Source organism: Macrotis lagotis, chromosome 1 (assembly GCF_037893015.1).
Source record: "Macrotis lagotis isolate mMagLag1 chromosome 1, bilby.v1.9.chrom.fasta, whole genome shotgun sequence".
Lineage (NCBI taxonomy): Eukaryota > Metazoa > Chordata > Mammalia > Peramelemorphia > Peramelidae > Macrotis > Macrotis lagotis.
Genome location: NC_133658.1, coordinates 834,392,899 through 834,537,077, shown reverse-complemented (window position 1 = coordinate 834,537,077; position 144,179 = coordinate 834,392,899). Strand labels below are relative to the sequence as shown.

Below are 144,179 nucleotides of genomic sequence, written 5' to 3'. Positions count from 1 at the left end.
CCTTCCGGTAGCACGGAACTCCCCGATCTACCCTCGCCTGCTAGTGACCAATACATCGATGGGGCTCCCTTCTGCCTCGGTGGGGCCCCTCATGTGTGGCCACAGGGGAAGACATCGAGGATCCCATACCATGGAGGGATTGCCAGATGGCGGGAGGATACCCCCTTGAGGGTGAACAAGGACGCTGATTCTGGGAATCACCCTACTTGTTGTCTGTTTCTGCCGCCTAGCTAGGCGACAGAGGGGCTATATGCTTCTTACTCAGAAAGCCTTCATGGCCATGGAGACGGGGGGGATCCCCAAGTCTGGCTAGCCGCCATGCATGACATGTGACACCTAGGGGTAAGACGAGGTAAACCCCAAGACGGGCAACTTCTCCTGACCCAGCCACCTAAGACGGGCAAGGTCCTGGGTTGAAGGAGATGACCTAAGACAGGGTTCCTCGCCCCCGGCGGATCCCCAAGTCTGGCTAGCCGCCATGCATGACATGTGACACCTAGGGGTAAGACGAGGTAAACCCCAAGACGGGCAACTTCTCCTCACCCAGCCACCTAAGACAGGCCCTGAGGGTGTCGGGCGCCTAGGACGGGCAAGGTCCTGGGTTGAAGGAGATGACCTAAGACAGGGTTCCTCGCCCCCGGCTATCAGAGGCCAGTAGAAATGACACCGCTTAAGGCTAACCTCAGCACCGCTTAAGGTCACACCAAGTAATAACCTTGTAAAACAGAAAGGGGGAGATGTTGGGGGCTGGGGGAAGAGGCTTGGCGGTCGCTTAGAGGGGGAAACATAATCACCTTATAAGGGAATGTTACAGAACTCGGCCCCTCATTGGGTAAGAGTTCATGGGAGGGAGGACAGAGGGGATAAAAGTGTCTGCTGAGAGGTGGGGGGGAGCGGGAATGTGATCACAGAAGAATAAAGACTGATTACCCACCTCAGGCGCTCTGTCTGGTTCTTCCCCCATCAAAGAGTGGGGGCCGGGGGTACCCCGAAGACTCATCACGCGTTGGACTGGTGAGTAAGAGGACGGACTAGCATAAAGAAGCCGGCGTTGTAAATAAAAACCCGGCAAGCAGGTAGTTGGAGAGCTGCAGACTTACCTCCTTTCCCAGCACAACTGACTTGTTGAGGGCCCCTTCTCAGTATTGTTAGGAGATAGGGGGAGGGGGTAGAGATGGTTCTCTTTCCAAGTCATAGGTCCAAATCCAAAGTCAGAAGTACAAGTTATGTTACCCTTTGTCCTTATTTAAGACAACACCAAATTAAGCTAAAAATATGTGTATATATTTTTCTCTCATGCATAGAAGTCAGTTAGAAATTAGATCCATAGTAAGATTTTAGGAAAGTATTTTTAGGAATTAACAAAGAACAAAAACATTTTGGTGGCAGCCAATGAAATTACAGATTCATTCATAAAGATGTCATAGCATTTATTACAGTTTCCCACCCTGAATCAGGATGCCTGCTTCATGCCACTATTGAAAGGTAGGGAAAGAAGAAACACCTTATACAAATTTCCATGAAACATGGGATTTTCTCTCCCCTTCTAGGATGTCTGTGTCATCCTATAACTGTTGATACAATGGCAGGGGGAGAAGAGGAGGGAATTTATAAGTGCTATTAAAAAGACAACCAGGCAAGTTTCTTTTCTTAGGAAAAAGCAACATATTCACATTCAGAGATGACATAACTGCATTCCAATTTGTAAGTATTATTAGAAGAGATGAACAAATTTTGTTTAAAAGTGTAGTTCAAACATAAATATATGCTTCATTGTTCACTGTCTATGTCCAGTTTTTATCATACTGCTTTCCAGGTTTTCCATCAAATTTTAGCAACTAGTGAATTCTTATCCCAAAATATTAAGCCTTAACACTTGTCAAATATAAGGTTATCATATTTATTTGCTGATGTAAATTATGTCCATGTCATTGATATATCTTTCCATCTCTTGGTCAGATAGTTTTAATAATTACTACCTTATAATATATTTTAAGATCTGCTATTGTTAAACTTTCTTCCTTTACATTTTTCTTTAATTACTTTGTTATTCTTGATTTTTCATTTTTCTTTTTTTTTAGGTTTTTGCAAGGCAAATGGGGTTAAGTGGCTTGCGCAAGGCCACACAGCTAGGTAATTATTAAGTATCTGAGACCGGATTTGAACCCAGGTACTCCTGACTCCAAAGCCGGTGCTTTATCCACTATGCCACCTAGCCACCCTGACTTTTCATTTTTCAAATGAATTTTCTTATTTTTCTAATTCAGTAAAATAATTTTGGTAACCTAATTGAGATGGTATTGAATATGTAAATTAATTTAGATAAAATTGTCATTTATATTATAATGGCTTTGCCTGCCCATGGACAAGTTGTACATATGTGTGTGTGTATGTATAACTATTTAAATCTGCTATAGTATAGCTCATAAAGATATTTAAAAAGACTGTAATAATCTGTATAATCTAGAAGCATTTGCCTTCATCCAACAATTTATCCTTCATCATTCAAAACCCCATCCAGAACCAAAAGAAAAGCTATGCACTGCTGCTGTCAGTAATTATAGCATCATCCATAGTATAGGATCCTAGACTCAAAGTTGGAAGGAACCTTAGAGACCTTGTGATACCAAAACATTATCTAAAGAGTACCTAGAACAGAACATTAGGGCATAAAAAGACCTTGGAGGATATTTACCCTGAATGTCAGAGTGAGGAATGGCCTTAGAAATCACTTTGATGTTGAAAGGGCTAGCCTCATAACCCTGTGAAGGAAGTTGCACAGGCAATTGTTGTGCCCATTTTAAAAGTCAAGAAACTAATGATGTTTAAAAGATTAGTAATGTATCTATGAATACTCAGGAGATTTCAAAACCAGGTTTTCTAACTCAAAGTTCAATACTCTATCCATGACACTTCTTCATAGCAAAATGAAATCTCAGAGCTGGTAGGAATCTTAGAATACAGAAAGTCAGAAATGAAAAGCACCTTAGAACATACACTGTCAGGGACCTTGGGATATATCATGCCAAAAGTGTGGATCTGGGATCTAGAATTTAGACACAGAAATTTTAAAGTAATTTAAGGGATCTTTGAACATAGAATATAGAATATAATCACTTGAACTTTAAAGTATAGAATGTAAAATGTTAGTGTTAGAATAACAGAAATGAATTTTAAGGCATAAAGCCCAGAATTCAAGAGACTGAATGAAATGGAGAACAGAGATTGTTAGAACCACAAGGGCCAATAAAGATCACAATGTGAAAATTCCCCCTTCTATCCAGGAACAAATTGAACATAAGGAGATGAACTCATAAGTAAATAAGTGATGGAGCACCTAATTAGATAGATAGTCAAAAATAAAAGGATACCATTTATTAAGCACATACTATATACCAAACATTGGATCTAGAAATAGAAAATTGAGGTAGTTCTTATGCTCAAGGAACTTACATTGCAACAAGAGAAATGACAGGATAGGGAGCAGTGGCCAGGGAAGGGAGTTGTGTTTAGGGAGTCAAAAGATGGTGAGTAGGACAATGTACTGTCCCACATTTCTAGAAGCAACAGCTAGTTTTGCATTGGACTACAGTGATCAGAGCAAGAAATGACTAAGCACTGCCATTTGGCAATCTGGTGTCATTGTCAAAAGCCCAAATGGGTCATGAAGAGTCAGACATGACCAGACCGGCTGACCCACACCTAGAGGGATGGAGCAAAGTCTGAGGTCTCCCTTAGGCAGCAATTCTTGTCCCCAGGCCAGGCCAGGAAACCACCAGGCTGACTAAAATAATTCAGTTATCTTTACTTGAATATACAATTTTAATCAGTGGTTTCTAGGTGTGGGTCTGACTTTTGCTCCCTTATCTACTTATTGAAACAACCTGGTCCCAGGTGCCAGCTCCTCTCCCCAGCCTCCTGGCAGCCCTGCCACTGCCTCCAACTCCTCTGCCCTCAATGGGCAGCCTCCTCCTCATGCTCCTGATGCCCTGAGATTGAGAGGATACAGCTGGGTCTTCCCCCAAGACACAAAGCCTAAAGACAGCAGGAGCCTACCTAGAACCCAGGGAAGCACTCCTGGTGCCCCTGGTTTATCACCTGTTTCTAGAGACTATGTCCCTTCAGGAAGTTTTCCATGTTATCTACCCCTCCCTCTGCCAGGAAGATTTTTATTTATCATGTTGATTTGGGTCTTTTCAACTCAATTTAATGACAGTTACGTGGCCCAGTGAATGGAATCAGGGAGACTCATCTTCTTGAATTCAAAATGGCTTCAGATGCTTGCTAGCTTTGTGACCCTGAGCAAATCACTTAACCCTGCTTGTCACAGGTCCTCAAAATGAACTGGAGAAGCAAAAAGCAAAGCACTCCAGTATCTTTTTCAAAAAAATGCTGTCAGGAAACAAGATTTGTATTTTAAAGTCATTATCCTTAACATTTTATTAGTTTTTGTCACTGATTTTTATCTTCTCTATAATTTGATTCTTATGGATCCTTTTCCATTTTCATTTTCAAAATCCTGCTTGTATGACCTTGGACTTGTTGTCTATTTCTCATTGCTCATTTAGACTAGTAGAAAAGGAGGCACAGACTAGTATTGCAAATGGAGTTTCCACCTCCAAAATTGTCAACAGTGAAATCCAGAATTGCCTAGACCAGTGAAATCCCAAGTCCATTCCCATTTACTTTTTAAAATGTTCCATTATTTAAAGAATAATTTATATTAAATGACTCTTATTTTTTATTTAAAAAAGGTATTAAATTCACTTTATCAAATAATTATTAATCCTTGTAAGAAAATTGATTGTTTCAAAAACATTACACAAATTTCATTGTTTTGTATGCCTTATTCTATATTACAAAATTTTTAAAAATACATTTCTCAGTCTACAAATGATAGTTATAAATCCAAATGTTATCTTTGCAAAAAATGTCAATCTGTCAGATCATGGACTATGGTCCTCTGATTGTTGACTTGGTCTTTGTCGATACTACCTGGTTAGCTTTATAATAGCACTAATAAACACCTTAACCTGGGCAGGAACAAGATAAGAGACCTCTTGGATGAGGTGAGAGAAATCCTGTTTGTAAACATTTCCTCTCCAGTCTAAATGGGATTCTTATTTGAAGCAAATTTTATAACTTACAGGAGGATCATAATACAGAACTTAGTCATCTACAAGAAATTTTATGGTTGCCTGACTTGGTTTTATGATTCTTTATCCTTTCTGTATAAAAATGCCCCCAAGGGAGTGGCTAGATGGCACCGTGGATAGAGCACTGGCCCTGGAGTCAGGAGTACTACCTGAGTTCAAATCCGGCCTCAGACACTTAATAATTATTTTGCTGCATGGCCTTGGGCAAGCCACTTAACCTCATTGCCTTGCAAAACAAAAAAAAAACCTAAAAAAATAAAAATAAAAATGCTCCCAAAATTTTGTATCATGGTTGGTATCTTTAATGATACCATCCATGGGTAAGGAAAATCCTAGAGCATAAAACTTCATGGATAAAACTAACTTTTTGTTATTTCATTTTTAGACTAAGAAAATTATGTTTCACAGTGTCTTACTCTATATAAGAAGAGGAGAAAGAAGAAACAGCTTCAAACAGGGAACCATTAATCTCTCCTGGTGAGCAGTAGCTCCCCTACAGATCTCCAGATGGAAAGTCTTCTTTGCTTTATTAGTGGAAGAAGGGAAGAATGGGACAATATGACTAGTAGAGCCCCTTTTTTGTTTTTGTTTGTTTGTTTGTTTAATTTTAGGAAAGTTTTATTTATTTTGAGTTTTATAATTCCCCCCACCCCAGCCTTACTTCCCTTCCCCCAACCCCCACAGAAGGTAGTTGGTTAGTTTTTACATTGTTTCCATGATGTGCATTGATGTAAGTTGAATGTGATGAGAGAGAAATCATATTCTTAAGGAAGAAATATAAAGTATGAGATATAGCAGAATTACATAAGACAACATTTTTTTAAAAAATTAAAATTAATAGTCTTTGGTCTTTGTTGAAACTCCACAATTCTTTCTCAGGATACAGATGGCATTCTCCATTGAAAATATCTCAAAATTGCAGGGGGCGGCTAGGTGGCGCAGTGGATTGGAGCACCAGCCCTGGAGTCAGGAGTACCTGAGTTCAAATCCAGCCTTAGACACTTAATAATTACCTAGCTGTGTGCCTTGGGCAAGCCACTTAACTCCATTGCCTTGCAAAAAAAAAAAAACTAAAAAAAAAAAAGAAAAATCTCAAAATTGCGCCTGATTGTTGCTCTGTTTGTATGAGCAAGTCCATTAAGGTTGATTATCACTCCCATGTTGCTGTTAAGGTGTACAATGTTCTTCTGGTTCTGCTCATCTCACTCAGCAACAGTTCATGCAAATCCTTCCAGGCATCCTTTAATTCCCATCCCTCTTAGTTTCTAATAGAATAATAGTGTTCCATCACATACATATACCACAGTTTGTTAAGCCATTCCCCAATTGATGGACATTCCCCCAGCTTCCATTTCTTTGCCACCACAAAGAAGCAATGAAAATTTTTGTACAGGTGATGTGTTTACCCTTCTACATAATCTCTTCAAGGTATAGATCCAATACTGGTATTGCTGGGTAAAAGGGTATGCATATTTTTGTTGCCTTTTGAGCATAATTCCAAATTGGTCTCCAATGTGTTCACAGCTCCACCAACAATGTATTAGTGTCCCAGATTTCCCACATACATTCCAACATTGGTCATTGTCCTTTCTGGTCATATAGGCCAGTCTGAGAGGTGTGAGGTGGTACCTCAGAGATACTTTAATTTGCATTTATCTAATAATTAGTGATTTAGAGCAATTTTTCATATGATTATGGATTGTTTTGATTTCCTCATTTGTAAATTGCCTTTGCATATTCTTTGACCATTTGTCAATTGGGGAATGGCTTGTCTCTTTTTTTAACTTGATTCAGTTCTCTGTATATTTTAGAGATGAGTCCTTTGTCTGAAACAATAGTTGTAAAAATTGTTTCCCAATTTACTACATTTCTTTTGAACTTGGTTACAGTGATTTGCTGTGCAAAAGCTTTTTAATTTAATCAAAATTATCAAGTTTCTTTTTAATGGTGTTCTTCACCTCTTCCTTGCTCATAAATTGATTCCCTTTCCGTAGATCTGACATGTAAACTATTCCTTGTTCTTCTAGTTAGCTTATAATATTTTTTTTTATTTCTAGAACCTGTATCCATTTTGATCTTATCTCAGTATAGGTTGTGAGGTGTTGGTCCAATCCAATTCTGCCATACTTACTTCTGATTTTCCCAACAGTTTTTATCAAACAGAGAGTTTTTATCCCAAAAGCTAGACTCTTTGGGTTTATCAAAGAGCAGATTACTATAATCATTTCCTGCTATTGCATCTAGTCTATTCCACTGAACCGCCACTCTATTTCTTAGCCAATATCAGACTGATGCATGATAATATAAATTTAGATCCGTTAGGGTTAAGCCACCTTCTTTTGCACTTTTTTCATTAAATCCCCAGAGATTCTTGACTTTTTATTTTTCCAAATGAAATTACTTACAATATTTTCTAACTCATTAAAGTAATTTTTTTGGAATTTTGATTGGTAGGGCACTAAACAAGTAGATTAAATTTCATAGAATTGTAATTTTTATTATATTTTCTTGGCCTATCCATGACCAGTTGATGTTTTCCCAATTATTTATGTCTCATTTTATTTGTGTGAAAAGTGTTTTATAATTGTTTTCAAAAAGGTTCTGAGTCTACCTTGAGAGGTAGACTCCCAGTTATTTTATATTCTCTGATATTACTTTGAATGGGATTTCTCTTTCTAGCCCTTTCTGCTGAATCTTGCTAGTCATTTATAGAAATATTCAGGATTGATGAGAGCTTATTTTATATTCTGTGACTTTACTAAAGTTGCAAATTATTTCTAGTAGTTTTTAAGATGATTTTTTTGGGATTCTCTAGGTGTACCATCATGTCATCTGCAAAGAATGAGAGGTTTATTTCTTCCTTCGCTATTCTAATTCCTTCAATTTCTGTTTCTTCTTTTATTTCTGAAGCTAACATTTCTAATATGATATTGAATAGTAGTGGTGATAGTGGGTATCCTTGTTTCACTCATGATCTTATTGGAAAAGTCTCTATCTCCATTACATATAATGCTTGTTGATGGATTAAGATAGATACTGTTTGTTATTCTAAGGAAGAATTCATTTATTCCAACACTCTCTAGTGTTTTTAGTAGGAATGGGTGCTGTATTTTCTCAAAAGCCTTTTCAGCATCTATTGATATAATCATATGATTTCTGATAGGTTTATTATTGATATAATTAATTATACTGACAGTTTTCCTAATGGTGAACCAACCCTGCATTCCTGGGAAAAATCCTATTTGGTCATAATGTATTATCCTAGTGATAACTTGTTGTAGTCATTTTGCTAAGATTTTATTTAAGATTTTTGCATCTATATTCATCAGGGAGATAGGTCTATAACTTTCTTTCTCTGTTTTAACTCTTCCTGTTTAAGGTATCAGTACCATATTGGTGTCATAGAAAAAGTCAGGCAGAGTTCCATACTTAATACATGGCCTAGCTTCTCTCTGCCATCTTGGCCAGAAGTGTAGGGCCCCTTTTTGCAGCCCATTTCCATCTTCGAGTTTTCTAGCAAAATCCTCCTAGCACTAACAAAAAAAAATTGGGTTGTAGCTTATGGATGCCAAGGCAAGCCAGAGAGAGCCTGGAATCTCTGGCCATTTCTTTCTTTCCATTTTTTCCTTGAGCACATCATGACCACCAATATGGAGAAATTACCTTTTCAAAAGCCAAAAGTAAATTTGCTTAACATATTAGTTTATGGAAACCTCACCAAAGCAAGTGCTACCATGGAGGTTTGAAGAAGTGATACAAGAACACTCTTAAGATCTCTTTGAAGGACTCTAGAATCAATTGTCAAACATTGGAGACTCTGGCATAGGACTGTCCAGCATGACATATCCACATTAAAGAAGGTGCTATACTCGATGAGCAAAGCATAATTGCAATCGTTCAAAGGAAATGTGAAAAGCATAAATGTAGAGACATCTCCACTCCAAATGTTCTCAAATATGGACTATTTGTGTCTGAATCTCCAGAGCTCAACTTGGTCTGCTAAGTCAAAGTCAGATTTTAACACCAACACAGTGACATTATTTCAGTTCCTTTCTAGAAGTAAGGACAATCAATTATCAATTATTTATCTGGAACTGTGCTAAACCCTGGAATACAAAGAAAGACAAAAAACAGTTCTGCTTTAAAGGAGTTCATCTTAGGGGAGACAAGCAAAAGCTGTGAGTAAACAGGTTATATATACCTAATAATATGGAGATATTTGGGTGATAAATCACTAAAATTAAAGGGGACCAGGACAGACTTTTTGTAAAAGATGGGACTTTAGACATGATCCCAAAGAAGTCAGGGATGCCATGAAAAATATAGGGATGTATGAATCAAGTACTTTACAAGAACTCAGAATGACCATTAGTGAAGCAAAGAGATCCTTTATTGTAACATTATTAAGAACAGGTGATCCTAAAGCACAAAGTTATAGCCTTTTATCCCCTATCTCAAAATGCAAGTCCCTCCTCTGTCCCCCATTGGCTAGTATTACAGTGGTCAAAAGCTTATCTTAAATAATCAATCCCCCATCCCATCATGGGTTCCCATTTTTTATCAAAACTCTCCTTCTCCACAATTCCATGACCCAGGCCATTAGGCTCTTCTGCCCTTAGATGTGGGTCTCATATCTAGACTGGCACTAGTTTATTCATTAATTTAGCCAAGATTCTAATTTTATGGTTTCTTACAGGCCTCTTTTAAGTTTACCCATTTCTTATGTGTTTACCCACCTTTTAATCAGCAGGAGATTCCTTTGTATGTGGCTTCTCCCCTTAAGAAATGACTTCTCTCCCCTCCTAGCACCCTGTTACACATTGACCCATTTTATAATTTTCTTCATCCTTTCCTCACTTTCTCAAAATTGATGTGGAAATGAAAATTAATCATTTATTACAAGGAGAAAATTTCAAACATGGGGGACAATACAAGAAAACAGGATTTGTTAGATGGAGGGTCTTGTTGAAGGAAAAACAAGTAAGGAGGCCATTGTCAACTACAATATCCGAAGTCGTCATCCTTACTCTTGATTTTTGTCTAGTCATTGAACTCTTAAGATTTCAAATAACTTCTGGATTAAATCTACTTTGAATGCAGGTCAAAAGACAGCATCCATTTCATTTAGTCAGTTTTGCTTACCTCTAAGTCCTGTGGTGACTGATGGTGACCTCCATGAGTTTGGCAGTTTAGTAAAGAATTAAATTAAACATGGTGTTAGCCTCCAGAGTTTGTTCTAATAAGGGACAAATGTTAACATTTAGCATTTGCTCTTAAAATAAAGAACAAATAAAACAAATATTTAGTAAATTTTCTCTTAGCTTGCTGAGTACAGAGGTGTGGGGTTGGGGTTGGGGAGCTCAGCTAAAAACCCAGACTCCAAAAAATAGTTTTGCAGAGGAATTCTTATACAATTCCACCATCAGAAGGTAGAATCTGAAAAAGTTGCTTCTGACTTGTCCTTAAAGGGAGCTCCATATCAGACATTCCATAAAAAGGAGTACCTTATCAGGGATATTAAAGAACTCCACAAAGAATGTGAATCATCCCCCTCCAGAACATCTGAGTCAATTTAATGACATCAGCAGAGACAATTGGTAAAACAACACATAGCCATAGTCCTGCATAGGTGACCCAGGCCATAATGTTGTCTTCTCACTGGACCAAAGCAGCAGTGGGGGTCAGCAGCCCCCGGGTGTCTGAGCAGCTTTGTAAGACTGCTGCTCCCCTCCTGGCTTTGTGATAACTGGTGGTAGAGTCACAGTGGTCTGCCTACCAAGCATCTATGTCCACCTAGGAACTCCCAGTGACTATTTTCTATTTTGGAAATCAGAAAGTATGTACATATTTCAACAATCTGAACCCTGAGTTCCCTGGTCAATTAAATTATATGGGTCAATTATAAGGAAAACTAGCTTAACTTGCATGAATCTTGAGGGTTGGGATATTGCTTCTAACACAGATAAATTAGGGTAAAAATTTTATTCAGAAATGTGGGTGACAGGGCTCCATTCCTTAAGGAAACCCATCTCCTTGAGCTGTCTCAATTCCTTTTCATTCTTTTTTAAAATTATTTTATTTTGTCTTTATTTAAGGCATTTTATGTTTATTTAAGTGACTTGCCCAAAGCCACACAGCTAGGCAATTATTAAGTGTCTGAGGTCAGATTTGCACTCAGGTCCTCCTGACTCCAGGACCAGTACTCTGTCCAATACACCACTTAGCTGCCCCCTCATTCTCTTCTGAACCCTCTGCAATCTTGCTTTTGATTCTTTCTAGTCCTCTCTAACACGAGTGTCCAATCTGCAGCCTATAGGGCACGTGTGACCTTCAAAGCCCATTCATGTGTATTGCATCATGTAACTGGAAAATGAAGGAACAGGTGAACACATCCAGCAGTGTGGCAACACCACAGTCTGGCTAATCTCTTAACACTGCGCCCTGAAGAGCTAAAAGGTTGGACCACCAAAGCCTCATAACTTTGCTCATTGACTTTCAAATCAAACTACAAATTTTCATTTTCTATTTTGCTACTTAAAACAAAGTCAAAATTTCTCACACCCTCTTAGCATGCCTAAAACATCTGAATCTGGCACAAGGGGCACCCAGAGCAACTCTCCAGGCATAGGAGAGGCTTGGAGCACATGGGCTTGTTCCTGTTCACCTGCTATGTGCAGGTTATTTTCCCAAAACCTTCTTATCTGCCTTTTATATTTTTGCATAAGTCTTTTAGTTTTCTTTCCTAATCTTTCAAATCCATTGCTCAGACACTTTCCTTTACATTTCAACCATATCCCAAACTGCCAACACTCTTATTCAAGGCATTGGTCTTACTAGAAGCCAGCTTTCCAAGACCCGGGGGATTCTCTTCTTCAATCTGCCTATCACAAAATTCAGGTGTTCTCTAGGACAGGGTTGTCCAAAATGCAGGTGGCAAACCACATGTGACCCACAGGGCTATTTTATGCAACTCCCTGTGGTTTTACTTACTAAATGAAGCTGAGCTACAGTAGAGCTCTCACTAAAATGGCAAACCAAATTATATTCTCTATTTTTCAATAAAAACTTTTAAAAGTAAGGTTGGACAGCCTTGCACTAAGAGATCAAAAAGCTCCAAATCTGTCATTCTCCCCAAAACATTCTCCTGTTCTGTCTATTCCAAGTCCCAATATAGGGAGAAATTTTTGGAACAGCTCCATAAAAAAATGTCCATTTAGATTTTTTTTTGATTACAGAAACTTTTAAGAAACTTTTTTTGAGGTGAGGGAGAGAGATAACCCTTTTTTCAAAGCTGTGATTCCAGATAAATATAATCTGGGGGTACCCATAACAGCTTGTCAAAAAGAGGATTTGGTAGCTCAATTTCTCAAGTCTAGGTTCCAGGCAAACACAATTAATGAGGAAAAGTGGGGTCCTATATGAGGTCTTGGCTTTAAAAGTAATAATTAGGGGCAGCTAGGTGGCGCAGTGGAAAGAGCACCAGCCCTGGAGTCAGGAGGACCTGAGTTCAAATGTGTGGCTTCAGACACTTGATAATTACCTTAGCTGTGTGACCTTGGACGAGTCACTTAACCCCATTCCCTTGCAAAAACAAAAGCAAAAAGTAATACTTAGATTAAATATGTATTAAGCCTCAAAGTTTGTCCTAATAAGGGACAAGCCATAACCTCTAGAGGTTGACCTTAAAAAGAAAACAGAAGTAGGTTAACATTCACATTTATTGACATTAAGTTTGCTGATTACACTGAGGTGCTGGGGGTCTGAGCAGAGAGTCAAACTCCCAAAGATACAGTTCTTAAATGGTTTTTTTCCAAATAGTCCACTATCAAAAAGTAGCATCTGAAAAACTACTAGTGGCTTGTCCATCAAAGGAAGGGAGTGGTCTCCTCTCCAACTGAGGATATGGGCTAGATAGCAAATACACCTAGGAAGGTCATGTCAGGAAGCATCTCCTCCCAAAGCCAGGATCTTTGTGCCTTATCAGTTATGTCAGAACCTCTACAAATATGAATCTCTCCTTCAGGATGTCAGCTCACACAGTGACTTTTAATACAATGGGATTAATTGTTAGAGGTCACCAATATAAAAACTTTTCTCATCTTGAAACCATTTCTGATCTTCAGTGATCAGTTCATCAACATGTGCTACATTGACATATTTATAATAAACTCCTTTTAATTTTCTTTGTCCTGATTTTTGCCTCATGAATCAGGGTGAAAAACCCAAAAGAAAAATTTTCCTTTTCATATACCACTATTGTCACTTGACATCTTTAACCCATTGGTTTCCTTGTCTCCAAGAACATGACATTAACCCAGTAACACTCCCTTTTTACTGATCATCCTAGTATCTGACATAAAAAAAAGAAAATTGATTAAAAGTCCCATGATCTAAAATAGTTGTTTTACCTAATTGGAATTTCAAGTGAGTCCAATTCACTAAATTCCAATTATAGTCTTATAGGGGTCCCAATTAATGAACCCCCTACCTAAAGCTCTGAGTGTCCTTCCTGTGTCCTTGCTAAAAACCATGTATTCTAATTGTGACTGGCCCTATAGGCCTCATCTCCTACCTCTTACTAGAGGCATCCCTTTGTCTCAAATAATATCTATTCTATCTCTATATAAAGATGGTGTATCAGATTCCCCTTGGCTAGAGAACCCTCCTTCTAGTCTGTTGTATTTTACAACAAATAAACACCTCCTTTGGCCAGGAGATTACACAAAAAAATCTCAAATTATTCTTATGTTTATCTTTCTCATATTTCATGGGTGCTTTTATTTCAAAGCAATCACAGCAAACAATCATATATACCCAAAATATTCCCAATTCATATATATATATATATATATATGTATATATATATATATATATTCATATATATACATATATTATATATAGAAACTTCTATACATAAATTTGTATAGCTACTAGTCATACTTAACATACAAATTATTATCTTTGTTTTTGCAAGGCAATTGGGATTAAGTGACTTGTCCAAGATCATACGGCTAGGTAATCATTAAGTGTCTGAAGCCAGATTTGACCTTGCTGCCTCCTAAATACAAATTACTTTTCAACAATTTTTAAAACCACTAGAACATCTTAGACGGCTTTAAATTTCCAACATGTGTTATTAATTTCAATAATATAACAGCAATAACAACAACACAAAAATTACTAGACTGTACAAAGCAATCCTCCCATTATTACATTATTCATGAACTCACAGATTTATTCCAAAAGGGGTCATAATTTTTGATATTTCCCTCATTGCCCTTCAAAGAAATCACATGTTAATCCCAGGCTTTAACGATACAGTATTTAAATAATATATATTCACAAGAGCTAACTAAATATTACAAATATAATCTCTTTGCAGTTACAAAAAGAATATCATATAACTAGTAAATACATCTTATTCATCAATAAGTTACCTTACAGCGTAACTAACAATGTTCGTTTATCTGTCAGAGCCCCGCATCAGCAGTCTTCAGTTACTAAGAGAGAAGTCCACATTCTTGACTTCTTTAAAATTGGATAAAATTGTTAATTTACATTAAACATATATTTAAACATCGCATTTCCCTTAGAATGGGAGCAAAATGTATATCCCACTGTCTTTCTACTTTTGTCTTCCAGACCTCTTTACCCAGTACCTCTCAGAATCCAATCTCATACATATGGTACATTTAAAACCCAATGCAATTACAACTAAACTTCCCAACAAGTTAGTTTAATAAAAACTTTAGAGTACCTTAAACAGAGAATCCAGCACTCACATTCCAAAAATTCCATCCAACATAAAAACACAAACGTTATCATTATTAAATTAGGACTTTTTCCCAAAATAAATCAGTAAATATCCTTGATAACACAGGTATTTCTCTTCTTAGTTTACCCAATATCATTTTCCTTTAACTTCTAGTAATATTTAACTCCTAATAGTATTAAAATAGTTTAAAATCCCAAACTAATTTAACAATCCAGGCTGTTTAATTTCTCCCATTCTGTACAAATTTTGTCAGAATGTAACAACACTAGTAACCCTGTTTTAAAACCCTCAGAGTGATTCTCAAAGCTCCAGTTCAGAAACCTGAAAAATAATGAGAGTCATCATTCTTAGGCCACATGGCCAGAGCCAAGACATTCATTAAACATGATTTCCTTGCAATAAATGTGTCTCCCAAACCCTGGATTTTATATTTTCTTCCTTTCCCCATCACATATCCCACCTATGGTGGGTTCTCTTTCCCTTTAAGGCTTAGGTACTTGAAGTCTCATGCCCATCCCTCCCTATGTGGGAAGGTACTCCTCAGCTGAACTCAGTTTAGAGTTCAAGTCTTAACAAGATGGCAGATGGGATCAAGACTGCCTCCTGTCCAACCTACCACCCCCTTCCTCCAACCCAGGGAGAAAACATGGGATCTTACCCAGTGTGAGGGGCAAAAATGCTTTTTTTTAGAAACATAGTGTTAAATTAGTCTAAGCCATAGGCCTCAGTTTCTGATTCTCAAGAATCAGGTGAGCTTGAGAACCTGGATCTCGGGCTAGAAAAATCATGTCACCCTAACCATATAAGGTGTAAACAAAGACAGACTCTGTTGGGAAAGCTGAGGTACACCTTCTTTCTCTTTGGATCATCAAGTTTGACCAATTGTAAGGGTCAGCAGAAAAGAGGAGGGGGAATGGGTTGTGGTTTTTGTAGTTTTTTTTAACCCTGCTTCACCTTCTGTAATTTGGCTTTTCCTGCTCTCGCTCACATAGAGAGTTAAGAACTGCCCCACTTCTTGCAAGAACTGGATTAAATTTTAACTCTTTGCTACCATTTTGAGATGACTCCAAGTAGTCATTTTGGATTAGGGTCTCAATACCCCACACACCAGTTATAAGAACTCTTTCCCTTAAAAGTTCATTGTCTCTTCTAAACTCCCCCAAACACAGCTTTTCCTCCTTAAGAAACACCCTCCCCTTTTCTCTTTAACTCTATACAAATCAGCACAGCTACCACCAGCTCAGTTGAGGGAGGGGCTGATCTCTAGGGAGGGGGATGATACAGGATACAGACTTACTTCCTCCTCTCCCACCTTCTGGAACTCCTGGGCCCAACTTCCAGTCCACCCAGTTTAAAACTTAGGCAGAGTCCTCAGACCCAGAAGTAACTAACCCAGATCACTTAAACAAGACAGGCTATAGTACAAACTCACATAACCCCTGTGGAACATTCATACTCACTCATACAGCACACTGGATTCAATCAGCTTCCTTCCTTCTAGCTTCCTTGGCTTCTGGCTACCAACCATGGGGGCTCCCTTGCCCCCCAAGTCTGGAGGCAACCTTCTCCCTTTAAGAGTTTGGAGAAATTCCTAGAGAGGGAATGGAAAAACCCCCTCCCTTCCTTGGAGCAACCTATCCTTCTCTGGCCTCTCCTTCTGGATAGATCTCCCACCTGGAGTACTTCTCAGCCAGTCTAGGGTGGTTCTGACCACCAATGCCCTAGAAATCTGTCCCTTACTGTGGTTCTACTCCCAGAAATTTTAAATACTCTTGTCACCAAACCTGGGCCAATCTTCCCAGGAATCTCTGAGATATTTCCCCAGCAAAGAACACCAAGAAAGTGGGCTTGAAATCAAGCCATTTGTGCCCATTATTTTCTTATCAAGTAAAAAGATTTACATTAATATCTAGAAAGAGCCCCCAAATTGTTATAAATGACTCGTGAATTCTTAGTCCAGTGTGATTAAAATATCGTAACAAAATGGCACACCTCTCAAGATGGGAGAGAGGGGCTAGAAATCCCATGGAAGGTCTTTTATGCAGTTTGAAAGGCTTTATTCCTGTCCCCTCATGCCAATCATAGAGTGGGGTCACAAATCTAATTGATACATTAGTTCCTATATATTTCCCCTGCCCTGCTCATTATACTAATGAGTAAGAACAGCTAAATCTCCTTGAGCATGAGAAGGTCAATACTGGGCTACCTTAAAAACAGGTGGGACAAATGGAGGCTAAATCTTTTATCTTAACCCAGTACTTGTCCATAGCAACAATATAGGCAGAGCCCAGTCTTTGTAATGTAAACTAACAATACTCCTTTCACATTTTTGTGGAACCCAAACAACCAGATATTCCTCACATTCCAGGTGAGAGATGATGAGGGTGTGGGTTATCTGTGTGGGGGGAGAAGAGTTAGGAAATGAATATTGTGGAGGCAAAAACTCCCAGCACCAACAACCACCTATATTTATTTATAGGATAGAAGACAGGCAGGAGGTGAAGGTGACACCAAGTCTGGAAAGTTCAGTGGATGAGAAGAACATTGGTATCCTCCAGAGCGAAGCAATGTTTGGAAGAAAGTAGCTTTGGAAGGGCAAAGACAAGATGGCAGAGAGAAAACAAATTTCCTTAAACTCCCTCAGAAATTGCATTAATCAAGCTTCTAAATGGATTCTGGAACAACAAAACCCACAATATGACAGAGTGTAGCATTTTCCAGAAAGGTCTGTCTTGGGTGGAGCAGCCATATGTCAGGGCAGGGAACCTAACCCCAGAGCTTGGGCAGTGGGGAGTGATGGGGACCAACTGGAGGTTCTCAGCTACAGGAGAGATCTGCATCAGAGGTTCCTGGAGTTCTGACTCAGCAGGCCAATGGCACAACAGGCCATGTGGAATGACTCCAACACAAGTACCCCAGACACCTGTTCAGCCTGTGTGGCTAGGCTGGATGACCCAGCCCAATGAGTAAACCTCTGGTATTATCAACATGGATAGCCCAATCCAGTGAAATGCCTTTAGGGTTCTCAATGTGGAAAGTCTATGAGTGGACCCCTTCCCCAACACAAGAAGCTTGGAACAACCCCCAAACAAAACTCAGAATGAGTAAGAAAAGTCAGAGAAAAGCTGGAATTATATAATATATTATATTCAACATTATTCCAATTTTTGGAACTCCAAAGAATTTTTACAAATTATATACAAATACTACAAACATTAATGATTGTGTAAATTCACACAAAACAAGCAACTTAAAAGAATTTTAAAAAATGAAATAATACTCTATTTTCAAGACAGTAGTAAGCCAAAGAAGATACTGAATAAGGTAATGACATGGTCAGATCTCTGCTCTAGGAATTCCAATCTTGGGGTAGTGTGGAAGATGGATCAGACAGGACAGAGACAAGAGATGGGTGCGCAGATGTCCAAGGGAGAGTAGTTGAAGACATGAACTAGGGTGAGAGAGAGAGGAGTGGGGTAAGGGGACAGATGTTATACACATGGGGGAGTCAGAATAGGATATGATTTTGCAAATTATCATAACTGTGGAGGAAGAAGAGTGAGCTGAGAGAGGTTGCAAACATGAATAACTAAAAGGAAAGAGGTACTCTCAATAAAAAGGGGAGGTTTGGAAGAGCAGCAGGTTTTGAGGAAAAGGTAATGTGATAAGCCAAATGATGAAAACCACAACCCATCCATGAGCTCTCACCTTGTGCAAGTCATTCTTCCCCTGCCCTTCCCCCCCTTCCCTCCAGCCCTCCCAGACTTTTGCTTAGCAACAGCTTCCTCTGGCAGCCACAGAATGTGATGTGGGATGGAGTCAGTTTTTCAAATGGCACCTGCTCAATAGTTGCTCAGGAATCAGTTAGATTATAACTGTTTACACTTCCTCCTGTTTCCTTTCTTAATCCTTTGAAGTCTGACACCCAACTTCCCCTCAACTGAATCTACTTTCTCCAAAATTAACTACTCTTCTTTATTGCTAGATCTTATGACGATGCCATCTTCCTAGTCCTCATCCTTCTGGACTCTGCAATCCCAAACTATTACCCATCCTTTCTACATGGATACTCTCTCCACCCTGGGTTTTCCTGATTATTCTGTTCTGGTTTTCCTCTGACTTCTCTGAATGTTCCTTCTCAGTTTTCTTTTTTTTTTGGGGGGGGGGGGAATATCATATCTCATCCTCTAACTAGAGAATTATGCTAAAACTTCTTGAGCATCAACTCCCTATGGTCTAGTGCCAAAAGACAGAGGGAAGGGAGCCATACTATCAATATGTCAATTCTAATCTCTTTACATTAGTCTCCCCAATCACCTGTCAACTGTATCAGAAGGAAGTGGCCCCCTTTATGTGAGACCTGCCATTTATTTTCCACACCTTCTGCCTCCTTTTTGGCTAATCTGCCTTCATCACAATTAGAAGCAAAAGGGGACACATGGAATTTAGAGTCTAATTGTCTTTTGTTTCATGGACTTCCATGATGAAAGACTTCCTCACCAAGAGACTTATGGAATGGGTCATTCCAAACCTAAGGAGCTTGCTCCTTTTACAGGGAATTTGGTCTGCTCCTACGATTGTACTCGTCTTAACCATTGCAATAGAACCAAAAAGAGAGCATCCACTCCCTGTCTTGGTACAGTCTTAGAAATGCAAGATCACTTACACATGACAAAATGACATCAGAATAAATGTTATGGAGGACATAAAGAAAAATAAAGGCCCAGAAAATTTTTGCATCAGACCAGTACCTGGTCACTTCCCTTTGAATACTGAGAGTATAAGTAGGTATGACTGTATCTATATGTGGCTGCTGGACTTTAACCTCCCTTTATGATGTTCAGCATTCTTGATAGAATTAGCACCCATTCAGTAGTTCAGCAGGAACAGACAGGACCACAGCAGGACAGTCCTCATTATACTGCTCTTATCAGTAGGATGAATAACAGCCCCAACCTACAACCCCTTTTTTTCCAGAGCTGTCACTGCAGAATTCTGGAGCCAAGAACAAATACAGATGATGAGAGATGAGGGAAAAAAATCCCCAGGGCTCTGCCATGGAGTATGTATGAGGGAAGGGGGCAAAGACGCTGAATTCCTCTCTCTAAGGGAAATGAATGTCAAGAACTTTCCCATTAAAAGCAAGGCACTGATGGTTCCCAGGACATGATTCCCTCTTCCTGTGTTCACACCAGGTATTCTTTTTCTCAGAGAATTTGTACTTTACAACTTGGTTAACCAATGATCTGGAAGAAAGCAAAGGGAAGGTCAGAGGCAGCCAATGATGTTGTGGAGAGAACTGGCCCTGGGAGAAGGCCAACCAGGCAACAACACTAAGGTGTTTTGGGAATGACTGGTGGAACATGGGCAGTCCCATCCATGGGGACAGCAAGTACTTACCAAGGAGGAAATGTGGGAACTCCTGAAAAAAAACCCAATTGCTACCTACTAATTTCTTCTCTACCTTTTATGTACATCTTATTGCTTTCCCCACTCTTGGATATTTCATGAATATGAAGGACACTGGTGAAACTATGCTCTAACTTCTATACTTTATCAGAAGATTGTGAAAAAAAGCTCAGTGAGGAAGTGTTTGATTAGAGAACAAGACTGTAGCTCTGAACCTGAGTCAATTCTCAATATATGACTTTGCATATGCTGGGACTCAGTCTATTTGGAGAGATTCAATCCCCTTACATTTCATATAACCCTTCCTTTCTGATTATTGGTTCATACATTACCTAGGTTTTAATTAAAACATTCAAGACCAGAATAATAAGAGGTGGCGCCAACATGGCAGATAAACAGGAAGCAGAGAAATCCCCTTCATCCAACAAACCCCCTTCACAAAGATTTAGAAAACCAAACTGAAGGGAATATGGGAAAATAATTATAATAATGTGATGTTAAAGTTGTGGACTAATCTGGAGAACAATTAGGAAATATGCCCAAAGGGCTATAAAACTGTGCTTACCCTCTTGACCCAGCAAGACTTGATCTGTGAGACCTGTATGAGGAGGGGGAGGTGGGGTGGCATAGACACAGTTTCTATGCCTTTAATGTGTGGTTGCCCAAACATTTAGGCAATGATAGTGATCCCTAGGACTAAGTGATCATGGGGCCATTTTTAGACTCTGTTCTTCTGCTTTTCATTGTCAATATCCTTTGCTTGTTTTTAGCATTTCCTTGGTTGTGTTCCTGTCAGTCATGATATGGACCATAAAATGGGATCCCTGACCAACTTCCTACAGCAGCCTCACTCTGTCTCTATACTTCATATGCCTTATCTTTGAGGATTTTTTGTTTTCCGAGCTCAGGTAAGTTTACTTTTTTCCTGTTATCACTACATAATGATCTTTAAATTCAACTAACCCATCAACTTGAGAACCACTTATTTGGTCTCTATTGAACACAGAGCCTTAGGTACAAGGGATACAAAATTTAGATAAGGCATGGTTTCTGATCTAAGGGTCATTGTACCCCTCCTTGGCATATCCACAAATATCTGCAAAATAGCATCATAGGATTGTACAGTTAGAAGGGATCTCATCCTCTTCGGATCTCTTATGTTACTGGTCCCAGAAGGGAGAAGACATTTTGTGTAGAAGAATCTCTCATAATAGGGATTCAAACTTATTCATAATGTAAGAGACTCAGTTATCATTCATTTCAACCCTTGAAGAAAAGAGGAAAGTTAATGATATTCTTGTATAAAATGTAAGGGTCTATGAGAGCAATATGGAAAGGCTTTCAAATATTTTTGAGTTTTCATCTGAAATTTGGTACTTTCTACTAAAAGGTCATATTAAATATTCATAATAGAGGAAAACTAGGGAATTGTGTGGCAACCTAAAATGTCATCCATTCACAATTCATGTTTTGTAACTGAAAGAGACACATATATAAAAGAGAGACACTCAAGACCAGAATCATGATCTATATGGACATATGTATTTATGTGTTTATCTATAATTAGAATCTCCATAGGATCTGTATGCAGGACTCTGAGGTTCAAAGTCTGACTAACTTGGATGCTGCCTTAGTTACCTGGCTTTTTTTCTTGCTCAATGCTTAACATTTGTATGTCAGTCAGAGAAGATTTGGGTACTTAATGGGATACTGAGCCCCAGAATTCTCCACAGAGATATTATGCAGATCGTTGGCCATATTCCAAAATGGGTTTGAAGATATAGGCTCATGGACAAGGAACTAATGAGAATTCCAAGAATTCTGTAGCTCCAATCCCTGGGGACCAGGGATCCTGAGTCACCATACATAGCCAGTAGTCAACAAAGTAAGAACTTTTTAAAAAAATGTCTTGATTCAATGCTTTATTGGGAAGGTGTAGTTTCAGATTCCTGAGTAGGGGATGGAAAATGCCTCATAACATCTGTGAAATGGTTGCATAAAAACCCATTTAGGGCCCTCTCTGCATTCCATTGCTACTCTCCCAAATCCCAGCAACACTCTGGGTCTTGCTTGGAGGCTAGGACACAAAGATCTTACTACCAAAAGTTTCTTTGACTCTGAAATAAATCTAGGCCCAGAGTTAACAGAATGTCTACATTATTTCCTTTGCAAAGTAAATCTGCCAGTCACAGAAGTCTGGATCCTTTATGACCAGCTGAGATCTCCCCTACCTGGACAGCATAAGAACTAAAGAGTCACAAAGCATTTGAGCTGGGATGGTCTTTACACATCATCTGATCTGAACCTCAGTTGCTATTTAGTAAGATAACTAAGGTTTGGGCTGGTTGGAATTTGCTTAATACAACATAATAGAAGCAGGATGTGAATCTCAATGTTCTCATGTCTAGTTGAGAACTTCTGCTTCTCTGTGGCTTACGGGATTTCTCTGACTTCTATTCCTATCCAGAAGGAAAAGGTAGTAAGTCCTTTCTGAAAGGATTTGATGTCTGGTCAGATTTTATTCAGTTGCTCCTAAAAAGCACTTTCCAGACTCTCCCTCTCTCAAAACAAAAGGGATCAACATGTTCTGGTGATTAAGGCAATCTCTGGAACTGAAGGAAAGTCACTGATGGAGAAGGAAGAACAAGATGGAAAGATTTGGAGCAGAAACACAGGCCATATAAGGTCAAGACAGGAAAAATAGCTATTAATGAAGATGCTATAGAAAGCACTTAGGAAGACAGGGACCTGGACAGAGGCTCCAGCTAGAAAGATCTACCAGTGTCCCAGGAGGGGACACCAGAGGCCCAAGACCAATAGAGTTGGTGAGGTGAGTATCTGATATGATAGAATAATATTCTTCACTTTACAGACAGGCAATCTGATACTCAGAGAGGTTTGGTTGTGCAGGTTGATGGTGTTTGAGCAAAGGACACCAAAGGAAAACAATCCCATTCAGGATCCTCCTCCTCCCCAGATCTTGGTTCAAATTCTCTCCCATCACCATCACCATTCATCCTCTGGTTCAGAGGGACATAAGCTGATATGCCAATTAACAGGATGGTATCTAAAGCTTCAGGTGTAATGGAGACTTGTCAGGAAACAGGTCTTATAGATGTTTTAATGCAACAAAGAGAAGAAAAATGGTGGAATCAAGCAGGGATTCATCTGAATGTTCCAAATTTCACTCCTGACAACTTCAAAATACTGCCTCAAAATGAACTCTGAAGTGGCATACCTAGAAAAGATGGGGTGAAACCATTGTAAAGTCCAGGACAACTTATATTGTTGGCAGAAAGGATCTGTCTCTGTGATCTGAATGGAGCACAATTCAATCCAAGCATTAGGAGAGGCTTCAATCAGCAATAGTGGTGGTTTCAGAGGTCTCAGCCCACTGATTATAATGAAGTAGTACAACTGGTCTTCAGGAGAGTACAGAGGACCCTTTGCTGGTCCTGGGTGCAGGATTCTGCATTGCCTAGACTTAGTTCTGGGTCCTAATTCCAATCTGAGGGAGAGCACTAGTTTACTGTAGTATGCAGTTTCAAGGGAAACTTGATCATAGTTTGAGGACAGAAAAGGGAACTTACTGTTCCTTACAGAAATAAGAACAATCCAGGAGACCATACCTCTCCTTAGCTAGTACTACCTTGGAAGAAAGGAAATTTACAGCCCCCAGAAATATCTCTAAATACAGCAGTATGAAAAACCCAAAACTTGAAACAATGTCCCCCCATTCTGAGTCCAGAGTCCAACTTTAACATAAAGTTAAAAGACAAGAAATTAATTGAAAAAAAGTGAGCAAAAATAAACATCAACTACAACAATTACACCTAACTATAACAAGTTATTATGCAATAGGAAAGATTAAAATACAAACTCAGAAGAAGACAACATAGTCAAAAGAACTACTTCCAAAGTTTCAAAGTAAATAGTATAGTAAAGCAATCCAACAACAATTCCTAGAAGAGCTCAAAAAGAATTTGAAAAATTCAATAAGAAAGTTAGAGAAAATTTGGGTAAAGAAATGAAAGTGATACAATAAAATTATGAAAAAAAGATAGCTTGGTAAAGGAAACACATACTCTCTGGCTCTGTCTCTGTCTCTCTGTCTCTCTCTCTGTCTCTCTCTCTCTCTCTGTCTCTCTCTCTCTCTCTCTCTCTCTCTCTCTCTCTCTCTCTCTCTCTCTCCCCCTAAAATACTGAAGAATGAATGTTAAAAATGAATTTGGCCAAATGGTAAAGGAGGAACAAAAATACAAGCAAGAGAAATCCCTAAAAAAGAAGAATCAGTCAAATGTAAATAGAGGCACAAAAATTCATTGAAGAATTAACTAAAAGCAGCAAAAAAGAGGAATGACCTATGTCATTCTGTCTTTCATGGGAAGTATTCTGTAGATTCTATACCTAATCTTGAACCAAGAGAAAGAATCTATGCTGCAGTTGACAGGTTAGTAATTGTGAAATCATTGAAGAGGTTCTCAGAATGAAAGCTCCAAGGCTCCTTCAAGGGCATTTTTCCAAATCCCTCATTTGACAGAGGAAGAAACTGTGGCCTAGAAAATTAATGAATAAATAAATAGTAAGGTAGTATCTAATGAGCTAAGTGAAGAGCTAGAAATAAAAGGAAGCCACCTATTTAAGTATATCCAACAAACCAAGCTTGAGATTTGAGATAATCCTTGCCTCAAGGATCTTATATTCCAGGGAAGACAACATAAAAAGAATAGTAATAGCCAGGGAAAGGAGTTGTGGTTTGCAGAATTTGGGGCAATCCATTGACACACTTTCTCCAGAGTCAATGGTCAATATTGATTCCATTACAATGCTCAGAGCAAGGTTTGGAAAGATGGAAACTATATAATTATCAAATACTTCCTTATAGAAAAAAGACAGTCTTTTATATTTTTATTGATTGTCCCTCTATCCCACTCAGCAGTTTTTCCACATTTTTAGCATTTGTCCTTAGGTCATTCTACCAGGAATAGAGGTACCTCTAACTCAGCAAAGTGTTTAAGACCCTCCCTTGCCTTCAAACTGGTTTAGTGAAATGATTTGACTTGATGCTGTGCATGCTTCAAATTCTTGGAGTCACAACTGAGAGTTGGGTGAATTAGATATACACCAAAGGTGGAAGCAGTTATGAATAGGGTTCAGCAGCCTTCACACAAAAGGTATTAGATTATTATTTTTTTATATACCATTGCACTAGAAAAACTTTCAAAGATGACATCAAACCCTGATTTCTGTAATTTACTTGTTGAAATTTTATGCTCCATGCTTTAACCTGAGCATTCGTTCAATTTGATTTCTTGACAATTTTGTTGGCATATAGTTGGACAAAATCATTTCTAATAAGTTTCTTTATTCTTCATTTTTTAATTTTTCTTTTTGATTTTGATACTAGTAAATTATATTTGCTCTCTATTTTAAAAAATAAACAAAAAAAGAAAAAATAAATACAAAACACTGTAATCTAGATTATAGAATTTCCCCCCAAAGGACTGATTTTTGCAGCCTCCCAACAGTCTCTTGGCCCATTTTTGGTATTCTCTTTGAAGATAATTCTATTTTTTAATAATGATTTGTTATTTGACCCATCAGTTCTTTTGGATTAAATTACTTCATTAAGAAAAGTTTTAATTCTTTTTTTTAAAGTACTCATGAATTGTCATTTTTATCTCATTGTAGTCAGTTAAGTATAAACAAAATATTTGTTTTATCATATTTAAGTATAGCATCTTATACTCTATCACATTTTTAATTTCTGTAAAGATGCCATTTATAACTGTAATATATGTAGGCTATGTTATTTATTCAGGCTATCAGCTTCCATCCTTTAGTTAATTAATATTTACTGAATAACTGAATAAAGTAAAATCTAAACTTCTAGCACTACAGCTTCCAGGGAATTAGTTTTGGATTTGGAGAAACCCTTAAATTTGCATTTCTAGAAAATGCTTTACCCAACAGTGTTGCCCATAGAAAAGGGAACTGTATTCCATATTCATCAATCAACTGTCATGTATCTACTGGGCTTCTGCAATATGAACCTTGTTACTCAGTGTAGAGGAGCAGAAGGAGGAGACACATCCAATACTCTGTTTAGTGATACTGATAGTGAGGGGAGAAGTCTAGCTAAGTCAAGAAGCATTTATTAAAGATCTGTGAGATATAGTGGATAGAGTGTGGGCCATGGAACCAGAGACATAAGTTCAAATTTGACTTCAGACACTTACTAACTGTATGATCCTGGGCAAGTCACTTGATCATATTTGATTCATTTTACCCCAGTTCTTCATCTGTAACATGATGATGTTTGTCCTTCAATTTTTTTTGTTTTGTTTTTGCAAGGTAAGCCATGTGGATCCAGGGGCCAAATATGAATCAGGATAACTGGAGATGGCCCTGGATGCGAGACTATGAGGTTTAAGTGACAGGTCCAGGTCACATAGCTAGTAAGTGGCTAATGTCTGAGGTTGGATTTGAACTCTCATCTTCCTGATTCTAAGGCCGGTGCTCTATCCACTGTGCCACCTAGAAAAGGACATGGCAAACAGCTCCAGTATTTTTGCCAAGAAAACCCAAATGGGGTCACAAAGAGTCAGGTTGGAGATGACTGAAATGACTCCATAGCAACAACCTTATGTGCTCTCTGACACTGTACTAAGGAGTTACTAAGAAAAACATAATAAAGTTCCAACTCTTAGGAACCTATCACACAAATCTTTATGAAACTAAGATACATGAAGAATAAATTGCAAACAACATCAAGAGAGAAGACAGTAGTAATAGGGGGGGAAACAAGAAAGGCTTCTAGCAGCAAGTGAGATTTGAGCTAGATCTGAAGGAGTCCAGGACAGGCAAGATAGAGGTAAAGATGGAAAATTCCAGGTACACTGAAGAGCTGAAAAATGGCTCTGCATGGGAAGGAGGAGTATGATGTTTGAGGAAAGCAAGGAAACCAGAGTGACTGGGTGACAGAACACACAAGGGGGGAGAAGATTTAAGAATATGGGAAAGAGGGGTGGCTAGGTGGCACAGTGGATAGAGCACCAGCCCTGGGAGTCAGGAGGACCTGAGTTCAAATGTGGCCTCAGGCACTTAATAATTACCTAGCTGTGTGGCCTTGGGCAAACCAATTATAACCCCATTTGCCTTGCAAAGAAAAAAGGATATGGAAAAGAAAGAAGAAGGCCAGATTAGGAAGGACTTTCAGTGCTAAGATTTTTTGATCCTAGGTGTGATAGGGAACCAGTGCTTTTTATTGAATCGGATTTGGTATGGTCACAACTGAACCATAGGAAGATCATTTTGACAGTTGAATGGAAAATGAACTAAAGAGCAGGAAAAACTGGAGGCAGAGACACCAGTCAGGGAAAAAGATCTGCATGATGTTAGTGGAAGTGTCAGAAGAGAGAAGATAGACATGAGAGATGTTGGAAAAGGAGAATGGACAGGACTTGGCAAAGAGGAGGCAGAGTTAGGGAGAATAAGTTGAGAATGATAACTAAATGGGAGCCTGGTGCTGCCCTTGAAAGTAGCAGAGAAGGTAGGAAACTGGGAATGTTTAGGGGGAAAGATAGTTCAGTTTTGGACGTGTGTTCAATGTCTAAAGGACATCCAGTTCATAGTGTACAATAGCCACTAGAGGTCAGGAGAGAGAGGTTAGGGCTGGATCAGTGAAGTTGAGAGGTCTCTACATAGAGAAAAATCATTGAATCCATGAGAGTTGTTGAGACCATGAAGTACAATACAAAGATAGAAGATCAATGAGCAAGTAATTAAGGTAATAAGTCTCCAGAAGGAGGTGGTCCATTGAATTAGACGTTGAAATATTTGAATAATTGATGTTTGTCCTTCGTATTTGAAGAACACCATGACAACAGGGAAGTTATGCCATGACACACATATGAATAAAATTTCAGTGAGGGGGTACTATGCTAAGTCACCAATCTCACTTTCCAGAGCCATCTGAGAGTCATTGGACAAATATGGATCAATATGACTGGAACAAGAAAGTCATTATAGATTAGGAAAATAGTGACCTTAGGTATCAAAGTTGAAACAAATATGACATGTATGAGATATGATTGAGGAGGGGAAGGTAAAGTCAGATAGACACAAGCTTTTTTGTCCTTTATGGATTTTTTTTGTCCTTTATGGATTTTTTTTTGTTTATTTATTTTAGTGCTTTTAATGTGTGGTTGCCCAGAATAGGATGCAACACTTTTGAATCCTTGGCAGTGGCAAGTATTTTCTGGCTGCCTTTCTGATCTTTATTGCCAATATCTTTTTTTGGTCCTAGCATTTCCCCAACTGTGCTCCTGTCAGTCATAATATGGACCATAAAATGGAATCACTGACCAATTTCCTCTCTTAAATAGAGAGCAAAACTAATTTATCAGTATCAAAATCAAAAAAAGAAAAGTTAAAACAAATGAAGAAATAAAGGAACTTATTAGAAATGATTTTGTCCAACTATATGCCAACAAAATTGTCAAGAAATCAAATGAATGAATGCTCAGGTTAAAGTATGGAGGATAAAATTTCAACAAGTTAATCACAGAAGATGAAATCAAAGAAATTATAAATCAGGGTTTGATATCATCTTTGAAAGTCTTCCAGTGCAATGGTATATTAAAAAAAATCTAATACCTTTTATGTGAAGGCTGCCAAGCCCTGCTTTCCAACTTTGGTATAAATCTGATTCACCCAATTCTCAGTTGTGATTCCAAGAAGCTGTAGCAGGTACAGCAAACACATCAAGCTAAATCATTTTACTAAACCAGTTTGAGAGCAAGATAGGGTCTTAAACATTTTTGGTGAGTTAGAGGTATTTCTATCCCTGGTGGAATGATCTAATGAAGAGGGCTAAAAATGTGGGAAAACTGCTGAGTGGGATAGAGGGGAAATCAATGAAAAAATAAAAGACTGTCCTTTTGCTATAAGGAAGTATTTGATAATGAGATATGAACTGATTGAGCATGCCATTTACCAAGTGTGGGGACTTCTCAGTAGCATAGGAGCAGAAGCAGACAGAACACATGGTGGGGGTTAACATAGGATTCAGGACATGGGGCTGGAGCAATAGTAGAACAAGGGTCAAAGAATTCCAGGTGGAAGGACACTGTATGGCTGCCTATCTAATAATAAAGACAAGATGGCCAAGGGAGGGAGAAGAGGCCTGGGAAATAGAGAGGAATGAATGGAGGAAGTAGGGATTGTGGGTCATTTTGAATAGGAAGAGCAGGTTTCAGAGAAAAACAAAAGCATGATGGAAGGACAGCAGACCATGGTCACTGAGGATGGGTCAGAGAGGAGAGGTTTGGTTTTTATTTTCTCAAGAGTTACCATTTCTTTAGTGCTCTTGGGACTCTAGCTTTGGACTCACAGTAACAACCCTAGGAGGCTGAAGTGGAAGGAAGGAAGGAAGGAAGGAAGGAAGGAAGGAAGGAAGGAAGGAAGGAAGGAAGGAAGGAAGGAAGGAAGGAGGAAAGAAGGGAAGAACCTGAGACAAACAGGGTCACATGACTTGCCGAGGATCAAAGAGATAGCAAGTGTCTGAGGTCATATCTGAATGCAAGAAAATGACTTTTCCTGATTCTAGGCCCAGGGTTTCATTCGTTGTGCCACCTTGCTGCCATCAAATTGAATTGAAGGAATCCATTTCAACTCACAAATAAAAAGCCTCCAGCTTTGGAGAAGCATGGAAAGAATTACATGAACTGATGGTGAATGAAGGAAGCAGACCAGAAAATAATGTACACATTAACAACAACATTGTGAGATGATCAGCCATGATGGATGCAGCTACTCTTAGCAGTTCAGAGATCATGGACAACCCTGAGAGACCTGCTATGGACAATGCCATCCACATTCAGAAAAACAAAACAAAACAGAATCTGAATATATACTATGTTCACTTTTTTCAAAACTGCTCTTATATTTTTCCTCCCTCTCTCTTTCAGTCACTTCTGATCAATGCCTACCTCCTTGTGCTATTCCACTCCCCAGGCAGGACCTCCAAGACCATGCCACTGGCCTTGGCCCTCCCTGGGACCCTGCAGCCTCTTTTTCACTAGACCACTGATGCTGTGGGCACATTAACAACCTCCTTTCCCTACTCCCAAACACTCTTCTTTCCTTTCTATATCTGACTCTGAGCTCTGTAATCCAAATCAATTAACCATTACCTTTGGAAAAATGTGTCAGTGGACTGCCCTATTTACCATCTTTTAACTCTCAGACCACAGCTCCCCTTCCCTGGCCACCATTCCCCTTTCTTGTTGTCTTTCTTATTGGAATATAAGCTCCTTGAGGAGAGTAACTCCAATAATTTTCTGTTTGTATGTTCAATGTTTGGCATGCAATATGTGTTTAATAAATGGTTTCCTTTTATTTTTGCTATTCATTTATCTATATAGTTAAGTGTTTCATTACTTACTTGCTTATTCATTCATTCTCTAGACTTCAATGTGTTCCTGGTAAAATGAGGAATTTTCAAACTGTGATCTCTAATGACTCTTGTGGTTCTAATAGTCTGTGTTCTCCAGTTCTTTCAGTCTCTTGAATTTTGGGGTTTTATACCTTAAAGTCCATTCCTGTGATTCTAGCACTAACATTTTATATTCAAACCTTTAAAGCTCAACTTCATTCTGTGATCTATGCTCAAAAGACCCTTAAATTATTTTCAATCTCTGTATTATATTCTAGGTCTCTTCCTATTTTTGTAGTGATATGATCTAAGACCCATGAAAGTATATGTTCTTCTTCTTTTTGGCAAGGCAATGGAGTTAAGTGACTTGTCCAAGGTCACACAAACTAGGTAACTATAAGTATCTGAGGCTGGATTTGAACTCAGATCCCTCAGATTCCAGGACCATTGCTTTATCCACTCTACCACCTAGCTACCCCAAGAGTGTATGTTCTAAGGCCCTTTTCAATTCTAACTTTATATATTCTAAGAAGGATCCCAGCTTTGAGATCCATTTTACTATGAAGATAAACAATGGACTTAGAGTCAAGAAATCTGTTTTTGACTTTTTCCTGGATAATCACTATAAATACTAAACCTTTAAAATCCCTCAATTTCATCAACTTCAAAAATGGATACAATCTTGTCTGCATCACTTCCTTCACAGGGTTGGGATGAAAGTGTTTTCAAATATCAAAGTAGTTTAGGACCATGACTGATGGAGTTCTAAGGTCATTCCTCACTGGTATTCTGCCCAAAAATCTTCTAAATTCTTTTTAAACCCTAATGTTCTGTTCCAGGTCCTCCATAGATAATGCTTTAGAATAACATGGCCTTGAAGGTCCCTTACAGTTTTGAGTCTGTGATCCTATTCTATGGATGTTTTTATAATTACAGATATGTCAGCAGCAAGGTATTTTGATACTTTTAGGTATCTATTTCAAGCACGTCCTAGCAGATTTAAATAACTGGTGATATTTTTTCAGAGGCAGGTAAAGCCAGCATTAAAGAAATGGAAATTTTACCTAAATTGATTTACATGTTTGATCCCATCCCAATTAAATTACCAAAAGTAATTTTACTGAATTAGAAAAAAATAAAAAAACTCAATTGGAAAAAAAATAAAGTCAAGAATAACAAAAAATCTAATGAAAAATGTAAAGGAAGGAGATTTAGTTTAAAATATTATTATAAGGTAGTAATTATCAAAACTATCTGGTATAAGCTAAAAATGGAAAGATAGATCAATGAAACAGAGTAGACATACAAATTACATCAAAAATTATTTTAATAATCTTTTTTGATAAGTGTTATAAGATTTTCAGTTAAGAATATACTATTTGGTAAATGTGAAAAATTAGAAAACAGTATGGCAAAAACTGGGAATAGGTCAGTATCTTACACCTGTGAATACATATGTTTTAAATTTGTATTTCTTATCAAAGTCTATGTAGGTTTGTATAAGGCATTCTTCCTCTCTATAATGATATTCCTGTCAGTAATGACATGAGGCATAAATTCTGACTCACAGAACAAAATATAATATATACTATGACATCTATGTAAAGAAATATGTAATTTCCTAGACTGCTGCAAAAAAAAATTTATGGTTCTTTCCTAAAATCTCATTTTGGGGCCAGTTTCTAACTGACTTCCTCTCATGAGTAATTCATAGAACTGAGATGACAAGAAATTCTTAAAATTAGTCAAATTTTCTGTTTTTCTTATTTAAGGTAAAACTCTAAAAAATTAAGAGACCACTTATCAAGAAGGTCAAAATGAATTCATGACTCAAATAAAGAGATATTACAAGAAAATTAGAAGAACATGGAATATATTACTTATGAGACTTATGGATAGGTGACCAATTTTTAATAAACAAAAACTAGCAAAATTAGGTGCAAAATTCTATTCCTTTAAATTTGAAAAGTTTTTTTTTTACAAATAAAAGTTTCCATGATCAGAAGGAAAGCAGAAAATTGGTAGGAAAATTTTAAAGAGAATTTCTCAGATAAAGGTCTAATATATAAAGAACAATTTGAAATCTATAAGAATATGAATCATTCCCCAATTGTTAAATAACCAAAGAATATGAACAAGCAGTTTTGCAAGAAAGAAATCAAACAATATGAAAAATTGTTCCAAATCAGTTGTGTCCAACCTGAAACACATGGGTCACATACAGCCCTCGAAGTGGAGCTTTATTACCTTATGACATTTTATTATTATACTCATTCATAATATTGGTTATGTTGTAGTCATTTAGAAATATTAAATACTATATGTGGTCCTTGACAAATTTTTGTTGGATGACAAGACCTAGAAGAGCTAAAAGGTTAAATATCTAAACTCTAAATGAGAGGTATCCAATCTGGGCTGCATTGCCCAACAAAAATCTGTCAAGGACTGCATACAGAACGTAATACCCATTCATGAATATGATGATGCCCACACCAGTAAAGGGCACAACAACAAATGTGATGTGGGGGCACTCCCCAATTCGGGCAGACCTGCTCTAAATCATTATTGATTAGAGAAGTGCAAATTAAAACAAATGAGATAACTTACTCTAGCCATATTGGCTAAAATGATTGAAGGGGAAAGCAACCAATATAGAAACCGATTTGTTAAAATCGGGACACATTCATTGTCAGTGGAACTGTGAACTGATCAGTTTGGAGAATAATCTGAAATACTGCCCAAAGACTTATTGAACTGCCTATACCCTTTGATCTAGTCATACCCACTACTAGATCTATTTCCAAAGATAATTAGGGGAAAAGGAAACCTGTATTTTCTAGAATGATTGTAGCAATTCTTTGTGGTAGTAAAAAACTAGAAATTATAGGGATGCCCATCAATTGGGGAATGACTGAACAAATTGTGGTTTATGATTGTGATGGAATACTACTGTCCAATAAGAAATGATGAGCTCAAAGATCTTAGAAAAACACAGAAAGACTTGCATGAAATGATGAAGAGAAGGGCCACTAGGTGGCACAGTGGATAGAGCACCAGCCCTGGAGTCAGGAGCACCTGAGTTCAAATTTGGCCTCAGACACTTAATAATTGCCTAACTATGTGACCTTGGGCAAGTCACACTTAACCCCGTTGCCTTAAATAAATAAATTTTAAAAAATAACGAAGAGTTAAATGAACAGCAACAATAGAATATTGTGTATGGTAATAGCAATATTGTTTTAAAAATAATATTGAGCAAAATAAGTCATTTTGATTACTATAACTTTCCATATAAAAGAAAGCTGCTCTTTACATCCAGAGAAAGAACAGACAACTCTAATGCTTTGTAACTCTAGTTCTCTTCATTGTCCAATTTGGAGACCAGTGGATATCAACTGGCCGTAAGACATGTAGCCCTTTCTATGGGAAGGGAGAGAAGAATAAAAGGAATTTTAAATTATATTTTTATTTTATATTTAAAAGGAATAGCAAATTTTACTTAATTTTCAGTTTCAATAAATTGTTTTATACTATGTTATGAAAATGCTTCTTTTATTTCTTATGTTAAATTAAAAGTAAAATAAAAGTAAAAAATGTGGAGATGGGGGGGGGGGATAGTAGCTTAATCCCCTACTGGAATGAATGTGTGATTCTATTTCTCTGTTCTTCAGATAGTAATTTTTACTGTTTCAAATTTTGCCCTTTTTACCTTCAAAATCTTTCTATTTTGAAAGAATAGTGGGTCACTTTGTGAGTGACTTTTATAAGATGACCAGGATGCCTATACATGAGATAATGAGATAATGAGAATCAGTAATGTTCCATAAGACCCTCTGTGCACCAGATGTTATCATGACTGCTTTATCATTATGATCTCACACAATTCTTACAACAGGCCAAGCAATAGTAATATAGTGATAATAATGGTAACACCAATAATAAAAATAATTGCAGTTCTTATTTATAAATATTTTAAGATTTCTAAACACTTAACATAAATTATCTCCCTTTGTCTTCCTTTTAAAATGATATTTCATTCTTACAAATACATGTTATGAACATTTTTCAAAGTTCATCCATATGCATATGTATAGTTTTAAGTTACAAAATTTCCTTCCACCCTCCCTTCCCTGTCTCCTCTCCTCAGCAGCGAACAGTCAGGTTAGCATTATACATACATATTTGTGATATGTTTATAGATTAGTAATTTTCAGTATGAGGAATTAGGATTAAGGGAAGGAGATGCATAAGAGCTATTTTGTTTTATAGAGTGTTCATCAGATTCTGAAGGATTTTTTTGGTTTTGTTTTTCTTCCTCTCTTTGGAGACAGCATCATCCACAGCCAGTTGTCCTAGCTCTCTGAACTGCTGAGAGGAGCTGCTTCCATCCATTTATCATCTCACAATGCTGTTTTTAATGTGCACATTATTCTCTTGGCTCTGCTCCCTTCACTCAGCATCAGATCCCATAAGGCATTCCATGCTTCTCTAGAGTCTGACCATTTATGATTTCTTGTAGAACAATAATATTCCATAACATTCATGTTTATCCATTCCCCAATTGATGGACATCCCTTCAATTCCCAATTCTCTGCCACTACAAAAAGAACTGCTAAGAATATTTGGAACATGTGGGACTTTTCCCATTTTTTATGATTTCTTCTGGATATAGACCTAGAATTGGAATTGCTGGGTCAAAGGGAATGAATAACTTTATTTGCTGTTTGGGCTTAGTTCCATATTGTTCTCTAGAATGGTTGGATCATTTCACAACTCCACTGGCAGTGTATCAATGTCCCAATCCTCCTATAACCTCTCCAACATTGATTATTTTCTCTTTTTCTCATCTTAGCCAATCTGATAGGGCTGAGGTGATACCTCAGAGTTGTTTTAATCTGTATTTTTCTATTCAGTAATGAATTGGAGCATATTTTCATGTTTATATAATAGCTGTAATTTCTTCATTTGAAAACTATGACCTTTTATATCCTTTGAACATTTATCCTTTGGGGAATGACTTGTAGCCTTATAAATTTGATGATATTCTCTATATGATTTAGAAATGAGACCTTTACAAAGGATATGCAAAGACAATTTACAGATGAGGAAATCAAAGCAATCCTTAGACATATGAAAAATTGCTCTAAATCATTAGAGAAATGCAAATTAAAGCTTCTCTGAGGTACCACCTCACACCTCTCAGACTGGTCAATATGACCAGAAAGGATAATGATCATTGTTGGAAGGGTTGTGGGAAATCTGGGTCACTATTACATTGTTGCTGGAGCTGTGAACTCATCTAACCTTTCTGGAGAGAAATTTGGAACTACACCCAAAGAGCAACAAAAATATGCATACCTTTTTATCCAGCAATACCACTACTGGGTCTATACCCTGAACAGATGATGAAAAAGGGTAAAAACATCACTTGTACAAAAACATTCATAGCAGCCCTGTTTGTGGTGGCAAAGAATTAGAAATTAATTAAATGTCCTTCAATTGGGGAATAGCTTAGCAAACTGTGGTATATGTATGTCATGGAAAACTACTATTCTGTTAGAAACCAGTAAGGATGGGAATTCAGGGAAGCCTGGAGGGATTTGCATGAACTGATGCTGAGTGAAATGAGCAGAACCAGAAAAACACTGTATACCCTAACAGCAACATGGGGGTGATGTTCAACCCTGATGGACTTGCTCATTCCATCAGTTCAACAATCAGGAACAATTTTGGACTGTCTGCAATGGAGAATACCATCTGTATCCAGAGAAACAACTGTGGAGTTTGAACAAAGACCAAGGAATATTACCTTAAATTTAGGGGGAAAAAAACCTGATATTTTATTGTCTGATCTTGCTATCTCTTATACTGTGTTTTTTCCCTTAAGGATATGATTTCTCTCTCATCACATTCAATTTGGATCAATGTATACCATGGAAACAATGTAAAGACTGACAGATTGTCTTCTGTGGGGGGTGCAGGAAGGGAAGTAAGATCAGGGGAAAAATTGTAAAACTCAAAATAAATAAAATCTTAAATAAAAAAAAAACGAACTGAGACCTTTATCAGAACTCCTGCTTCCCTTTGTCATCCTAACAAGCCTAGGAGGTGAGTAGGAGCCAAGTGGGTAAATAGAATTCTGGACTTGGAGGCAGAAAGAGCCAAGTTCTAATTCAGTCTCAGACAATTAGTGACTGTGTGAAAATAGAGAAGGTAAATTAACTTCACTTGTCTTCTTCCTCAGTGCATTGATTAGTAAAACTAAATTAGAAATAGTTCCACTATTATTTTTGTCAACTCCTTTACAAACCTTCAATTGCTGAGGACATGCTGGTTCCTATTTTTCCTATGTTACTGCTAAGGAAACTGAGGCTAAGTGAGGGTCAGTGACTTGCACCGTCAGTAAACCAATGGCAGGATCAGAACTCCTGAGAGCCTGGCTCCAGGTCTGATCTACTCTGCTCCCAGGCTACCATCAGTTCTTTTTGTTTGTTTGTCTGTTTTTGGTTTTTGCAAGGCAATGGGGTTAAGTCACTTGTCCAAGGTCACACAGCTAGGTAATTATTAAGCGTCTGTAGCCAGATTTGAACTCAGGTTCTCCTGACTCCAGAGCCGGTTCTCTATACACTGCACCACCAAGCTGCCCCTGCCTTCAGTCCTTAATAAAGACTTGTTGACTGACTAGCTCACTCATGTCTTCCTAACTCTAGATCTTCTCCTACAAACCCCCTCCCACCTCGGAGTAGGCTCCAGGCTCATGTTACTGATGCCCAGAAGTGACCCTCCCACTTCTCTCCTGAACCATCTCTAGGGTTTTCTGCTTCCTGTTGAGGGAAGCTCAGAACCCTCCTCCAGGCATTCAAAGCCTCCAAAATCTGGTGCCATCCTTCCCTTCTCATCTATTGCCCTTGACTCCCCTCCTGGTCCTCTGGGCTCTGGCCACACTGGACAGCTCAATGTCCCCTGGAGACACCAGCTCTTCTCAGCTGACCTGCCTTTGTTTATGAGGCCACAAGAATCAGGATGGGCTGAGCTCAGTTTTCAGAGGCAGGAAATCTGAAATGGAGCCTGACCTCAGACACTTGCTAGGGTGACCCTGGGCAAAGGGCTAAATTTCTGTCTGCCTCAATTTCCTCATCTGTCAGATGGGGATATATTGATCCCTGACCCTTCTATCTCTCCTGTCCTTTGCAGTGCAGCTTCTCCAAAGGCCTCTACCAAAGGTGCCTCCCCTCCTCCCCTCCCCCTTTCTTATTACCCCCTTACAGTCTGGTGCTGATCCCCTCATTCCCCTGATTCTGCTCTCTCCACCGACACTGATGGTTACCTAGCTGACAAATCCAGTGGCCTTTTCTCATCCTCCTTCTCCTTGTTCTCTTGGACACTGTTGATCCCTCTCCTCTCTCTAGGTTTCAGGATCCCATCTTCCTCTTGGGGTTCTTCCTCCCTGTCTGATTTCTATCTCCTTCTGTCTCCTTTACTGGACCCTCCTCCAACCCTGCCTCTGACTGTAGCAATCTCGCAGAACTCTGTTCTTGGTTCTCTTCTCTTCTCCCTCTATATGACTCCCCTTGGTCATCTCATCAGCTCCATGGATTTAATTATTGTCTTTCTGTGTTGATGATTCTCCAGCCTCCCTTTCTTCCCCCAACTTCTCTGCAGACCTCCACTGTCAGGTCTCTAACTGCCTTCCAGACTTCTCAGTCTGTCTGACCAGTGGGACATCTGAATCTCACTGTGTTCAAAACAGAACTCATGGTCTTTCCTCCAGACCCTCCCCACATTCAACTTCAACATGACTAGAGAGGCAACACCACCCTTCTAGTCCCTTGAGACATATGGAGATTCTTCCCTGTTTCTCACCCTCCACATCCAATCTGGTGACAAGACCTATGGGTTTGAAGCATCACTTACATAAGTCCCTCCTCTCCTATGAGACTACCACCAATGTGATGCAGGTCATCATCACCTTATGTCTTGAATACGTCAACAGTTTGCTAATAGGTCTGCCTACTTCTAATCTCTCCCCAGTCCAACTCACCCTCCATCCAGCCTCTACAGTGATTTTCCTAAGGTCCAAATTCCATCTTGTCTCTTCCCTTCTCAATAAACTCAAGAGGCTCCTAGTGTCTCAGAGAGCAAATTCAAAATACTCTTTTGCATTCAAAGTCCTTCATAACCCAGATCCACCCTACCTTCCCAGTCTTCTCACCTCTTCTTCATCAATACCTACTTTTTAATCCAGTGACAAAGGCTTCCTGGCTGCTTCACAAACAAGGATGCGCCCCCCCCCCTTTGGGCTCTAGGTTTCTCACTGACTGCCTCCTGCCTGGAATGCTCTGCCTTCTCTGACCATTGACCTCCCTGACTTCCTTGAAGTCCCAGGGAAAAATCCTCCCTTCTTCAGGAAGCTTTCATTTACTCCTCTTAATACCAGTGCTTTTTCTTTTTATTTATTTCCTATTTATTCTCTTTGGACTGAGCTTTGTAGATATTTGTTTGCATGTTGACTTCACCATTAGACTGGAAACTTCTTGAGGGCAGGGACTGGAGATTAGCTCTTTTGTATTCTCAGGCTTAGCACAGTATATTGAACATAGTAGGTGCTTAATCAATGTTATTGATTGATTGATTCTTTATGAAGCACTTTGCCAACATAAAATATCTAGAAATGCCAGAAATGATCATAGTGATGATTCTGATGTGTTAGCAGGATGCCTTCCTTCTTTCTCTCTGTTGAACTGGGCCCCCTTCTCTGAAGCCCATCTCAGAAGTCACTGCCTATAGAGAGCATGTGTTGGACATAGTGTTATATAAAAAGATTCATAAAGCTAGCTGAATTAAAACAGCATTTAATTTTGCACATGGAAAATCCACATAGCATATATTGTTCATTATATTTGTGTCTCATCTCCATAGTAGAGAGGTCAGGTTTTGGTTTAATGTAAACATTGCATCTCCCTCAGTATGTGGATTTGCTGGAGTGAAGAGTAGGTATTGGTGAAGAAGAGGTGAGAAGACTGGGAAGGTAGGAGGGATCTGGGGTATGAAGGGCTTTGAATAAAAAGAGCATTTTGAATTTGCTCTCTGAGATGCTAGGAACCACTAGAATTTATTGAGTATAGAAGTGACATGATGGAATGTGGACTTTAGGAAAATCACACTAGTCGCTGGATAGAGGGTGAATTGAAGGGGGACAAAGATGAGATTTAAGGAAACCTACTTCTGGTCTACTGAAGTAATCAAGACATGAGAGGACAATGACCTGCATCACATTGGTAGCAGTGTCAGAGTAGAGGAGGGACTTTTGTAAGCAATGCTTCAGGTCTTATCATCTGATTGGATGTGTCTGTGGGTGGGTGGGGGAACAGGATGAGAGACATGGAGGAATCCAGGATGATTGCTGGGCTATCTCAGTCTTCTTATGTGTCCATGGACCAGGAGGATGCTATTACCTCTCTAGTCATGCTGAGATTGAATGTGGGCCTTCAGAGCTGTAGCTCTTGTCTGCACCACCAGGGGGCACTGCTGGTCTCCTCCTCCTCCTCCTCCTCCTCCTCCTCCTCCTCCCCTGCAACCCTGAATGGACCAGACAGTCTCCCCCTATCACGAGAGCTCTTCACTGGGCACCCCCAGATCTTGTACTTGTCCCTTGTCAGGAGGCCAGTCAGGAGCAGTTTAATTAACATAGGAAGGAGTTCAGTAGACTTTCACTGTCCTTCCTCAGGTCTAGAGGAATTCTCCTTCACACAGTCAGTCATAAGCACTTTTCATTACCTCCTATGTTCCTGTCTTAAAGAAGAAATATCTGGGTTTTTTAAGATTAGGAAAATGTTATAAATGACTCATAAATATTTAGTCCAGAGTGATTATAATGGCTTAAGATACTGTAACAAAAAGACCACCTCTCAAAGAAAACGGGGTCCTTAATCTCAACAAAACTGGGTCTTATATGCAGTGGAAAGGTTTGTTCCTCCCCCTTTGTGACAATCTTTGGCCAGGGTCACAATCTAATCGATTCAATCATCTCCATACAGTTTTCCCCCCAACCCTGCTCATTATACTAATGAGCATGAACAGCTATTTCCATGAACAGGTACAAAGGACAATAACTAACTTGCAAAGTAATTTCTTTAATCACCTTTCCTTTTGTCTAACTCTCCCCTTCCTGTAAACAGGTTGACATTTTTTGGTTTTCCCAAAAGACCTGACTTTTGTAACATATTATTCTTACAGTCATCTGTGAGATTCTGGCAATACCCTCTCTCACCCTTGTGGAAGCAAAACACTGAATTCTTTCCCACAGAAAATATCAATTGTGCCAATCTGTATTTTCTGAAGGCTTCCATAAGCCCCAGTCTGATATAAATATAACCTTCCTGTTGTTCAATGTAAATTCATCAAGATAAGAGCAACCTCAACCCAACCCTCCTCCTGATCCAGCTTCCTGCCTTTTCTTCTAGGTAACCTTTAAATGGTTACTTGAAGCCAATCTCTTAGAGGGGGTGGGTTGCTCTTTAACCCACTTTTCACCACTTCTCCCCTACACAGGTAGTGTGCAAGATTATAATCCTTTGGTCCACACTCCTCCTTGAGTGTAAACCCAGTTTTTTTTTAATTTTTTGGTCGATATTTTATTTTTCCAAATGTATGTTATGAAAGTTTTTCAACATTTGCCCATATGCATATGTATATTTTTAAGCTACAAAATTTCCTTCCATCCTCTCTTCCTGCTCTCCTCCCCTCAGCAGTGAACAGTCAGATTAACATTGTACATACACATTTGTGTTAAGCATGTTTACAATTTTGTCATTTTCGGTAGAGGAATTAAGATTAAGGGAAAGAAATACGTGAGTTTTTTTTTTTAATAAAATGGGGGCAATGGGGCGGTTAGGTGGAGCAGTGGATAGAGCACCAGCCCTGGAGTCAGGAGTACCTGAGTTCAAATCCAGCCTCAGACACTTAATAATTACCTTGCTGCATGGCCTAATCAGGGAGACCAGCCTAGGAAAATGCACAAACAACCAGGATAAGTACAAAGCAATCTGCAGAAGGAAGGCTTTAGAATTTAGAAGGATCAGTAGCAGAGGGGATGTTAGTTTGTACTTTATTAAAGAAGTCAGAAAAGCCAGAGGGAAAGAAGGGGTGGGGAGAACATTCCAGACCTAGAGACCAGAAACAAGACCTCAACTTGAGAGCTTCCTTGTCTAGATCCAGGGGCAGCTGAGGGACCAAGATACTGGATGGAGGACCTGTGGGGGTTTTAAAGCACAAAAGACTGAAAAGGTGAGTGAAGGTACTGGTTATGAGAGACTTTGACAGAAAAGAGGAATTTGTATTTGATCCTGGAGATGATAAGGGACCACCAGAGTTTACTGTGTGAGTGGGAGTGATGCAGAGAATCATGAGCATAGGGAATATTGAAATTAATTGGAAACAAATTTTGTAAATCTTTTCTTAGCACTGTTAAAAATCTTCACTCTTCTTTTATCACTCAGTGATCTTGACTCCCAGCCTGAATTTGGCCAGGTTCTCATTGGTAAAGCAAGCTAAATTACACAGGTGTTGAAACATCATCTTCAGACCACCAAGGTCAGAATCAGAGAGACCCTGGACACCCTCCCCCACCCCCCGCCCCCAAAGGCAAACTCTCCATTGTAGAGACTTGGGCAACTCCCAAGTCACTATCTCTTCCCATGGACCCTGACCCGGAATTTAAGGACATTCTGGTGGAGGCTCTGCCTCTTTTTTGCTTTCAGATTTCTGGATTAGTCTTGCAGCTGGACTGCCAGGATTAATTAGCAATCCTCATGGTTTTCTTTAATCTCTCTTTAACTTCTCTATCACTTTCTTTGTGTTATAACTATTTCTCAATAAATCTCTATTTTCTGCATTCCTGGGTCAAGTAGTGATTCTTCACAAAAACACCAAACCACTGCAACATTTTGGTCCCTATGAAGGGACATTTCCACCTTGACCCTGGAACTCATTTAAGTTCAGAGAGGTGAGAAGCAACCTTTTCCAGACCTAAGATTTCTAGAAAATTAGGAAAATTATATTAGAATTTTTAGCCATCCTTCTTATTTATCCCTTCTCCTGCCCCCATGGTTAATGCAGGAGAAGGTGCTATGAATTCAAGTCCTATTGTGAGTGTGTGTTTTTGGAGTTAAAAGAAGACTTCTACCTGTACCCCAGATTTGTTATTAACTTAGCATGCCTTGTAAAGGAAGTGCTGTGTACCTGTGTTTTGAACCCATTGTGGCTTGTGGCCAACCTTAGGACCTCTTTTTGGTGTGTCTTTGTCTCATATATTTGAGAGACACAAACTATACACAGAGAAGGATTTTTTGACTATAGGTTCAATCAGTGTGTTATTTATCTAGAAGTCTAGAAAGTAATCATTAGAATTAAAACACAGGGAAAACTTATTCTTTACCAAAGACTTTCCCCCTAGTTCTGGTGCTATCTCATTGGAAAGAATTAGACTTATAGGTTCTATAAAAAAAAAAAAAGTGTCTTAGTAAGTTCTGTACAGAATTAGCCTGGATACAGTCTAAAAGGAGATGAAAGATGGCTAATCAATGGCACTATCAAACATGAAGTTAATCATGGAATTAGACAAATTTTGAAGAATGGTGGGAGAATTAAAGAAGCTAGTTATGTTCTGCTTTTATGACATTAACAAACAGCCAAGACCTGGTTAAAAAAGGAAATTTGTTTGTGATAAAATCCCCTCTAAGTGAGGAAGACTGAGAACAGCTACTTGATGACCTAATTCTATAGAAGGGCCCTCCACACTCCCCTAACTCTAGCACCCTCAACTCTAGCAGTGCCCCCAACTCCAGCAGCTCCCCAATCCAGCAGCACCCCTAACTCAATGGTACCCCCAAATCCAGCAGCTCCTCCAATCCAGTAACTCCTCCAACTCCAGCAACTCCCCTAACTCTAGTGATTCCCCCAACTCCAGCAGCTCCCCAATCAAGCAGCACTTCCAACTTCAGCAGCTCCTCAAATTCTAGATCTGCCAACCACAAGTCAGGCATCACTGGGCAGTCCTTCTGGCTTAAAATCCTCAACTCATCCCCCAGCCTCTCATTCTTCAAATCCAGAACCAGGTCCCTTAAACACCCTAGCATCAAAATCAAGCATACCTTATGAGTCAGCCTGTGAGGCCTTAGGTGAAGCTTTGGGGATTCCCCTTCTATGTGCTCCCTTTCAGGCAGAGAGACCAAACCTGCCTGCTCATCCTTAGAAATCCCATCTAAAAGGAAAATTGCCTTCAGGAATGAGTCTAAGCCCACCCCAAGTCATGGACAGGATCTCAATGGTTTAAATTATGAATTAAGTTCTTCTCAAACCAGGAGAGGAACTCTATCTTTTACCACTGCAGCAATTATTTTTTTTTTTTAGGATTTTACAAGGCAGTGGGGTTAGGTGGCTTCCCCAAGGGCACACAGCTAGGTAATAAGTGTCTGAGGTCTCATTTGCATGCTCTCTCTCTCTCTCCAAAACTGGCAATCCTTCTTCCTGCCCTATCTTTCCCTGTTCCTCTGACTCTCCAGGTCCCTTGCCCCATCTTTCCTTCATCCTCTCCTTTACCTTCCCTTACCCGCCTGAATCCCTGGCTTCTCCTTTTGCCCTCCCTTCACTAAGTCACCCAGAAAGAACTAATTCATCTACCTTGAATCATAGGGAGGTTCCTGTACAATTGTACCCATTGAGAGAAATCCAAGATGCCTAGGGAAGAACAACTTGAGTCCACATTTCCTTTTCAATGATGGATTTGAGCCAGAAAAAAGGGAAATAAGGTCTTTATTAGAAGATGCTCAAAAGTTTGCTGAGGAGCTTAGAAAGGTCTCTCTTCAGTACAAAATATCTTGGGGGAGACATAAATATTATCCTTTCCAACTGCTGCTCAGATTAAGAAACAGAGAATCTGGAACCTAGCTCAGAGGGATGCAGACTTTATGGCTGAGACCAGGGAAGAGAGCCAGACAGGTTTTCCCCCTGGGGCCTTAGTGATTCCAGTAGCTGATCCCAGATGGCATTTCTAGACGAATAGGGATAGAGAGGAAATGAGACCATATGATATTTTGTTTGAATAGAAGGTATGAAAAAAAAAGAATTAAGAAACCAGTAAACTATGACAGATTGAGGGAGATAACTCAGGGTTCTGTGGAGAATCCAGTTCTTTTTCATAACAGATTTGTGGAAACAGTGAAGAAGTATACTAACTCAGATCCCACTTCTGTTGAGGGGAGTGTCATCCTACGCATGCATTTTATTAGTCAATCTGCACCTGATATACATAAGAAACTTAAGAAGTTAGATTTAGGTCCCCTGACACCTATGTCCCAATTGCTGCAGGTGGCATCTGTTGTGTTCAACCACAGGAATTCTGTCAAGGCAGAGGAAAAAAATCCCATCATGCAAAAGAAAAAGCTGAATTGTTGGCAGCTGTAAATCAAAAACAAACTGCCCAGATCTTAGCTACTCTGAGAGGTGACTTGGGTCAAGCTGGTGGTAGGTCCCTTGGGAATATAGTCTGTTTTCAGTGCAACCGTGGCTTCTGCGAGTGTGCCTCTAGACATAACTGAATGATTAATCAGTGAAGCTCTTTCATGTCCCTAGGTGACCTTGGGGAAAAAACTCTCATAATTGGGAACCTAGCCAGTCCCTGAAAAGGAGGGGAGTATTTACTGGGAACTTGGCCAGTCCTATAAATGCACCCCCTTCCCCAATTATCTGGAGAAGAAATATCCCTCCTGAAACTTGGCCAGTCTCTTCTGAAACTAGAGTCATGTAGATACTTGGTACCATGCCTTTTTTGTTTAGAATCCTACAATTACACAAGCTTTGCTCAGACTGCTTTGGAATCTTATCCAGACTATGGAAGAGGCTATTGAAAACTGGGGTTCCCCAACCTGAGGTATCTTCCATGACTTGGCATTTATAGATCCTGCTTGTTTGGTTGTCTGATTGGTAACTTGATTATCTTTGATAAAACTTTCTATCTCTTGATTATCCTTGATAATGTCTCCTATCTCTTTCATTATCTTAATCGAATTTGTCACACTTAGAATACTATTAGGAATCAATAGTTATTGTTTCAAGTTTCCTTTGACTAGACCTTTGTTATAATAATAATAAACCACTTCTTGCTTTTCTCCTTTTGAAGTGTGAATCCAAACTAAAATCATTAGTCACACAACATCCCAAGGATGCTTCCAAGGTCCTGCCAATGCTGCCATGGAAGGAGTCACTGGTGATATGAACCCTCTCCAGGAATTCCCCGGGGAGAGAGCAGTTTAGCTGACCAGGTCCCAACCTAAGGCAGTCAACTTAATAGAGACACAACTTCTACCAGAATGGACAAGGAGATACAGAGGCTTCAATTCAGTGCCCAGACTGTTCTTCCTGGCCCAGGGAGGATTGATTGGCAGCCAGGTTGGGCCTAGACTCCACCCTTTCCATTACCACGCCTGAACCCAGGGTTACAATAGACACTGGAGGTAAACTAATTAACTTTATTATTGATACTCGATAATTATTTGGTTTTGCTTGCTCGTTCTGGTGAACTTTTGCCTTCTATTCATAAGATTATAGGCACTGAAGGGACCTATTATTTGAATACACCTTCTTTGTTTTTCTCTCCTGCCCTGCTCCCTTATTGGGAAGGGATCTGATGGTGAAACTGAGAACTCAATTGTCTCTTGTTAAACCTCCTATTCTGTTTTTTCCCCTACTAGACAGAACATCTCAGATCCCCTCAGAAGTCTGGGAAAAGGTAGATATTGAGGTTCAGAATATAAGTTTACCTGGAAGGGCAACCCATGACATTCCAGTTTCAATCTGCCTTTAAGACCCTAACACTTTCCCCTCATAGACCTCAAAATCCTCTTAAACCTTATATAAGAGGATTATAGTCTGATTGAAAAATTTCTGCAATATTATCTTCTAGTACCCTGTCATTCCCCTTATAATAGTTCAATATTTGGAATAAAGAAGTCTAATGGAAAACTTCACTTAATACAAAATTTGAGAGTTATTAATGAAGCAGTAATCCCTATTTTCCAAATACCTATACAATTTTCACTCAAATATCAGGGAATATCACTGGTTTTTCCATACTGGATCTTAAAGATGCATGCTAAAAGGGTTCCCAAAATACTTTTGCTTTTGAGTGGACACCTACTGGGAGATTACCTCCACAGCAACTGATGTGGACTGTACTCCCACAAGGATTCAGGGATAGCTCTCATCTTTTTGGTCAAACATTGGGAAAAGATTTAGGAGACTTAGAGTTAGATGACAGCACTATAATAATTCAGTATGTTGATGATATTCTGACCTGCAGTCCGATACGAGTATCTGCCTTGAGAGCAACTACCCAAACTCTAAATTTTCTAGTATTGAGAGGATATAGAGTCTCAAGGAACAGCTCCAAATAGTCTCTCAATCTGTCAAATATCTGGGTCACGAGCTCACCTCAACATCTCTTTCTGTCACCAAAGAAAGAAAACAAACAATTCTATCCATCCTGCCCCTGGTCACTAAGAAACAGCTGTGTGCTATTTTGGGGATCTGTGGGTTTTGTAGAATTTACATACCAAACTTTGGGTAAATTACTAAATCTCTTTATGATGCAATAGAGGGCCCTGACAATCTTCCCTTAGACTGGGGTCAAGGTCAGACATAGGCTTTTGAAACCTTAAAATGTAAAGTGACTTCTTCTCCAGCACTAAGATTACCTAATCTAGATAACCCCTTTACTTTTTATGTAAATTAGAGGAGAGTTCGAAGTCGGGCTCTAGGAGTCCTTGCTCAGACAGTGGGCCCAGATCTGAGACCTGTGGCTTATTTTTCAAAGCAGATAGATCAAGTAGCTCTGGGAGGGCCAGCATGTCTCAGAGCAGTTGCAGCCATAGCCCTCCTAATAGAAGAGGCAACCAAACTCACCCTGGGCCAACCTCTGGAAGTCCTTACTCCCCAGAGAGTACAGAATATCTTGGAGAAAAAAGGGCCATCATTGGCTCTCAGATGGTTAGGCTAACTAAATACCAGGTCCTTCTATTGGACACACCTGACCTAACTCTCATGGTCTGCCACAGCCTCAACCTGGCAACCCAGCAACCCTTCTCCCTGACACGCCACCAGCTGACAGCTTAAGTCATAACTGTGAGAAGACTTTGGATTCAGTGCATTCCAGCTGACCTGACTTAAAGGACATCCCCCTCACTAATCCAGATGAGGAATGGTATACAGATGGGTTGAGCTTTATTTTAAAGGGAGGGAGATAATCAGGATATGCTATTGTCAGCCTTCATAATACTATAGTAGCTGAACCTCTCCCATCTGGGTTTTCTGCTCAGAAAACTGAGTTGATTGCACTCCATAGGGTTCTAGAATTAGGGAAAGGCAAAAGGATAAACATTTTTATTGACTCAAAACATGCCTTTCTAATTTTACATGCACATGCAGCTATTTGGAAAGAAAGGGGGTATCTAACAGCAAAAACCTTCCCTATTAAAGTCAGGAAAGGTAGCAGTCAGATTTTGTAAAGGTCACCAGACAGGTGACTCATATATAATTGTGGGGAATAGATTGGCTAATGCAGCAGCCAAGTGAGTGGCCTGTTAGCCTACAACATTGGCTCCTTTAATTCCTCAGTTAGCTGAATCCTTCTCCCCTTCCTATAGGCCTCAGGAGCAAGCTTTAGCTAAAGACAGGGGGTCATACTCTCTCCCCCCTCTGGGTGGTATCAAGCACTCCTCATCCCAGGAGAAAGATGGTGGAAACTCCTCTTTGGGTTACACCAGGCCACTCACTTGGGAAGAGATGCTCTTTATTCTCTAGTAATATCTATTTTTGTAGGCCACAAGCTAAGGGAGACTCTTGTCATCCAAGTCTACAGAGCCTATTCCAAACCCCAAGGGTGGGATTAAGCCTATACTCTTAAAACCTGTACAAAGGAGAAGTACCTATCCTGAGGAAGATTGGCAAATTGACTTCATCCCTATGCTCCCCTTGTGAAGGCATTAAGTTCCTCCTTGTCTTGTGGACACTTTCACCTCCTGGATGGAGACATGGTCTTGTAGAACTGAGAGAGCCCAGGACATCTCCAAAATCCTTCTGAAAGAAATAATAACACCTTTTGGCCTCTTGGCATAGTGATAATGATCCTGCCTTTGTCTCTCACATAACTCAGGGAGTAGCTAGAGCTTTGAATATCACATACTCTCTCCACTCATCTTGGTGTCCTCAGGCAACAGGAAGGTAGAAAAGATGAATGGGATTCTCAAAGGCACCTTAGTTAAGCTATGCCAAGATACTAAGGAAGACGTGATAATACTTCTTCCAGTTGGATTGTTGAGTTTATATTACCCCATGGGAAAATATTAAGCTTAGCCCTTTTGAACTGTTATATGGCAGACCATTTCTGTCATCTGATATTCTTGTAGGCTTAGAGAAACACATAGTTACAGTTTGCCACACAAATGGGTGCTGTCAGAGCATCTCCCCAAACCTGAAGATAATTGTTCTAGTGATGTTTTTCCTGTAAATCCTAGGGATATGGAATATTTAAAATGCTGGAAGACTCAGGGAACTGACCCATTGGAGGTGAAATGGAAGGGACACCATATTGAGTTATTCTTTCTACCCCAACAGCAGTGAAATTGGAAGGTCTCCCTAGCTGGACACACATTTCTAGAATTAAATCTGTCTCTTCCCCAGCTTCTCCTCCAAGAGACATCATATATTCTTGTAAGTCATTGGGAGACTTGAAGTATTTGTTTAAGAAGACATCCTGAAGTGGCAGCTAGGTGGTGTAGTGGATAAAGCACTGGCCCTGGAGTCAGGAGTTACCTGGGTTCAAATCCGGTCTCAGACAATAATTACCTAGCTGTGTGGCCTTGGGCAAGCCACTTAACCCCGTTTGCCTTACAAAAAAAAAAAAAAGAAGACATCCTGAGGAACCTTGGATTTTGTATCTGTGGATACTTTACATTCCATGTAACTGAACTATTTTATTTTCTTTGAATAATTTTCTTATCCTCATCCTCACTGTCCTTAAATCAAATCTATTATGTTTCTGCTAATTATCTTTTGTAATTATCACTCATCTCCTCTCAAATCTAACAGCCCTAGACCAGTGTTTCTGGGTGTGTGGGGTATTGAGACCCTAACCCAAAATGACTACTCAGAGTCCTCTCAAAGTGGCAGCAAAGAGTTAAAATTTAATTCAGTTCTTGCAAGAAGCGGGGGCAGTTCCTAACTCTCTATGAGAGAGAGAGAGAGCAGGCAAAGCCAAATTACAGAAGCTGAAGCAGGGTTAAAAAAAACACAAAAACCACAACCCATATTCCCCTTCCTCTTTTCTGCTGACCCTTACAGTTGGTCAAACTTGATGGTCCAAAGAGAAGGGAAGATTTCCCAGGATAGTTTGTCTTTGTTTATACCTTGTATGGTTAGGGTCATATGATTTTTCTAGCCAGAGATCTGGGTTCTCATGCTCACCTGATTCTTGAGCAATAGAAACTGAGGCCTATGGCTTAAACTAATTTAGCACTATGTTTCTGAAAAGTCAGCATTTTTTGCCCCTCACATGGGCTGGAGAAGATCTGGGAGGCTTTGGTGCTTTTGTCTACACTCATGTTTTTCTGAGTGGATCTATATCCTTACAATGTTACTAAGCATATGCCTGGCCCATTCCCAGATACCTGTAATGCAGCCCTCCTACTAGCAATCAGAATAAGGGCTTTCCAAAATCAGAAGACAGGGTCTCTTTATGACCCTGTAGGAGCTAATTTCCTTTATGGATTGATTGATCTTAAGATTCCCACACCCCATACAGGTGGTTCTCAGCTCTCAAAAATAGAATCCTCTGGTCTCTATCCAAGGGAGCTGAGTATCTGCTCCCCTGGTATGGCCATTTGAAACATGAGGCCATATTTTCTAATCTAACACTTAGTTTTACTCCTTGCTAATTCTCATGCCCTCTCTGATATTCAAGAGTCATAACTCTTTAGCCAATGTGGTTCTAGATAATCATATTGCTTTTGATTTTCTCCTTGCCTCTTCTGGTGGGATCTGTGTTCTAGCCAACACTTTTTAATGAATGCATATTAACAACTCCTATAAAGTGGAACTTCATACCATGAAACTATTGCAAGAAGTGACTTCGATGTGAGACCTCCATTTCACCTTGAGCTCTTACTAGTTTCTCTTCCTGCTGAGTCCCTTGATTGTTCCACTTATAATAATTGTCTTCTTGCTTCTCTTTGGTCCTTGTCTGTTTAAACTTCTCGTCAAATTTTTTCCACTAGGATTTAAGCAACTGATCTACAGCTAGTGACCTCAGCAAATCATCAGCCTCTATCTGATCCTGATTGCCCACAGCCCTTGGATGCTACTTCAATTGAGTTTCAGCTTCAGGATACTCCCTCTCCAAATGGTCCCCAATAGGATAGGATAGTTTAGGTAGGGAGATTACTGCACCCCTTCTCAACTTTGAAGAAGTTCCAGAAGATGGACCTTCATCCCAATTCCCCAAAAAGAATCTAGGTCCCCAGTAATCTGAGGTGGGGGGGTATATGATGCAGAGTACCATGGGTATAGGGAATATTAAAATTAATTGGAAACAAATTTTGTAAATCGTTTGTTTTCTGTTAAGAATTTTTACTCTTCCTCTATCACTCTGTTAAAACACCCCATCTTGACCTGCAGTCTGACCTTGGTCACATTCTCATGGGTAAGGCAAGCTAGATTACACAAGTGTTGAAGCATCATCTTGAGACCACCCAGGCCAGAATCAGAGACCCTCAACCCCTCCCCAAAAGGCAAACTCTCCACTGTGGGACCTGGGCAACTCCCAAGTTACCACCTCTTCCCATGGTCCCTGAGAGGGGATTTAAGAAGATTCTAGTGGAAACTGCCTTTTTTTGCTTTCAGACTTCTAGCAATCCACATGGTTTTCTTTAATCTCTAACTTCTCTACCACTTTTTTTTGTGTTGTTCTCAATAAATTTCTATTTTCTTTTTTAATGACTGCATTACTGGTTCAAGTAGTGATTCCTTACCAGAAAAACACTGAACCACTGCAACAGGAGGAGTGACAGGGTCAGGCTTAAGGAAAATTCCACTGGTGATTGAATGAAGCATGACCTAGAGTGGGAGAGATTTGTGGCAAGGATTCCCTATGACTCTGTCTGGTCTAGGATCAGAAGCAAGTGGGTGGTCAGGGGACTGGAAAAATGAAATTCAATGGGTAAAAGCTTCTTAACAGAACTTCCCCAAGGTGGCGAGTGCCCCATAACTGCTAGTCCTCAAGGAGAGGCTGGATGCTGGGGGGATTTCATTCTCCTGTCAGGCGTGGCACAGAGGATCCCTGAGTTCCCTTCCAGGATCCCTTCTTGTCATCTTAGAAAATCAAGTCCTTTCCCATCAGGGTGTTTACTCTATTCTACCTTAAATATAAATTCTGGGTTATTTTTCACTGCTAACCTTAATCCTAACTTTAGAAGCTTTGCTAGTACGCTCCCTGCTGGCACCAAGAGGACCTTCCTGAGCAATGAGCAGAACCATAGCAGGTGATTTTTCTCTTAGACATGAAGCATTTTCACAGCCTTCTTCCTAGTGAGCCTCCAGACTACCCTAGAGAGAAGCACATAGGTTATTCTGACAGCTTAGAGAGGGGAAGAGACTTGCCCTACATCTCACAACTTCTAATTGGGGAAAGGATAGAGTTGCTGATATCAGGTCTTCTGAATTCGAACCTGTCTCCTTTCCAAAGGAACAATCTCATTCATTTAAAAGAATGAACCCATTCTGGGCTCACCCTTCCAATCTCCCCTGAACTGACTGAGTGGGTCATAAGTTAATAAAATCATAGGATTAGACACAGGGCTGGAAAAGACCGTAAAGTCTTTTTCTTTAGCTTGTCCCATATCCTACATCTGGTAGATGTTAGAGGCAGGATTTAAACTCAGTCCTTCCTGATTATAGGCCCAGCTCTACCCACCACAATTCATTTCCTGAGGGTTTGGAGGATAACTGAATTTTGCTCCCCTCTGGGGTATGAGGGTAACCCTGAGGGATTGGAATTTATAGAAGTGAAGCTCAGCAAAGTCCATCATATGTTTCTCATAATGAAGCAACCAGGAGAATTTTTGTTAAAGGTCTTTAATAAAATAGCTTGGTCAGAATAATTGTTACATCTCCTTTCCAAATTGGTGATTGTGGGATGGAGGGAGAATTCCTTTGTCTCCAAGTTCCCTAAAAATAGTGGATTTGACCTTTGGGCAGTGTGTTGGGAGTCACAAGCAGCCTGGACATTTGAGTGACCTGAAAATGATTGATTAGATAACCAGTCTGAACTGTGGGAAAGAGGGGAGATAAGATAGGAAAAGCATACATGAGCCCACAGTTCCCATGTCCCTTAATGTCCCATCCTCAGTGTCAAACTGGTTCATAGGAGCTCAGCACAGAGCAGCTGGTCACAATTTTCAAGGTGAACATTGATATTCCATGTTATAAATGGCTCATGAATACTTAATCCAGAGCGATTAAAATTTTTTTAAGACTTCTTAATAAATGGCACACCTCTCTCAAGGGGAGAGGGGCACTGAAATTACCCTGCCTCTTCATGCCAATCATTGGCTGGGTCACAAATCCAACTGATACATTTGTCTCCATATATTTTCCCTTCCCTGTTCATTATACTAATGAGCAAGAACAACTACTTCCTTGAGCATGAGCAAAGAAGAAGGTAGAAGATCCTAGGTTGACTCAGAACTAGGTGGGGCAGAGCTGAACTAATCTCAGATTTTGATCAGATTGAGGCTAAATCTTTTGTCTTAATTCACAAATTCTCCCTTGTGGAACGAAAACACCCCCAAATTCCTCACATTCCAGAAATAGACAAATACAGGAATTCAGGCCTTGTTTTATCATTTTGTTGATTATCTAGTCTTAAGAGAGTCATGGGGAGTGGCTAGGTGGTGCAGTAGATAGAGCACTGGTCCTGGAGTCAGGAGCACCTGAGTTCAAATCTGACCTCAGATACTTATTAATTACCTAGTGTGTGGCCTTGGACAAGCCACTTAACCCCATTGCCTTGCAAAAACCTAAAAAAAAAAAAGAGTGATGAAAAAATATTAACAATGTGCATTTTACTTAAAACTGTATACTGTATGCACGTTTTCCCCTGGAGAGCTGATTGTTAAACATTTACCAGCATACCCCTCATCATCACTATTGATTTTTTTTCTAGGTTGAACGGGGGGCAGAGGAAAGCCTCCTCAGACTGACACCCTACTCTTCATTTCCAGATTCTTTGACTTGTCCTCATTCCTTTCTGGTTATTTTAGTTTTTCTGTGAACTGGAAAATAAAGAGGAAGACAGTCTACTTCTGTATTCTGTTACTGCATCTCGTGTTCTTTATTCTCCTTCTTCTTTTTCAAACCAGCTCATGTGAGATCACTCTAGTTCCTCCCATGGTAACCTCTCATCTGACCTTCTACTAACTTCTCAACTTAGTCACAAACTAAAGAGATAGTGATTCAGTGCTGAACAAAAACACAGTTGGTCAATAAGCATTTACTATGTACCTACAGCATGCTAGGCACTACAGTACATGCTAAGGATAGAAAACAAGGTAAAGACAGTCCCTACCTTCCCCAAGCTCAAAATATAATGAGGGAGACAGCATACAGACCCAGCTACAGAGAGGTCAAATTAGAAATAATAACCAGAGACAGGCTCTAGAATGAAGAGAGATTAGGAGAGGCTTCTGTAAAAGGAGGGATTTTAATGGGAACTTGAAGAAGTAAGGGAAGCCAGGAGGCTAGGATGAAGAGGAAGATATTCCTACAGGAAGGACAGCTAGGACAAACACCCAGAGTCTGGAGATTGAGGGTCTTGTGGGAGGAACAAAAAAGAGGCCAGAGTCCCTGGGTCAGAGGCTTGGAGGGGGTTTGAAGAATAAGACTGGAAAGTTCGAGTAGGGGGAATTCAAGTAGGGGGAGGCAGGTTATGAAGGGATTTGAATCTCAAACAGAGAATTTTCTATTTTATCCTGGAGGTAATAGGAAGCCATTGGAATTGAGTGAGGAGGGCATGATGTGATTAGACTGGTACTTTAGGAAAATCATTTAGACAAACTCAGAACTGGAGACAGTGATGGCAGTCAGTCTAAGCAACAAACCAGAGTCACAGTCTAGGCAGGAGGGGATAAAGGTTGGCCCCAGGAAAGAGGCAGAGCCAGGAGAGTCCAGGGGTCATAGGCAAGAGGTGAGATGAAAGGGAAAACTCATGACCTTGGAAATAGTTTGGATACAGAAGGGTAAGAGAGTGAAGAGCTGAGGATTATATTTAGGGGTTCAGCCTGGAGCCTGAAGAGGGGAGGCAGCTCAGTAGAAATGGGGAAGTTAGGAGAAAGAGGGGATTTTGGGTTGAGGGGTGTAAAAAGGGTATACTTTCTATTCCTCCTAATTCTCTGACAGTTCCTTCTCTGTGGCTTTCATTGGAGTTTTATTCCTATGTCATTAAGTTTAAGATATATTTTAATCAAGAATCAAGTTGAAGTTGATCAAGACTTTGCTTTGACCATCCTTTCTCTCAATATTTGTGCTCTTGACAATTTTATTCCCCATCACTGTAATTATCACCACTTAAACCATATGACTTTCAGATCTCCATCTGGAACCCTGATTCTTCTTCTTTGCCCAAGACCCTATTCTGTACCTTCTCTCAGGATATCTCCATCCAGTTAGCTTTTCCAACATGTCACTTTGTCATACACTGTGTTTATATTTACCCTTCCTAAGCCAGCCCCTTCTTGTGATATCATCATTTTAATATTGGTGGCACTATGATCCATCCCTTCCCCTTTGTTTGAGGACTCTCTGATGACACTGTCTCTAGAACCTTGAACATCAAAACTACTGCTTCCAGAACAGCTCCTCCAGTCTTCCCCCTCTATTCTCACTAGGACCACCCTAGCACAAGTTCTCCTTCCCCTCCTCTCAACCTGGAATCTTCCATTGACTTCCACACATGATTCCCCAATTTCACTCCCTCCTTCCACCCTTCCTCCATCTTCCAGGCTCCTCTGCTCTGCCCATGACCCTACTCAATTCCTGACCTCCAACATTTTCAGGGGTTCTTTACTATGGGATTCACCCTGCTGAGATTGACCTGGTTGGGGTGTCATCCTAACATTCTAACCTTATCCCTTCTTCCTCCATGGGCTCTGTGCTTGGGTCGGATGGAATGAAACCTTGTGCCTTAACAATGCTCTGCTCTTCCTGCCTCCCTGTCTTTAAGGGCCATGCAGCCCCCTGTGCTGGCAATGACTTTACTCTATCTCTTATTTAAAATCCATTTAAGGGTCTAAGTAGCCCAGTAGATAGAGCACCTTCCCTGAAGTCAGGAGGACCTGAGTTCAAATTCGGCCTCAGACACCGAATAATTACCTAGCTGTGTGGCCTTGGCCAAGCCACTTAGCCCTATTGCCTTGAAAAAAAAAAACTAAAAAAAGTTCCTTTAATCACCAAGATCTCCAGGGAGCCATACAGATTTCTGGGTTATACCAGAATCTTGTTTTTTCAAGTCTCACTTCCTTCTTTTATATTTATCTTGTATCACACTATGTTTCAGTTATGTCTCATGCTTTCTTATGATAAACTACCTGTATTAAGCTGATAGGTTAGAGGTCAGGAAGGAAGCTCTGAGGGCAGGGAGATTTGTGTAATTTCCCCTCCCCCACCAGATATAGAGAACTAAATTCTTCCAATTGTTTTGTTTTTATTAACAAGCCTCTTTCTTTAACTATCTGCTTTAGTAATTTCAAATATTATCCTCTATCCTTGGACTGTCCCTGTCCCATTTTAATCATCTCTGTTTTAGATCTGATGAAAAAATTATTTACCTTAATTGCCTGCTGTCCCTTTATGAGTACTCTTTTGACCTAAAGGTGTCCAGACTTTATCTTTCCTTTCAAGATTGATTTCCCTCCAGGTCTGACTGTCCATCTGTCAGTCCCTGTTCAGGCACCAGCTATCGCCCACAATAGCTCTGGTGTGGGTCTGGACATGAATTTTCCAGAGTCAGGTTGGGTATACAAACATATCCAAACACAAAAGGTTGGGAAGTGAAAATCTACCAACTTTATTTTCAGAAACTCAGACTTTTTATAGCAAAAACTTATCTCAGGAATGACCGGTTAAAAGAGACACAGTTTTACAATTTCCTGTGTAAATTTACAATATTTGTTCTTAGAAAAATGCATGCTTCTCTATCAAAGAAATCTTTTACAACCATCCTGGAGCCACAGATTATCCTAGGTCAGGGTTCACTGGTGAGCCAATGGACCCATACAGTGAGCAATAATCCACACATATCTTTGATGGGAAAAGTCATAAAGTATAGGTGAATATCACTCCCTGGTGCTGGCCCTCTACACTTACTCTCACAGATTAATATTTTTTTTTTGAAGTGGTCTTTTCCTCATGTCTCTCTCACCTAACCTTTATCACTGGATAGGCTTTGTCTCAGGCAAGCTATAACCTGGGGGAAGCTTTAAAAGGCCAAGATCTCCCGATGTATCCAGAGCCCTCTCCAGGTTTTCTGATCTATATCAGGTCATCAGATCCATATGGCTCTGGAGAGGAAAGTGAGGCTGACAATTTAGCACAGCATCCCCCCCCCCCCAACAACTCAAATCTAATTCACCTGCACATCATGATTGAAGGACAAACATCAATCAATCAATCAATCATCAATCAGATTTCTCAAAGTGAGTTTGTCCTTTCTCAAAGCTTCTGATTTCACACATATGCAGGATCCACAAGGGAATAGTCAAGGAAAACAAAAAAGGTCAGATTTGGAATGAGAAGAGTGAATCTGCTTCACAGACAGACATTTCCAAAGTGTGCGATCTTATGCAAGGTCCTTCCATCTTCAGTTTTTCCCTTTTGTTAAATAAGGGGGTTTTGATTTAGTGTACTTTAAAATCTCTTCCAGCCCTAACAATCTGAGATTCAGACTATTCAATTCACAAAAGATATTATTCCAATGAAATTTAGTTCAATTTATTTCTTTATATATATATTCAGTTCAACCTTTGAATGGAAAAATGTATTGCAAAAAATGGAAGGTTCTCTGCTTTTTTCCTCTGGTTTCTTGGAAAATTTGTCACCTTTGGTGGTGTTATCCTGTTTTTTTGTCTTATGTGTAATGTTTAATGTCTTTGTGTAATGTTTAAAGGGACCCTCTAGTGTGAGAGCAGAGTGGGATTTCCCCGGATTTGGGGGGCCTCTAGTTCTAAATGCTCTGACTCCAATTTTGTGTCTATATGTGTTTGCTTTAAAATACAGGCAGAGAGAAGCTCTCAATTGTCTCTCAGGCCTGCTGTTCTCTGTGTTCTGATTGGCCAATCTTCTTTCCATTCTCTCTTTCCAAAATTAGATCTTTTTTTCCAAAACTCATGACTGGTGCCAAAACAGGAGATTTTCCTGAGAATCATGTTGTTTTTGGAGGAGAAGGGGTTCTATTATTTTCTCTTATTTTCTAGTGTCTCTTTTCCGATGGGGGGGGGGTGTGAATAAGGAATGATAAACAGTAAAGGTAAATAATTGGTGCAATCTACCTTGATATCTCAAAATGTGAAGAATCTCTAATTCCCAGAACATTATTTTGTCAGTGAGAATAGAAAGCTCTTTTAAAGTTAAGAATATTGAAAAGTTAGAATAGCACTGCTACAGATAAGAAGGATTTGCAAACTTTTATATTTTGAAAAGGAAAATAATTTAAAGTAATTTTGAATATGTTTGGAATTTATAGGATTATTAAGAGAACTTTAAAGAAAATCTTGTAAACATAAAAATGAATTTTAGAAACATTTGGTCTCAAGAAATTTTTATGTATTACAGAATTTTAGGGAGTAAAAGGAATATACATTAAATTGAAATGTGGTATGTATAATAAGTAAACTTTGTATAAGAACAGATTCAAACTTTTTTTGAAATGTTAAAATTGTGTTACAATAACAAACAATGGATGAATTGAAGTATCACCTTTGTAAAGATTTGTTATAAGAAAACTAGAGAATACCTTGCCAAGAAGGTTATATTTCTCAAGGTCTTTTGGCTCAGAGATTGTGAAAAGCTGTGCTCTTCCACCTACTGTTTCTTAAAGGAAATATTTATATGTAAGATCAAAGTAACTTATTTAACATTTGTTATTTAAGAGGAAATTATATGTGTATCCTGTAACCCAGGCGTTGGTAAAAATTTTACATTGAATTTTTTGTAATTTTATATATATATATATATATGTGTGTGTGTGTGTGTGTGTGTGTGTGTGTAAACTAAATTCATAAAGAATCTTATTTTTTTGAAAATAGGAATATATTTGAACAAGAGGAAAATAAGCTTATAAAACAAAGATGTGAAAGAAATTTATATGTAACAGATATTTAGTTATAAGGTTAACTTTAAGAGAATGGGATGTTAACATGAAAACATGTTTCATGTAGGTTAAGAATTTAATGTTTAATTTAAAAAAAACAAAAATGGTAACCTTAGAAGAAGGTTGTATAAGAAATTGGGAATTTATAGCTTAACTGCAATTATTTCCTAGTTATGCTGAATAAATGTGAGAGCCTTTGAAAAATGATTAGGAGATTGAAAATTATGTAACCTATAGTTAGGCAATTCACTGGTGAGCCAACAGATCCATACAATGAGCAATAATCCACACATAATTTTGATGGGAAAAGTCACCAAGTATATGTGAATATCACTCCCTGGGGCTGGCCCTCTACAAGTAAGATCCTCAGGATTTCTCAATGATTAAGGCAGGGAATAAAGAAAAGAAACAAGAGTCTCTTTTGCACAATCCAAAAAGAAAATCAATCTGTGCTTGTGTATCTGCTAGTCATAAAACATGGAATCTGAATCAATTCCATCCAGGTTGGCATGAAATACCCTGTTTATCCTGTATTATGAATATTTAATATAACCTGCTATATTAAATCAGAGACCAGAGAAATTCCAGTACCTCAGAGACATTTGAAAGCCCTTCCATATAACTCTCTTAGACCCTTTATATTTTATAAAAGAATATCAAAAGATTCTTCTCTTCAAGGGTAGAATCAAATAAGGACTGAATCTCCTATATTATTAACAAGTTTGAATCCCTGTTGTGAGATATCGCTCTCTTCAAACATGTCTCCTCCCTTCTGGGGCCATAAGATGTCAGAACTGAACAAGAATCCTTCTAATGCTACAGTCCTATGATGATATATTGCAGATTTTGGTGGAGATATCTAAGAGAAAAACAGTGACCTTTAGAGCATAGACCAGGTCTTATCTAAACTTTGTACCTAAGGTAATGTTGAACCCAGGGCTCTAAGTTCAACAGTGTTTCTTAAATAAGTGTTTCTTAAATTGATTGCAAATATATTTCAATGTAGTGAAATATGGAAAATGTAAACTCACCTGAGCTAGGACTACTAAAAATCCTTATGGATGAGGTATATGAGGAATAAAGGTAGACTGTGATTGCTGTAGGTAGCTGGCCAGGAATTCTAGTTTGGGAAGTGAACTTTGACTCATGGCTTAAATTCTCTTCCTTCTCTTTGATACTTCAGGACTGACTTTTCCCACTAAAAGATAATGGAACTTCCCCTCTGGTCTGAAACTCAAAAATGGAGATCACCCTGTACCTCAGAAGCCATTCACTGATTGGGGAACTAAAAGTTCTTGACTGTCATCTGCAGAGCTTCCATCCATCACACTGGTCTAGTGATAAATGGTTATTCACTGCTTTCTCTGTGTCCAGACCTATGCAGGGTGAGGCCTCATCCTTGTGGGAGCTGCAGAGATATAATGCTTCACTTCCTAAAAATAATTAGTATATTAAAGAGAGTATGACTGAGTAGATGAAGTGCTGAACTTGAATCAAGAAGAACTGGTCCAGATGTTGCCTCTGACTCTTATTAACTGAGAGCCTATGGACAAGTCAGAAACTCTCTGTGCCAACTTCATTACAAAAGACCTTTATAGGTGTGCCCACATTGACAAAATATAGCCTCCTTTAATGTACTGATGCACATAATTGGGTCCTGATAAGTGTGAATTTCCAGCATACCCTTAAGTATGAATTTCCTAGCATGGCAGCTAGATGGTGCAGTGGCTACAGCACTGACCCTGGAGTCAGGAGGACTTGAGTTCAAATCCAACCTCAGATACTTAGTTGTGTGATCTTGGGCTAGTCACTAAACCCCATTGCCTTGAAAAAAAAAAACCAACCACCAGTTTCAACTCCATAAAACTTTCCAATTACTGATGAGGAAACTATCCCAAACCCTCCCACTAAGTATATATCTGAGGTGCCAGCTTAGCTCCCTACTAGCTCTCACTCCTCACAGATAGACTATTGTTATACCTCATTTCATCCTATAACACTCCTCAAATGTGTCCAAGTTCCCTCTATTCACATAGGAACCTCCTTGTTACAGGCCCTTATGATCTTTTCCTAGAATATTCTAGAAGCTTTCTCACTGATCTCCTAGCTAAAATATTCCTCTCTCTCCTCCACTCTACTCAGCTGCAGAAATGACTTCCTAAAGTGTAGGTCCGACCCTCTTTACTCATTCAACGCTAGAGATTACAGAAGACTTCCAATATCAAATCAAGCCACTCTATTAGGCCTTTAAAGCCCTTCCCCACCAGGCCTGTTCCTGTCTTTCTGGTCGTCTTACACTTCCCTCTCCTCCCTGAGGTGTATGGTGTGGCTCTCCTGGTCTTGTCATTCATACCTGAGGCTTTGAGGGGAACAAAGAAAGAAAGAAGCTTCTGTCCTTCCTAAGCTAAGTCTTTGCCCCAGATAAAAGAGCTTTTGACTCCATGGATGTGAAACAAACTTTCTGAGAAAAAGGACATGAAAGCCCTGTGGTTCTGGTCAGTTCTGTCTTCTACACCTGTTTCCCACTCCCAGTGCTCTTTGGGTTCCTGCCCATGCTTTGCTCTTCTGGACACTGGATGCCTTTGAGGGAAAGTGTGCCCCTGGTGCAGGGGAGGGAAGATAATTTATCCTGGTCTTGTTATGGTGTTTCAGTGAATAACTTATTAAAGACCTAATTGGTCAGATGGCTGATTTTTCAGGTGGAAAGATAAAGGTGGAGGCTTTCCCCTAATGTTGGATAGGACAAGATGACCCCTGGAGTCTTAGGAGGGAGTGATTGATCTGCCAGAGTGGGTCCAAGGGTGGTTACTGATATATTTTAAAATGTATTTAAAATGGTTACTGATATACTTTTAAATACCTATCAGACTGGCTAATATGACAAGAAAGGAAAATGACAAATGTTGGAGGGGATATGAAAAAATTGAAATACAGATATACTGTTGGTGCAGTTCTATACTGATTCAACGATTCTTTAAGGACTTGTTCAATTACTCTTTCTAAAGTAGGATTATTTAAGTACTCTATTTCTTCTTTAGTTAATCAGTGCATGTGCTTTCCCCATCCATGGTCAGAGTTCAATTTCTGCTTAGGGAATTAATTTCCCCCATTCTTCCTAACAGAGCAAGAATGCCACATCAGCGATAGCTATCCAATCTCAATGCAGCTGCTTTTCTGGCAACATCCACAACATCATGTGCTTGGATTTAAAGGAGAGTAATTAAAATCTACTTTGTAACTTTGTGCATAGAATTTCAAATCAAAATGCCTCTGAAAATAGTGTGGAGTTTGAATTATGGGTGAAAGGTAGAAGAAAGTTTATTGGATGGGTACTCTTACCATCTTAGTGTGCTCCAAGCCTTGTGCTGCTTTCAATGATTTAAAGTATGTTGAAGAAGGCATGAGCGAATTGATTTTGTTTAAATAGAAAGATGGAGTATGAAAGGTTTTGGTAACATGAGTTTGTAAATAATATATTAAATGCTTGGACTGTTAACTGGAGTTATAATAACTTCTTGAGAGACTGGAAGCTTATCCTAGTCATCATTCTAAGTAGAATGAAGGTTTTAAAATGTGAATCTTCCTTTTATTCTTTTAGGTTTTAGAGTTAAGATATTAAAAGATTAATTTAATATAATATGAAGCTGTATGTTATCAACTGAATTAGGTTATCATTATCTTATGTTTTCAGGGCATACCACATGTTAGAATATTTTAAAGATTAAGTAATTTGGTTTCAGTTAGAAATATGCAAAAAGAAAAGTTTTTCCCTTTAGAAATTGGTCTATCCATTTAAATGTGGAGATAAGCTCTACAAGTAGTTTAGTAAATAGGAGCTGCTTGCAATCTGTTGCTCAGTTATATATCAGCCTGTTGGAGGAGAATTATCTAACTCATTTTTTAGTATTAAGAAAATGTTATTTGTGCCAGTCTGATATGTTGTGAGGGCTTCCTCTTCAGCCTAAGTCCCAAATTGGCCCATGTAACTCCATGGAAGCATCTACTAATTGCTAAATTTTTTCCTCAGAATTGTTTCCTCAGGGCAGCAGCAGCAGAGCAGCAGAGCAGAAGAGCATCTCCTATAGTGGTCCTGAGAGTTCCCATCCTGTGGACCTTGCCTCAATCAAGTTCTGGCTGCAATTCTTTACAATGGGCCCTGATAAGATAGGTAGAGTGAGAACAATGCCTCCTTTCAAATTAAAAGAAGTCACAAAAGACTGACCTCCATCCCAATTCCCAGATGAATCTGGGTCTCAAAATTTTGAGGGAGGAATATGAAAGATGGCACAGGGAAATGCCCCATTGGACTTAAAGTCTTGCCATTGGGATCATGAAAGATTAGCAAGAAGAACACCAGCCATGTAAAATGAGTGCTGTCTTAGTTACTTGGGGGCCACCCCTGTGACATACACATTGGAGAATAGCTGGAGCCCATTGCTAAATCACTCCTCAAGCATCACCCAATGGAAATGTACTGACACAAAATCCTCTGGGTCTCTTTCTTTGGATTCACAATATCTCTGTCACATTTCTCTTTCTCTCTCACTCTAAGCTAGAACCGCTCACTCCGGCTTATGCTGCTGGAGCAGTATGGCCCCAGCTCCATGTGGCTGACATTCCAAATTGGTCAAAACTTTCCTTCTCTCCTCACTAGGGCTTCCTGCTACTTTCTTCTCCCTTCTTGCCTCTGTTCTCTCATAGGCCTATGTTCTTTCTAGGCTTGTAACTAAGTTCTTTCCTAGGTCTAGCTTAATCTAAGGCTCTCCCTTTCCCTCTCCCTCTCCCTCTGAAACTATTCAGTCTTTTGCTCAAATAACTTGCTGTCTTTCCAGATAAAGTTTAATATGTGAAACTGATTTAAATTTACAGACCTGAGATAAACTCTGCTCCAGGGCCAATCATGAAATTTCCATTTGCAAGAGCCTTGATCTTTGTGGCGGCACCACCTAAATTCCTCATCATCACATTGGTGACTAACAAAGGGATATGAATCTGGCTCTGGACTTGCTTGGACTTCTGGAAGGTTAGGGACCCTTTAATCATGCCCATCTCTTTCAGAGCAGACCTAATTAACCTTAAGGATAAACCTTCTCACATTATCCCCCACTCTGGTTCTCCTACAAGAGGGATGTAAAATGGTTTTCACTCGTGGGGGTGACATCACCATTTGGCTGGTCACTCAGTTTATGAGGTTTAGTTTTTCTGAGTTTGTGTGGTTCAAATCTGAAGACCACACAATGTGGTCTTTGCCTGAACTCACAAGTTGTTAATAATATAGGTCACAAGTTTACCAAGTGTATGGCTTCAATTATTTATTTATAAATTTCTATTTTGGTCTCAGGAAGAGGAACTGGTTAGAGTTTGTCCCCTATGTTAAAAATCAGTTAATACCAGAACTTAGGAGATGGATTGCTTTTTCTAGCTCTTTTATCCATGTGTAGTAACTTAGGAAGGGAGGAGCTCCTAGGATGCCTAGCAGTAATACTTCCCCTCTTTTTACCCCTATGGTTGGTAAATGTCTATTAAAAGTCTCTTTCATTTTTTAAGAAGTCTTGGTTTTTAAGCATTTGGTTTGTTTTCTAATCTCTCCCCTTGTCTCTGGAGTTGCCAAACTGCTTATCCATTGTATTCTCTTCCTTGATTTGGCTAACTTGTTCTGCTTTCACTTTCCCTTCCTGTCAGAGAAGGTGCTTATTGCCATCTCTCTCCTGGAATCCAGAAGTCTGGACTCCAAAATTGTGTCAATTCAGTGACTCTGGCTTCAGGGAGAGAAAGTCTCAGCCAGTCTTTTAGTCTCAGTCTGTCTCCTTTCTCTCATTGCTTTTCTCTCTCCCCGCCTCTGCAAGGTTGGCCCTGCCCTAGGACGGTGGAGGGAAGGGTGAGAGTTCTAAGCCCCCTGGTCCCAGATGCTGCTAATCCTTTCCCCAAACTTAACTGACATCCTGGTTGCACTTCTCCAATCCCTAGGATAAGTTCTTCAAGCCCACCCTAAGGCCCTTGACCATCTGAGGGAACCCCCAAACACTAGTCATCAAAACATTGTTGTGATCTACTCCCTGGTTTGGGGGTACAGCCTTTTCTAGGTCCACCCGTGTGGATGCACAGTCCTGCCTCCAATCCCTAGGGTTTTACAGTCAACCTGCCCATGTATCTAGAAGTTCAGGCAGGAAGAGACCCCAGTTCTAGTGGAAAAGGGAAAGGGGGAAGGATGGGGGGACAGTCACCTGACCATAAAACCTGGGAATTCCAGAAAGGTTTCTATATAAAAATGACTCGTTATTAATTGGTTGAATGAGTAAATTCTGTTTTGAAAATTTTCTACTTTTACTTAAAAAAAATGAAAAGGACTATGTGGGACTGATAATCCAAAATTATTTTATGGACTCTTTCTGGGACTAGGAAATCCAGATTTGAGCTTAAATAAATTGTGTTCTAATAAGAAATGGGATAAAATTAAATCTTAACACAAGACTGCTACATCTGGAAATTCTAATAAAGGATTAGCATAGTGAAATAAATGTTTTAAAATATGAAGTATGAAAGTATTTGAATATTAACATTTTTATTTTTTACGTCTGCAATTAGATTACAGGGTTTGATCTTCTGTGCAAGATAACTTAAAATGCATTTAAATACATAAAGAATTTTAATTATGATTGCTTAAAATCTTTACAATTAACCATAAAATTATTTTATAACTGGTCTTAATTAGTATGATTTTAAAAAATGTAATAATATAAATATATGTATGTACACACACATACATATGTGTGTGTGTATTTGTACATGTATTAAACTAAAGGATAAAAAATAAAAACCTTTCTGGGTATCTTTTTAGGTTCATATCTACTCTTGGGGTTTTTTTGCAAGGCAGATGGGGTTAAGTGGCTTGCCCAAGGCCACACAGGTAATTAGAAAGTGTCTAAGGATGGATTTGAACTCAGGTACTCCTGGCTCCAGGACTGGTGTTCTATCCACTGTGCCACCTAGCCACTCCCATATCTACTCTTATAACTACCTTAATTCCCTTAATTTACCTGAGGTTCAGAGGTATTGCACCTACAATTATTTGTTATATTATGTGAAAATATAAACTATTTGAAATTACTATAATAATGTTAAATAATGAAATTGATAATTGATTACCCTGTAGGGATAATGAAGGGAAGTAACAAAAGTCATGTCCCCTCTCTTGGTTCTCTTAAATTTCTAACAATAAATTAAACTTGCTATAGATCTATCCTTTACGTTTAATATAGTGAAAAGATTATGTTTAGTAAAATCTAGTAATTCACATATTACCCTATTCCTTATATGGAAATCTGGTTATTCCTACTGATGATGGGATAATTGGGAGGTGCCACCACAAAGATCAGGGTTTGGGAAGTAAAAAACTCATGACTAGTCCTGAAAGTATGAAAGCTCAGGATTTTTTATTTCACAAGCCTACAAAGTTCAGATTAAACTTTTTCCTGGAAAGACATAAGTTACTTGAGGACAGGTTGAAAAAACAAAGATCTAGGCAAGAATACTTGAGGGAAAGAGAGAAATGAAAACAGCCATTAGAGATGACTGGGCTCAGATTGGAGTGAGTAGTCTGTTGTGGAGAGGAATGTAGGCTGAACTTCCTATAGTCTTGCCCATGTCCTGTGCAGAGAAGAGTCAGGTATAAAAAGCATGTGAACAGGGAACCCCACCTCTACATTCATGGGATCAGGTACTCACTTTGGAAGACTAAAAGAGGAGGGATAGAGGGATGGACTGAGGTTGCTCTTATCTTGGCAAATGTACATTTAACTATGAAGTTACATTGAACAATTGAAGAAAATACGAATCTGATTGGGAACCCTCAGAAAACATGAGACAGGCACAAATAACATTATTACTGTTTTGTTACATTTGAAAATGATAACATGTTGAAAATTTAAAGTCATTTAAGATGTTCTAATGGTTTAAAAGGGGGCAAAGTCAAGATGGCAGAATAAAGGCAGGGATTTGCTACAGCTCTTCTCCAAAGCACTCTAAATACCTTTAAATAATGAATCTAACCAAATGCTGGAATCACAGAAGCCACAAAATACTTAGAGAAGCTCAAGACAACTTGGAAGATTTACAGGAAGATCTGTTATTTCAGGGTTAGAAAAGGACAGCAGCACAGCCTGGGCCACACTGGAGCAAATGGGCTCCAGTCATTAAGGAAGAATTAGCAAGGTAACTGGATCCCTGGGGGCACCTGAGTCTGTGGCAGTGGTAGCAATTTCCAGACCTCTTAGTTCAGGGATTGCCAAGGACAATTTGGAAGATCAGCAGGAAAACTCTGCCTTAGCGCACTCCTGGCCTCAGGGGATCAGAAGCAGATCTGGGGGGACTACCAGGCAGGGAGTCACCTGGCAGCTGCTTCCATAGCACTCAGCCCAGAGATGGTAAGAGGGGAGATTGCAGAGGCTTCTTTGTTATTTCTGAGGCAGAACTATGCTGTTTTGCCCACACTCAGATCTGGGTTCCAATATCAAACTCCAGTCTCAGGAAAAGGAACAGAGGCTCAATACAGTTTACTCCCTTCAGTGGAGCTAGGATCCTCCTCATGATTCCAGGGCAGAAAGGAGTGGTTGTGGTCATCTACAGACCAGAACATAGGCCAGGAGTCATAGCCTGTCATAAGATTTTGGAGGATGTGATAACTTGCAGGTCCCTGGGAAAGAGTCCCTGAAAGCAGTTCCAAAAACACTCAAAAGCTTGAGACAGGGCATTCTCTGTCCTGGAAGCTGAACCCCATCATAACAAAGAGCTAAAATAGGCTTGGGAAATGAATAAACAACAGAAGAAAAAAATCCAATAATAAACAATTACTTTGGACCTATGTAGGATCAAAATACATACTCAGAAAATAACAAAGTCAAAGCTTCTAATATCCCAAACCTCCAAGAAAAATATGAATTGGTTTCATGTTATGGAAGAGTTCAAAAAAAGATTTTGAAAATCAAGTAAAAATTGACAAGAGAAATGTGAGTGAGCTATGTGGAAAAATCATGATAATCAAGTCATCAGCAAAAATTCTGAAAAAATACTGGAAAAAACCAACTTGTTTGGGTCAAATGGAAAAAGCATTCCAAAAGGTCAATGAGGAGAAGTATGCCTTAAAAAGCAGAATTGACCAGATGGAAAAGGAATTTTAAATGCTCTCTGAAGAAAATAATTCCTTCAAATGCAGAATGGAGTTAAGGGAAACTGATGACCTTATTAGAAATCAAGAAACAATAAAACAAAACCAAAAGAAGAAAATACTAAAAGAAAATGTGAAATATCTTATTGAAAAAATAACTACCCTAGAAAACAGATCCCAGGAGAGCTAATTTAAAAATCATTGAACTACTTAAATAGTCATGACCAATTTGAGCAGAACCTGGAGAACATTGTACAACTTAATAGCAACATTATGTGATGATCTACTAAGATAGATTTGACTCTTCTCAGCAATTCCAAAAGACCTGCAATGGAAAATGTCATCCTCATCAGGGAAAGAACTATGAAAATAGATCAAAGCATACTATTTTTACCTTTTTTAAATTCATTTTTTGGATTTTCCTTCTCTTGGTTTTTCTCTTTTTATTTTGATTCTTCTTTCAGTGTGATTAATATGGAAATATGTGTAAGATGAATGTACATACAAAATTTTTATCAAATTACTTGCTATCTAAGGTAGGGAGGGAGAAAATTTTGGAAAAATGAATATTGAAAAATATCTTCATTTTATTGGAAAAATAAATATAAAACAAAGAATTTTCAATTAAACAATGTTACATTTTCTCTCCCATAAATATGCTATTTTTCAAACATTAATGCTTTTTATATACCAGATTGATTTGAATTGTAGAAATGTGATCCTTCGGTTCACATGTTTTCTTACATTGGCCTAATATTAATCGTTCCTATTTAAATTTTCTAGATTACTATGTTTGCAATTTTTTAATATATGGTTTTTAAATACACAATTTGACTTAAACTTTTTGTGCTTGGAAATTCAGAAGAAAACATGTTTAAATCTTAATAGTTTCCCATTAAATGCCTATTTTGAATTTCTTGTTATGTCAAGGAAGTAACTATTCACATAAGATATGACAATGAAATGAAACTCCTGAATGATCTTTTTAAATTTCTTTTTCTCTCCAGAGCTCTTTCACAATACTTGGAATTCAATAGATATTTAATAAATTCTTGCTTACTGACCAAAAATAAAGTCATGACCAGAAAGAACAGCCTAGATGTAATATTTCAAGGAATAATTCAGAGAAAATTGCCTTAATATTCTAGAAGTAGAGGGTAAAATAGAAATTGAAAGAATTCACCAATCACCTCCTGAAAGAAATCCCACAAGGAAAACTATTGGGAATATTTTAGCCAATTTCAGAATTCCCAAGTGAAGGAGAAAATATTACAAGCAGCTAGAAACAATTCAAATATCATGGGGCTACCTACAGTCAGAATTGCACATTACTAAGCAGCTTCTACATTAAAGAGCCTTGGACTTTGATTATGATATTCCAGAAGGCAAAAGAGCTTGGATTACAATCAAGAATCAATTACCCAGGGCAGCTAGGTGGTGTAGTGGATAAAGCACTGGCCTTGGAGTCAGGAGTACCTGGGTTCAAATCTGGTCTCAGACAATAATTACCTAGCTGTGTGGCCTTGGGCAAGCCACTTAACTCCGTTTGCCTTGCAAAAAAAAATCAATCACCCAGTAAAACTAAACATACTCTTTCAGTGAAAAAAAGATGGACATTCAATAAAATAGGGGACTTTCAAACTTTCCTGTAGAAATGACCAGAGCTGAACAGAAAGTTTGATCTTCAAATATAGGACTCAGGTGAAACATAGAGAGGGTAACCAAGAAAAGCAAATCTTGAGAGACTTAATGGTGTTGAACTGCTTGTATTCCTGCATGGGAAGATGATACTGATAATTCATATGAACCTTCTCATTTTTTTAGGGTAGTAAGAAGGAGACAAGGCACAGGAGGGAGTTGAATTTGAAGGTATAATATATTAAAATGATGTAATTATGGACAGGAATGTACTGGGAGAAAGGGAAAGTAGAAGTAAAATGGAATGTTATTTTACTTAAAAGAGATAAAGAAGAGCTTTTGCAATGAAGTGCAAGAGGAGGAAGGTGAGTGGGCATAAGTGAGCCTTTCATCTGAGGTATCTCAGAGTGCAAATAACCTATGCACTTAATTGGGTATAGAAATCTATCTTACCCTTAAGGAAAATAGGAGAGGAAAGGGTTGGGAGAGAGGGGAAGGACTTTAGGTAAGAGAGGGCAGATTGTGGGAGAGGGTAGTTAGAAGCAATATACATTTAAGAAGGGATAGGGTGAAAGCAGAGAGAATAGAATAAATAGAAGCAGGGAAAATAGGATGGGGGGAAATACAGCTAGCAATAGCAACTGTGGGAAAAATATTGAAGCAATTTCTTTGATAAGACTTATGATAAAGATTGTTATCCATCCCAACAACAGAGTTGATGGTGTCTGAATACAGACTGAAGCATATTTTTTTTCTTATCACTTTATTTTTCTTGAGGTTTTCTTTCTTTGAGAGGGTGTTTACTTTTTACAGGATGCTTACTTTTACATTTATTATTATAGTAATGTTTTTCATGGTTGCACATTTTTAACCTACCCCAAGTAACTTGCTTTCTCACTGGGGGGGGGAATGGGGAGGGAGGGAGGAGATAATTTCAAATTCAAGACTTTGGAAGTAAATGCTGAAACAGCATGTAGCTGAGGGGGAAAATTTTTCAATAAAATTTAAAAATTAAAAAAAAGAATTTTGAAAGCAATGATTTGTATTCCTATTTTAAGCATGGTTAATAATTAAGTGGGTTTACTCTAAAGAGTGTTTTAATTTTTAAAAAATCCAGTTCTAAATGTAATTAGGGAGTATTGTATTTTTACATCCCAAGTTTTTGTTTATTTATATTTAATTCACAGCACAGCAGATACATTTGCAGGAATTGATAGAATTAATTATAATTTTTCTCTGTATCTCTTTGCTGATATTGATTATGATCACCACACAGTACACTCTGGTACTGAAACTTGACTGTGAGAAAGATCCAAGTCCATGATTTCTTTCTCAAACTTCCAGCACCAAATCCCAATATTATGGAACTGTTGAAACCCAACAATGCTGTGAGAAGCTCTTTATAATTATTACCCCACTTTCTTGTCCTAACAACCCTAGTAATAATGGTAATATAGCCAATAATAACAATGATCATAGTAATAATAATAGCTACATTTATAGACTTGAAGAATTACAAAATATTTTATAGTTTCTCACTAGTTTCTTTTTCGTCACAAGTCCTGCCCTGCATTGCGCCACTCTTTTTTTTTTTTAGTTTTTTTTCCAATGCAATAGGGTTAAGTGGTTTGCCCAAGGCCACACAGCTAGGTAATTATTAAGTGTCTGAGGTCAGATTTGAACCTAGGTATTCCTGACTCCAAGGCCAGTGCTCTATCGACTACGCCTCCCAGCCACCCCAATTGCACTACTCTTAAAAGGGCAACTTCCCCCTTGAACTTGACTCTGACTAAGCCCAATGTGTCTGCCCCATGCTCTGCTTGACTGCTTAAATCTATAACTGAAAGAGACTTCAGAGAGCTCCAGCAATCTCAATTTGTAAATGAGGACCCCACAGGCAGTAATCTTCCTGGGAAGGATTTGAATGAAGGTCTTCTGAATTCAGGGGCCTCTTTTTTCCTCAAGGAATGAATTTTTTTCTATAAGCCTGAGAAGGAACCTGGAAGATTAATCATTTGTTATATTACAGAAATTAAGGTAAGTCCCAGAGGTCCTTGTTTAATCTCTGAATACACTGGGAGGAGTCCTTTTATTGAAAGAAGCTTTGTTGGAAAGACCTTGTGTTCCTTCCAGTCTCAGAAACTTGGGAAAAGCAGCTGGATCAGTAATTAATCAAACCCCTGACCACAAAGTCTAAGAGATAGACTGAACCATAAGAGGTAATTTGGGAGGTAGCCTGACACCTTGAACAGGGGGACTAGTCTTGGATCCAAGAGTCTTGGGACCATGTCTTGGATTGTACTATTTAATTGCTCTGAGACCTTGGGAAATACTTTTCTTACTTGTATATTTTTCCACAGTAGCTGTTGCTGATTGTAATTCCCTCCATCCATTCCTCCCCACTACCATCTATATTTTCTCTCTCCTTTCACTCTGTCCCTCTTCAAAAATGTGTTGTGGGACAGCTGAGTAGCAAACCTACATCTCACCTCAGAGACCCAGCAACCACCCTGCCTTGTGGTTCCAGTCCCACCACCTTGCAAAAATTAAAAAACATTGTTATATCTGACTATCCTCTCCTATGATCTACCCTCTCCTCTATCACCCACATCCCCTGTCCCCCCTTCTCACCTTTTTCTTCTGGATGTCTATACCCTACTGAGTGTGTATGTTGTTTCTTCTCTGAGCTGAAATACTTTTCTTAAGCAGCAAATGGTTGGCACGTGACAACACCCTGCATTTTGAAAATGATGTTGTTCAGCCAAGACTTACTCTTCATGAACCCATTTGGAGCTTTTTTGGCATAGAACCCAGAGCAATTTGTCATTCCCTCCTCTAGTTCATTTTACAGATGTGGAAAATGAGGTAAATGTGATTAAATTATTTTCCCAGGGTCACACAACCATTAAATGTCTCAGACCAGATTTGAACTCAAGCAGCTGAGTCTTTCTGACTCCAGACCTTATCATCAAGCAAGAGAAGGAAGTCTACTGTTCTCCCAATCTATTATCAAATAGGTGGCTAACTAAGAATGCAAGGTCTCTTCTCTGGATGTATTTCACTATCTCTCTCCCTAACAGAATCAATGAAAGGTCTTTCTGGAAAAATCCACCTTTATCTCCCTAACAGAACTGGGAGGGTGTCTGACTGGGAATGCAAGGCCTCTCTCCCTCTTTCTTCTAAGAATAGTCTAAAAGTAATATTCTGTCTTTGTTTTAATGATTTTTAACTCTGCGAGGACTTCACTAGGAATATTAGCTTTTTTTTTTTTTTAAGTTTTTGCAAGGCAATGGGGTTAAGTGGCTTGCCCAAGGCCACATGGCTAGGTGTCTGAGGTTGGATTTGAATCAGGTACTCCTGACTCCAGGGCAGGTGCTCTATCCACTGAGCCACCTAGCCACCCCAATATTAACTCTTAAGAAGGAATATTCCACTCAGACTGATTTGGCAGCACCCCAAAAGTTTATTGTCCCAATTTTGTTATTTTGTTGGGGGGTTTTTAGTATTAAATAAGGAGTACATCTTAAGTTAATTCAGCAGAGCTAAACTCCTCAGTTTCTGAGTTGCCCACAGTACTCTGCCTGCCAGTCATCAAAACCCACCTTGAGGCTCCTGGGGGCCCCCCTCTTGTTTTTATCTTCATCATTCAAATGCATGTTTTCCCTTCAAAGTAGGCTAGACTGACTGATTGTAAATCTAATGTCATTTTTCTTATTCTTTATCCTAGGTGACCTCAGAGCTATCTCTGGTGTGATTAATTGCTCATAGATCTTTAACTCTGGCTACTAGGTAGGTATTAGAGACATTGTTCTCTCCTGGTTCTCCTGACTGGATACTTCTTCTCTGGATACTTTCCTGAAAATTCATTAAGGTCACACTCATTAATTGAAGGGGCCTCTCAAGGCTATTTCCAGAGTTCTCTTTTGGTATGTCATTTCACTCAGTGCTCTTAACTCCCTTGTATTCACTTATTTTTTCTATCCATATAATTCCCAACTCTGGTCTCTCTTCTGAGGTCCAGTCCTTAATTACCAAAGTGTCTTTTTACACATCTTCAATTGGATGTCCCAGAGGCATCTTAAAGTCTACATATCCAAAAAGATTCATTGTCTTCACAGGTCACTCCCTGAATCTCCTCTTTTGCTAACTTTCCTGTTATTGATAAGGAAACTATCCTCCTCCCACTAGGTTTGTTTCTGACTAGCTCCCTACTGGCCCTCACTTCTCACATCCATTTTGTGGTCACATCTTTTCATTTTACCTTAGAACACTTCTCAAATGTGTCAGGTTCCCTCCATTCACACAATTTAGGCCTTTACCATCTCTTCTTGAGAATATGCTAGTAGCTTTTTCACTGATCTACTAGCTTTAGTCTTCTTCCCTCCCACCTTTACTCAGCTGCAAAAGTGACTTCCTAAAGTGAGGGTCTGACCCTCTTTATTCATTCAACCCTAGGAGCTCCACAAGAGCTCCAGGACCAAATCAAAACCCCTCTGTAAGGTCTTTAAACCCCTTCCCCACCAATCCCTTTCTGGTTTCCTTACCCTTCCACCTCCTCCCTGAGGTATATGGTCCAGCTCTCCTGGTTTTGTCATTCACACCTGAGGCTCCATCTCCTGACCAGAGGTTCTGAGGGGAACAAAGAAAGAAGCTTCTGTCCTTCTTAAGCTATTTTTGCTCCAGTTGAAAGAGTTTTTGACTCCATGGATGAGAAGCAACGTTTCTCAGAGAAAGAATATGACCAGTTCTGTCTTCTACACTTGTGTCCCACTCTCATCTCATTGTCCTTGGGTTTCTGCCCATTCTTTGCTATCCTGGACACTGGTTGTCTTTGTGGAAAAGTGTGTCCCTTGTACAGGGGAGGGAAGATGATTTGTCCTGTTCTTGCTATGGTGTTTATTAAAGACCTGAATGGTCAGGTGACTAATTGTTAAGGTGGACCCCTAGAGTCCTAGGAGGGAGGAAATGATCTGCAGGAGTGGATCCAGGGGTGGTTATTGATATATTTTAAAAGAGGTTGTTATTGGGACAGCTTGGTGGTGCAGTGGTTAGAGCACTGGCTCTGGAGTCAGGAGGATAGGAATTCACATCCTGCCTCAGACTTACCAGCTGTGTCTGATCTTGGAGAAGTCATTCGAATCCATTGCCTTGCAAAAAAAAAAAATAGGTTGTTTTTTCATATTTGTGTTTTCATCTTTTGTCAGAATTTTTTTGTTTAACTTACCAAACTCTGCCTTTAGAGTTAATCTTAGGGTGAATTTCCACACGTATGAGGTTAGTACATTTTTAGATGTAAGGGGAAAACACGTACTTCCTGTTTATTCATAACCATAGCACAGCCACTTTTGGGGAAAATGAAAATTTGAACACAACCACACTCACTTATGGGTTGACCTTTTTAAAGTTTCCTTAGAGTGTGGCTTTAACCCAAGTCAAAATAATGTTTATTGTTCACTAAGCCTATCATCAAGTCATGTATAAAAGGGAGTTCAGAAAACTATGTTAACAGAAGATTTTTTTGGGGGAAGCATATTTATACATTGGCACAGTCAGAAGTTGGGGTCTTCTGTAGGTGGGAGTTTTCAGTACTTGTCCATCAAAGGAATTCTCCTCCTTTGATGTATTTTGAATTACATCCAACCAGGGCAGAAGGATTGTTATCAATAATTTTAAAAAGGCCTCTCCTTAGGGTTTATCAGTTAAGCTAAAGGACTTTCTTAAAGCTGGGGGGGGGGGGTTATGTTATCTTGATGGGATCTAAGGAGTTAGACTAACTTTCTGGGATTTTCTTATACTTTACTCGATTTAATTTTTTTTTAGTAACATGTAAAGACAGTTTTCAACATTCATCCATTTGCAAGCTGATGAGTACTATATTTTTCTACCACCCTATCTATACCCACTTTCCCATGACAGAGAACCACCTGGTATAAGTTGTATATGAACAATCATGTTTAATATATTTCCATTTTAGTCATGTTGTAAAAAAAGGAATTAAAAGTAAGGGGATAAAAGATCCATGAGAAATTAAGAAAATACTTATTTCCCTACATCCTATCTTCCTCCCTTTGTTCTTTTCTCTCTCCTTTCCCCCTTATCCTTTCAGCAATATTTTGTTTCTAGCTACTGGTTCTCTCAATCTGGAAGGCTAGCTTTCTTAAAGACAAGGGTCCACCCTTTATAAATGCTAATTTGACCTGATTACCAGAAAGTTTTATATGAAATGTGAATTTTCAACCACTTGTGTTACAGAAATATAATAAATAGAATATAGAAAATAGAAATATAACAGAAAATAGAAAAAGATAAACAGAATAGAAATATAATAAATAGAATTTTCCCCTTAAAAAGGGAAAAACTAATTGTTCACAACTCCTAGATCTATCTTTTAGATATTTACTGCAAATATGAGACATTGCATGTAATGTGACACTGTATTGTATGTGTTTGTTCACTTGGGTGCTATATAAATTACATATGGATGCACTGTTAGAGTGTGACAATTTTCTAGGCCCACCATAGACCCTGTGGTCCAGCTGCTCCTCATTGCTGGATTCTTCTCAGTAAGGAGAGTTGGTACATCTATATCTTCTCCAATTTCCCTTCCACCCCCCCAACCTTTTTTTTTAGTTTATCCTTTATTTATTTAGTTTTATTATTATCAGGGTAAGCTCGGAGACAGTGTTCAGTAATTTACTTTTGAAAGCCAGTGATACTTAAGTTTTCTTTTGTCACATTTTCTGATGGAATGGAAAATACAAATGTCAAGAAAGTGAGTCCCCATTGTCGGTTCCAAAGACAGTTGAATTAGTTAGAAATTGGAGTATGTGAAAATCTAGTGGTCACCCAGTCAACTGTTTCTACAGTTACTGCCATTATATTGGCAACAGTGATTTTTCTGGCTCATCAGAATGTCTAATGGCCATCTCATTTCCCCTAAATTTCCTCTCCTTGCCTCGAATGATGGTCCTAGAAGTGTTGGTAGTGACTTATGGTTACATTAGCAAGTGAAGACACCTGTTAGTGGAAGCCCATGTAGGCTTTATGGATGACATTCACTGTGTATTTGGGAATATTGTATCCTTTAAAGCTTTTAACCTCATTCCCTGTATTAAAAGATTTTGATTTTTTGTTTGGTTTTGATCTTTCCTCTTTTAGTCTTTTAATGTACACCAGATATTTGAAAGGATAGATGGTGGACAAAAGAGTGATGTGCAAAACATACACATACACACACACACACACACACACAAGCAGTGTATGCATGAAGCACATACACACCCATGTACAGATGTACAACTATACACATATGTTTGGAAATTCCTTTAACTTGAACAAGAAGTTAGAGTTAGTTGGAGTTAGAGTTCATTTGGTGAAAAATTCACAGAACCACACACTTGGTAAAAAAGAAAAATTTAGGGGCAGCTAGGTGGCACCATGGATAGAGCACTGGCCCTGGGGTCAGGAGGACCTACATTCAAATATGCCCTCAGACACTTAATAATTGCCTAGCTGTGTGACCTTGGGCAAATCACTTAACACTATTGCTTTAAGTAGATAAAAGCTTTTAAAAAATCTTTTAAAAAAAGAAAAATTTATTAAATGTTAAAACAAACTAGAAAAAAAACTAGTCACTGCAGTCTATTGCACCTTATCCCATGGATGTGACCAAGGTCATATATGGACACTTGCTATTAATTCCAGAGTAGATTGGGATTAAAGATATAGGAATACTTAGGGAGTGTCTGTAGCCAGTCTTAATGGTACATGAGGTTTACAAAAGCCAACACAGAAGGGAAAAAGCACTTTAACAATACAGAAAAAAAAATTGTGAAATTTGTTTCCAATTCAAAAAGATTACATTATTTCTATGTGCTTAGAGTCCCTCTGCTTCAGAAACACAGAATCATCAGGTGTTCTCTTGTCTTTCTCCCTCTATATCAGTAGCTATTGTGTTTCATTTAAAATATGTGATTGTGTAGTCATTGAAATTTTGGGGTCACTAATTAAAGACAGAATTCGAGGGTTACTGAAAGATGAAGGAAAAATGCTTAGGATTTTATTACAAATTATTACAAGGTAAACAGGTTAAAACTTTTTTTCCTCTTGGAGAGTCAACAAGCACTTTAGGATAGGCTGAATAACAAAAGGCTAGGTGAGGTTGCTTGGGAGACTGAGACAGAGACAGAGGGAGAGAAAGAGAGAAAGAAAGACAGGCAGAGCTGACTGGGTCAGAGATTGGACCAGCTCCAAATGGAGGTCCAGCCTTGCCCATTATAGCCTTGCCCATTATCTGGGCATGGAGGGCAAAATTGGAACTCCATCCCCAATTAAGTGACCAGGTAAAAGGTTAAAAGCTAAGGGCTGGGATTGAGGAGACATGATACAAATTCTAAATTTAACAGTGAGCCAATGGAGCTCAATTTATATCTGAAGAGCAAAGAATTTTCTACCCATTAATAAAATTTAACAACATTGAAGATTATTTTCTTCATTCATAATTCTCTGCATCAATTAGATTAGTTCTTTCCATATGAAAGTATTCTTATTTAAATAATTTTAAAATAAAGGTTTTTTTCCTAATACAAGATATTAATTGAGATAGTAGTCATACCTTTCAAGGAGGAAAGAAAAATATAATGACAAAAGAAATCCCACTGAGTATGGATCTGTTTTAAGTCACACTTGGTAAGAAAATGCAGTTTGCCATGTTTCCTGTGTCAAGATGATAGAATGAGGAGGGAATTCCCTGGAGATCTTCAAATTTCCCTTCCAAACAATATTATAAATACCTCAGAATTTATTTAGGATCAAGAAGAAACTTAGCAGCATAGCAGGCACAGTTCCCCACTATTGAGCCCCAGGTGCCAGCCAGATGGCCCAGACTAGTAGCACATAGTCATAATGTGAGTGACTGGTTAAAGTCCTCCAGGTAAACATCCTCCAGGTGATACCAATTGCACGCTTCCAGTCAATACAGCCTTCTGGTAGTGCTTTTTAAATCAAGTTCATCAACTCCAATAGAGATCTTTCAAATGATGACAGACATCATTCTTGACCAGAACTTACAGCAAAGAGAGATGAATATGAATATAGGAATTGAATACCTCATAATTTTCTCCAAAAAGTAAAGTATCAGTCTTTCAGGTATATCAAAGGGAAGGAAACCAAAAGCTTCTTTACATAAAGACTTGGACCAAAACTGTTTAAAGTTCCAAATCCAAATTTTGCCCTCAGAAATTTAATCAGATTTTAAATTAAAGCACTGATTAAGGAAGATATTTAGAAAAATTGTCAAATACATCACCAAGCCTAAATGTAACAAAAGTTTCTCTGGCTTAATAGGGAAATTTACAGATGTTTTTCTTTTCTTTCTTTTTTCTTTTGGAAATTTTCTTACTATTTACACTGAAAGACCAATTGATTTTCCCCAGGGTCACACAGTCATTATTCAGAGGGAGTATCTCAAAGAAGATACTTGAATACAGATGTTCCTGGCTAAACTCATTCTCTGTGCTCCCTCTCCAGGCTCCAAGTCCAGCAGGCTGCCAAATATACCTGATAACCTTGGCAAGATATATCCTGATTCCCAGGTTGTGATTCTATCTAGAAGCCATTCATCTTAGTCTTTCTTGGACCAAGTCTTTAAATTGCTACAAAACATAAATAATTAAGAAGAAATGATCTCATTTCTTTACCAGATCTGAGAAGATCAAGCATGAGTGAAAGGCAAAATACCTGGTGCCACCCTCTCCTTTTCTTTTTTTTTTTCAAGGCAATGGGGTTAAGTGACTTGCCCGAGGCCACATGGCTAGGTAATTATTAAATGTCTGAGGCCAGATTTGAACCCAGGTATTCCTGACTCCAAGGCTGGTGCTCTATCCACTGTGCCACCTAGCTGCTCCTACCTTCTCCTTTTCTTGAGAAAAGTTAAGCCATTGTGTTCCAGTATTGGTATCACAGGACACTTTGAAGTTCTCATAATGCTGACATTAGATATCCATTAGAGCATGTGGTTTGATGAACTTAGAGACTGCTACAATGTTTAAAATGTGACTTTAATATAAATAAATAAATGCAAGTGGAACCTATTTTCTTAACTTTAAGATGTCTTATAAACTTTCCCATAGTTCTACCTCTGATTTCTGTAGCTTTTAGGTTTAAGCATTATGAAACCTTATACCATATCAGTAATATAGCTGATGTAAACTTATAATCATGCCCAATCATACTAAGAAATATAGACTTTAGAAAACTAGGTCAAATTTGATTGTATGATGTGAGGAAGGCCCAGTGCTATGGGGGTGGGCATGACTACCAGATAACTTCATTTGTATTAGGCTTTAAAAGCTCTCAGGGCAAGGTAGCATATCTCTTTTTTTTTGTTATTTAGTTTTCAATTAATATCAAACCACCATACTTAAATGGTTAAATAGCCTAGAAATCTTAAAGGTATTCCTGCCATTCCAAAGTCACAGTAGAACATAATAAATAGCTATTGCATTTCTAAATGAAGTTTCAAGTACTTGACATTTTTCTTTTAACAATTGGATCTATAATAATTGAATCTATAACTCAATTATTATTAAATAACTATTTCAGATTGATAAACTCAGGTAACTGAATTTAAGGTCACACAATCAACAATTTCCATGCATTTCCATATACTTCTGACTTTTTTAAATTTTATTTTTCCCCAAATTCAAGTAAAGATAGTTTTCACATTCATCTACTTGAAAGTTTATGAGTACCACATTTTTTTAACATCCTCTCATCCCCACCTCCTCAGGGCAGTGAATAATCTGGTATAAGTTACTCATGTACAATCATGTTTAACTTATTAGTCCAGTTGTGAAACAATTTAAACTAAGGGGAAAAACTATGAATAAGAAAAAAATAAAAGAAAAATTTTAAAGTGAGCATATAATGTTTTGCTCTGCATTCAAACTCCATAGTTTTGTTTGTTTATTTGTTTTGTTTTTTTGATTTGGATATCATTTTCCATTCCAATCCATGCTCAGAACAACAGTATTCTGTCACATTCATATACCATAACTTGTTCAGTCTTTCCCCAATTGATGAGCATCCCCTTAATTTCCAATTCTTTTCCACTCCAAACAGAGCTACTATAAATATTTTTAAACATGTAGGTCTTTCCCCTTTTTAATAATCTGTTTTTTATGACCTAACAATGCCATTGTTGGATCACAATTTTATTGCCCTTTAGACCTAGTCCTAAATTGTTCCCCAGAATAATAGGATCAGTTCACAACTCCATCAACAATGCATCAGTGCCCCAGTTTTCCTACATCCTCTCCAGCATTGATGATTTTCCTTTTTTTGTCAATTTAGTCAATCTGAAAGGTGTGAGGTGGTACCTCAGTGTTGTTTTAATTTTCATGTCTCTAATCAATAATGATATAGAGCCTTTTTTTCATATGACTATAGATAGCTTTAATTGGTTCATTTGAAAACTGCTTGTTTATAACCTTTGACCATTTATCAATTATATGCTTATAAATTTGTATAAAATTGTATTCATACAAATTTGACTCAGTTATTTATATATTTTGGAAATGAGTCCCTTATCAGAAATACCAGCTGTGAAAATTGTTTCTCAGATTTCTGTATTCCTTCTCATCTTGGTTGCATTGGTTCTGATTGTGCAAGACCTTTTTAATTTAAGTAGTTGAAATCATGGCATCACCCTTATGTCTAAATCCTGCACCCATTTCAACCTTATTTTGGTAAAGTCTGTGAGATGTTGGGTCTATGCCTTCTTTTTGCCATATTATTTTCTAGTTTTCCCCAACAGAACCCAAGTAGTAAGCTCTTATCCCAGAAACCAGAGTCTTAGAGCTCATTAAACAGTGGATTACTATAGTCATTTGCTCCTGTTTCTAATACACTTCTTTATTTCTTTATTTTATTTTTTTGGAGTTTTTTTTTCCCAAGGCAATGGGGTTACGTGACTTGCCCAAGGCCACACAGCTAGGTAATTATTAGGTGTCCGAGCCCAGATTTGAACTCAGGTATTCCTGACTCCAAGGCCAGTGCTCTATCCACTGTGACATCTAGCTGCCCCCTCACTTCTTTATTTCTTAACCAGTACCAGTCAATTTTGATGACTTATATTTTATAATATAATTTTAGATCTGGTACAACTAGGCCACTTCTATATTTTTGTAATGACAAATAGCACTATAAATTCTGACTTATTAACAACATCTTATTAGGGGACATATTTCACTTAAAATAAGACCAGAATAAAATGAATTACAGCTGGATCCATTTTCCCAAATGGTATTATTCTCAATTTCTTTAAGGTCCATTGACTATTAGCATTTCAAAAAGATTCTATTATTATCAATAAACTCATTTTTAAGATCACATGATAACAATTCCCAGCTTAGAACTGTTTGGTGACCAAGAAACCAGACATTTCCCCAGATTTAAGCTGAACATGTTCTTGAAACCTTAATTATGGGGTTCAATTAAACCTAAATTTGCAAGTTCTAATATTTGATATCAATTCACAATTAAAGTTTTAATAGATTTCTTAAAGACAAGTAAAAAAAATCAAATTGTTGTCACTTTCACTGTTTCTTTGTGTGAGTTATCTTTGTGACAATTCTGGACAGAGTCATTTAGACTGTAACTCATTGCCATTGCACTGGATGGCACCAACATCCTGGAGGGGGAAGATTCCTATGCTTTGTGTAAGTCTCTAGCATAATTGATAAGGTTTTGAGTTGGGATACCTAATCTAATGGAATTTCTGTCCACCCCTAAGAAAAATGACATGAAACACTTCCTGAATTGAGAGCCACTCATCTTATGGGAAAGTGCAGAAGCAGTTTTATCAGATTCTGTCTTCTGACTGTACAATTATATAAACATACTTACCCAAAATCCTGCTGAGGGTCCAACTTTTAACATTGCATGCATGGGGTCCAGCTTCTAACCAGGCCCCATGCATACATCATGAAGGCTTAGAGTTTCTAATAAAAGTTTATGTTAACCTAAGTACTTTTATTAGAAACTTTTATTAGAAACTCTAAGTTCATTTGTTCTTCATTAAGACCAGATTCTAGAGGCTAGCACAAGTTAGTTTAATACTTTTTTTTTTGGCTTTTGCAAACAATGGGGTTAAGTGACTTGTCCAAGGGCACAGCTGGTTTATCTTGTCTGTCCAAGGGCACAGGAAACTAAAATAGGCACTCCAGCAAACTTCTTAAGCAGACAAGGTAAAGCCGGGGGGGGGGGGGGGGGGGGGGGGGGATGATGAAAAGAAAAAAAAACACAAGACAAGTGTTAAAAAGTGAAAATAGTATGCTTCCATCTGCATTCAGACTCCATAGTTTTTTTTTTCTCAGCATGTAGATTGCATTTTCATAACAAGGCTTTTAGAATAGTTCTTGATCACTGAACTGCTGAGAAGACCTAAGTGTTTCATAGTTGATCATCAAACACTGTTCATTCTTGTTTTTACAGGCAACATGAAATCCTAAAAGTAGAATTGTTTTTGTTGAGGGAGAGCACAGCAGATAGCACATCCAAATTACAACCCTGAGTAAAACAAGGGTGACAAATGGAAATCAACTTACAAAGTTGGAACTGAATATGAGCTTTTTCTGCAGTGGCTATATAGGTTTTATAATCAAAACTAATATAGTCAACAAGTTTATATTCCTCCCAAAAGGAATGAATGACAGACTCGTAACAATGATATTGCCACTTGTAGGAAAGAGCCATACCACTAGCATAAGTATATATGTTCCCACCATAATGAACAGTGATGAAGTTAAAGAAAAATTTTATGAAGACCTGGAGACCTTATCATCAATGTAAACATAGAGGACAAGTTTATAAAACTGGATGACTTTACCACAAGGGTTGCCTGTCATGTTGACTGGCATATACTGCCAGTCCTTGGGAGGAATGGAATCAAAAACACTATCAGCAATGATCACTTACAATTGAAGATATGTGCATCTCATGACCTCATCACCATCATTTTGTGGCAATTAAAATAATTTGAGAGATACAATTTCTGGGCAATTTAATCATTTTATTAATAAAACCAGATCATTATTAATAAAAGGATGGTCATTGGACCATCTCTCTTGGTCTATAGACAATCATGGGAGTCCAGGGCCATCATTTATATACCCTTCAAGACTAAGTGTTCAATGAGGGACTGAAGTGACATCTTGTCAACCTTGGACTTGTCTCTATATTTAGACTAACCTCAGCCTTGGACATCCAATTAAGAATTTAGTCCTTATCCAAGCCAGAGTAAATTATAATGGCTACTCCAGCAAGATGGGGTCTTAAGTCAAATTTCAAATTATGAAATGCCCTTCATGAGGCTTAACTTTTAAAAATCTGGTTCTGCTAAAGGATTAATAACAGAATTTTAAAAGTAAGATAGACTCTAATAAAAAAGTATCCATTTTAAAGTTGCCAGATTAATTACAATTGCAACAAAAGGCTCATGGATGGAATATATAAATATATTATCAAAATCAAACAGTAAATATCAAGTATATTATTTATAGCAAAACATTTTCAAATCATAGCCACCTTTAAATGAATATCCCCTAACAAAAGTGGATTTCTCTTTAAGTCATTAGCAAGATATACCACAAGTCATTCTTATAAGATAACTAATTGTATTGATATTCCTTTTTTTAACATAGAACTGAGGCAATTATGATAAATTCCCTAAATAACAGAAAGATATTAACCTTACAATTTAATAAATTTACATCTTTGTTTCACAAGTATCTCTACCTTTGTCTAATTATATTCATATTCTGAAAGAAAGATATTTCAGGAATTGAAACTTACACATATAAACAATTAATTCTTGCTCAGACCATAGAATTATTGAAAATTCAGATAAAAGTAGTAAGATCTTGCCACTTGAAGTTTATTACAGTAATCCAGATGATTTACTGTTAATCTAATAAATATATACATTGCAATGATATCCTTCCATAATAGAAATTTACTATGAGGATTATAAGCATATATTTAACAAGCATCAAAATGGGTCCTCAGAGCCTACATCACTATGAGTAGCCCCAGTCTGTGAATCCAGACCATCAGATTTATTAAATGGGAATATGAATTAAGAAGAGTCCAACCTTTCCTAATGCAACATTCCAATCTTATTCCCAGGGACAGATATTTTCTAACCTTAAATCAGTTGCTTCCATTGAGCTGCTGACTGCTAACTTTCTTTTTAAAAAAAAAAACACCTAAGGATGGTCCAAAGACACAACAAACTTAAGAATGGAAATCCAACATTCAGAGTCCCCAAAAACCTTTCTCCTCAAACAATAATTTCACTAATCACAAGTTTACAAATAAAAATTAATGTCTCCTAAAAAGCATGCAAATTTTTTACCAAAAAATTGATATACTTAAACATTCCTTCCTAAAAGTATTTCCCTTTTTTTCTGTTTTTTTTGGGGGGGGCAAGGCAATAGGTTAAGTGACTTACCCAAGGTCAAACAACTAGGTAATTATTAAGTGTCTAAGACTGGATTTGAACTCAGGTTCTCCTGACTCCAGGACCAGTGTGCTATCCTATGCACCATTTAGCTGCCCCTAGTATTTCCCTTAAAAAAAAAAACTTAAAAATTTATCTTGATGTTAAAAAGATAATCACTAAAGTTTCATGAAATAAATTATTTGGAAACCTAAAATGACAAACATCTCTCCTTATTCAAGCAAAAATAAATCTCCAAAATTAAAATTTGTCAAAACTAAATTGTCACAAGTTGTCTTTATGTAACATAAATCTCAAAAGTGATATAATAAAATAAATTCTTAATTACCACAAAATTCTTAGTTACATCTTTCTCTAGTCAAAAGGTAGTTACAATGAGAAGATTCAATTATTCTGTCAAAAAAATTATACTGAATTAAATTAGCCCTATTGATCAATTTTTTTTCTACTTGTGCTTATTTTGACCTAACAATTAACATAAAAAATCACAGATGCTTCATCAACCAGCACTGCACCATTCATACATGGAACCATCAATTATAGAAAATAGAGTAATTTTGAATACTTTGAATAAGTTCACTTATCTTGGCAGTATACTTTCCAGGGACATACATGTTAGATAATAAAGTTACTGCATGCCCTGCCAGAGTTAGCTCAGTGTTTGGAAGTCTCTGAAGAAAAGTGAGAGAGAAGAGTTATTAAATTGACTGCCAAACTAAAGGTTTACAGATTGCTTATGATAACCTCATTTTTGTAGGCAATGAAACCTGGACAGTCTACCTGTACCATGCTAAGAACTGAATTGTTTTCATTTGAAATGTTTAAATATTTTGAAGATCAATTAGCAAGATAAGGTATCAGACATTAGGGTCATTTCTCAAACTAAACCACCAAGCACTCAAAGTCTACTGCAGATAGCAAACTCCAATGGACTGGCCACACATTATTTGAATGTCAAATGTATGTTTGGCTAAAAAATTATTTAAGGGGAACTCATATAAGGCAAGTGTTCATATGAAGGTCAGAAGAAGCAATACCAGTACATCCTAAAGATCTCTATGACCTTTGAAATCAATTACTAGACATGGAGTACAATGATAAAGAACCAGTCAACATGGTTGATGATTTCAGAAAGAAAGACTAGCACAAATTGATGTAAAATGAAGTGAATAAGACCAGTACATTTTATAGAGCCAGTAGCACTGCAAGATGGTCAACTGTGAATGAATTAACTATTCTCAGCAAGAGTGATCTGAAAAAAGTTTCTAAGGACTCTCAATGGGAATTCCTGTCTTTCACTATTGAGAGAACTAATGGAAACTGAATGCCAATTGAAGGCTACTTTCTATTCTTTTTTTTTCAATTGAAACTTTATTTTATTTTTCCAGTTATATACAAGGGTATTTTTCATTTATCCATTTGCAAATTTATGAGTTCCATATTTTTCTACCACTCTCCCTTCCCTCCCCCTTCCCATAGCAGTGAACAACCTGATAAAAGTTGCACATGTACAATCATGTTTAACATATTTCCATATCAGTTATGTTGTGAAAGAGGTATTAGAATTAAAGGGAAAGAAAAAGACATAAGAAAGAGGAAAAACATAAAAGGAGTTTTAAAAAATGCATAGTATCAAAGCCTACTTTTAAAAAAAACACTCTGCATGGAAAGTCTTGCATGAACTAATGCTGAGTAAAGTGGGAAGAAACAGGAGAACATTGTTCATATTAATGTCAAAATTGTCAGCTAAATCTATTATGAGGGATGCAGTTCCTCTCATCAGTTCAGTAATCAAAGACAGTCCTAAGAGACTTGTCTTGGAAAACCCACAAGAAAAAAGGGGGGAGAACTAAGGCATTTGAATGCAGAGCAAAGCAAACTATATTCAATTTCTTTTAATTTTTTCTGAGTCTAATTTCTCTTTCACAAACTGATAGATTTGGAAATATGCTAAACATGACTGTACATATCCAATTTATATGAGCTTGTTTGCTGCCATGGGGAGTGGGGAGGGAAAGCAGGGTGATAGAGAAATGTGTAACTCATAAACATGCAAATGAATGAATGTTGAATTTCCCACTCTGACATTTCTTGAACATGAAGGACACTGGTAGGTCTGTCCTCTGACTTCCACCTTATACTAAAAGATTATGAAAAAGCACAGTTGGTTGTCTTTGATTATGGAACAAAACTGTTATCAGGGGTTCATCATTATAAATACTTAGTTTAGAATGATTAAAATGTCTTCTATTGATACATCTTTGCAAAGACAGACCACCTCTCTTATGGAAAGGAGCCTCAAATTACAGCAATGATGGGTCTTACATGCAGTTTGAAAAACTTATACTCCCCCTTTGTGCCAAACATTGGCCAGGGTCACAATCTACTTGATACATTCACCCCCCCATACATTTTCCCCCACCCTGATCATTATACTAATGAAAACAGGGAAATGAACAGTTATCTCCTTGAGCAGGTGCAAAGGAGAAGAACACAGACCTTCAGTCCACCCCTGACTGGTTGCAAAGTGATTCCTTTGATCACATTTCCTTTTGTCTAACTCTCTCCTTCCTGTAAAACAACTGCCGTTTTTTTGGTTTCCACAATGATCAGACATCCTGGCTTTTATAATGTATTATTCTCATAGCTATCTCTGAAATTTTGGCAATACCCTCTCTTATCCTTGTGGAAACAAGACACTTATTCTATCTCACAACTCCCCACTACCATCACCTTTTTTTTTTATCAGTTTTATTTTCCACACCTTCCCTGTGGTTTTTTCTTCAAATCATAATCCTTTTCATTGATATGACATTAACATTTTCTTTTTCCTTTTTTGGTTTATTTATTTCATATTATTACAATAATCTTGTTATGAGAGGAAACATAAACCCTCCTCCACCCCAAGAATATGAGAAACTTCAAGAATAGTGAGAGAAAAAAATGTACTTCAGTCTGTGTTCAGATTCCAATGCCTCTGTCTCTGGGATGAGTTGCCTTCTTTATCATGAGTCCATCAAAGAAGTTATTTCAATATTTTTCTCAAAGTTGCTATTACTAGCCATATTTCCCTCCACTCTATTCCTTCCCACTGTCATTTATTCTATTCTCTCTCTCCTCTCACCCTGACCCTGTTCAAAAGTGTGTTGTATCTGAATACCCTCTCCCATGATCTTCCCTCTCTTTTATCATCTATTCCCCTCTTCCCCACTCCCATTTCCCCCATATCTCATCCCTTTCTTCTCATTTTTCATTAGGGTAAGATATATTTCCCTATTAAATGTGTATGTTATTTCCTCTCTGAGACATTTCTAATGAGAATGAAGGTTCATTCATTCCCTGTCGTCTTCTCCCACTCCACTCCTTTGAAAAAGCTTCTTTTTGACTCTTATGTGAACTATCTTAGCCCCTTCTCCCTCTCCTTTCCCTTCCTCCCAGTACTTTCCTTTATCACCCATTCACTCCATCTTTTTACTATATTATACCATTATATTTAGCTCCTTCCTGTACCATATATATATATATGTATATATATACATATATATATATATGTGTGTGTGTGTGTGTGTGTGTGTGTGTATGAATACAAGCAGTTTAACATCATTAAGTTCCTCATAGTTAGTCCTTCTGGTCTCTATGGTTCACCTGAGTCCTGTACTTGGATATCAAACTTTCTGTTCAGCTCTGGTTGTTTCAATAAGAAAGTTTGAACATCCCCTGTTTCATTGAATGCCCATCATTTCTTCTGAAAGAGGATGTTTAGTTTTGCTGGGTAGTTGATTCAAAGTTGTAAACCAAGACCTTTTGCCTTCTGGAATATATTCCAATCCCTAAAAACCCTTAATGTATCTACATTACAGCATCTGCTGTAGCTGAACTGCTTGTTTCTGGCAACTTTTAGTATTTTCTCTTTGCCTTGAGAGTTTTGGAATTTGGCTATAATATTCCTGGAAGTTTTTCTTTTGTGATCTTTTTCAAGAGATAATCAGTGAATTCCCTCAATTTCTATTTTACTTTCTGCTTCTAGGATCTCAATTTGCTATATTATTTCTTGAAAAATAAAAGTCTGGCCCCTTTTCCTGGTTGTGACTTTCAGGTAATCCAATAATTTTCAAATTATCTCTTCAGGATCTGTTTTTGAGGTCATGCTTTTCCCCATGAAATATTTCACATTTTCTTTAATTTGGGGTTTTTTTTGGAATACTTTTATTTATTCCTGATTTCTCCCAAAGTTATTAGCTTCCTTTAGTTCCATTCTGCATTTGAAAGAGTTATTTTTTTAAGAGAGCCTTTTTTTTTAAATCTCCTTTCCAGCTGGTCAGTTCCGCTTTTTAAGGCATTCTTCTCCTCATTCACCTTTTGTGTTGTTTTTACCATTTGACCTAAACTGGTTTTTAACATATTATTTTCTCCATTTGACCTAAACTGGTTTTTAACATATTATTTTCTTCAGTAGCTTTTTGTATCACTTTCACCAAGCTGCTGATTTGGTTTTCAAGATTTATCTGCATCACTCATTTCTCCTCCCAATTTTTTCCTCTACCTCCCTAAATTGTTTTTCAAAGTCTTTTTTTGAGCTCATCCATAGCCTGAGCCCATTTTCTATTTCTCTTAGAGGTTTTTGATACAGAAGCTTCAATTTTGTCATCTTCTGAATCTTCCATGGGACCAAAGTAATTTTCTATGGTCAGATTCTTCTTTTTCTTTTGTTTACTCATTTCTCCAGCCTATGACTGATTTACCATACTTCCAAAGCTTTTGGGGGAGGGGGGGTTGGCCACCTCACTGGGATCTTAATTCCTCCAAGGTCTTATGAGAGGCTCTCACTGCCCTCTTGCCTGTGCTTTGATATGTGGACCACCACAGGCACTCCCCTCTGCCCTGGAGCTGTGAGGAGAGTCCCTATTCAGCTATGGTAGTATGGGGGCCCAAACTGCAACCTGGATCTGAGTATGGGCAAACAGCAGAGTCCTGCCTCAGGGAGAGCAGTCTTCCCAGACCCCAATTCCCTCTGTGGGTTGCATTCTGGAGGTGCAGACTGGCTTCCCTGATTCCCACTGCGGGTTCTCACCTCAGGGCTGCTCTGAAGTCAGTGCTTACTCTGCACACATTCTGGTGCAACAGAGTTCTCTCACTGTCCCTTCAGGCTGTTCCCAGTGATGCCTGGGATGTGCTGCACTGCACTGTGACCACTGCTTTTTCCAACACCCGGTTCTGGTGAAACAGACCTTTTCTGCAGAACTTCTAAGTTGTCTTGGACTGGGAAATTGTATAACTCAGTCTTTCTGTGGGTTCTGCCCCTCTAAATTTTGGCTAGAGTCATAATTTGATGGCTTTTGGAGTTTTTTGGGGAATGAGTTTCTGGGAATTCCTGCCTTCATGCTTCCATCTTGGCTCCACACGCCCCCCCCCCCCACTACTAACTTTTTCTATCAAGATTTTTTACTTTCTCCTGTTTTTGCTTGAGTTTCCTAATAATGTACTTGTCCAGGTTTGAATTGGAACATGTGTTAACTTTTTGAAGTCCCTACTTATTTTCTTTATCATTTACCTATTGTAATATATCTTTAGGCAGCAACTTGATAGGTACAACTTACCACAAACTCCTCCTTCTTCACTCAAATACGAATCTTGTATTTCTTGTTTACATGGCTTAGTCAGCCAGCAAGTCCAAGGCCCTAGCTGTGTAATTGATAATTATTTTCACTACAGCTTGGAATCTAATCAGAATATTAATTGAGGTTCCATACTTCTATTTCCTGTCCTGTGCCCAGGTAGCAGGCCCATAAGTCTGGATATTACTCCCTCAAAGGAATCAAATGTTAATTCTAGGCTTTAACATTATAATAGGTAACCAAATAATTATGAGTATAATCTCTTTGCAGTTACAAAAATATATTTACATAGCTGATTAACACATCTTACTCATCAATAGGTAACCTTACAGGAGAGCCACACAATTGTTGATTGCCCAGTCATACTTCAGAACTCCCCATATCAGCAGTCTGCAGTTACCATGAGGTAAGAAGTCCCCAATCTTGACTTCTTTAAAATTAAACAAACAATTATTAACTTACATTGAACATAAAATTCTTATACTAACATCTTATTCCCTTAAAACAAAATTCAATTTCATACATATGATAATTTAAAACCCCCCAATGTAATTCTTATTTATGCCATGGTTAATCTGACAGCAAAGGACTAAATCATTAGATGAAATCTCAGTTCAATCAGTTTGCTATCAACAATATAATTTTAGACTTCCAAAAGTTTAGTTTAATAAAAGCTTTAGAGTACCTTGTATAGAGAATCCACACATTATAACAAATCACTCACACTTGTGAAAATTTAATAAGACATTACATAAAAGCCTTTATACAAAACATTTTTTTTCTTTTCCAAATCAGAAAATAATCCTAACATAATTATTATATATTTTTTCACATTCCATAAATACAAAACTTCCAAATCTATTTCAATAAAACTCATCAAAGTCCCAAGATTTACTCAACCTGTTTTCTATGGCATGAGAAATAAACTCACACTTCCACCTTAATTTACATAGGGATACTTTAGATAAAACCAATTTAACAATCTATTATGCTTAATTACTCCCACTGTGTATAGATATTTTGTCAGAATTTAACAATAATTCCCCTTTTAAAATCCTCAGAGTGAACCCCAAAAATTCAGTTCAGGAATGGATCAACCTTAAAAATGGAAGATATTTTCTTTTTCTCTATCACACACCCCACCTGTGGGTTGCTTTCCCCCTTAAGGCTAAGCACTTGAAGTTTCCTGCCCACCCTAATACTCCTCCAGCTGAACTCTTTGTAGAGTTACAGTCTTAATTCGATGGGGAATGGGATCAAACCCCAACATGCACAGCTCCCTCTCCACCACAACCCAGAGACAGCATGAGAATAAGAAATCTTCCCTCCCATAACTCCTCGTTCTTAATCATCTATAATTCTTTCTCTTTTAGACTTCCCCCACAGCTTTTTCTCATTAAGAGCTCATACCCCCTCTGTCCCCCACCATCTCCAGCTCCATACACCAGTGCCACTATTACAGGCTCTGTAAGGGAAGGGCTGAGATCCACGATAGAGGAGCAGGACTCTGCAGACTGTACCTCCCAAAATGGCTCTGCTCACCACTTAGTCCCCACCACAGTTTAAAACTTAAGCTGAGTACCCAGAACCAGAAAAACCTCATGACCAGGACTAACCCAGCCAACTTAGAACACAGTTAGTGACAAACAAGACAGAATATACTATTCAAACACAACCACAGGAACACACACACACACACACACACACACACACACACACACACACACTCACACCTACCATACCAGGATCCAATCGACTTCTCCCATGGTGGGCTTGGAGTTTTGGGGAATTCCTGAAGGGGGACCCTGACTCCCCCTTCCCATTTAGACTGATCCTCTGGTCTCTCCTTTGGGACAAATCTTCAGCCTGGAGGACTTCTGAGCCAGAGTCAGGACAGTTCTGAATACCACAGTTCACTAGCCCAAAGATCATTCCTTTACCATGATTCTTATACCCCCCAGATATTTTAATCATTAGACTCAGAGTCCGGGTCTGTCTTCCTGGAAATCTCTGAGGTATTTCTCAGAAGAGAACACCAAGATATGTGCTTAACGTCAAGCAGTTTGTGCATGCTATCTTCTCCTGTTCTTCTGGGAGATTTACATTATTGTTTCCCTGAATGAGAGCCCAAATTGTTATCAGTGGTTCATCATTATAAACACTTAGTCTGGAGTGATTAAAATATCTTTTATTGATACATCTTTGCAAAGATGGAGCTCCTTTCTTAGGAAAAGATGGCCCTGAATGTTGGCAAGACTGGGTCTTATTTGCAGGTTTAAAAGCTTTTTCCTCCTGCTTTGTGATAATCTTTGCTCAGGGTCACAATCTACTTGATACATTCAAGGGGAGTGAACTGTAATCTCCTTCAGCAGGTGCAAAGGAGAATGCAAAGTGATTCCTTTAATCACCTTTCCTTTTGTCTACTCTCCCCTTTTGTAAACCAACTGGCATCTTTCACTTTCCACAAAGACTAGACATCTTGGCTTTTGTAATGTATTATCCTCACAGACATCCATAAGATTCTGGCAATGTCCTCTCTCTCATCCTTTGGAAACAACTTGATTCGTTCCCACAATGACCATAGTTCCAAACTTAAGCAAGCTCTCAAAACTTGACTTTGCACTGGCTGGGCTCAGTCCATTTAGCAAGGCTGAATTTGCTGACATTTTGTATAATATTCTCTTCTGGTTACTGGTTAATTACTCCCATTCTGTATAGATATTTTGTCAGAATTTAATAATAATTCCCCTTTTAAAATCCTCAGAGTGAACCCCAAAAATTCAGTTCAGAAATGGATCAGTTTGTAAATAAAGACACTCAAGATTAGAATCCTGAGGGGTTGAGGCAACATGGCAAAGAAACAGGAAACAGTGTAGCCCAGCTCCTCCAATGAACCCTTTCACAAAGATTTAGAAAATGAGACTGAATTTGCTGGGGGGAAATAGGTGCACTAATGTGTTGTTAGAGTTTGAACTGACCCAACCATTCTGGACAACAATTGGGAACTATACCCAAAGGTCTACAAACCTGTGCACACCCTTTGACCCAGCCAAGACCTGATCTATGAGATCTGTGAGAGGAGGAGGAGATGAGGTGGGAGGCACATGAACTGGATCACAGTTTCTATGTCTTTAATGTGTGGTTGTTGCACAAATTTGAGACAACAGTACTGATTCTTAGGATTAAGGGGTCACTGGGAATGATTCCAAACTCTGCTCTCCTATTCTTCACTTACAACATCCTTTGCTTATTCTTAGCATCTCTACGATTGTGTTCCTGTGAAGGAACACAATAATGTGGACCAAAAACTGGAATTCCTGGCCAGCTTCCTACAGTGTCTTTTCTCAACCTTTATGCCTCATATGCCTCATCCTTGTTATTTTTTGTATTCTTAGCTCAGGTAAGTTTACTTTTTCCTCATATCACTACACAATGATATTGAAATTCAATTAAATCATCAATTTAAGAAATACTTATTTAGTCCCTATTGAACACAGAATCCTAACAATAATCAGTGTTACCAAAGTTTAACTAAGGCATGGTCTCTGATCTAAGGATCACTGTTCCCCTCCATGGCACCTCCATCAATATCTATCATACTATCATATCATACATAACAATCATAGGACTGTTGCATAAGAAGGATCTCATTCAGTTCAGTCCCCTTGTTACTGATTCCAGAAGGAAGGAGACATGTTTGAGGAGAAGGCCCTCTTATAATAGGGATTCAAACTTTTCAGAAAGGTAGGAAACTGAATCATTATTCAGTTCAACTCTTGAAGAGAGGAGTAAATTTTTGACATTCTTATATAAAATATAAAGGGTCTATGAGAGCAATATGGGAGACTTTCAATTATCTCTGAGGATCCATTTCAAGTTGGTAATTTAAATTAATCTTTTATCTACAACAGAAGTCATATTAATTATTCATAATAGAAAACCAGAGAATTTTTTGCCAATCTAGGATGTAATTCATTTAGAATCTATGTTTTGTGATTGGTAAATACATATACACATGTGTATGATTATGTGTGTGTGTGTGTGTATGTGTGTGTGTGTGTGTGTATCGATACAAAAAACTCCATAGGATCCATTTGCAGGATTTTGGGACTCAAAGTCCCACTAATGTGGGTGCTGCCTGAGTCACCTGGCTTTATTTCTTGCTCTCTAACTTGACCCATTTGCATGTCAATCAAAGAAGGTTTTGGGAATTAGTGGAACTTTTGAAACCCAGAATTCTCCACACAGAACTTGTACAGAGTGTTGGGCATACCCCAAGATGATTTTTAGGAAATAAACTCACAATGAAGGAGCTGATGGGAATTCCAAGGAATTTTGTAACTCCAAGTTACTTGATTCTCTTTGACCAGAGTTCTTGAGCCACCGCATCTAATCAGGCAATCAACAAAAGATAGCACAATTTAAAATGGATTATTTTTAATGTCTTGGTCCAATGCTTTTTGGGCATGTTGGGGTCCAGATAATTACCCAACTAGAAGATTTGAAATTCCTCATGGTCAAAACCCATTTTCAGACCCTTCTCCCCTTTCCTACCCACTTTTACCATAGCTCAGCAATTCTCCAAGACTTCTTTGGAGGTTAGGATACAAAGACTTAATTCTATTACCAAGATCCACTTTGATTGGTACTAATATAATTATAGGAGCAGAATTAATAGGAGCAGAGTGTCTATGTACCTGTCTTTGAAAGGCAAATCCACAAGGAATAAAAGTCTGAATCATCTATGGTCAACAGAGATCTCCTTGGCCTCCTATCTGGACAGAGAAGAGAACCAGAGAGTCACAAAGTATCAGAATTGGGATGGCCTTTACACAACATCTGATTCAATCCCAGATCCCCATTTTATAAGACCATCAACTGAACTTTGGACAGTTTGGGATTTACTTAACATGACACAGGAGAGTTAGGACATGAATATGAATCTCAATGTTCTGACATCCAGTGGAGAACTTCCTTGGATTCTTCTTATTAGTCATAGGACTTTGTTACTTTTATTCTAACTGGAGGGAAGAGATATTAAATCATGTCCTCTTGACCTCTGTATGAGGGAATTTGTGAGAACAAATGCCCCCTAGAGATTCAAGTTTCTCATTACTTCTGGTCCAGACCCACCCAAGAAATTAGGAAAGCAGAAAGCATCTTCAAGTGCTCAATAAAGCAAAGAAAAGAAATCAGCTTTTTTTTCTGGACTCTGTACCCAAAAAGCTGCAGAGTATTCTCCCCAGTGACACATACAAGCAGAAGAAATGCAAAATAGAATCATAGTTTTAGAACAGGAAAAAGACCCCAGAGATCAATTATCAATCATCTTATTTTACTGAAGAAACAGGTCCAGAGAAGTCCAGGAACTTGTCCAAGGTCACACAGCTAGTCAAGAACAGAGTTAATATTTGAACTCTATCCTTTCCTTCCAGGTCCAGTCACCTAGGATTCCATCACTACAGTAATATCCAGAAGCTCCCAACATTTCCATAATCCTAAACCCTCAGCAACACAGACACAAAATGAGTCAAGTTCCACACTAGCCCAGAAACCTGGGCTTTAGTAAACTTTTTCTTCAGTAAGAGGCACCACAGTGATGGGGCAGAGGTTGGTCCCTCCATGGTGCCTTTGATAGGAACTGTAACCTTCCTGCTTCCACCCCAAACTTTCAGCCCCTAGCCAGCTGCCCTGTCTCCTTGGTTATCCAAGGTAGTAAAGGGGGGTATGTCTTATCTCCATCTCACAGACCTATCACATTGTGGAAAATAATTTTCCCTCTGGGGCTCCAGGCAGAGCAGCCCCTGGGCAGGACCACATTCAGAGCTTCATGGTCTTGGGATGCAGTGACACTGCTCTGGAAGCCATCATGACTCCACTGGAATCTGTCATGATACTCTTGAGTTCTCATAGAGCCTCTGATTCTTTACAGCTTTGTAACTTCAACACATCATTTCACCTCTGGCCAACTCAGTTTCCTCATCTGTAAAAATAAATAATAATAGCTCCTACTTCCCAGGGTTGTAGTCAGGCTGAAATCAGAAAATACTGATTAAAGCCCAGAGCAGAAAGCTTGGAACATAGGAGGCACTTAAGAAATGATGATTTCCTTTCTATTACTAATGGAGCCCAATGTTATCTGATTCTCTTCTGTTTTGTCCCTATTTCTCCACATAGGAACATTCACAGTATATGGCCCTCTAGACCAGCCCATCCAGGCCTGGGTTGGGGATGACATCCACCTCTCCTGTCACATCTCCCCTAAGATGGATGCTAGTGAAATGATTGTGAAGTGGATCAGAGGTCCAGAGGTTGTACACCTATACCGCAGGGGGCAGGAGGTAGAGGATGTTCAGGCCCCTGCATTCCAAGGGAAGACAAAGATGCAGAGACAGGATATGGCAGAGGGGAAGGTGACTGTGAGCATCTACCAGGTCCAGCTCTCTGATGCTGGGCAGTACACCTGCTATTTCCAGGCAGGTCCCTTTTTCAGTGAAGCCAGCTTTGACCTTCAGGTAGCAGGTAGGTCATTATTGGATCATGGGTTCTCTCTAGAAATGGAAGAGATGTTCAGAGTCTTGACATCAGCACAGATCTTTAAAGAGTGTAAAGTTCTTTCCATACAGAATTTCACTGGAGTCTCACAACTACTTTGTGGGTCAGTATTTCTATCTGTCTATCATTATCTATCACTGTGACAGAAATACAGTGACTACCCAGGTAAGCAATGAAGAACAGGTCTGTTATCTTTCAGCCCTCCTTAAGGGGCCTTAGGGGTGTTCAGTTTCTCTGTCATTGGCTCAAGCCCACCAATATGGTTCCCTCAGTATTAGAGGTTATTCTGCCCCTTTATTCCATGAAACCACTTCATACTGAGATGAGCTTTTTATACAATTATATTTAATTCTATGCCATGAGAATTTATTTACATAGGACACTTTACATGACACCTGAGGATATTTTCTCCCCATCGAGGCCCCCTCAGGCTCTGGGGAGATGAAGGCAGAGGAAGTTCAGTGTCATGGCTTAGCCCAGTGGTCATATTGTCTGTCTCACCAAATTCCATGTCCAAAGCCCCTATTGATCACAAGAACTCTGCTTCTCTGGGCTTCCCTTTGCAGGTAGCAACATTTGACCTCAATTTTCCCCCTGTCTTGGGTCATGAGGAGAATCAAGAATTCACAATCTTAGTCTTTAAGTGAAAAGGACAAAGAAACAGATCCTGCTCACACTTGGGTGGGAAAAGTTTCTTTGTACTGGCTGCTTAACAGGAGCAGGCTGAGACTTGAAAAGTACCAGGCTGGGGTTCTCTCTCATTCTTTTTATTCTCTCTCTCTCTCTCTCTCTCTCTCTCTCTCTCTCTCTCTCTCTCTCTCTCTCTCTCTCTCTGTGTGTGTGTGTGTGTGTGTGTGTGTGTGTCTCTGTCTCTCTGTCTTTCTTTGTCTCTCTGTGTCTCTGCCTCTATCTCTCTGTGTCTCTGTGTCTTTGTCTCTCTCTCTCTCTCTCTCTCTCTCTCTCTCTCTCTCTCTCTCTCTCTCTCTCTCTGTCTGTCTCTCTCTCTCTCTCTCTCTCCCTGTGTCCAGTAGGTAAAAGTCCTGATTATCTCCAGCATAAATTGAGCTAGGGAAGGAAGGGAAGGGAGGGGAAGGGAGGGCAGGGAAGGAAAAGATTGGGACCAGATTTGCAGGATGTTAAAAGAGGGAAGCTAGGGTATTCAAAACTACAAGTATCAAAGAATCATTGAAGGTTCTTGAGGAGTGGATAGCATACTCAAATTTACTCTTCAGAAAAACTCTTTTGGAAGCTGAGAGGAGGAAGGATTGGAGGGGAGGGGCTTGACATGAGGAGACCAGTAAGAGTCTATAGCAGTTATTCCACAGTAGAGATGATGAGGGTAAGGGTAGGGGCTACCTGAGTTTGGGGCGTGGGGCAGATAGAATTAGGAAGTAGGAAATCTTTGGAGGCAGAAACTTCCAGCATTGTAACTTTCTGTGTCTATGGGATGGGAGACAATGAGGAGGTGAGGATGATACAGAGACTGTAACCTCAATGAATGCAAAGAATGTTGGGTCCTCAATAGTAGGAGGAATATTTAGAACTCAAGAGGGTTTCTAAGGGAAAGAGGAGATTTTTTTTGATATACTAAATGAGATTCCCAGTATCTAAGAGATTCCATGTGACTGTGAGGATCAGTTATTGGATGGCCTTTGGGCAGAATGAATGGGAGAATAATGCCAGGTGCTGTTTATGACACAACCTTTAAAATGACAATGGCTACCACCACTACCACCATTACTACTTTTAATACCACTACTACTACTATCACCACCAGAGAAGAAAGGGTACCTGTAGGCACATTGCTTCAAGTTCTGGATCTGGAGTCATGATATACCTGAGTTCTCATAGAGCTTCTGAGTCTTTAGTTTTATAACTTCAACACATCATTTCATCTCTGTCTGACTTAGTTTCCTCAACTGTAAAAATAAATAATAATAGCTCCTACTTCCCAGGGTAGTTGTCAGGCTGATATCAGAAAATATTTAGTAAAGCTCAGAGCAGAGAGTCTGGAACATAGGCAGTTCCTTTTGATTATTAATGGAGTCTTGAGGATGGCTTCAGTTGGCAACAGTAGTAGCTTCAGAAGTCTCAGTCCATAGATGTCATTGGAGTGACAACTGGTCAGAAGGAGATTATAGGGTACCCTTTTCTGGTTCTCAGTGCAGAACTCTGTTGCATTGTCTAGACTCATTTCTAGGTCCCAATCCCAGTCTGATAACAAGCTCACTATACCATACAGCTTCAGAATAGGGGAAGCATTGGTCACAGTCTGAGGACAGAAAAGGATGTTTATTGTTGCTCACAGAAATAAGTACAGGTCAGGATTAATGACCATATCTTTTCTTAAATCATACTATCTTGGAAGAAAGGAACACCTACATATTCCAAGAACTATTTAAATACCACAATGTGAAAAACCTGAAACTGGTTACAATTCCCCCCCACCATGAGAGCAGAAACCAACATCAACATCAAGTTAAAAGTAAAGAAATAAATTGAAAAAAAGAGCAAACAATAAAAAAGAATCTGACCATAACCAATTATTATGCTAGTAGAGAAGATCAAAAGAAAAACTCAGAAGAAAACTAAATCAAAAGAACTACATCCAGACCTTCAGAGTAAAAAAACTGTATAGAGTAGCAATCTATCGACAATTCACAGAAGAGCTCAAAAAGGATTTTAAAAATCAAATAAGAGAGGTAGAACAAAATTTGGAAAAGAAGAGAAAGTTAAGCAAGAAAGTTATGAAAAAAGAGTCAGCAATTTGATAAAGGAGACACATACACACATTAAAATAATACTGAAGAAAATAACATCTTTAAAAACAGAATTGACTCAATGACAAAAGAGGCAAAAAAAATTCCACTGAAGAGAAGAATTCCCTAAAAAAAAGCAGAATTGCTCAAATGGGGGGGGGAATACAAAAATCCATTGAAGAAGTCCTTAAAAAGACACAAAGAAAGGAATGGCTTCTATCTTCAGAATCATTCATCTTAATTCAAAATCCAACCTGGAATCAAGAGAAAGAATACACACTGCAGGTGACTATCTAGTAATTGTGAAATGATCCACAGAATAGGATCTCAGTGTTAAATCTTTAAGACTCCAAAGAAGGAATTTCTTTAAAATCTCTAACTTAAAAGAAGAAGAAATTGCAGCCGAGAGAATGAATATAAAAAGAAGTAGCAAGGAAAGAGGGACAAAGCCAATGATTGAGAGAAGCCAGGAATTTCCTTAAGCTCTCCTGGGTTTCTCTCAGAAACAACATTAATCAAATCTCTAAATGGATTCTGGAGTGTCAGAACCCAAAATAGAATTGCACAGACAAAATCACTGTAACCAAGATCAGAAGAAATGTAGTAAATTGGCAAACAAATTTTACAACTAGTATTTCTGACAAAGGACTCATTTCTAAAATATATAGAGAACTGAGTCGTTTATAAAAAAAAGCCATTCTCAGATTGAGAAATGGTGAAAGAATATGCAGAGGCAATTTACAGCTGAGGAAATCAAAACTATCCAAAGTCATCTGAAAAATTACTCCAAATCATTACTTATTAGAGAAATGCAAATTAAAGCATTTCTGAGATACCACCTCACACCTCCTACACTGGCCAATATGACCAGAAAGGACAATGATCAATGTTGGAAAGAATGTGGGAGATCTGGGGCACTAATACATTGTTGGTGGAGCTGTGAACTCATCCAACCTTTCTGGAGAGGAGTTTGGAATTATGCCCAAAGGGCAACAAAAATATGCATACCCTTTGACCCAGAAATACCACTACTAGGTGTATACCCTGAAGAGATTATGAATAATGGTAAAAACATCACTTGTACAAAAATATTTATAGCAGTCCTGTTTGTGGTGGCAAAAAATTGGAAATTAAGTGAATGTTCCTTCAGTTGGGAAATGGTTTAACAAGCTGTGGCATATGTATGTCATGGAAAATTATTGTTCTATTAGAAACCAGGAGGGATGAGAATTCAGGGAAGCCTGGAAAGATTTGCATGATGCTGAACGAGATAAGCAGAACCAGAAAAACATTGTATACCCCAACAGCAACATGGGGGTGATGATCAACCCTGATAGACTTGCTCATCCCTTCAGTGCAACAACCAGGGACAATTTTGAGCTATCTGCAATGGAGAATACCATCTGTATCCAGAGAAAGAATTATGGACTTTGAAAAAAGACCAAAGACTATTACCGTAAAATTGGGGGGAAAGTGTTATATTATTATGTAATTTTACTATCTCATACTTTATTTTTCTTCCTTAATGATATGATTTTTCTGTCATCACATTCAACTGAGATCAATGTATAACATGGAGCCAATGCAAACATTAATATAAGCCTTCTGTGGGGGGAAGGGAAGTAAGAATGGGGGGGAAATTATAAAACTCAAAATAAATAAAATCTTTCTTTAAAAGAAATCATCTCTGAGGTACCCCCTGACACCTCCCAGAAAGGATAATCATCAATGTTGGAAGGGATGTGGAAATTGAGTGAATGTCCATCAATTGGGGAATGGCTGAACAAATTGTGGAATTTGAACAAGGACCCAAACTATTACTTTTAATTTAAAAAAAAGTTATTATGTAATTTGGCTTTCTCTTATACTTTATGTTTCTTCCTTAAGGATATGTTTTTCACTCTCATCACATTCAACTTAGATCATTGTATACCATGGAAACAATGTAAAGACTAGTAGACTGCCTTCTCTAGGGTGGGGGGGAGGGAAGCAAAATTAGCAGAAAAATTGTAAAATTCAAAATAAATAAAAATCTTTCTTTAACATTAAAAAAGAAAAAAATTAAATTGAAAGTAATATTTGGTCTTTGTTTAAACTTCACAATTCTTTATTTGGCTATAGATGGTATTCTCTATTGCAGATAGCTCAAAATTGTCCCTGGTTATTACACTGATGAAATGAGCAAGTCCATCAAGATTAATCATCACCCCCATGTTGCTGTTAGGGTGTACAACGTTCTTCTGGTTCTGCTCATTTCACTCAGCATCAGTTCATGCAAATCCTTCCAGGCCTCTCTGACTTCCCATCCTCCTGGTTTCTAATTGAACATACATATACCACAATTTGTTCAGCCACTCGCTAATTGATGGGCATTCATTCAATTTCCAATTTTTTTGCCACCACAAACAGGAATACGAGGAATATTTTTGTACAAGTTATGTTTGTACCCTTTTTCATGATCTCTTCAGGGTATAGACCCAGTAGTGGTATTACTGGATCAAAGGGTAGGCATATTTTTATTGCCCTTTGGCCATAATCCAAAATTGCTCTCCAGAAAGGTTGGATGAGTTCACAGCTCCACCAAATGTACTAGTGTCCCAGATTTCCTACATTCCTTTCAACATTGATCATTGTCATTTTTGGTCATATTGACCAGTCTGGGAGGTGTGAGGAGGTACCTTAGAGATGCTTTAATTTACATTTCTCTAATAAGGAGTGGTTTCATATGACTATGGATCACTTTGATTTCCTCAGATGTAAATTGCCTCTGGATATCCTTTGACCATTTATCAATTGGGGAATGGCTTTTTTTGTAAATTTGCATATTTCTCTATATTTTAGAAATGAATCCTTTGTCAGAAATACTAGTTATAAAAATCATTTGCCAATTTACTACATTTATTTTTTAATTTGTTTTTAATAAAGATATTATTTGAGTTTTACAATTTTCCCCCGAATCTTACTTCCCTCCCCACCCCATGGAAAGCAATCTGTCAGTCTTTACTTTGTTTACATGTTGTACCTTGATCCAAACTGAGTGTAATGAGAGAGAAATCATATCCTTAAAGGAAGAGACAAGAAGCCTAAGAGGTAACAAGATCAGACAATACGATATCTGTTTTTTTCTAAATTAAAGGGAATAGTCCTTGCACTTTGTTCAAACTCCTCAGCTCCTTATCTGGATACAGATGGCACCCTCCTTTGCAGACAGCCCAAAATTGGTCCTGATTGTTGCACTGATGGAATGAGCGAGTCCTTCAAAGTTGATCATCACTGCCATGTTGCTGTTAGGGTGTACAGTGTTTTCCTGGTTCTGCTCATCTCACTCATCATCAGTTCATGAAAATTCCTCCAGGCTTCCCTGAAATCCCGTCCCTCCTGGTTTCTAATAGAACAACAGTGTTCCATGACATACATATACCACAGTTTGCTAAGCCATTACCCAATTGAAGGACATTTACTGGATTTCCAATTCTTTGCCACCACAGACAGGGCTGCTATAAATATTTTTGTACAAGTAATATTTTTACCCTTTTCCCTCATCTCTTCAGGGTATAGACACAGTAGTGGTATTGCTGGGTCAAAGGGTATGCACATTTTTGTTGCCCTTTGGGAGTAGTTCCAAATAGCTCTCCGGAAAGGCTGGATGAGTTCACAGCTCCACCAAGAGTGTAATAGTGTCCCAGATTTCCCACAACCCTTCCAACAATGATCACTATACTTTCCAGTTATATTGGCCAATCTGAGAGGTGTGAGGTGGTACCTCAGAGAAGCTTTAATTTGCATTTCTCTAATAATTAATGATTTAGAGCATTTTTTCATATGGCTATGAATTGCTTTGATCTCCTTATCTATAAATTGCCTTTGCATATCCTTTGACCATTTGTCAATTGGGGAATGGCTTTTTGTTTTAAAAATATGACTCAGTTCTCTGTATATTTTAGAAATGAGTCCTTTGTCAGAATCATTAGTTGTAAAGATTGTTTGCCAATTTGCTACATTTCTTTTGATCTTAGTTACAGTGGTTTTATCTGTGCAAAAGCTTTTTAATTTAATGTAATCGAAATCATCTAGTTGGTTTATGGTGATGTTCTCCAACTCTTACTTAGTCATAAACTGCTCCCCTTTCCATAGATCTGACAGGTAAACTAGTCCTTGATTTTCTAATTTGATAATAGTATTGCTTTTTATGTCTAAATCCTGTATCCATTTGGATCTTATCTTGGTGAAGGATCTAATGTAAGTTTCTTCCATAATAACTTCCAATTTTCCCAGAAGTTTTTAATCAAAGAGAGAGTTTTTATTCCAATAGCTGGACTCTTTGGGTTTATCAAACAGCAGATTACTATAATAGTTTCCTGCTATTGCACCCACTCTATTCCACTGGTCCACCACTCTATTTCTTAGCCAATACCAAACAGTTTTGATGACTGATGCTTTATAATATAATTTTAGATCAGGTAGGGCCAAGCCGCCTTCTTTTGCACTTTTTTTCATTAAATCCCTGGAAATTCTTGAATTTTTATTTCTCCATATGAATTTACTTACAACTTTTTCTAACTCATCAAAGTAATTTTTTGGAATTTTAATTGGTAGGGCACTAAACAGGTAGTTTAGTTTTGGTAGAATTTATTATTTATATATTTTATATATTATTTATTATATTAGCTCTACCTATCCACGAGCAGTTGATATTTGCCCAGTTATTTAAATCTGATTTAATTTGTGTGAGAAGTGTTTTATAGTTGTTTTTAAAAAGATTCTGAGTCTGTCTTGGCAAATAGACTCCCAAGTATTTTATATTGTCTATATTATTTTATTATATTATATTATTTTATATTGTCTATATTATTTTATTTTATTATATTATTTTATATTGTATATTGAATGGGATTTCTCTTTCTAGCCTTCCTGCTGTATCTTGCTAGACACATATGGAAAAGTTGAGGATTTATGAGGGTTTATTTTATAACCTGCAACTTTGCTAAAATTGCTAATTGTTTCCAGTAGTTTTTTGGATGCTTTCTTGGGATTCTCTAGGTAGACCATCATGTCATCTGCAAAGAGTGAGAGTTTTGTCTCTTCCTTCCCAGTTCTAATTCCTTCAATTTGTTTTTCTTCTCTAATTGCTGATGCTAACATTTCTAATACAATATTGAATATTGAATAATAGTGGTGATAATGGGCACCCTTGTTTCACCCCGATCTTATTGAGAATGCTTCTAGCCTCTCCCCATTGAATATAATGCTTGTTGATGGTTTCAGATAGATACTGCTAATTATTTTGATGAACAGTCCATTTATTCCTACACTCTCTAGTGTTTTTAGTAGGAATGGATGCTGTATTTTGTCAAAAGCTTTTTCAGCATCTATTGATGTGATCATATAATTTCTGATATGTTTGTTGTTGATATAATTGAGTATACTAATAATTTTCCCAATATTGAACCAACCCTGCATTCCTGAAATAAATCCTACTTGATCTTAGGTTTTTGTTTTGTTTTTTTTTTTTTGGTAAGGCAACCGGGGTTAAGTGGCTTGCCCAAGGCCACACAGCTAGGTAATTATTATGTGGCTGAGACCAGATTTGAACCCAGGTACTCCTGACTCCAGGGCTGCTGCTTTATCCACTATGCCACCTAGCTGCCCCCCCACTTGATCTTAATATATCATCCTAGTGATAACTTGTTGTAATCATTTTGCTAAGATTTTATTTAAGACTTTTGCATCTATATTCTTCAGGGAAATAGGTATATAATTTTCTTTCACTGTTTTAACTCTTCCTGGTTTAGGTAACAGCACCATATTGGTTTCCATAGAAAGAGTTAGGCAGAGTTTCATCTTTCCCTATTTTTCCAAAGAGTTTATGTACAATTGGAACCAATTGTTCCTTAAATGTTTGGTCAAATTCACTTGTGAATCCATCAGGCCCTGGAGATTTTTTCTTAGAGAGTTCAATGATGGCTTGTTCAATTTCTTTTCCTGAGATAGGGTTCTTTAGGTATTTGTTCTCTTCTTCATTTAACCTGGGCAACTTATATTTTTGTAAATATTCATCCATTTCACTTAGATTATCAAATTTATTGGCATAGAGTTGGGCAAAATAATTTTGAATTATTACTTTAATTTCCTCCTCATTAGTGGTGAGTTCACCTTTTTCATTTATGATACTAGCAATTTGGTTTTCTTCTATTTCTTTTTTAATCAAATTGATCAGAGGTTTATCAATTTTATTGGTTTTTTCATAATATCAACTTTTGGTTTTATTTACTAATTCAATACTTTTTTGCTTTCGATTTTATTGATTTCTCCTTTAATTTTTAGAATTCCTAATTTGGTATTTGATTGGGAATTTTTGATTTGTTCTTTCTCTAATTTTTTTAGTTCATTTCCTCTTTCTCCAATTTATTCATGTAATCATTTAAAGCTATAATGTATCCCCCGAGAGTCGCTTTGAATGAATCCCATAGGTTTTGGTATGTTGTTTCATTATTATCATTATCTAGGATAAAATGGTTAATTCTTTCTGTAATTTTTATTTTGGTCCACTCATTTTTAAAATGAGGTTATTCAGTTTCCAATTTGTTCTGGGTCTATATCTCCTTGGCCCAATATTGCAAATGACTTTTATTGCATTGTGACCTGAAAAAGATGTATTCACTATCTCTGCCTTTCTGCAGTTGATCATTAGGTTTTTATGTCCTAGTACATGGTCAATTTTTGTATAAGTTCTATGTACTGCAGAGAAAAAGGTAAATTCCTTTCTATCCCCATTCAGTTTCCTCTATAAGTCTACTACATCTAATTTTTCTAACAATCTATTTACCTCCTTAACTTCTTTCTTGTTTATTTTATTTTATTTTATTTTATTTTATTTTATTTTATTTTATTTTGATTTTTGCAAGGCAAACGGGGTTAAGTGGCTTGCCCAAGGCCACACAGCTAGGTAATTATTAAGTATCTGAGACCGGATTTGAACCCAGGTACTCCTGACTCCAGGGCTGGTGCTTTATCCACTATGCCACCTAGCCACCCCCTCTTGTTTATTTTATGATTCGATTTATCTAGATCTGAGAGCAGGAGGTTGAGGTCTCTCACTAGTAGAGTTTTGCTGTCTATGTCTTCCTGTAGTTCTTTCAGCTTCTTCTTTAAGAATTTAGGTGCTGTCCCACTGGGTGCATATATATATATATGCATATATATATATATGCATATATATATATATATTTAGTATTGAAATAACTTAATTGTCTATGGTGCATTTTAGGAGGATAAAGTTTCCTTCCTTATCTCTTTTAACACTATCTATTTTTGCTGCTGCTTTGGCTGAGAAAAGGATTTCTACCCCTGCTTTTTTTACTTCAGCTGAAGCAAAATATATTTTGTTCCAACCTTTTACCTTTAATTTATATGTATCTCTCTGCTTCAAATGAATTTCTTGTTAACAGCATATTGCAGGATTCTGATTTTAATCCACTCTGCTATTTGCTTATGTTTTAAGGGAGAGTTCATCCCATTCACATTCAAAGTTATGATTATTAATTCTTTATTGCCCTCTGTACTATCTTCCCTCTGTTTGTATTTTTCCCCTACCTCCTTTATCAATATTCCCCAGTATTTTGTTTCTGAATACTGCTCCCTTCAGTGTGTTTGCCCTCCTATATCACCCCTCCCCTTTCTTTCCCCTTTCCCTTTTTCGCTTTTCCCTTTCCTTCCTTTTGTTAGTTCCCCTTTTTTCCCCACTCCCCTTCCCTTTCTCCATCCTCCCCCTTTTCCCCTTTTAATACTTGAAAAGTTAGATGTTTTATAAATTAAATGAGTATGTGTACTCTGACTTTAAGCCAAGTCTGATGAGAAGAAGATTCAGGTGTTTCTCATCTGCTACCTTCTTCCCCTCTAAGCTAGGTACTTTGTACCTGTTAGTGTAATGAGATTTACCCCATTCAATCCCCTCCCTCCTCCCATCTCTTTCCTGTCCCCCTTTTTAAGGAGGTACTGTTTTTTAGATTGTTCTATCTGAGTCATAGAAAATTCTGAGTGTCTGTCACTTCTGGTTAAGTATATTCTATCTAATAGAGCTAAAATTCTTGGGCGTTATTAGAGTCTTTCTTCCAAGTGGGGTTAAAGCCAGTTACATGCCATTAGATAGCAGTCTCATGGATAGATCATGAATGTCCATCATTTCTGGCTAGGTATATACTCTCTGTTAGAGTTACAATTCTCAAGATTTATGAGAATTTTTTTCCCCATGCTGGGATATGGCCAGTTTCAACTTACTGGATTGCAGTTTTTTTCCTTTTACTGCCCCCCCTTTTTTTTTACCTTTTCATGTGTCTCTTGAACCTCCTGTTTGATGTCCAAATTTTCTATTTAGCTCTGGTCTTTTCATCAGGAATTTTTGGAATGTTTCCATTTCGTTAAATGTCCATCTTTTTCCCTGGAAGAGAAGGCTCAGCTTTGTGGCATAGTAGATTCTTGGCTGCATTCCAAGCTCCCTTGCTCTTTGAAATATCTCATTCCAGGCCCTTTGATCCCTTAATGTTAATGCAGCCAGGTCCTGTGTGATCCTTACAGTGGCTCCTTGATATTTAAATTGTTTCTTTCTGGCTGCTTGCAGGATTTTCTCTTTTATCTGATAGTTCTGGAATTTGGCCACAACATTCCTTGGTGTTTTCATTTTAGCATCTTTTTCTGGAGGGGATCAATGTATTCTTTCAATAACTACATTGCCCTCTAGTTCCATGATATCAGGGCAGTTTTCCATCACTAGATCCTGTAATATTATGTCCAGGCTTTTTTTTTTTCTCTTCAGTGTTTTCAGGAAGTCCTATAATTCTCAGGTTGCCCTTCCTCGATCTATTCTTGAGGTCAGTGGTTTTGTTGATGAGGCATTTTACATTTTCTTCTATTTTTTTCTATTTTTGATTTTGTTTAACTGGCTCTTGCTGTCTCATGGAGTCATTAGTTTCTGTAGACTCCATTGTTTTTTTTAACATTAACATTTTTGTGACTCCTTTTCCAATTGGTCAGTTCTACTTTTGAGAGCTTTCAATTTGACCAATTGAGATTTTGAGAGAATTATTTTCTTTTTGCATTTTCCCAACTGAGGATCTGTGAGAATTATTCTCATTTTGTATTTGTCCAATTGATGATGTGAGAGATTTATTCTCTTTTTTGTATTTGTCCAATTGTATTTTCCAAGGATTTGTCTCTCCCAAATTTTCCAGTTGATTTTTAAGCTCCTTCCTTATTTCTTCAAGGAAGTCTCTCTGTGCTGAAGACCAGAACATATTCTCATCAGAGCTTCTAGGTCTCTCTGAGTTAGGGTCTTTCCCTTACAAGAATTTTTCTATGGATCCACCTTTCTGTTGACCCTTCTTCATTTTTCTAAGACCTTGAGTTGGGTGGGGCTGCTTCACAGGGGCTTGGGATCACTAAAGGCTTTGCTCACTGAATGCAATTTCTCTGACTGTCCAGTAGGAGGTGCTGGTTGCTTTCTCTGGAGTGTCTGTGATCTTGATTGAGGCCTTCTTCCTTTGCTTGAAGGGAGGAGTTGGAGCTATTGAATTCTTTTGCCTTCAATCAATGGTGCTCTTTACTCTGGCCTGAGGTCATTTCTCTCTCTGTTGTCAGCTGGGTTGATTCTTCTGCTCACACACCTGGGCCTGTGGCAGATGTAGTCTTCAATTGTTTGTTCTGGGAAGAGGCCTCAGCTGTAATGGAGGCATGGACTCTGACTTCCTCAGACCAGAGGAGCCCAGGGATTGTGTCCTCAGCTGTCCTGCACCAGAACTCTCCCCCCCCTCCCCCCCGCCCCAGCCCTGTCAGCAAGCTCCCGAGGGACAGCACCAACACCAGTGCCTCTGCTCCCTAGTTGACTCAAGCCCCTGCTGTCTAGCCCCACAGCAGATCTAGTAGGTCCAGCTCTTGGGCCCTCAGACTCCCAGCTCCAATTCAGCTGCTAATCTGGCTGATCCGGGGCTGATCCTCCCTCTGAGCCCAGACTCACCCGCCCGAATTCATCCAATGCTGCTGGAGGAGACAAATCCTGAGGTAGATGTTCTTTCTCCTGGCTTTTCTTTCTTTGTTTTGTGGGTCAGATTTCTGTTAAGAGGTTTATTTCATATGATAGATAGGGAAAGATCAGGAGACTTTAGTCCTGTGCCTGTCTTCTCCCCACCATCTTGGCCAGAAGTCTTTACTACATTTCTTTTGATCTTAGTTGCAGTAGTTTTGTCTGTGCAAAATCTTTTTAATTTAATATAATCAAAATTATCTAGTTTGTTTTGAATGATGTTCTCTATCTCTTCATTGGTCATAAATTGCTTCCCTTTCCATAGATCTTACAGGTAAACTATTTTTTGATCTCCTAGTTTGCTTATAATATTGTCTTTTATGTCTAAATCCTATATCCAGTTTGATCTTATCTTGGTATAGTCTGTGAGGTGCTGGTTTAATCCAAGTTTCTGCCATACTAGCTTCCAATTTTCCCAACAGTTTTTATTGAAGAGAGTTTTTATCCAAGAACCTGAACTCTTTGGGTTTATCAAGCAGCAGATTGCTATAATAATTTCCTGCTATCTCTTTTGCACCTAGGCTATTCCACTGATCCACCACTTTATTTCTTAGTCAGTGGCATACAGTTTTGATGACTGATGCTTAATAATATCATTTTAGATATGGTAAAGATTAAGTCACCTTTTCTACTTTTTTTCATTAAATCCCTGGAAATTCTTGACTTTTTATTTCTCCATATGAATTTACTTACAATTTTTTCTAATTCATTAAATAATTTTTGGAATTTTGATTGGTAGGATACTAAATAAGTAGTATAATTTAGGTAGAATTGTCACTTTTATTATATTAGTTCAGCCTATCCATGAGTAGTTGATATTTGCCCAGTAATGTAAATCTGATTTTATTCATAAGAGCAGTGTTTTGTCGTTGGTTTCATAGAGTTTCTGAGTCTGCCTTGACAGGTAGACTCCCACATATTTTGTACTGTCTGAAGTTATTTTGAATGGGATTTCTCTTTCTCGATCTTGCAGTTAGCTAGTAATATATAGAAATATTGAGGATTTATGAAGGTTATTTTATATCCTGAGACTTTGCTAAAGTTGCTAATTGTTTCTCATAGTCTTTTAGCTGATTCTTTAGGAATCTCTAAGTATACCAACATATTATCTGCAAAAAGTGAGAGTTTTATCTTTTCCTGCCGAATTTTAATTCCTTCAAATTCTTTTTCTTCTCTTATTGCTTAAGCTAACATTTCTAATATGATATTAAATAATAGTGGTGATCACAGGCATCCTTGTTTCACCCCTGATCTTATTGGGAATGCCTCTCGTTTATCTTCTTTGCATTTAATGCTTATTGATGGTTTCAGATAGATACTGCTTATTATTTTAAGGAACAATCCATTTATTTCTATGCTCTCTGGTGTTTTTAGTAGAAATGGGTGCTCTATTTCGTCAAAGTAATTTCCAGCCTGTTATTGATATAGTTCATTAACGAAAACAGTTTTCCTAACATTGAACCAACCCTGCATTCCTGGGATAAATCCTGCTTGGTCATGGTATATTAACCTAGTGATAACTTGTGGTAATTGCTTTGCTAAGATTTTAAGATTTTTGCATCTATATGCATTAGGATGATAGGTCTATAATTTTCTTTCTCTGTTTTGACTATTCATGGTTTAGGTATCAGCACCATATTGATGTCATATAAAGATTTAGGCAGGGTTCTATCCTCACCTGTTTTGCCAAAGGGCTTATATAGGATTGGGACCAATTTTTCTTTAAATGTTTGATAGAATTCACTTGTGAATCCGTCTGGCCCCAGAGATTTTTTCTTAGGGAGTACAATAATGGCTTGTTGAATTTCTTTTTCTGAGATAGGGTTATTTAAGTATTTAATTTCCTCTTCATTTAACCTGGGCAGCTTATATTTGTGTAAATATTCATCCATTTCACTTAGATTATCAAATTCATTAGCATACATTTGGGCAAAATAATTCTGCTTTGTTACATTAATTTCCTCCTCATTGTTGGTGAGTTTACCTTTTTCATTTATGATACTAATAATTTGATTTTCTACTTGCTTTTTCTTTAATTAAATTAACCAGAGGTTTATCAATGTAGTTGGATTTTTTAAAATAAAATCAACTCTTGGTTTTATTTATTAATTCAATAGTTTTCTTGTTTCAATTTTATTAATTTCTCTTTTAATTTTTAGAATTTCTAATTTGATTTTTAATTGGGGGGTTTTAATTTGTTCTTTCCTCTAATTTTTTTAGTTGCATATTTAGTTTATTGATTCCCTCTTTCTCCAATTTATTCATGTGAGCATTTAAAGATATAATATACCCTCTGACAACCACCTTGGTTGTATCCCATAAGTTTTGGGATATGTTGTCTTGTTATTTTCATTATATAGGATGAAATCATTAATTCTTTCTATAATTTGCTGTTTGATCATCTCATTCTTTAAAATGAGGTTATTTAGTTTCCAATAAGTTTTAGGTCTATCTCTCCCTGGGCCATTATTACATGTAAGTTTTATTGCACTATGATCTAAGAAGAATATATTCACTCTTTCTGCTTTTATGCATTTGATTATTAGGTTTTTATGCTCTTATACATGGTGAATTTTTGTACCATGTACTCCAGAAAAAAAGTATATTCCTTTCTATCCCCATTCAACTTTCTCCAAAGGTCTATCATGTCTAGGTTTTCTAACAATCTCTTTACTTCCTTAACTTCCTTCTTGTTTATTTTATGGTTTGATTTATCTAAATCTGAGAGTGAGAGTTTGAGGTCTCCTACCAGTAGATTTTTGCTATCTAGGTCTTCCTGTAACTCATTCAACTTCTCCTCTAAAAATTTGGATGCTGTACCACTCGGTGCATGCATATTTAATGTTGAAATTGCTTCATTGTCTATGGTACCTTTTAGGAGGATATTGTTTCCTTCCTTATCTCTTTTAATGAGATCTATTTTTGCAATTGCTTTGTCTAAGATGAGGATTGCTACCCCGGCTTTTTTTCCACTTCAGCTGAAGTAAAATATATTTTGCTCCAAACTTTTACCTTTACTCTATATGTTTCTCTCTCTTTCCTCAAATGGGTTTCTTATAAGCAGCATATTGTATGATTCTTGTTTTCAATCCAGTCTGCTATTCATTTACATTTTATGGGAGAGTTCATCCCATTCACATTCAAAGTTATAATTACTAACTCTTTATTGCCCTCCATGCTATCTCCTCTTTGTTTATATTTTTCCCCTTTTTAAACTTTATCCATATTCCCCAGTATTTTGTTTCTGAATATCACCACCTTCAGTGTTTTTTGCCTCTTATGTACAAGCCCTCTCCCCTTTCTTTCCCTTTTCCCTTTGGCCCTTCTTCCTTCTGTTAGTTCCTCCTTTCCTCCCTCTCTCTTTCCCCTTTTAATACTTGAAAGGTAAGATAAGTTTCTCAACTTAACTGAGTGTGCGTATGTTAACTTTAGACCTAGTTTGATGAGAGCAAGATTCAGGCAGTTCTCACTTCCTCCTTTCTTCCCCTCTATTGCAATAGGTCCTTTACTTTATGTAATGTGATTCACCCCATTCAATCACCTACATCCTCCCATCTCTTTACTTTCCCCTCTTTTTTAAGGAAATATTGTTTTTAAAACATTTTGTCAGAGTCACAGATAAGTCATGAGTGTCCATCACTTCTGGCTAAGTATATTCTCTCTAATAAAGTTATAATTCTCAAAAATTATGAGAATCTTTCTCCCATGTGAAGATATAATCAGTTTCATCTTATTGAATACCAGGTTTTTTTCTTTAACTTTTTTTTACCTTTCATGTGTCTCTTGAGTCTCCTATTTGATGTCCAAATTTTCTATTTAGCTCTGGTCTTTTCACCAGGAAAAGTGAGAAGTCTCCTATTTCATTAAATGTCCATCTTTTCCCCTAGAAAAGAAGGCTCAATTTTGCCAGATAGTGGATTCTAGGCTGCATTCCAAGCTCCTTTGCTCTTTTGAATATCTCATTGCAGGCCCTTTGATCCTTAATGTTGATGCAGCCAGGTCCTGTGTAATCCTTACTGGTTCCTTGGTATCTAAATTGTTTCCTTCTGGCTGCTTACAGGATTTTCTCTTATCTGATATTTCTGAAATTTGGCCACAATAGTCCTTCATGTTTTCTTTTGGGGATACCTTTCCAGAGGGAAGTGATGTATTCTTTCAATAAGATAAGGTTCTATATGATATCAGGGTAATTTTCCATCACTAAATCTTGTAATATTAAGTCCAGGCTTTTCTCTTCAATGTGTTCAAGAAAACCAGTGATTCTTAGGTTGTTTCTTGTGGCTCTGTTCTCAAGTTCAGTAGTTTTGCAGATGAGGCATTTTACATTTTCTCCTATTTTTTCAATTTTTTTTTTTTGATTTGTTTTTAACAGATTCTTGTTGTCTCATGATGTCATCAGTTTCCACAGATTCCATTCATTTTTTAGAGAAGAATTTTCTAAATTTGCTTTTTGTAACTCCTTTTTCAATTGATCAATTCTATTTTAGAAGTAGTTTTCCATTTGCCTAAGTGTAGTTTTGAAAGAATTATTTCCTTTTTGCATTTGCTCAATTGAGGATTTGAGAGAATTATTTTCTTTTTGTATTTGTCCAATTGTATTTTCCAAGGATTTGCTTTCTTGTTGCAAGATGTTAATTTTCTCCTATAAGATGCTAATTTTCTTTTGAGTTTCTTTTCCAAATTTTTCCAATTGATTTTTAAACTCTTTCCTTATTTCTTCTAGGAAGACTTTCCTAGAAGGGTGGTGGTGGGTGGTGGCCATTACTGTGTTTATTCTGGCAAAAGGGCTCCACTGAAAGTATGGAGCTCACGGCTCCAAGTCTAGTGGATCAATGTCCAGTGTACTCTCCAACTCTCTGTTCTGGAATTCACCCTCCAGCCCTGATGGGACTCCTCAGACCATTTCTCCCACTGCTAAAGGCTCTGCAGCTAAGACTGATCCTCTGACTTCACCCTTCCACTGCCTGAGAGCCAGCCCTCAGTCCCTTGAGACAGACCTTGTTGGGAGATGTTCTTTTCCTAGCTTCTCTTTCTGGGTTTTGTTGATTGAATTTCTGTTAAGAGGTTTCTTTCCTATTATTTCTGAGGGGAAACCAGGACACCTTAGCCCAGAGCCTGAATTGTCTCCACCATCTTGTCCAGAAGTCCTGAAAAAACTTTTGACAAAATACAGAACCTATTCCTAGAGACCATATGAATAGAAATTTTCCTTAAAATGATAAGCATTAGCTGTCTAAAATGATCAACAAGCATTACATGTTATGGGGATAAGCTAGCAACATTCCCAATAATGTCGGGGTGAAATAAACACCACTATTATTCAGTGTCATATTACAAATGTTAGCTTTAACAATAAGACAAGAAAAGGAAATTCAAAGAATTAAAATGGGCAGTGAAGAAACAAAATTTTCATTCTTTCCAGATGATATAATGTACTTAGAGAATTCTAGAAAATCAACTGAAAGCTACTTGAAACAATTCGGGACTTTAGCAGGATATAAAATAAACACATAAATCATCAGTATTTCCATATATTGCCAACAAACCACAGGAACAAGAGATAGAGAGAGAAATTTCATTAAAAGTAATTGTAGACGATATAAAATACTTGAGAGTTTACCTGACAATACAAATTCAGAAACTATGTAAAAACAATTGTAAAACACTCTTCACATGAATAAAATCATATATAATTGAACAAATGTCAATTGCTGATGGATAGGTGGAGTTAATAAAATAAAAATGACAATTCTGCCTAAATTCAATTACTTTTTCAGTGACTACCAAAACATTACTTTATTGAGTTGGAAAAAACAGAATCAAAATTCTTAGGGAGAACAAAAGATCAGTAATATTAAGGGAGTTAATGGGAAAAAATGCAAAAGAAGGTGACCTTAGCCATTCCAAATCTAAAATTAGAAAGTAGCAGTCATGGAAAATTTTTGGTACTGGCTAAGAAATAAACTAGTGGAACAATGAAATTGATTAAATACAAAAGAAACTAATGCAATAGTAGCCTACTGTTTGATAATCTCAGTCTCCAGTTCCTATATAATAACTCATTCTTCTTTGTTTATTTGTTTTATTTGTGCAAGGCAATGGGGTTAAGTGACCTACCCAAGGTCACACAGTTAGGTAATTCTTAAATTTCTGAAGCCAAATTTGAACTCAGGTACTCCAAACACCAGGGATGGTACTCTATCCAATGTGCCACCTAGCCAGTCTGAATTCATTTTTTAAAAAAACTTCTTGGTAAATTGGAAAATAGTACGGAAAATGAGGAATATTTTTTTCTGTTAGATATTTAGAAAGGGGAGCAGTTTATGACCAAAGAAGAAATAGAAAATAATATAAAATGCAAAATGGATAACAATTTATAACATTAAATTGAAGAGCTTTTGCACAAATAAAATTGATGCATCCAAGATTAAAAGGAATGCAGTAAGGTAGGAAACAATTTTTACATCTACTATTTCTGAGAAAGATCTTATTTCTCAAATATATAGAGAACTGAGTCAAATTTATGAGAATTCAAGTCATTACCCAACTGATAAATAGTCAAAGGATATGAACAGGTAATTCTCAGATAAAAAAAGTTATCTGTAGTCATATGGAAAAATGTTCTAATTTGCTGATTAGAAAAATGCAAATTAAGTCATCTCTGTGGGACCACCTCACACCTATCAGACTAATATGACAAAAAAAGGAAAATGAACAATCTTGGAGGGAATGTGGGGAAACTGGGACACAAATGCATTGTTGGTGATGTTTGATTCAGCCTTTCTGGAGAGCAATTTGCATCTATGCCCAAAGGGCAATAAAACTGTGCAAACCCTTTGATCCAGCAATACCATTATTAGGTTTGTATCCCAAAGAAATCACAAGGGTAAAAGTCCACATGTATAAAAATATTTTTAAAAGTTCTTATATTCATAAAGAACTAGAAATTGAGGGCATAATCTATTAATTGGGGAATGTCTGAATAAATAGTGCTTGATGAATGTGATGGAGTACTATTGTTCTGTAAGAAATCATGAGTAGGGGCAGCTAGGTGGTGCAGTGGATACAGCACCAGCCCTGAATTCAGGAAGACCCGAGTTCAAATTTGTTCTCAGACACTTAATAATTACCTAGCTATGTGATCTTAGGCTAGTCACTTAATCCTCTTGCCTTGCAAAAACAAAACAAAACAAAACAAAAAAGAAATCATGAGGAGTTGAACTTCAGAAAATCCTGGAAAGATTTGCATGAATTTATGCTGAATGAAGTAAGCAGAACAAGAACATTGTACACATTAACAACATTGTATGATGATTAACTATGATGGACTTGTTCATCTCAACAATACAATAATTAAAGACAATTCTAAAGAACTTGTGATGAAAAATGCCATCCACAACCAGAGAAGAAACTATGGAGTCTAAAGACAGACAAAATGGTATTATTATCAATTTTTAAATTTTGTTTTATGTTTTATGATTTTTTTCCTTTTATGGTGTTTTCTCTTTGTGATCAGATTCTTCTTTCACAATATGATTAATATGGAAATATGTTTGACATAGTTATATATGTATAACCTATATTGGATTGCTCTCTGCTAGGGGTAGGAAGAGTGAAGGAAGGACAAGAGAGAAAAATATGAAATTCACAATCTTCCCAAAATTATTGAAAACTACCTTTGCATATAGTTGTAAAAATAAATTCATTAATAATAATTAAAAATAAATTAAATTTACCTTAAATTTTAAAAAAGTAGGTCCAAGAAAGGATCTAATTATCTGAGAGAAATAAATGGAAAAACCATTTATTTTTTATTTTAGTTTTTTTAGGTCTTTGCAAGGCAAATGGGGTTAAGTGGCTTGCCCAAGGCCACACAGCTAGGTAATTATTAAGTGTCTGAGGTCAGATTTGAACTCAGATACTCCTGACTCCAGGGCTGATGCTCTATCCACTGCACCATGTAGCCACCCCCAAAAACCATTTATTAAGTAATTACTACATGCCTAAGATTAGATACAAAAATGTAAAAGTAAGATAGTCCCTGTCCTTGAGGAGATTCCAAAAGAACTACCAAGACAAAAAGGGGACTGATAGCCAGGGAAAGGAGCTGTGGTTTGGGGAGTTTGGAGAGAGAAATTAGAGGGCAGATCATAGGCATACTTTCCCCATAGTCAATGGTCTGTGTTGATTCCAGGACAGTGCTTTGAGCAAGATGTGGAAAAGTAAGAAAGGTCTTTGGGAGTGGGACTGTGGTGTCATGATGAATCCATTGCAAAGGGTGGAAAATGACCAGGATAAGAGGAATCTGAAAGAGAGTTGGGAAGTTCTTGTCAGCAGTTACACAGGAGGTTGATGAGAGAGTCAAGTCCAGAAGTCAAGCTTCCCAACTCATTGTACTTCTAGAAATGTTCTGTTAATGACTAGTTCTGAGAGAGACTGGCATATTAGGCCACCATCTGCCATAAATCATTAGAAGGAATTAATAGAGTAGATTCTTCCCAGTATAAACCAGTGGAGATCCAAAATAGGACACCAGAAATACCTATCCATCTCTCCAGATGACCAGACTCCCTGACTTCACAGTAAGCTGAACTCCTCCTCATAGAGAGCTCACCTGGCTCTCTAGCCCACCTCCCGTCTAACTCAACTGCACAACGAATAGAGAATAAGGGCCAGGCAAATACCAATACAAGAACCTGGGCTCCCTCTGCACTTGTAAGTGACCTATGGACAGTGGTAGAGCAGAGGCTAATGTAAAGTCTCCTTTAAGGTCATTGATGTCAGCCAATACCTTCCTATCCCCATCCCTAAACCCTCCACAGCTTCCCCATGTTTTTTTAACTATACTGAGTAGTCAGGAGAGAAAATGTCTGTTCTATAGGAGGATCACAAGAAGGAAAGTAATTTCATCAGAACGCAGTCCACGGCAGAGCATCCCCTGGGGCCCCATAAACAAATTCTCTTAATCCGTGGTCTACATTGTTCTCTGAATATTTTCTGTTCTGTTCTAGAACAACCGTTCTCAGTGACTGGTCCTGCTCAGTCCATTCAGGCCAATCAGAGGGAAGACATCACACTCTCTTGTGAAATCTCCTCCAAGGTGGATGCTCAGAACATGAGTGTGAAATGGTTCAGAAACCAGACCCTTGTGTACCAGTACCTCAATGGGGAGCTATCCCAGAGTGCTGAGTTCCAGGGGAGGATGGAGCTGCTAAAACATGACCTGGCTCTGGGGAAGCTGACCTTGAGGATCCAGCAGGTCCAGGTCTCTGACTCTGGTCCATACACTTGCCAAGTCCAGTCATATAACTATTATCATGAATCCTACATTGAATTGCAGGTAGTAGGTAGGTCCTGAGTGATTTATGGGTTTTTTTCTTCTGAATCTCAGACCGTTAGAACTAGAAGTCATGGAAAGAGACCTGAATTAGGAGTCAGAAGACCCAGGCTTTAGTCTTGGCTCTGTGACTTACAAACTGAAGGATGAAGGCCTCACTCTACTATTTTCCTCTCTGTAAACTGAGGCAGTTGGACTAGATTCTCTGTAAGATCTCTTCCAATTCTTACATTTATTCTCTCAAGTCCTGGGGAAGCTTGGTTTGGGGGGATGTTTAGAGTCTAGAGGAAGGGGAGGAAGGCTGCAACCTCTGCAGCTAAGTCACTAGGTTTTTCTAGAATTTCCTGATTCCTGATGTTCTCCATGCTCCCACCCCTAACCTGGGCTACTGCAATCAGGGACTGGGGTTTCCCTTTTGTGATTTCAACTGTAATGGGATTTGGAAATCTATTTTCAGAGACTTTCTTCACAACTCAGAAGACACTTACCATAGTGATTGCTGGTGGAGTCTCAGTGTTCTTCATTGGTTTAGTCTTCTCGATTCTACACAGAGAAAGAGGTAAAAGAAGAACCTTTAGGTCTTCTGTTTTTCTGCAGAACATGAGACAAGTCTGTAGAAGGTCTATGAGAAAGGTCTGAGGATTCCCTGAGTTGCTAGACAAGGGCTCATCCCTTGAAGCTGAACATTTGGTCTGAGCTAAGGGACCTGAGTTTACTGGGATGACAGAGAAACTTTTGGGTGGTCCCTGCGCTGGGTGGTTTGTGTCAAAGATGATTATCTACTGGGAGTCAAGAGAATGGATACATGGGGAGAAACCTCTTTACTTCAGCTTAATCCTTCCCACACCCTCATCCAAGAACTGGTTTCTGGGTTATTTTCTAGGACTAGGTGGAGGGATGGGAGTTGCTGGGGCTGCCCTTTGATGGGCAGCCTGAGCCCAGAGCTGTTCCTTTTAATTCTTGAATGTGGACCTGGTCCCAGGAACCCGCTCAGTAAGTCCCTGGAGGTCCCAGTCTCTTCTCTCTTACTCCTTTGGCCCTTGACTGAGTCACCCTGGCCCCATTCCTCATCCCTACTCCAGTCCTACTCACCTCCTAGGTGACTCAAGAAATTAAATAATTTTGACTTTAATCAAAAATTTTACTTAATGATTTCAAACTGTAGATTAGATTTTCCCCTCACCTGAATCTCCCTTATCTATTTTTTAAAACAGTCTGGTCCCAGATCCTCTCCCCAGCCCCTGCCTGTTCTCTATTGCTGTCCCCTGCCTCCAGCTTCTCTGTCCTGAATAAGGCAGCCTCCTCCCCACCACCTTGCCCTTGGGTAACTGAGACCCTGTGACTGAGGGGTCACAGCTTGGGCTTCCTCCAAGAATCATATCCTAAAGGAAACAGGAACCTACTTGGGTGTTAGGGACTGTTGCGTGTAGGAGCACTGTAAACTATCATCACTTGTCCTTGAGCACCAGAGCCTTATCTTACTAAGTGCCATGGGAGTGGGAGTGGATTAGAGACTGGGGAGGTATTTAAGCACTGGTATTTGGGTCAATAAATGGAGACCTTGGAGTACTTGGAAATCTTGGAGAACTTGTCATCTTTGTCTTCCTTGTCTTCTACCCCTCCAACACTCACCTGGGGAAGGCTAAGTCCAGAAGAGACTCAACACTTGGAACCCAGGCAGGGACTCCATGTCCCCCCCTTATTAGTCATGTCTAACCTGATATTCTTTAAGATGGAATTAATATTTCTTGAGCAATATATTTCTTTCATTATTTTTGTCTTGTCTTTATTTGAGCAATATATTTCTGTTCAGAAGTGTGTCTCTTAACCTTTAACTAAGGGTTATAAAATGCAGCCTACTATGTAAGGCCTGTCTTTTCAACAAACTTTAAAATAAGGGACATCTGGGATGAGCAGAGAGAAAAATCCTATTGTTGTTTGTAAACATTTATTCTTCGTCATAAGTGTAATTCTTGTCAGTAAGAATTTTTGGTAAATATTATAAGATTTGAGGTAATTATATTTGTAAAACTCTGTCATCTCTTGAATTCTCATTGGTTGGCCACATAAAATTTTACTGCTTTTTGTCTAAATTGTATAAAAATTTCCCAAAATGTTGGGTCAATGTTGGCATCTGCCCATGGCTTTTGGTAAAATCCTGGAGAATTAAACTTCATTTATAAAACTAACTTTGCTATTTCATTATACCAAAGGGTAATTATTATTGCCCATGACAACTTAGGTGTACATCTGGACATTTACTTGATAGCTTGGTTGAAGAAGAAGTCCCATAAACACTTAGATGTCAAGAAAATACCAACACTTAAGGTCGTGAAAAAAATCTCTTGACTTTATTGTTGAATATCCACACTTTTATAACAAAACTTATCTCAAACATGACAAGTCAGATGAAACCCAGCTGCATAGCTTCTCTGATTAAATTTATGATATTTATCCTTGAAGTCTGTAGACTTCCTTATCAGAAAGTTTCCCACACACCTCTAGCTCCACAGATGTTTAGGCCAGGGTTCATTGGTGAGCCAACCAAAATACATGCTAATCCTTGGTTACTTTAGTTCCAGGGATATCTGTGTCCTCACTCCTATGGCAGCTGACCCTCAATAATTCCCCCTTCTCAGATTTATGCTGAAGCTTTAAAAAGGTGTATTTGAGTACCCAAGTATTGTCTCAGAGAAAAACATATTTGAGACAAATGGGAATAAAACATAATAATAATAATGCAAAAATACCAGGAAGTACACTCATAAAATGAAAAGGATGAGACCTGCTAACATAAACAAACAAACAAACAAACAAATAAATAAATAAATAAACAAGCAATCAAATAAATAAATAAATAAATAAACAAATAAATAAATTAGCAAAATCTGAGTCCATTTCCATTCTAGGTGCCAATATAATATCATTAACAATTTTATGCAATTGATTCATAGCCATAGTTATATACTCATTATACCATATTCCATTCAAATATTTTTTATATTATCCTAAGGAATAAGTGAAGTATTATATTTTAAGGGGGTAACACAAATCACAGAAAATCTATAATCATATTACAATTGTAGTCTCATCTCTATTGTATCTACATGGTCCTCTATGTTCATTACAGAGGTTTGTAATGCATTTATCAAATGATAAAGATCTTTATTAATTCTCTCCTGACCCTTCAATGCTCTAGTAACATTTTCTAACAATTTTGAATATATTTTGCTTCCATTTTTTCTTTATTCATCATGTATATGGATATAGTTGTGGATGTAGCAGCTGCAATAGCTACTATAACACAATATTCCAAACACAATGCAACTCACATATCTATTCTACCTAATTCCTTATTGATACCTTTTCTAAAAACTCATCAGCAGAAGACATGTACCAGCCTTCTACCTTAGTGGATATTATAGCAAATTTTTGTTGTCTTATCATAAAAACAGCATCATCATTCATCACTTCTTTACCTACACATGCTTAAATAATGCAGTTTTAACAGTTAACATCATAACCCTCTTTTTCTCTAGCACCACTGACATTTTTGGAAAATTCTATCATTGTGATACCCCATGAAATAACTCTACCAGGAAAATTCCACACTTGTAGCAAAATAGAATGATCATAAATTCTTCTATATGGGGTGTGACAGGCAACCCAGGGTGGAAAACATTCACATTTAAAATCCCAAACATGTAAATTTAAACAAGGAGGTTCTGTAGGAAATCATTCAGTACTTTCTACAAATGTAACTCCTAATATTTTTAAGGTCCTAAATGCTCCAATGCTCTAAATATTTAGATGAGTTGAATGATTAGTTTTACTTAATTTAATACATGGTTCAACCGTACACTTTTTTTTTTTAGGTTTTTGCAAGGCAATGGGGTTAAGTGGCTTGCCCAAGGCCACACAGCTAGGTAATTATTAAGTGTCTGAGGCCGGTTTTGATGTGAGGTACTCCTGACTCCAGGGCCAGTGCTCTATCCACTGTGATACCTAGCCACCCCTGCCACCTAACTGCCCCCAACAGTACACTTTTTACAAAAACATATAGGTGTCATACCATTCAAGCCAGGAAAAATTATGCCTAACTTCTCTTTTCAGTATCTCTTCTTTGTTATTTCCAGTAGTAACTTTGTTATATCCCAAATAATCTGCATCTTCTGGTATATGAGGCAAGATTTATTCTCCTCAATTGTTTCCCTTTTGTCCCTACATATTCCCCCTTCTTTTGTAATTCTGGAAATCTCTTAAGATTTTTCTTTCCTACTAAAACTTGACCAGAGGGGTTTAAGGGAATGCCTGTAATATGTTTTATATTATAGTATAGACAGAATTGTTTAAATTCCACAGAAGTATATCCAGGGTTATTAACTGTTTTGTGGATTTTGGCATCCCTGCAATAGTAAAACAATGGAATAAATGATCATTCACATCTTGTGTAGCCTCTGAACTTTGTGCTATTGCCATTGTAGATGAACTAAATGTATCTTACAGTAACATGAATAAATTTCACTTTTCCAAAAGGTGCATAATGAGTCACATCCATCTGCCACAATTCCTTAGGAGCCTGACCTCTAGGATTCTTAGAATAATTTGGAGGGTTAGGTAAATGTGGAATGCATTGCTGACAGGATTTTACAATATTCTTAGCTTGCTCTCTGGTGATTTTAATTTCTTTTCTTAGTAGGGATTCTGATGAAAATTTTTGTGAGACAAACTAGCTTACTCTTCTAGTAGGTTTATAAGAAGTGAAAGGATCAGCCCTATGATTACCTTCATGTATAGGCCCAGTCAATCCAGTGTGGGAATTTATATGTTCAATAAAAATATTTCATATAACTTCTTGTAATTCTTTAAAGAGTTGAAATAATTCTTCATCAATGATATGTTTAATAAAGGCTGTTTCTATATGTCTGACCACATGATAAATAATTACTATTTGTAAAAATGTTAAGAGGTTGTGGCTGTTCCTTTAATACCATTAATATAGCATATAATTCATTCTTTTATGTTAATATAAAAGGAGTTTGTAATTTATTTTCTATTATTGCATTTATATTTGGATCTACAGGTCTCGAATAAGATCCATCACATTGTTTAAAATTTTCTGGGAACCCAGAGGGTTATAACTTTGGATATTTTCCCTCATTACCTCTACAAAGCAATCAGTCATTCATTCCAGGCTTTGACATCATTACACTAAAATAGCTTATATTGACAAAACTAGATCACATAACTTTTCAACATCTTGCTCATCAGTAAGTTACCTAACTATGGGTTACATAATTTTCAATTTCCCAATCATTTTTCAAAGTCCGTAACATTTATTCAATATTATTAGAAATAATTTCAGTTAAGATATACTCCCCAATTTCTTAAATACTCTTCTTCTGTGTTTACCATTTTTGCTTCTTTAAAATTCAACATTAAATTCTTAACTTACATGAAACAATGTTTCCATGCTGACATTTCATTCTCTTAAAGTTAACCTTATAACCGAATATTTGTTACACACAAATTTCTTTCTTATCTGTTTTATAAGCTTATTTTCCTTTTCCTATTTTTGGAAGAAAATAAGATTCTCTATGAATTTAGTTTTATATATATATATATATATATATATATATATATCTAATAATTTCAAAAATTCAATGTAAACCTTTTACCATTGTCAGTGTTACAGTATACATATATAATTTCTTCTCAAATAACATATATTAAGTAAGCTACTTTGATCTTACATATAAATATTCCCTTTAATAAACAGTGGGTAGAAGAACACAGCTTTTTACAAACTCTCTGGACCAAAAAGACCTTGAGAGATATAATCTGTTGGCAAGGTATTCTCTGATTTTCTTACAACAAATCTTTACAAAGGTGATGAATAGCATTTCAAATCATTCATTGTTTGTTATTGTAACACAATTTTAAATTTTCAAAAAAAATTGTCTGAATCTGTTCTTATACAAAGTTTACAAATTATATATATTTCAATTTAATGTGTATTCCTTTTATTCCTTAAAACTTGCAATACATAAAAAATTCTTGATTCCTTTTATGATTACAAGATTTTCTTTATAGTTCCCTTAATAATCTTATAAATTCCAAAACTTATATTCAAAATTACCTTAAATTATTTACCTTTTCAAAATATAAAAGTTTTCATTTTCTTCTTATCTGTATCAGTGCTATTCTAACTTCTCAGTGCTCTAATTTATAAAAGCTTTCTCTCCTCACTGACAAAATGATGTTCTGGGAATTGGAGATTTCCCACATTATGAGATATCAAGGTAGTATGCACTAATTATTTATCTTTACTGTTTATCATTCCTTGCTCACCCCCAAATTTTTTAATATATGAACTATAGCATATAAGCTTATTTTGAATCCATATAAATATTATCCCCCCACCTTTTAGAAATTTTAAAGCCTGATTAAGAGCACATAACTCAGAAGTCTGTGCTGGCAATGGTTTTGGCAGACTCCCAGCCTCTATCAAGGCCATTCTGCCCCTATCTATTTTAACATATCATTAGGGTTTTTTTTAAGACTCTGGAGGAACCATAAAAAATTAAAATCAAAAAATTCTTTTTTTTTAGTTTTTGCAAGGCAATGAGGTTAAGTGGTTTGCCCAAGGCCACATAGCTAGGCAGGATTTGAAGTCAGGTACTCCTGACTCCAGGGACAGTGCCAGTGCTCTATCCACTGTTCCACCTAACTGCCCCAAAAGATTCTTTTTTTTTAACATGCTAATTAAGACCAATCAAAAAATTAATTTTAGGGACAATTTCAATTTCTTCTAGGTCCCTTATAAGTATAATTTGCCAAATCAGTAAATAAAACTTTGTTAGTCAATCAATCCAGAAAAGAAACAATAGAAAATAAGAGAAAATAATAGAACCCCTTCTCCTCTAAAAACAGCATGATTTCAGGAAAATCTCCTTTTTAGCACCAAATCATGAGTTTTTGGGAAAAAAGATCTAATTTTATAATGAAAGAATGGAAAGAAGATTGACCAATCAGAACAGTAGGCCTGACCACGCGGAGAATGCTAAGAGTTTCCCCCTGCCTGTAATTTAAAACAAACACATATAAACACAAAAAGGGAGTTAGAGCATTTCAAACCAGAGAGACCCCCGAACTCCAGGGAAACCCCACTTTGCTCTCACACTAGAGGGTCCCCTAAACACTACACAAAGACAAAGACAACAGACAACTGGACAACTAGAGAAATACACACATTCTGGCTGGAAAACTAAAACAAACACCAACAAAGGTGAAAATCTCCAAGAAACCAGAGGAAAAATCCAGAGTACATTCCATTTTTCACCATAGAGTTTTCCATTTAAAGGTTTTAATATTTAACACGTGTTGATTTTAACTACAGATAACTATAACTATAACTTTTGAGAAGGCAGTCACTCAAAAATCCCTCAGTCCAACTGGAATATCCCCTGCTCCCCCTTCAGCTTAAAGTAAACCAAATAACTTCTTTTTGAGGGGACAGCCCTAAATTTTTTCTGGGAGGGGAGTCTTCTGTTTTTAAATTCTCAATTGCCCTATTATTTTCTGTAATAAATTATATACTTTAGACCTAATTTTCTTGTCTTTTTGGAATTTACTTCCTCAAAGCTTTCTCAATGTCAAATAGCATTTCTTTTGTGATTGTTTATTTAACACATACCTTTCTCATCTGTGAATACTCACTGTAACTTTCTGTTTCTATAACTTCAAATAAATTCCCTTTTTAACATTTTATTTTCTTTTATTTTGTTAATTTATCAAGTCTTTATGAAACAATTCTCTCTCTTAGCTAGTTCTTTTTCTTAATTCCTCTTTCCACTAATTTAAAGATTGAGATAAATGAGCCGCAAGCAAGCAAGTTGTCTGATCTCTCACACCCCTTTGAACTGCCTGATGAAGCCTAACAAGAAATTGTGCAACATCTTCATTAGCTCCTTGTTTTATTTTGTAAATGAAGTATTGCTTCCTTCCTCTTCAGGCAATTTCAGCCATGCCTGTTTTGCGGCCATCGATACTTGTTGATACACTTGAAAGCTATACCCAGTTTGTTTATTTACTCCTGCCCATGGACCGGTGCTAGTGAGCATTTCAAATCTTATTCTTGGGGCGGCTAGGTGGTACAGTGGATAAAACACCAGCCCTAGAGTCAAGAGTACCTGGATTCAAATCCAATCTCAGACACTTAATAATTACCTAGTTGTGTGGCCTTGGGCAAGCCACTTAACCTCATTTGCCTTGCAGAAACCTAAAAATAAATAAATAAATAAATAAATAAATAACATTAAAAAATCTTATTCTTAACCCTGCTGCTTCATTTCTTTTAGCTTGACTAGTACAATTCTCAAAAAAATTCAGTTTTCCATATTAAGTAATCTGCTAGTGTAAGAGCATTTTTTGCTATCATAGTACAATCTTCTGGGGCTAATATTTGTCTGACTAATATTTCTATGATAGTTAAAACATATGGGCTAGTATTGCCATACATGCTTGTTGCTGATTTTAATTCCTCAAATGTTTTAAAATTTAGATTATCATTTGCATTCTTTGCATCAAGTCTCTCAATTATGGCAAAGGAGAACAATAACTCTCACATGTTCCATAGAATCTCCTTTCCTTTATCCACTGTATTTTGATCAGCCTTTCGAACAATATTCATATGCCCCATATCTTTGTTAGCACTTTCTTCTTTAGACCATAAAGGAGCAGAAGGTGGGTTATTAAAATTAGGAGGGGGTGGTATTGGAGGTTAAAAACCACCATCCCTTTTCTTTTTTACTCTTATCTTCCTGCTGAATAGTTTGAACATCTACATCAACTTTTAATATACTCTGAGCCAAAGGAACATCTCCAGTTAGAGTCATACAGATTTTTAAAATATCAATGAAAAGACTCCTATAAGAAATGCCTCCTGACCTTCTTGTTTAAAATGTTCACTCAACTGTCTCCCCACAGTTTCCCAGTTTTTCAATATTTAGCATTCCTTCTGCTGGAAAGCAAGATCAACATTTTTGTATATATTCAATAAATTCTTTCAATTGTTTTGTGGTTATTAAGCCTCTTTCTTTGACTATCTGCTTTAACTCTCTTAAATAATGTCCTCTGTCCTTTGACTGTCCCTGTCCTATATTAATGCTCTTTGTTTTAAACCTGGTGAAAAAAATAAAAGTATATATCCCTGATACCTGCTGTCTTGTAGTGCACTCTGTGACCCACAGGATGTCCAGTGTCTATTTTCAAAAATAATTCCCGGGGGTGGCTAGGTGGCGCAGTGGATAAAGCACCGGCCCTGGAGTCAGGAGTACTTGGGTTCAAATCTGGTCTCAGACACTTAATAATTACCTAGCTGTGTGGCCTTGGGCAAGCCACTTAACCCCATTTGCCTTGCAAAAAACCTAAAAAAAAAACAAAAAACAAGAAGAATAATTCCCCTCCAGGTCCCTCCTGTTTGGGCACCAGTTATCACCCAGGACAACTCAGATGTGCATGTGGACATTTGAGGAAGATGTCCCATGAACACTTAGATGTCAAGAAAACACCAACACTTAAGGTTGTGAAAACAGTCTCTTGGCTTTTTTGTTGAATATCCAGACTTTTATAACAAAACTTATCTTGGACATAAAAGTCAGATGAAACCCAGCTGCAAAGCTTCCCTGGTTAAATTTATATTTATCCTTGAAGTCTGTAGACTTCCTTATCAGAAAGTTTCCCACAGACCTCTAGTCCCGCAGATGTTTAGGTCAGGGTTCATTGGTGAGCCAACCAAACCATTAATGAGCAAGAATACATGCTTATCCTTGGTTTCTTGATTTCCAGGGACAGCTGTGCCCTCACTTCTATGGAAGCTGGCCCTCAACAAATTATGGTTAGTAGTCACTTCTTAGCAAACACTGTGACCTTTAAGTTGCCAGGCTTTTGACCCTTCCCTCTTTCAGGAAGATTTTAATTTATCTATTGAATTGATCTTTTCAATTCAAATTTAGTTTGAAAAACAATTTATTTCTATGTTAAATGTTTTTCTTAAAATTTTATTAGTTTATATCACTTATTTTTATCTTTTCTCTAATTCAGTAATTATGGAAGCTTTTTCATTTTTGTTTTCATACTTTCTGACTATGTGACCTGAGGCTAGTCACCTAAGTGCTCAGTTACAGACCAGCATTGCTAATGGAAGTTCTTCCTTTAGAATTCCCCACACCAATGAAATTCCAACTTATTCTATTAACCTTGAAAAAGAGTTATACTTACTTTCAAAATATTCTGTTATTTAAAAATATTTATCTTAAATCAGTATTGTTTTGAATGATTTTTATTTCTTTTTTTTTTTCATTTAGAAAGGTATTACTGATTCCAGAGAAATGATACCAGGTGGTCTAGTTTAGGGTGTGAGAATGTGAATGGATTCACTTAAAAGATCTCTCACTTAACCCCATTTGCCTTGCAAAAAACTAAAAAAAAAAAAAAAGATCTTCTCTTGACTCAGAGATATTTAGGAACCAAAAAGAAAATTCATTTGCATATTATTATGGATATTAAAGTAACAAAGAAATTGATCAGTAATAGAGTCTAGATTTTTTTTAGGTTTGTGCAAGGCAAACAGGTTAAGTGGCTTGCCCAAGGCCACACAGCTAGGTAATTATTAAGTGTCTGAGATCAGATTTGAACCCAGGTACTCCTGACTCTAGGGCTGGTGCTTTATCCACTATGCCACCTAGCCGCCCCCCGAGTCTAGATTTCTTAAGAAAATTTTAGATCAAGAAAGTTAGGACAGTTGAAAGAGTATTGCAACTGGACAGCAGTTGACAGCAGGGGAAAAGGCCAGGTTTTATGTAAGAGGACAAGTCATGACATACATCCTAGGAAAAGGGTAAAGGAGGATTTAGGGCAGTACTAGGGAGAGACCAAAGAGTGACCAACACTCCACTGTACAAGTCAACCTAGGATTCAGGATATCATCTCCTCTCAGTGTCCCTGTTATCTCAATGGTCAAGCACCAGAGATACTGGATGGGAGTCCTCTCCCACTTCCACCTCCACATATCTTTAATGTGCCAAATGGGAGTCCAGTATTCCCCTTTAATAAGATATGGGGCTCCAGGTGACTTCTGTTAAAGTAACAATGAGAATTATTGCTAATCCAGCACAAAAGGAATAGGTTAACTATTTGACATGACATTTTTCTCTGTCTAACATTTCCTCTGTTACATTTACTTTATCAAGATATTTCTTACCCTTATAAAACAAATGATGTTGTTTTATTGACAGCAAGAGCATTTCTAATTGACCAATTCCAGGATGAGGACAGAGAAGCAGTAGGGACCAGCAAGGACCTATCTGCCTCTCTTGGGCATCTTATCTATTCATACTTCACTGACACAGAAAAGGGAAGGCAAGGCAGCAAGACTACAGAGCAGTGCCTATGAAAAGTCCCTTCTTTTGTGCCTCCTTTTCCTCCCTGACACTTTCAATAAGAGTTGCCCATAAGGGAACAGTTATGTGTCACAGTGAATAAAACACTGGTACTGGAGTCATGAGGACCTGAGTTCAAATCTACTCAGACACTTGATACTTAACTAGCTATGTGACCTTGGACAAGCCACTTAATTCCATTGTCACACCAAAAAAAAGAATTGCCCAGAGGGAAATTTCTGCAGAAGTACCCTGTTTTCAATAGAGGATGGCCATCTATGAAGTGATGGACTGAAGAGTGTTATGTCAGGTCAGCCAGCAGATCTGAACCAATCTACAAAGCTACTAATACAAATTCAGGGTTCATCTGAAATTCCTGATCAGAGAGATCCCATCCTGGATCTTTCAAAGTCAATTACTTAGCATTAATAAAGCACCTGCAGATAGGAACAAAGCAAAATGCTTTCATGTTGCCCTGAAGGCTATTTATGGGTCAAAGATATATGGTACATCTCAATTACTCAGTGTTGATGGATTCACATTGAATGATAGGGACCTGATCCTAAAGAGATGGGCTAAACAGTTCCATAATGTTCTTAACAGACCATCATCAGTCAATGCAGAAACAATGGACTGTTTACCTCAAGTTGAAGTCAATCAGTCCCTAGCTGAAGTTCCAATTGAAGAAGATATTTTTGAATGCCATTAGGCTCCTTTCAAGAGGCAAAGCACCTGGTGCTGATTCTATTCTGGCTGAGATCTACAAGGTTCGGGAGTCCATTGCTTATCCAAAAATTGACTGAAATTCTTCAGGTTATATTGAATGAAGAGGTTCACCCTAACATTCAAGGATGCCTCCATTGCACATCTCTATAATGGTAAAGGGAATATTTGCACTAATGAAATCAATGCTGCCAAAATTAGAAGAAAAGCAGAAATCTGAGAAACAATCTTCACAACCAGGAGTTCTGATAAAGGTCTCATTTCTAAAATATATAGAGAATTACATCAAATTTATAAGGTCACAAGTCATTCCCCAACTGATAAATGGTCAAAGGACATGAACAGTTTTCAAGTGAAGAAATTAAAACTATATACAATCATATGAAAAAATGCTCCTAATCATTATTTATTAGAGAAATACAAATTTAAACAACAATGAGGTATCATCTCACACCTATTATATTATCCCAGATGAGAAAAAAGGGAAGATGATCAATGCTGGAGAGGTTGTGGAAGGATTGGGACATTAATGTATTGCTGGTGGAGTTGTGAATGAATCTAACCATTCTGGAGAGCAATATGGAACTATGTCCAAAAAGCAATAAAACTGTTCATACCCTTTGACCTAGCAGTTCCAATTCTAGTACTATATCCAGAAGAAATCGTAAAAAATGGGAAAAGTCCTACATGTTCCAAAATATTCATAGCAGCTCTTTTTGTTGTGGCAAAGAACTGAAAATTGAGGGGATGCCCATCAATTGGGGAATGGCTAAATAAGTTATGGTACATGAATGCTATGGAATATTATTGTTATATAATAAACCATAAATGGTTGGACTCTAGAGAAGCATGGAATGATTTATGGGATCTGATGCTGAGCAAAGGGAGTAGAGTCAAAAGAACAATGTACACATCAACAACATTAGGAAATGAACAACATTGATGGAAGCAACTCCTCTCGACAGCCCAGAGAGCTAGGACAACTGCATCAGACTGGTAATAGTCTATATTATCCCCAACCAGAGGAAGAAAAACAAAACAAAACAAAAACCACACAAATCTGATGAACATTTATAAAAATTATCTCTTACCCTTAATCCTAATTCCTCATTCTAAAAATTACTAATTTGTAAATATGTTTATCAAAATATGTGTGTATAATGCTAATCTGACTGTTCCCTACTGAGGGGAGGAGGGTAGGAAGGAAGGGTGGAGGGAAATTTTGTAAGTTGGAAATATGCAAGTACAAATGGATGAAAATAAATATAAATAAACAAACAAACAAACATATAAATGAACAGTAAAAGGAATAGATTATACTGTGACAATCATAGGGATATTTCTCTTTTAGTCATTGCTGGTAAGATTCTTGCCAGAACCTTCTCAATAGGCTGATCCTTCACCTAAAAGATGGTCACCTCCCTGAGAGCCAGTGTGGCTTCAGAAAGGGTAGAGAAATAGTCGATATGGTGTTTACTGCCCAATAACTCCAGGAAAAATGCCAGGGCAGAATAGAGACCTGTATACAACTTTTGTAAATCTGACCAAAACCTTTGATACCAGCAGTCATGAGGGTTTATGGAAAATATGTCAAAATTTGGTTGCCCAGAAAAGTTCATAAGTATTGCACATAAGTTCCATGATGGCATGCATGCCTGGGTTCTGGATAGTAGATGATGCTCTCAAGATTTTCCAGTCACCAATGTAGTAAAACAAGGATGTGTCCTTGCTCCTGTACTTTTTAGCATGATGTTTTCAGTCATGTTATCAAACACCTTCACTGGGGATGAACTTGACCTCAAGGTCAAGTACCATACTGATGGCAAATTCTTCAACTTGAAAAGGCTACAAGCCAAGACCAAAGTGGAGGGAGTGTTGGTGCATAATCTTCTGTTGAAGATGATTGTGCACTAAATGCAGCCTCTGAAGCAGAGATGCAACAAAATATGGATTGATTCTAAACTGCTTGTACTAATTTTGGTCTAACAATTAACATCAAGAAAGCACAGGTGCTCTATCAGTCAGCACCACATCATCCATATGTGGAACCATTGATTACAGCATATGGAGAAGTTTTCAGTACTGTGGATTTATCTTGGCAGTGTCCTTTCCAAGGAAGTTCACATTGACAATGAGGTTGACACTTGCATTGCCAGAGCTAGCTCAGTATTTGACAGAGTGCTAATGAAAGTATGGAAGAGAAGAGATTTTAGCCTGACTACCAAACTGAAGGTTTGCACAGCCACTGTGCTGATCTTATTGTTATATCCCTGTGAAACCTGGACAGTCTACTAGTGCCATGTCAGGAAACTTAATTGTCTTCATTTAAATTGTCTTAGGAAAGTTCTGAAGATCACCTGGCAGGAGAAAATACCAGACACTGAGTTCCTTTCTTGAGCTTAAACTACCTAATATTCCAACATTGCTACAGAGAGTGCAACTATGATTGGTTAGATACAATGTTAGAATGCCAGATGTACACTTGTCAAAAAAACTACTTTATGAAGAACTCACACAAGACAAGCACTCACAAGGGGGTCTGAAGAAATGATACCAAGACACCCTGAGGGTCTCATTGAAGAACTTTAGTATTGGTTGTGCAGCATGGGAGGCACTGGCACAGGACTGCCCAGCATGGCATGCCCTCATCAGTGAAGAATGGCTGTATTCTATGAGGAAGGCAGAATGGAAGCAGCTCAAAGAATGACATCCATAAGTTTAGACTATTTGTGCCCAACCTGTGGTAGAGCTTTCCAAGCTGGTATTGGTCTGATCAGCCACAGTAAGACACCCTGTGATTTGTCTCAAATATAGTGATGTCATTTTGGTCTTTGATAATGAAGAACAAGAACCAACCAACTATTATGTACCTGTATTAAGCCTTGCCTTCAAGGAGCTCCCATTACATAGGGAGAACTTATGCCTTTAGAGGTTTTGTGCAGCTCTGCCTCACTTAAGTCCAATTCATGAGCAAGTCAACACAAAAAAAGGGCCTCTAGACAGAAAGATGGTCTTCTGAAGCTGGTGTTGTGATTTAAGCCACTGCTATGGTGTATATATAAGCTTATTCTTCCTATGGATGTTGAATGTATTTGTGGGAAGGAGTAAACCATATATTTAGGAAAATATTTATTGGCATAGTTCCATATTGTTCTCCAGAATGGTTGGATCAATTCACAACTCCATCAATAATAATTCCTTTTTGTCATCTTACTTATTCTGATAGATTTGAGGTAGAACCACATAGTCAATTTGATTTACACTTCTCTAATTAGTAATGATTTGGAGCATTTTTTCATATGATTATATATAACTTTAAATTCTTCATTTGAAAACTGTTCATATTCTTTGGCCATTTATCAATAGGCGAATGACTTGTATAAATTTGATGCAGTTCTCTTTAGAAATAAGACCTTTATCAGAACCTTAGCTATGGAAATTGCTACCCAGCTTTCTCCTTTCCTTCTAATTTTGGTAGTATTACTTTTATTAGTGCAAAAAACTTTTAAATTTAATATAGTCAAAATCATCCATTTTGTAATTTATAATGTGCTCTATTACTTCCTTGGTCAAAATGTCTCCTATTTCCACAGATCTGACAGAATATTTCTTGGTTTGTTATTTTATCTTTGGTATTATACTTTATGTCTAAATCCTGTGCTCATTTTGACCTTATTTTGGTAGAGGGTGTGAGATGCAGGTCTATGCCTGTTTTTTTTTTTGTCATACTATTTTTCGATTTTCCCAACATTTTATTAAATAATGCGTTCTTATCCTAGAAGCTAATGTCCTTGTGTTTGTCAAACAGTAGATTACTATTGTCATTAAGTAGTATTTCTTTTGAACCTATCCTAATCCACTGGTCCATTACTCTATTTCTTAACCAGTATGAGGCAGTTGTGATGACTGCTGCTGTATAGTATAATTTTACATCTTGTAGAACTAGGCCACCTTCCTTTATATTTTTTTCATCAGTTCCATGATATTCTTGACCTTTTGTGGCTACAGATGAATTTTGTTACTATTATCCTACTCAATAAAATAGTTATCTAGTAGTTTGATTGGTATGCACTGAATAAGTAATTTAATTTAGATAGAATGGTCATTTTTATTATATTAGTTTTACCTAACCTGAGCAACTGACATTTTTCCATTTGTTTAGATCTGACTTTATTTCTGTGAGAAGTGCTTTGTAACTGTATTGATTATAGTCTGAATTTCTCTTGCAAGGTAGATTCCCAAGTATTTAATTTTTTGCGGGGGGGGGGGGGGTTAGGTTTTTGCAAGGCAAACAGGGTTAAGTGGCTTGCCCAAGGCCACACAGCTAGGTAATTATTAAGTGTCTGAGACTGGATTTGAACCCAATTACTCCTGACTCCAGGGCCGGTGCTTTATCCACTATGCCAGTACGCCACCCCCACCCCCCAAGTATTTAATGTTGTCTGAAGTTACTTAAATGGAATTTCTCTTTTTACCTCTTGCTCTTGGGCTTTGTTATTTATATATAGAAATGTTAATGATTTGTATGAGTTAATTTTATATCCTGCTACTTTACTGAATTTGTTTCAAGTAGTTTTTTAGAAGATTCTCCCAGGTTCTCTAAGTGTAACATCTTATCATTTGCAAAGGGTGAAAACTTTGCTTCTTCACTGCCCATTTTAATACCTTCAATTTCTTTTTCTTCTCTTATTGCTAACATCTCTTATTAGCTAACTGCTAATTTCTAACACTATATTGAATAATAATGGTGATAATGGGCATCCTAGTTTTACCCTGATCTTTTTGGAAATGCTCCTAGTTTATCCCCATTACATATAATATTTGTTGATAGCTTTAGGTAAACACTTATTATTTTAAGGAAAACTTCATTTATTCCTATACTTTCTCATGTTTTAATAGAAATGGATGTTGTATTTTGTTAAAGACTTTTTCAGCATCTATTGAAATAATCATAAGATTCCTATTAGTTTTGGTATTGATATGTTCAATTATGTTGAGTGCTTTCCTAATATTGACCCATCCCTGCCTATCTGGCACAAATCTTTCCCAATCATGGTATATTATCCTAGTAATAATTTGCTGTAATCTCTTTGCTAAAATTTTATTTAAGGGGGCAGGTAGGTGGCACAGTGGATAGAGTACTGGCCCTGGAGTCAGGAGTTACCTGAGTTCAAAGCCGGCCTCAGACACTTAATAATTACCTAGCTGTGTGGCCTTAGGCAAGCCACTTAACCCCATTTGCCTTGCAAAAAAAAACGACCTAAAATTTTATTTAAGATTTTTGCATCAGTGTTCATTAGGGAGATCCCTGGATATCCAAGTAGTAAAGAGAGAAATGTCTTGTCTCCATCTCACAGATCTATCATGGTGTGGAAAGTGACTTCCCCTAGTGGGGCTCAGATCAAAACATTCCCTGAGCAGTCCACATTCAGAACTTTATGGTCCTGCTCTGGAGGCTATAGTGATTCTATCACCTCAATATTTGCTGATTCTCTTCTGTTTTATCCCTGCTTCTCCACTCAGGAACATTCACAGCATCTGGCCCTCTGGTACAGCCCACTCTGACCTGGGAGTTCAGAATTCAGTGACATCCTGTTACATCACCCCTAAGATGGATGCTTGAAGAATGGCTGTGAAGTAGGTCAGAGATCCAGAGGTTGTGCATCTGTACTGGAGGGGAAAGGAGCTGGAGTATGTACAGGCCTGTTCATTCCAAGGAAGGACAAAGTTGCTGATAGAGGACTTGACTGAGGGGAAGGTGATGCTGACCATCTACGAGGTCCAGCTCTCTGATGCCGGTCAATACACTTGTTTTGAAGAGGCAGAAACCTCTTACAGTGAAGCCTGCATTAACCTTCAGGTAGCAGGTAGGTCCTGCCTAGGTCATGGGTTTTCTCTAGACCTGGAAGAGATTTTCAGAGTCTTGGTATTGGCACAGGTCTTTAGAGAGTGTAAAGTACTTTCTATATGGTGTCTCAATGGAGACTTTCAACTACCTTGTAGGTCAGTATTTCTATCACTGTAACTCTTCAGGTCCCCACTGTCTGAGGGCTAGGCCTGTTATCTTTCAGCCTCTCAAGGTTCTCTTATACCTTAAGGGTCCTTGGGGATATCCAGCCTCTCTGGAGAAACACATACACACAGATGCACACACACACACACACACACACATATACACATACATACACAAACACACACACACACACACACACTCACACCCAGACACCGAAACAGAGAGAGAGAGAGAGAGAGAGAGAGAGAGAAAGAGAGAGAAAGAGAGAACCCAGCAGGTCTGGTATTTCTAAAGTCTCAGTTATGCAACCAATACAAAGTCTTTTCCCACCTAGTTGTAGGGAAACACAGAATGGCTTCTCCCATAGTTATATTCTTACCATCACCCACAAAGGTTATTCCATGTTAGGTCAGCTGAGTAGGCACAAAGTATAGGCTTCTTTTGCCATCCCCCCATTTCCTATATTTGCATCCTTATCCAATAGGCAGGGATCTATTTTACACTCAGATATTCTCCCCAGTTCAGAACAATCCTCTAGAGTCCCTGGGAAGCCATGAGCCTCCTCCATTCACCACATCCCCCAGTCCTCTACAGGAGAGAATCTCAGAATCATCAATGGTACAAGTTCATATACATTTTCAGAAGAAAATCATAATCTCCCCAAACCACAAAGTTTTTCAGATTCAGTCAAACAAGGAATATTGAACAATGATGACCAAATTTTAGGGCCTGTTTCAGTATTTGCATTTCAGGGTCTTCCTCAACCTTCTTTTACGAAAATAAAAAAAGAGCAAAAACAAAGAACTGGATCCTCTTGTTGCAAGGAATTCCAGGTCCCACCGAACTCTAAACTACATGGATCATTCAGGGAGATCATTCAGACCTGGCTTTTCTCTCTGACAAGTTGGGGGTACCTGATCTCTGCTCTGGACCTCAGAGAACTGGGATAGTTATTGTTCCTCCCCTGAAGACCCAGGACTGAAGTGCAACCCAAGTCCCATCACTCAGGAGGCTGTAGAGAGACTAAGGACTTGTCTCCTATCTTCTGCCCACACTCTATGCACATCAGTCCTACCATAAATATTCACTGAGTGTGACCTTTGTGTCCAGGCCAGAGTTCTTGGTAAGACAAAAGAAAACTACATGGTCCATGTTAATAAGGGATTTATTATGTAGGAGGAGAAGTTGAGGGGTATGGAAAGCCCAAGATGACAAACTTACTAAATGATATATTAAACACGATAAAATTAACTGCTGAACAATTCTTGGATCTTAATTCAATTAAAAAATTTGGAGGTTGGAAAATCTGAGTTCTTATCCAGCCTCAGACACTAAGTAGCTCTATGACCCAGGGCAACGCTCCTCTGCCTTTCCTCAACTGTAAAATGAAAACAATAGTATTTTTACCCGCCCCCCCCATCCCAAGATTGTTGTGAGGGTCAAACAAGCTAATATTTGTAAAGTATATTGCAAACGTTGTTATTCCATTGTATCACTTGTATGTGACTTTCTGTGAAAACATTTGGGGTTTTCTTAGGAAGGATACTAGAGAACTTACCATTTTCTTCTCCAGCTCATTTTATAGATGACAAAATTGAGACAACCAGGGTTAATTGATTAGCCCAGGATCACACAGTTAGTCAGTATCTGGGGTCAGATTCGAATTTAGGTCTTCCTGACTCCAGGTCCGGGGCTCTATCCAATGTAACAGCTAAATGTCCTAAAAATGCTAGAAATATGAGCTATTGTTCTTGTCACTATTATTTATTAACCACCTACTGTTTTCATGGCCCTGTGAATCGTGCTGAGGGAGATGTTTAGATTAAACTATGACCATGCCCCCAAGTAGCTTTGTTTATAACAAGGGAATAAGACACACAAATAAGTATAATAATCAATAATAAATACTAAGAGAATTTGCGAAGTGCAAAATTAAATATTCTTTAATTAAATTCAGCAAGCATTAAATATCTCCTTTATTTGACACTATGTCTTGGGTAATGTTTGAGAGTGAGGATTGTTACAGAAGAGAGGACAAGGAAAAGTTCCTTTTGGGTAGTAGCATCTCAGATGGGCTTTAGAGGGAAGACCCAGTTCAACAGAAAGAGAAGGAAGGAAGACATCCCCCTTAACAGACATCAGAATCATCATCATCATCATCATCATCATCATCATCATCATCATCATCGCTAGCATTTCTAGATACTGTATTGTTGGCAATGGGCTTCATAAGAATCAATCAATAAAACTGATTAAACACCTGCTATGAATTAAGTCTAAGAATAGAAAAGAGTCCTTGACCTCAAGGAATTTACAATCTAAAGGGGAAGCCACCATGCAAGCAAGAATCTGCAAAGCACAATCCATATAGGTTAAATAGGAAATGACACCAGATTGGATATAGCCTGTAGCGTGGGGCAGGGGTTTGAGAGATAATGAGGAATCTAGGATGACTGCTGGGCTGTTTCAGTCTCCTCATGAATCAAGGGACTGGGCATAGTATTGCCCTCTACAGTCATGGCAGCCTGGGGCAGAACAGAGTCAGAACTGGAGCCAGGATCTTAGGAGTTCTGATCCTGTCAGAGGTTTACTGATTGTGTGATCCTGTGCAAATCACTGATACTCCCTCTGCCTCAGTTTCCTCATCAGTAATATGGAAATCATGAGAATCAGCATGTCCATAGCACTTGAAGGTTTGCAAACAACTTGGCAAAAATTACCATTTTTTTCTCCTCTACTTTGGGAGGTGGAACTGTCTCCAAATGAATTTTATTAATTAGTACACTGAGGCAGACTAGAAAACGGCAGATTTTGCCCCTTTTCACTAAGTCAATAAGAGTGTAAGGCTAGATTAGAACTAAAATCTTCCTACCTCCAAGTCCAGAGCTTTATTTAACACCTGGCTTCTACTCACCTCCTAGAGTTGTTAGGAGGCGAAGTGAGAAGATTTATGGAAAGTGTTTTACACATCTTGGAGTCTTTAAAGATACTAACTACAAATAATGTTTTTACTGGTGTCACTATTCTAATCACTATATTATTATTCCTAGGGTTGTTGTAAGTATCACATGAAACAATTATAAAACTCCTAGCACAGATTAGGTCCTTTGAAATGTTAATGATGCTCATCATCACCATGTGCAGGCATCCTGGTCACCACTGGGGGATACAAAGAGAACCAAATATGGACACTGCCCTCAGGGAGTTCACCCTGAAATGGTAGAAATGACCTGCAAAGAGCTGCTAAGGTCGGATATAGAAAAGGTCAATGGAGGCATCTGGAGGGGAACAAGCAGCAGGTAGGAGATGGGAGACCCAGAGCTAACCTCCTTCAGAGGAAGAATGGAAATAGTCTGGAATGAAGTCTGAAATTCAAGGAGTGAGGTAGATCCAGGGCAAAGACACAGAGGGAGAGGAAGAGAACAGGGTCATGGGTGAGGAAGGCTGAGGCCAGTTTGACTGGTCTTTAGGACATGTGAAGGGAAGCAAAGTGTTGAGCCTGGAATATTGGAGATTGAGGTCAGGTTTGGGAAAGTGTTAAAAGAAGGAGGCTTTGGTATTGTATCCTACAGGGAACCACTGTGGTGAGGAAGTGAGAAATGTTGTAGAGGCAGAAACTTTCAGCATTGAGAACTGCCTGTGTCTATTGGATGAGACAAGGAGAAGATAAGGATGACATTATGGCTGTGATCTCAGTGGATGAGAAGAATGCTGGGTCCTCAACAGGAGGGATATTTGGCAGAAGGGAAGGTTTGGAGGACAAAAGAAGATTTTTTTAGATATACTAAATGAGTGCATTGGTCTAAGATACCAATATGACTATGAAGATTAGATGATGGGGAGCATCTAAACCTAGGCAGAATGATTGGGAGAGGAATGTCAGTTATTGATATGAATACATTTATTAAGATGAAAATAACTACTGTTACCACTACCACTACTATTACTATCATGGTTACTACTACTACTACTACTACTACTACTACTACTACCACTCCTAACACCACCACCACAACAACAACTACTGCTACTACCACTATTGCTGGTACCACTACCACCACTTCTATCATTTCAAGCACTACTTCTACAACTACCAGTACCACTTCAACTGCCATTACTACTACTTTTACTACCACTACTATTATAACTACTACTACTACTATTACTATTACCACCACCACCACCACTACTACTACTACTATTATCAGAAGAGAAAGAGGCAGCTATGGGATCAGTGGATCAGTAGGGTCTGGATTCAAAAAAGACTTGAGTTCTCATACAACCTCTGATCCCTACCAACTTTGTCACTTGGATATAATATTTCACCTGTATGACTCATTTCCTCAACTGTAAAAAGAGGATAATAAAAACACTGATTTCCCTGGGTGCTTTTTAGGCTCTAATCAAATAATATTGATACAGCTCATAGGAGATGCTTTAGAATAGGAGGCTCTAAAAATGATTATTTCCCTCCTTCACTAATATGTTATAGGGATAATAGTACAATAATCTTCATTTTACAGAGAGATAATGTGATCAGACAAGTTTAGTTGTGCAAATTAATGGTATTTGAACAAAGGGCACAAGAAACCAATTCTCTTAATTAGGGTTACTTTCTTAGACCTTGGTTCAGATCCTTTCTCATCACCATCACCATTCTGTTTCAGAGGCATATAAACTGATTCTGTTTCAGAGGGATATAAACCAATGAACAGAATGGTATATAAAGGCTCAGGTACAGAGGAGAAATGCCAGGGTACAGGTCTTTTAGACATCTAAAGCAACAAAGAGAAGCCAGGATGGTGGAGTAAAGGCAGGCACTCACATGATTTCTCCCAAATTCCCCATCTAACAACTTTAAAATACTCTCTCAAAATAAATTCTGGAGCAGCAGAATCAACAAAGACAGAGAGAAATAATCTTATAGCCCAAGAAAACTTCACATGCTGGCAGGAAAGATTTGTCTCACTGGGGTCTGAGTGAAGGAATCTACCAGTAGCAGTGGTGACTTCATCTCAGTTATAAATGATGATAATAGAGTAAGACAACTGGTCAGAAGAGAATTACAGGAGACCCTATGTTGTTACTGGTGTAGGACTCTGTTGCACTGCCAATAATTAGTTCTGTGTACCAATACCAGTTTAAAGAAGAACACTAGATCCTCAGAGCATGCAGCTGCAGGGGAGGGCAACCTTTGTCACAGTATGAGGACAGTAAAGAGTGCATATTGTTGCTCACAGAAATGATTACGGGTGAGGATAACAGTGACCACACTTCTCCTTAGCTCATGTGATCTTGGCAGAAAGAAAAACTTGCAGACCCCTAGAACTACCAGTAAATACAGCAACATAGAAAACCTGCTTGAGATAAAATGCCTCTTACTCTGAGAGAAGAACCCAACTTTAACATGAAGTTAAAATCAAGAATACATTGGAAAGAATAAGAAAACATTAAAAAAGCTAGATCATATCACATTATTATGATGATTGGGATGATTATAATAAAATCACAGAAGACAACAGAGTCAAAAGAGCTACATTCAGTAAAATGTATATGTTATAGGAACCCAACAATTCCCAGAAGTGCTCAAAAATTATTTTCAGAATCAAATTAGAGATGTAGAGCAAAGATTGGTAAAAGAAACAAGGGTGAAGCTAGAAAATTATGAAAAAAGAGTCAACAGCTTGGTAAGAAACACGCACAAAAATACAAAATACTGAAGAAAATAGTATCTCTAAAAACAGAATTGGTCAAATAGTAAAAGAGTGCAAAAATTCACTGAAATACTCCTTAGAACAGACAGAGGTAGGAATGGTCTATATCTTCTGAAAGCTACCATGGCAAAGTAGCCTGTATCATTCCAAACCCAAAGCTGAACCATACATGGCAGGTACAGTTTAATAATTATGAAATCACCCATATAAAAGGATTTCAGAATTAAATCTCAAAGGCTCCTTAGAAGGCATTTTTTCCTCATTTTACAGAGGATGAAATTACAGCCTAGAGAAGGAATGAATAAGAAAAGTTAGAAGAAAATTATTTGTTAAATACATCCACAAATTGGATACACAAATAGAAAGATGAGATAGTC

At 37.9% G+C, this 144,179-nt stretch overlaps 1 protein-coding gene across 4 annotated transcripts; it reads left to right on the top strand.

Annotated features, from left to right (window-relative positions):
• Positions 1-71,698: 71,698 nt before the first annotated feature.
• Positions 71,699-125,307, top strand: LOC141508552 (butyrophilin-like protein 2). 4 transcript variants are annotated; one of them, XM_074217286.1, is made up of 7 exons: positions 71,699-72,087; positions 73,778-73,839; positions 91,518-91,591; positions 94,443-94,585; positions 97,363-97,707; positions 119,586-119,921; positions 120,369-125,307. In XM_074217286.1, the coding sequence occupies exons 4-7, from the start codon at positions 94,480-94,482 to the stop codon at positions 120,548-120,550; spliced, it is 969 nt and encodes a 322-aa protein (XP_074073387.1). In that variant the 5' UTR covers positions 71,699-72,087; positions 73,778-73,839; positions 91,518-91,591; positions 94,443-94,479; the 3' UTR covers positions 120,551-125,307. The 4 variants fall into 4 exon arrangements, with proteins under 4 accessions (XP_074073387.1, XP_074073385.1, XP_074073388.1 ...); XM_074217284.1 differs by having other exon boundaries at positions 91,506-91,591; XM_074217285.1 differs by lacking the exon at positions 71,699-72,087 and adding an exon at positions 72,111-72,269 and having other exon boundaries at positions 91,506-91,591.
• The last annotated feature ends 18,872 nt before the right edge of the window (positions 125,308-144,179 follow it).

What these genes read in the sequence shown, in the direction of transcription:
- LOC141508552 (XM_074217287.1), top strand. Translation starts at nt 94,480, where the DNA reads ATGTGGACCAAAAACTGGAATTCCTGGCCAGCTTCCTACAGTGTCTTT. An exon ending in TTTTTGTATTCTTAGCTCAG is followed by an intron (nt 94,586 to 97,362) that starts GTAAGTTTACTT and finishes TTCTCCACATAG; the next exon opens with GAACATTCACAGTATATGGC. An exon ending in CATTGAATTGCAGGTAGTAG is followed by an intron (nt 119,922 to 120,368) that starts GTAGGTCCTGAG and finishes ATCTATTTTCAG; the next exon opens with AGACTTTCTTCACAACTCAG.